We start from the raw sequence: 103511 nt of genomic DNA, 5'->3' as shown, positions 1-103511 counted from the left end.
CCAGGAGTGTGAGAGAAGGAGCCCTGGCCGGGGTTAGAAGAATCGAATTTGAGTTTCAAATCTTTTTCACTAGCTATGTGAATTCTGCCTCAACTACTTGCTGCTTAGGCAAGTCAATCACTCTCTCTGAACCGATTGTTCTTATCACTAACTCGAGATAATGAGGATACCAGGCAGAATCATGTCATTGTAGGGAGCATTTAATGAGAGAATAATGCCTGTAAGTAACTCAGAACCATGCCTGGCATTATGAAGTATGCATTTAATAAATGGTAGCCTGCAAACATTGTGACCTTTGGCAAAGGACTTAAGTACTTTGAGCGTCAATTTTTTCATCAATAAAATGAGAACAAATGATATTTGTTCCTGGAGTTGCATGAAGGTTAAAAGAGAAAATGAGTGTAAAGAGCCTGGCTTTACGGATCCCACACAACTGTAGTGAATAAAGGTGGAGTAAAACGATTCACATGCAAGTCTCAGCTAAACTCATACTGAGCAAAAGTAAACTGTTTTCATTATCTGCCTTAGTAACTGCAAGTTACTGTCTCTCTTTTAATCTCAGGTTGCTAATCTGTAAACTACAAATGGCATAGTGACACCCATCTCTTGGAATTGTGTGGATTAGATGAGCTGATGTAAGTAAAAGTAATTTGGAATTTATACAGTGCTAAACAAATATAATGAAGTGTTCTTATCTTAAGACTTAGGTCCTCAGAAAGTTTATCAACACATAGAATGTTTTGTTATTTAGGAAAAGGTGCCACTCTGATGGAGGATGGATTTGTTTGTTTGTTTGTTTATTTATTAAAGTTTTTTCCCCCTGTTTTTATTTTAGAGAGAGAGGGGACGTGAAAGGGAGAGAGAGAGAAACATTGAACGTTGGTTGGCCCTCTCCTGCTTGCTCCCCACTGGGGATCTGGCCCACAACCTGGGCATGTATCCTTACAGGGAATCGAACTGGATAGTTCCTCTTGGTGCATGGGTCAATGCTCAATCGCTGAGCCACACCAGCCTGACTGATGGAAGAATTTTTTTTAAAGGCTCCTCTTTGATTAGACAGCCTTTTTGGAAACAGGAGTTTCTGTGGGTGGAGTAATTGGAATAGGCCCACTCACCTCCCAACCAATGAAAAGTGGACATTTATTCTGGTAAGTCAATTATAAACAGATGCTCCTCTGGCAGACCAATGAGAAAAAGGCGCATTTAAATGGCCCATCACTGTGCCAGGACTCAGCTGGCGGTGTAGATTTGAGGACAGATTTCTTTGCCCATCACCCTTTCCGCGGGTACCCTTGTCATCTATAAAAAGAGTTATTGCCTGGACTGGAGTCCCAGAGATTGTGGACAAGACCTGAGCCTTACCTTCAGAGAGCTTTCAGTTTAGCAGGTTAGACTGTAACAATGGTTCTCAGCTAAGGCCAGAACAGACTGACAGTTACAGGTTCAAGTGAAGTTCTGTGGTGGGCCTGGAGGAGGGAGATTCTAAAGGGGAGTTGGGTAAGGTTGCTAGATCCATTGGCAAAAATAAATTTGTGCTTTACACACGTTATGTCATTGAATCTTTGCAGCTACTATTATAAGTATTATTAAGACAATCCTTGTCTTAAAGGTGAGGGAACTGAGGCACAGAGAGAGATATTACTTGTTCAAAGTCACAAATCTAGTAATGGAGTCAGGGTTCAGAACTGGAGTATAAGTCCAGATCTCACACCTTTAAACATTATACTGTCTTTCCTCAAGTCAAATTTATAAAATGTGATTCTTGAATCATCTGCTTTGACTCATCTGGAGGCACACATTAAAAATCAGATTCTAGTCCAGCTGGCGTGGTTCAGTGGTTGAGTGTTGACCCATGCACCAAGAGGCCGCAGGCTCAATTCCTGGTCAGGGCATATGCCCAGGTTGTGGGCCCCATCCCCAGTGTGGGGCACGCAGGAGGTGGCCAAATGATGTTCTCTCTCATTGATGTTTCTATTTCTCTCTCCCTTCCTCTTTCTCTAAAATAAATACAGGAAAAAAAAAAAAATCAGATTCTAGAGCCCTACTCCAGACCTACTTAATCACTAAATACTAGATACCAATGTTCAAGAGAAAGATAGTACTAGGTTTTCCAAGGATCCAGCTCTGTTCTTCCTTCTCTATCTTGGCTGGGCAGGCAGTCCTGACCCAGCTAGGCTGGCAGTTCTCTTCAGATCTCTTCTTCTAAGACAGCTGCTTCCCTTCCTTCTCTCTTCCTGCATTTGGCTTAGTTCACATCCACAGTATCTCCCAGCCTTCCCAGAGTGGAGTGGACTTCTGTGGAACTCAAGCCAGGGCTTGGGCATGTTGCTTGCCCAGGCTGGCAGCTGCCTGGGCCATTCCTTCTTCTCTGACAGAAGGCAACAGCTGGCCAATGAGTCGTCTTCCTGACCAGGACCTCTTGAATCAGGCAGGATGTGCAGACCTGGACAAGGCCCCTCCGGGCCTCAGTTTCTCTCTTAATAAATGAGAAACAATCAACTTTGTCTCTGCTCCTTCCTCCTCCCCAGGAAGTGTGCAGAACACAAAGCAGATTTTATCAGAAGGAATTCTGGGCTTCAAAGAAAGGCACTAACAGAATGATCACCCTCCAAAAACTACAATAATAGGAATAAGAAGGGGAATAATGAAGACATGAAATTAGCTTGGGAGAGCTGAAAGGAGGCTTTCCACAGAGTTTTGAGGTCTCTAGCTGTAACAATTTGCCTTCATTAGTGACCCATAACCTCTGTGCATTTTTAGCTGTGATTCAGTTCTTGAAGTCCTGATTTTCTAGCGATCACTTCTGCCTCTGAAACAGAAATTTCCTCTCTCCAGAACATGTGGATGTGGTCTCATCAATCTGGGTCACATTCACAAGTATACCTCCCTACCTCCCTACCTCCCTACCAGTATATACACACACATGCACATGCTCATATGGGACTGGAAAAAGCAAGCAATCTGGAGCAAGACAGAATTGGGTTTGAATCTTGGCTTTTTCATACTCTGTTGAAACTTGCAAGTCAACTAACCTCTCTGAGTTTCTGCCATCTTAAAATGGGGCAACAATAATTCCTGCCTTTTCTAGTACCCTGGTTTGCTATGGGGAGCAAACTAGACAATTAATAAATGTTAAATTTTATCAAGTGCTGGGTATTGAGTGCACAGAAACAAGTGCAGCCCTGGCCGGTTTGGCTCAGCGGTTGGAGCGTCGGCCTGCGGTTTAGAGAGACCCGGGTTCAGTTCCCCCTAAGGGCACGTGCCTCGGTTGCAGTTTGTCCCCGGCCCTGGTTGGTCGTGCGGGTGGCAGCCACTCGATGTGTCCCTTCACATCGATGTTTCTCTCTCTCTCTCTCTCCCTCCCACTCTATCTGAACAAAAAATGGAAAAATGTCCTCGGGTGAGGATAAAAAAAAAAAAAAAGAAACAAGTGCACACACACGTGCATTTTTCACACAGGTTCACACTTGAGTGTGCTCACATCCAAACATACACAAGCCTGCCCTAAGATAGTCACAGGAGCACCTACTCACCAGGCAGTGCTCTCTTTGGCTTTGATCCATCCCATCTCCCCCAACCCTCATCACAGTTTGCAGGGTGTCAGCCTCTTCTGGTTTGTTTTTTACTCACACCAGGACCCAGGAGACTTGCAAGGAGCATAATAAAAGCCTGGCCAATTTGGCATTGTGCCCTTCTTCCCTTCCACATAAAGGCTATCTTACTGCCAGGCATCTGGCCTGAAAGGCTGGGCCAGAACCTGCTCAGGATCTGCAGCTTTGCTCAAAAGACCTGCTAACAGGAAACTGTCTGCTTCCTTTCCACCCCAAACAGGAAGTGCCTGCCACTGTCCAGAGGAGGGGTAGCCCGGTCATTTACAAGGAGCCTTCCCTTGCCGAAGTGGAGCCTCAGAGTAATGTTTGTGGTAGATTTGCTCTCTAGGAAGGCTGGAGGAGCAGTGAGGGACACCTCCGAGGGCGGTGGGAGGACCTTGATGGCTACTACAGCCTGTGGCACCTGGCACAGAACAGGCTGTCAGTTTTTCAGCAAACACTCACCAAACACTTGGGAGACTAGGAAAGTCCTAGATAATGTCTCTGAGCTTGAGCAGTCTGCAGACAAGTGAGAGAGACAAGTCATCAAGTCATGCCACTTCTCCCGTTTTTATTTATTCATTCATTTAATACAAGGAATACAAGGTTCTGTCTCTCTCTCTCTCTCTTCCCCTCTTCTACCTCCTCATCCTCCTCGTCCTTCTTTAGTGCCTACTGTTTCAGGCACTGTGTGAGGCACTGAAGGGTTCAGGGATGAACTATGCAACTCAACTAGAGAACAAATCGGCCTCTAATCAGGTAGGCAATACTGGAATTATGTGGTACAACTGCGAATTCCACAGGCTTTCACAAGAGAGGCAAAAATCATCGTGGTCTGTTTTTACTCTGGTAGGAGCAATGACCTCTCCTTGCTACCTCTTTTGTCCACTATAGTCTATTCTCAAGACAGCAGCCAGAGTAAACCTGGTAAAATAGGTCAGTTTCTGCAAGGCCTCTGATAAATGGCTCCCCTCTCACTTTAAGTCAATTCACAGTCCTTAGAGAGTCCCACAAGGCCCTACACCAGTGGTGGAAATGTTGGTAAGCCAAACAGGGAATGAAGGCAGCTCAGAAATTATCAATAGTGTTAAAAAGCAAAATTTAACTGAGTAAATTTGAAGATCTAATTGGCTTTATTAAGCAATTCATAATTCGCTAGAAGGGTGCTTGAATGAGTTGTACAAAATAGGTTTTTATAGGAAGAAAAAAGGTAGGACTAAATTAAGAGTGGATTATTTCAGCCCTGGCCAGTTTGGTTCAGCGATTAGAATGTTGGCCTTTGGTCCATAGAAACCCAGGTTTGGTTCCCCCTAAGAGTGCATACCTCGGTTGCAGTTTGTCTCTGGCCCTGACCCAACCAGGGCCAACAGGGCCATGCGGGAGGCAGCCACTCAATGTGTCTCTTTCACGTCAATGTTTCTCTGTCCCTCTCTCTCTCCCTCCCACTCTATCTGAACAAAAAATGAAAAAATGTCCTCGGGTGAGGATAAAAAATTTTTAAAAAAGAGTGGATTATTTCAGGCAAAGACACTATCCCCTAGAGCAGCAATTTTCAACCTTTTTCATCTCATGGCACACATAAACTAATTACTAAAATTCTGCAGCACATGCCCTGGCTGGTGTGGCTCAGTTGGTTGGGCACTGTCGAGTGTACCAAAAGGTTGCTGGTTCAATTCCCAGTCATGGCACATGCCCCGGTTACAGGCTCGATCCCCAGTAGGGGGCGTGCAGGAGGTAGCTGACTGATGTTTCTCTCCTTCCTGCTCTCTCTAAAAATCAATAGAAATATTTTTTAAAATTCTGCAGCACATCAATAAATAAATTTTTGTTGATCTGACAAAATAGGTATAATTTTGATTCATTTACACTGGACAGCTATTGTGTTGCCTGTTGTCATTCTTTTATTTGACAATCTAAGGCAAAAGAGGTCAGTGCCTCTGACTAAATAGTAAGGTATTTCATGTTTTAAAAATTCTTCCGGCACACCAGTTAAAAATCACTGCCCTAGAGAAAGGCAGGGGGCCTATCGGGCAAATTACCTTTCTAGTGTGGATCAGGAAATTCCAGACTGATTGGCTTAAAATTCCACTCCTGGGAGAGGCTGAAATTGCAATTAGGTTTGTTATTAAGTTTTGGTTTGGTGCTGTGGTTTAGCAAAAGTGACTCTATTTTGGCCTATTGTTTCTTCTTTTCTTTTTAAAACAATAGCTATACGCCCTACCAGCCATAGGCTGGAGGAATAAAGGGAGGAGTGGGGTTTCTGGAGCCTAGGAGCCAGAGTCAAGGATGGAAACTGGAGCTCTGCAGAAGACAGCTGCTGCCTGAGACCCTACCTCACCTTCCCCCTCTCCCCCCATGGCAGAGAGGGGTAGGGAGTAATAACCCTAGATCTTCTCTTTCTTCTACTATCTACTTTCCCAACAGGACACCCATGGGCTGATTCTAGTTGGAAGGTACTGCCTGAAGGGATCTCTGAAACTGAAATGCAGCCTGAAAGGGGTCAGCTCCCTATGTGAGGACTTAAGGAGTAGACCAAACAGGCCCAGTACCAAGACCTTCAGAGATACATTCTGCTAAAGCTGATGTGTAATAGGTATCTGTTGTCTTCTCTAAATATGCAGAATAAGGTCAGGATAGTAGAGGGAGCAGGATCCTACAGTGTGAAGAATGACTGGGTGACTTCTGTTGCAAATAATCACCTCCAGGCAAAACTCTGGAAGGCAGGAGGGCACAGGATTCAATCTGTGAGTCCCATTGTAGTAGAGCAGGATCCTTGGAAAAAAGCCCCAAAGCAGTGCAGACCTGGGAGGAGTTCCCTGTTTCAAGGTTGGGAGACCAGGGATACTGTAAAAAGAACACTGGACTTGGTCCAAAGACCTGGATTTGAGCTCTACTTCTGTCCTTAATAGGCTGTGTGAACTTGGTATTCTACCTTCAGTGTTCTCATCTACAAAATGTGGATAACATTAATACCTATATGTCACAGGCCATCCAGAAGTTCCCCATTGTTTTATTTATTTATTTATTTATTTATTTATTTATTTATTTATTTATTTAATCATCCTCACCCGAGGACATTTTTCCATTTTTTGTTCATGTAGAGTGGGAGGGAGAGAGAGGAAGAGAGAGAGAGAGAGAGAGAGAGAGAGAGAGAGAGAGAAACATCGACGTGAAAGGGACACCGGCACAACCAACCAGGGCCAGGGATAAACTGCAACCGAGGTACGAGGTACGGGCCCTTAGCAGGAACCGAACCCTAGTCTCTCCAGACCGCAGGCTGATGCTCTAACTGCTGAGCCAAACCGGCCAGGGCAGTTCCCCATTGTTTTAAATTTAATATCCAAACTCCTCTGCAAGCCGCATAAGGCTCTTTAAGCTGCAGCTTCTGCCTACTTCTTTCACTTCATTTATCATCACTCCCCACCCCTGCAACTCTACAGACTAGCCAGACTAATCCAATTGCAATTCCCAGAACTTGCTCTCTTAGTCTTTGCAAATACAGCCCTTTCCATTTGGAGCATGCTGTTCCTGATATACACCCCCTGGTGAACTCCTGCTCTCCAAAGCTCAGTTTAGGAGGTTACCTCCTGCAGGAAGCCTTCCTTAAAACCCCCTTGCCCCTTCCCCTCCCCTCCACCCTTAAAGTAGCTAGCTGCTCTTCCTCTGTGTTTTCATAGCACCCTTTTTATCCTCCAATTCGAGCATGTAGTAGTTGATTGGTATTACAGGTTTATATTGTCCCTGTTATGAGATTGTAGTTCTTGAAGAGCAGGGACCATGGTGTTTTCTATTTTTCTATCTTCAGGGCTTTCTAGGACCTGACACTTAGTAGACATCAGGAGATGGCAGCTGAGTGAAGAATGTATACACGCATGAATGAATAAATATATTGATGTATGGTGGTACAAACTTAAGGAGTTGATGATGAGCAATACTTTCTGTATTCCCATCCTTAAAAAAGAAAAACAAACAAACAAAAAAAAAACTCACCCTGGCCAGTTTGGCCCAGTGGTTAGAGTGTCAGCCCGAGAACCAATGAGACTGGGATTCAATTCTGGCCAAGGGCACGCACCTCGGTTGTGGTTCCTCCTTGGCCCTGGTTGGGGTCGTGTGGGAGGCAGCCAGTCGATGTGTCTCACATTGATGTTTCTCTGGGTCTCTCTCTCTCCCTCCCTCCTACTCTGTCTGAAGATAAATGGAAAAATATCCTCCGGTGAGGATTAAAAAAAAACCACCCCCAAACCAAACTCAATTCTAAAAAACTTAAGAAGAATAACCTGGAAGTCTCTCCTCCCTCCAAACCCAGTTCCCTCATGCTACTTATTGCACATGCCCCTGTCCTCTTCTGGGTTGCCTTCCTCAACAGGTAAGCTGAACAGTTAAGTTGTTTTTAGTCATTCAAGGCTTTTTATTCCTTAAGCCGTGCTTGTTTGAACCTGTCTAGAGAGCTCTGTGACCTTCTACAGCCGGAGTTGAAGGCGCAGTGACTGCTGGTGTAATGAAGAGAGATGACCTCATACCCTTTTTCTGACCTGAAGATATTAACCCTGAAGGTACTGTTCCCAGCGAAACCTGTTCCTCCTCCTCCCGTTCCCCAGCACAGTGAATGACACCACCATTGTACACTTGTCTACGTGGGAAACAGAATTCACCCCAGGCTTCTCTCTCTCCTAGACTCTCCCATCCACCTCGGTCACCAGGTCTTTCCCAGTCTACTGCCTAAATATCTCTTCACTTACCTCCATCTGCACAGCTGCAACCCAAGCCCAGGCCACTATAATCCCCCCCCAGAATGATTGCACTGGCTACCTAACCGGCCTTCCTGTTTTTAGGCACCTTTCATCTTTATGCATTTTTTTCATAGTGCAGCCCCCAAATGAACATTTGGATCTTCTTTCAAAATTCCCCACTGAAGGGTTCCCACCGCCTTCAAGGTGAAGCACAGACCCTCTGGTACTTGACAAGGTCACAGTTACTTTCCTGGCCTCCCCGCCTCCCCTTCTCCCCTCACGGGGCAACTCCGAACATACTGAATCACTCGTTTTGCAACTAGACCGAAGCACTGCCCCGCGCTGGGCCCCTCTGCGCGCCACCCCCGCTTGCCCCCTCGCCCCTCGCCCCCCTGGGAAATGTCCGTGTGCGCCCGGGGCGTTGCGCGCTGTCCGCACTCCAGCGTTCCAGCGGCCTTAAGGTCTCTGGTTCCCAGGATTCAGATTCCACGTTGGCCATGTACCGGCTGTGGGACCTGGAGTCGGTGAACCCCGCCTTATCCTCTGCGCCAGGAGGACGGCAGTCCCTCAGCTTCTCGTGAGAATGAAGTGAGAGAATGCCAGGTGCCTGACAATTAAGAGTTGGGGATGATGATAACATTGACAACGAAAACTCGGCACCCCATCCCGCCCCCTCCGAGTCCCGTCCGCGTGTGATTTCGTTTTAATGCACACGTTTGTTCCAGCGTTACCCTGTAGTCTATTTTTTTTTTTTTTTTTTTTACTTGACAAGCTAGTCCTGACGATCCGGGAGGTACCTGAGCTCGTCACGACTTTCCGTCGCCGAGCTCGTCGACCCCGAACGCCCCCCGGCGGTTCAAGCTGTCTGCACTCCAAGCAAAGCGAACGAGGCCATACCATTCGAAATTGTAGGGGAAGAAAGGCATTTTCTAACCAAACAGTCTGTGTTTACAAGGTCTCTCCTTTTTCGCTTCCTAACCTCAAATTCTTTCAGACCCAGTAAAATAGAACATAGGACTGAGATCAGGACAGAGCGAACAGGTTCAGCTTCCTCCCCCCACCCTGATCGCGGCAATGGTACTTTCTCTACTCAATTCCCTCTCAATAATGGTACGGTTCACGGAGGGGAGAACAAACAGGGATTCCGAAGTCCTCAGAATTCGGAGGCTGGTACTAGTACAGAGTCACCCCTCCTGCCGTAAGGCTATGGTACCGTCCACTGTACTCTGATTGGCTGCCGAGACCCCGCAGTCGGGCTCGCCCGCTGCTCCGCCCTCAGTACACCTTCGGCCGCCTTGCCGCCTGGCTTTGGTATTCCTTGTTCTCGGCGGGCTGTGGGGGCTCCGCGCCGCGGCCGTTAGTCATGTCGGGTAGGTGATTCCTTCAGCGAGCAGCGGCAGCGGCGAGAAGGGGCCTTACGGGGTTGGGCCATCTTCCCGCCCACCGGAGGGCTCCGAGCAAAAGCCTCCGGCCCTGAGGGAGGCTGGGGGTGGGGGCGCGGACGCGGCCGCCGCCATGTTGGACTGGAGGGACGCACGCTCCCAACGCTCTCCGTCTGCAAATCACGGCAGGAGCGCTTCGGGCCCCTGTCTTTTGGCTCCGTCCTTGGAACCTGAGGCGACGTGCCGTTCCCGGGGAGGGTGTGTGAGTCGGGGGGCGGAGGCCGTCTACGCCATCACAGGGGCGGGGGGAGCCTGTGATTAAAGCATCAGCCTGGGAATCGGTGCTTCTGGTTCTCCGCTCCGCCTCAGATGTTTCAGCGAGGCCTCGGGCCAGTCGTCTCTCCGCCTCGCACCTCAGTTTACCCAACCGTGAAGTGGAGCTGGGCCTTCTGACTCCCTCATTCATCAGGTGGGGGCCTTGACGTCCTGGGAGCCCTTTCAAAGGACGTTGCATTCCACGACATCCTGCTTACCGTCGTTCCTCTGTCGTAACGAGCCGAATTCCAATTGAGGGTGTTTGTATAAAATTCAGCTTCCTTTTCACCCGTGTCATTACTTTCCCGTTGCTCTTTTTTCCGTTCAAATCTCCAACAAGAGCTTGAAAGTGAGCCTTTACTATTACCGACAGGCAAACATAGCCCAAAGAAAGGTAGTCATTCACGAAGCACTTAAATTGATAGAAGGCCCCCCCTTCGCACCGGCGTTGTGTGGAAGAGAAAAAGAGGACTTGGTCTCTTCAGGACAGCCAGTTTAGATCCTGCTAACCCAGAACATAAAGTCTGGAATATGGGCGTTCTCTTGATGTAGCAGTCCTAGCCGACCGCACAAGGTCCTCTGTCATTGGGTGCATCACAGGCTGCAAAGACCCAGCTGTCCACTTGCTAGAAACCATCATGAGAGTTGGATACCACTTTTCAGGTGCAAAAGCAGAACATTTCCTTAAAGCCATGTAGCTGGGATGAAAATGACTGGTGATAAGTCTTTTACATTATTTTTTTTTTTGGTACATGCCCCCAGCGGAACCTATCTCGGGACTCTGGTCCGCAGGCCCATGCTCCAGCCGCTGAGCCAAACCAGCCAGGGCCTTTTACATTTTTTTAAGGGAGAACCTGTTGGTATTTAAAACAGCTCCACCCCACCCCCTTTAATCCAGTCTTGTAGAATGATGGAAATGTGACAAAAAGGAAGTAGTAGGCCAAGAAAGAAATTAATGAGAATGGTTGGACAGGAGAATGATAAACATTCCTTAGACTAACATTGATGTTAGGAAGCCAGACTATCATTTGGGGGAGGGAGCCTCTTTGAGCTCTTATTTCAGTTTCTATGTAATCCTTGCTCAAACAAGAAATAATTTCTTACTATAAAGTAGACATTGGTACATTTTTTTGTTTTTGTTTTTTTAATTCTCACCCAAGGATATTTTTCTATTTATCTTCAGATAGAGTGGGAGGGAGGGAGGGAGGGAGAGGGAGAGTGAGAGAAACATCGATGGGAGAGAGACACACATCTACTGGCTGCCTTCCCCGTGACCCTGACCAGGGACGAACTGTAACCGAGGTACATGATCCCTTGACTGGAGTCAAACCCATGACTCATTGGTCTGTGGACTGACTCTAACCACTGAGCAAAACTGGCCAGAGCAACATTGGTACATCTTTTACCAGGTTCATAATTTGAGATGAAGTCTGGTAAAGCTCCACAGAAGTACATAGAACTATACCCTCAGGAGGGTGTGCAACCCATCCATGGTTAAAAAAAGATACTTTCCAATCATCGTGGAGAAATTTATCAGCGTTCAGTGGATACAGTGCTTATTAAAAACTTGGCCTGTCTTGATTGTCAGTATAATTACTGGTATAAAATGATGGCTTAATTTTATAGGAGTAAGTAGCTTTTTTGGAAAATTAAAATTTAGGGGTTTACCATTTGTAAAATCCAAGGTTTTCAGTGTGTGAAGTGTGTGAACTGGTTTACATTAGTACTATTTCAAATTACCAAGACACCAGGTATTTGTCACTTTGTAATTTAAATTTCTTAATATCAAGATTGGCTTTCACATATGAAAAGAATGATTTAAAAATTGCTCAAGTCTAAATTAATTGAAGCTAGAATCTTTAAGTTATACTTAGTGTCACATATAAAAGTACATTTGTAACTTGTATAAAATAATACCTTTCACTGTATAAAAATAGGGGTAATGCTTCTGACTTGTTCTTCGACAGAATGTTAATAAATTTAACAGTTAACTCCCACTAAACAACTAATGGCATTAGGTTTATTTAAGTCCTTTAAACATTCAAAACTACATGTATAAGTTTAATCTATCAGGTTGACTCAACCACATCAGATGCCTGACAGGGCAGACTTATAAAATCTAATAAAATATAAGCACTTACATAATCAAATCAAAATGATAAATATTGTCAGACTCTCAGACGTTCAAATACTGTATATAAATGTGAATTATTTTACACCTTTCAAGTTAAAATTATAAATCTAATATTAATTATACATATAAAATTACAAAGTCAAGATACTTCTTATTTTGGCAATATGACAGAGCAAGATAACTTGGAAAATCCTCTATCTAAAAACACCTAAAAATGTAAGAACTGACCAAAAGTAAGTGGGGCGGATGGGTAGGGGACACACCCCAGCTACCAGAAATGAAGTTAAAGCTATTATGGTAGGTGTAGAGCTAACTTGGTTGCCCTGGAGAGGAGGGTGGTATTGGTCTCGTCATTTAGAAACTGGATTTTATTCAACTAACAAAAAACAAGGACAGGAGATGAGTCCTTGAGACCATTACAGCCAGGCAATTGCACCTAAGACTTTTTTTTCTTCATTGATTTTTAGAGAGAACAGAAGGGAGAGGGAGAGAGACAGAAACATAGATGAGAGAGGACATCGATTGGCTGCCTCCTGCATGCCTCCCACTGGGAATCGGGCCCACAACCTGGGCGCGTGCCCCGACCAAGAATTGAACTGGTGGCCTCTTGGTGCATGGGTCGATGCTCAACCAGTGAGCCACACCGGCCAGGTGGCACCTAAGACTCTTACATAAGATTTGGATGTTTGAAGGACTATACCTTTGGTGAAAGAATGAACTAGAAAATACTTTTGTGCCTAGCAGCATAAGAGATAACCAGGAGGCCTGGACCCTGAATGAAAAAGTTCTGAGAATTCGTAAAGGAACCTGTGCTTCATGCAGTTTGGGTGTATATTTAACTAGGTATGGGGACCGAGAACCTTAAACCAAGAAATCTAGAAAAAATCTTGTTCTGGGTTGGTAATAACCTTGGAGTTGCTGGTAGAAACAAATGGAAAACCTTTTCCTGGAGGAAATTTTACACCCTAGGTCACAAGGAATCTTAAGGAAAAACAAAACAAAACATGTCTTAGAAAAGATGACTTCACAGTAAAAAAATTGCAGAACTCTAGCAAACAATACACCGAAATAAGAATTAGTGACAGATGGGATTAGAACCCCTGATAATAATCTGAAAGTTAATAGTATGTTTAAAATTATTAAAAACCTAAAGGGATCAACCCTAAGACCAGGATGTTATGAAAAGCCACATATAGATTTGAAAAGAACCAAGTACAACTTATAGAAATGGAAAAAAAAAGGATAAATTGAATTGTAGGCAGACCTAGCAGAATAAATAATTAGTAAAGTGGAAGATAGATGGGATATAATTTACCCAGAATTCAATTCAGAAGGATATAGAGATGAAAAATGAAAGATTAAGAAATATGACAAGTGGATTGAGAAGTCCTGTCACATCCAATATGAGTTTGAAGAGAAAATGGAAGAATTAATAAATGGTTGATAATTTTTACAAGATTGATATTTTTAAAATCAAGAAGTATCATTATATAGACTTAGGAAATTCATTTAACAGTAATACACAGTTCTTCTCAAGCACATAGGGGACATTTATGCAAGTTAAATATTTACCAAGGGGAAACAGCAAAAAAACAGCAAGTCCAAACAAATACTAGGAATAATACAGGAAATACCTTTTCTGGCTGCAGTGGAATACAATTAGAAGAAAAAGAATGAACCCTATACACTTGGAAATAAAAGTACTTCTAAGTAATTCATGGGTCCAGACACAAGGCTCAAGTGTCAAGAACTCATAATGAGCAGTTGTCTGAAATGCCCTAAATAATATTTATAAATTTTTTTCTCTGATGAATATAAAACATCTACTTTTTTCACTCAAGTATTTATACTAGGGGTCAGACTTATTGGTCAATGTGCTTATTTCTATCCCTTCTGTACTTTTAAAGTCAGCTAGCTAAAGAAATCAGATAATTTCAGAGGGCTGAAGTGAATGGATTATAGTTAAGGACTTAATACTAGATTTGAGCCAGGGACACATGACCTATGTGTTGTGCACTTCAATAATTTTGCCTGAGCCGAAGGTTTATGTACTGAGATCTTGGAGAATCCACATTCATGCCTTTCGATATAGTTTAACCTAGTTTCATGTATCTCTGGAGTATCTTATGTTTTACTCACATTACACCTGGCTCCTGCCGCCCCCCCCCCCCCAATAGTTATTTTCAGTTTCTGATTTGGTTAGGTAACTTTTTCTCTCATTTGATAGATGCATCTAATCTCTATGGTCTAGTTAGGTTCTAGATCCTTTTCATGTTTTTCTTATTGGTTAGCTATAAATCTATAGTCATTTTACTATTATGGGCATAGCAGTGATAGTTTTTTCTTTTTTATTTCAGCCTTATGTTTTTCACATTCATAGAAGTAGTTCATGTCAGGACTGCATTCAATATTCTTAAAAGTAAGGATTTAAAATAAATTTTGTTTAGTCTGATTGGAGATCTCTATTGCAGAAAAGTGCCAAATTTGATGTCATCCACTTGAACAGTAATGTTTTCATATTGTAGCTTTATATGAGTTGAATGAAAAAGTCACTGCCTTACCCTGGCTGGTTTGGCTCAGTGGTTGGAGCGTAGGCTTGCGGACCAGAGAGTTCCAGGTTCAGTTCCCGCTAGGGGCACGTACCAAAAAAAAAAACAAAAGTCACTACCTTGTCAGTTTGGCTTAGCTGTTAGAGCATCTGCCCTCGGACTGAAGGGTCTTGGGTTTGATTCCTGGACAAGGGCATGTACCTGGATTGTAGGTTTGATCCCCGGTCCCTGTCGAGGTGATGTGGGAGGCAAACAGTCCATGTGTCTCACATTGATGTTTGCCTCTGTCTCTCTCTCTCTTTCCCTCCCTTCCAGTCTATCTAAAATTATTAATGGAAAAATATCCTTAGGTGAAGATAAAAAAAAGTCACTGATTTGATTTGATTTTTGGTTGGTTTTCAGAACTGTCCAACATGGTTCTGTTTCAGATTGGATGAGGCTGGGCCTAGTGGTCAGCAGTTTGACTCTGAATCATTTTTTGCATTTGAAAGTGTTTCATATAATATTACTCTTTAAAAAAATTATTACTATTTTTTAAATTATATTTTTATTTTTAGAGAGAAAGTAAGGGAGAGAGAAACATCAGTGTGAGAAACATCAATTGGGTGCTGCACGCCCCCTACTGGGGATGGAGCCCACAATCCTGGGCATGTGCCCTGACTGGAAATCCAACGGGGAATCTCTCAGTGCATGGGATGATGCTCAATCTACTGAACCACACTGGCCGGGCAAAAAAAAAATTTTTTTAGTTACAGTTTACATTCAACATTCTTTTGTATTGGTTTCCAGTGTACAGCATAGCAGTTAGACATTGTGATACATTAGTCTTATTCATCACTAATAAACTTAGGTCATTCATTTGACTCTGAGTAGAAGCCTAAAGGATAGAGCCTATTCTGAAGTTTTTGATAAAACATACATTTTGAAGTGTGAAGAATACACTTTTTCCCCCTGTTTTTGGCATATGTTACTCAATTTATGCCTGCCTTGGTAGATTTTACTGCCAAAAAGGATGCTCAGAGGGATTGCTGAGTTGGTATATCAATTGGCTAAGACCGTGAAAGCTTGGTAAAGTTGTAAACAACTAACAGCTGCTTTTACCAAGTCTTCACAGATGTTTTTGTTGCTGCGGACAGCCAAAGCTATCCAGTACAAGGGAATGGTATAGATGTTGGGCTGGGGAGGATATGGAAATAAATGTCATCCTGGGATTTGTCTTGTCAGTGTCTTCCCTGTTTTTGTTCTTGGTTAGTTTTAACATGTCTTTTTGCATATAAAGGTAATATAACTTGAGCTTTTGAGTTTTGTTAAAAGGATGGATTTTTCACTGATTATTTTGTATTTGTTCACTTGATTCTTGTGACCACTAGGACATGTTTTGTATAGTTGTTGTTTTCAAAGATATAGTTACTGTAAACAGTAAATACTATTTGTACAGATTTCTCCTTGCACATTATTTTTAAATTCTAGTTTTTCTTTTCTGTAGTTACTTTATGACATTTTCTTAACACATTTCATCTGTAAGACCTAAAGCCAGTCTTTCAGGGAAGCATAATTTTAAATCAGATTTAAAATTCTTTTTATGTGTTTTAGATTCTGGAAGTTACGGTCAGTCTGGGGGTGAGCAGCAAAGGTAAAGTATACACACATTTTAATAATACCATAAAAGAATAGAACTGAGGATAAAGGTTGAATTTAGGTTTTCCCACTTGAGATTTGATATCTAGATGTCTTAAGAAAGTTAAACATTAGCTTAGCAAGGGGAAAGAGTCAGCCTATGTAAATAAATGTTGTAAAACATTTCTTCCTTTTTTAAAAGGCTGTTTGAATCAGTAAATATAGATGCTTCCTAGAGATTAAAACCAATCTCATAAGTATCATAAAGATTGTTTTCTTTGGAAAATTTTTAAAAGAAACAAGGATTTAAGCGTGCTCGCTTCGGCAGCACATATACTAAAATTGGAATGATACAGAGATTAGCATGGCCCCTGCGCAAGGATGACACGCAAATTCGTGAAGCGTTCCATATTTTTATGATCATAACAGTTTGAGGAATGGGGTAGTCCCAGAGACGCGGAAGCGGGGTACAGACTGACAATCCCCTAAGGAGGGGGGAGGTGGGGGAGGGATGAACCACAGAACTTATACGCATGTATGCATTAACAGTGGACATGGACAACAATCTGGGGAAGGGGCAGGGAGGGGAGGGGGAGGGGGGAATCAGTGGGGGAAAAAAGGAGAATCATCTGTAACAAAAATTAATCAATAAAAAAATGAATAAAAAAAGAAAAGGATTTAAGCAATTGAACTATAATAGGTTCTTAGAAAAAGCATTTCATTTTTTTTTTATTGTGTTGTAATATGCTAATATGTTTTTTGGGACAGATTTTCTAGAAGCACTATAATATAAATGTTTAGCATTTATAAAAGACTTCTTATGCTCACAATAAAAAGAAAAGTCTATTTTTATGTGAATGTTTACCAGAAATACAGCCTTCAACTTATACTGTAAATGCTTTGTAGTTCAGTGTGAGATATTCAGAATAGCATCTCAGATAACAGTTCATGAAAATGGACTTAATTTTTTCATTCTCATAGGATAGTGCTAATCTCATAGTAGACAACTAGCAAATGTTTATTCAATTAAATAGATTTTGTATATTTAAATTCTGTTAGCACTTGATAGCTCTAAAATGATAAGATTTTTTGGCAAATGTTTCTTTCTTTGGCATATATTAAGAAAGTTTGTTTCTGATTTGTTAGCGCTTATGTGACTTAAAACTAAAGGCACGTCAAATCTGAAGTTACGTTTATTCAGTCAAACTATATGCCAGGCTATGTTTTGACTCTGGGGATACAAAATAACTTTTTTATGATAATACTCTGAAGATATACATATCTCTAATTACAAAAGCACAAAAATTAAACCTTTAGTGCCACCCTGTGCCTTTTCTAGGAAGTTAAAGGCAGGTTTAAGGCAAATGATAGGAAGAAATTAATCTGTCAGACCATAGCTAACTTGATTAAAGCCCTAACTGACAGTCATTATTTTTCTGTGTCAGATATTTGTTACAGGTCTTGCTGCCTTATTATCCCTTTCTCCCGACCTCCCAAGCATACTTCTTTTGGGATTTTCTAACTCTGGTTGAAGTTTGTCTTATTTTGGGGAGACTGTCAAAGCAAAACTTTTGGTGTTTGGCATTTAAAAGGTCTGGGAATGACTTTATTTATGTCGTTAGGAGTGTTTGGTCCTCACCTTTCAATTTAGACTCAAGAGACAGGCAGATTGACAGTTTCTCAGTAAAGTAGCTTGTATTTGAGTTGAAAGTTGAAGATAAAGATAGGGTTCTTTAAACTTAAATGCTAGCAAATTTCTTTTCTTTTTTTTTACAGTTATTCTTATGGAAATCAAGGCAATCAAGGTTATGGACAAGCACAACAAGTAGGTTAAAATATAAATTGTGTTCTTCATACATAGTTATTTTTATCTTAAGTAGATGATGAAACTTATATTTACCTAAATTTCAGAGCTATTCTGGCTATGGGCAACCTACTGATTCCTCATATGGACAGAACTATGGCGGCTACTCCAATTATGGACAAAGCCAATCAGGTTGGGCTGATTTGTTAAATTTGCTACTTTACAAATTAAAAATATCAGAACCTTTACTAAGTGCTATATCTATTTAATCTTCAGGTTATTCACAATCCTATGGTGGTTATGAGAATCAAAAACAGAGCTCATACGGTCAGCAGTCTTACAATAACCAGGGACAGCAAAACACGGAATCATCAGGAGGGTAAGGAAACAGTAAAAATACTCAGATTGTTTTGGGCAGTGGAAATGACACTTTGTATATTAAACAGGTTTCACCAACAGATTTCTAACTAAACATTTTTTTTCAGAAATGTTTTGATGGAGTATGAATTTCACAGTTTTGTGTTATGAAGAATGTGGAAATTGTTAGCATTGTCATTTGATACTTATGATGTATTATTTGTAAAATTATTTCTTGGCTGTAAATGAATACACATGAAAGAAAAATTGGGTCTCTCCTTTATTTTTATTTATTTATTTATTTTTATCCTCACCGAAGGATATTTTTCGTCTTTTTTTTTGTTGTTGTAGTTGTTCAGGTAGAGTGGGAGGAAGAGAGAGAGAGAAACGACGACGTGAGAGGACACATCGACTGGTTGCCTCCCATGCGACCCTGACCAGGGCTGGGGACAAACTGCAACTTGATGGGATTCGAACCCTCAACTATTTGGTCCATGGGCCAATGCTCTAACCACTGAGTCAAACCGGTCAGGGTGAACCCAGATCATTTTAAAGTGAAGTGCTAGGGTTCTGACCTTTGATATGATATGCTTTGGGTAGGAAGTTGGGAAACACACTGATTGTTCTAATCATCTCATGCAGAAGAAGATGTGACTATTAAGTTATGAGACCTTTTTAAAAAGTGAACATTAGAACTCAAATCCAAGTAAGTGTTCCTTTCAACATTCCCATCTTGAAAGCAGGTAATTAATTAATAGTCATATTGCTCAGAACATACTGAGAATTTTCTTTTTGAATTTCCAGAGATGATAAAGCAGTGCTATTATCTGGTAGTCAGACTTCTTTTTAGATTAAAAGATAGCATCACAAAGGAAATTCCCTTTTTTCCCTCAGCAGACTAAAAGTCTAATGAATACTGTTTTCTAAAATTTATTGTAATTTTAAGATATTTAAAAGAATGTACTGAAAGATGAAGAAGGTGATGGTGAATAAGTTGGTTTTCGTGCAGGTTTTTTTTGGTTTATAAAACATTTAACCCCTCTCTGTATACAGCTAATTCCATTTAAAGAAAAAAATTGGCCTGGCCGGTTTGGCTCAGCAGTTAGAGCGTTGGCCTGCGGTCTGGAGAGACCCGGGTTTGGTTTCAGCTAAGGGCATGTACCTCGGTTGCAGTTTGTCCCTGGCCCTGGTTGGGTCATGTGGGTGGTGGCCACTCGATGTGTCCCTTTCACATCGATGTTTCTCTCTCTCTCTCTCAATCTCTCCCCCTCCCACTCTATCTGAACAAAAAATGGAAAAATGTCCTCGGGTGAGGATAAAAAAACAAATAAATAAATAAAAAACCTGTTTTAAAAAAAATAAAATAAAGAAAAAAATTGAAATGTAAGCTGTGTAAGATTTTTTTTTAAGCTGTACAGTGTCTTTTTTTGTATAGTTAACACACTATGGAATGTTTCTTTAGATAGCCCTGTCCTGGTGGTATTTCAGTAGCCACTAACCTTGCCTGGTACAATATGGGAGTTGTATATTGGCATGGAAAAATAAAGCAGGTTCTTGTTGGTGCACAGCACAAGTTAGTTATACACGGGGATTAGTTACATTCAGTTGTCTGTGATGCAGCTATACAAAATAATTGTGTTTAACTGAATACCACTCTAATTGCAAAAAAAAAGTTGCAGCTGTTTTGTTGATATTCTGAATGTTTCTAAGTAAATACAATTTAAAAAAAAATTAATAAGAAGAATGTATGTAGGTTCCAAATATAACTATAAAAATAGTCCCTAAAATATTATGAGATAATTTTAAAATTAAGTGATATAGAGCTTTTCAATGTAACTCTTTAAAGGACTTAACTACTGCTCAGCTGATAATGGCTCAGTGGTTGAATGTCAACCCATGCACCAAGAAGTCGCTGGTTTGATTCCTGGTCAGGGTGCATGCCCAGGTTGTGGGCCAAATCCCCAGTCGGGGGCATGCGGGAGGCTGCCAGTTGATGTTCTTTCTCATTGATGTTTCTTTTTTTCTTTTTTTTTTTTATCCTCACCAGAGGATATTTTTCCATATTTTGTACAGATAGAGTGGGAGGGAGAGAGAGGAAGGAGAGAGAGAGAGAAACATCGACGTGAAGGGACACATCGAGTGGCTGCCACCCGCACGATCAACCAGGGCCGGGGACAAACTGCAACCGAAGTACGTGCCCTTTGCGGGAATCGAACCCGGGTCTCCGGACCGCAGGCCGACGCTCTAACCGCTGAGCCAAACTGGCCAGGGCTCATTGATGTTTCTATGTCTCTCTTTCTCTCCCCTCTTTCTCTCAAATCAATTAAAAGAAAAAAAAAACAATAAAAGGACTTAGTACTTGTGGCATGTTTATTTAAGAATCGACATATTGCTGTACTTTGTGGCACCTTTAATTTTTTAATTTAAGGAGATGTAAAAATCATAGTGATTTTTTTGCTCCACTGTTTTCAGAGGTGTATGTGGTTTTTCTCATAATGTGGCACCTTTGTAGATAAAAGAACTAAATGATTTCCAACCAGAATTGTAGAAATAGTTGAGGTCTAGTTGGCCTTTTATATCAGTGTCAGTCAGCTTGCTACAGTGACTATACGTGATCCTATAAAATCTCTCACGTTCTTGATTTCTATTTAGCCAAGGTGGAAGAGCGCCTTCATATGATCAGTCAAACTATGGTCAACAAGATTCATATGACCAGCAGTCAGGCTATGATCATCATCAAAGTTCATATGATGGACAGTCAAATTATGATCAGCAGCATGATTCCTATAATCAAAACCAGCAGTCCTACCATTCACAAAGGGAAAATTACAGCCACACACAAGGTAAGCTATACTGATACCTTATTTTTTTTGTCACAGAATTACTTATATATTGGGAGCGAGGGAGTAGGGGGAGTGGGGAGAAAGAAATATCAATGTGAAAGAGATATATCCATTGGTTGCCTCCCACACGCACCCCAACTGGGGCCAGAGATTGAACCTGCAACCCAGGTATGTGTCCTTGACTGGGAATTGAACCCTCGACCCTTCACTGCTCAGGCTGACACTCTGACCATTTAGCCGCACCACACCGGCCAGTGGTTATATTCGAAGTGAAGAAAGTAATAACTTTTCAGATTTGAGTTATGTTTTTCATCTAATTTATTAGGGTTCTGTACTTTAACTCAAGCTATTATATATCACCATTACCACTTTGTTGTCTGACTTTAGCAAAGTAGAATTTGATACAGATATAATTCCCAAACACATTTAATTTCAGATGGTTTTATGATGGCTTGCATTTGAGTTCTGTGCACATGGGTCATTTTCCAAAGGACATAATGTGTGACCTAAAGAGTGATATAAAATTGTTATGGGAAGTCTGTGTCAGAAATCACAATGGTTATTTATTTATGTATATGTTATTTTCTTTTTCATAGATGACCGTCGTGATGTGAGTAGGTATGGAGAAGATAATAGAGGATATGGCGGGTCACAGGGAGGAGGTAGAGGGCGTGGGGGATATGACAAGGATGGAAGAGGTCCTATGACAGGATCAAGGTAAGTTTTTAGATATAGATGTCTACATTTCTTTTCTCCTTTCTTTTTTGTTGTTGTTGGTTGCTACTTATCTGGTTTAATGCCAGCATCTGATGTAGTTAAGAGGCTTTAAGATTATGTTGTAGAGGAGGCAGAAATTCAAAATTTATTTTCAGTCTTAAGATGTCATATAAATGACCTCAGAATAGGTCATTATGTTAGCAGTTAATTTATCTGGTGTGTATTAAACACCAGTAGAGGAAAGTCCTCCACTATGTTGGTGGTTAAACCACTTAACTGTTTTTCCTACCAGAGCTTTAGAATCTAAACTTTAAAAGATGACTCTGGGAAATCCAAGTGTTTTGTTTGTAAAAAAATTAAAGGTAAGTTAATTATAGATTGGAGGGCAGAAAGGTTTTTCCTTAATCTTGAATCCCCATGGGAAGGGAAAATACTAGGAAGCAATAGCAGAGTAAAAGGTGGGGTTGGCAAAGAGAGAAAGATTTAATGTAACCAAACTGTTTTGTCCTTCTTAAGTAAATAAATATTGAAATAATAAGTGCAAAATCACATACCTGTCCAGATTAAACTGTGGGAAAGGAATGACTTTTTAATTCAACTTTTCTATCTCCAGTGCTAGTATTATCAGGCTTGGTATTTACTAAGGCATATGTTATGAAAGCTGGTTTTAAAATTGCTTTTAAATTTATCTATAAATTTAGCACTTTGAACCTAAAAACAAGAATGAAAAAGTAATTGTCATTTATTATCCTCACATGAGGTTTGCAAATAACAAATTTGTATGTAAAATACACAGGTTTAAAAGATAATTTTTGTTCCTTGGGAATTTAAATTGTCAATGGCCTGTTAACTGACACTTAATAATAATATATCAGTACCGGTTCACTCTTGCTGTTTTGGAACTGAGCTGAGTGCCCCCTGTGGTGACCTGAGAAACACAGCCAGTTATGTACAGCATTATTTCTTCAAGTGAGCCCGGAATTTGACTTGTACTTTTCTATGTTTAGTGTACATTGCTTTGATATTATGGCAAAACTAGAATCTAAACATAATTGATAAACTTTTATAAGATTTGAACATTAAAAGCCATTTTATTGGTAGCCAAAGTCAATTTACTAAGGTAAAAAAAGTATATTGTATGTCTCTTCATTGTCAGAGAGTAGCCTGCCATCATGTGTATATAAATGAACAATGTAAAGTAACATGGTGCTTATTTAATAGCCTCCCTCCTACCTCAAAAAGAATCCCAGACAAGATAACCAATAATTAATATATTCTGGATAATTGGCTGCCTTGGAATGCTCTACATTTTTTAGTACGTCATAGGTTTAATTTTCTTCGTAAGGAAGTTTTAATTATATTCTATAGATTATTTATTAAAATATGATAGCGTCTGAATGGTAGAAGGAAAGTCTTTAAGTATATATTTTCATCTTTGAGAGATGACTCATCTTAGAATCAGATAGTTGAAAGGGCCTTGAATGATCCTCCTGATAAAGGAGTGAAGATCTATAGCATAACCAGCCTGGAAGTCCCATTTATAACCTCTTTGGTAACGTAGTTCACTATAAGTTTTGGTGTATATACTGAATCATGTACTAAGTTCTTGATTTTCATATTTTTAAATGTATCCTTATAATCTCTTTTTAAAGAATCTTATACAGGAGCCCACTATATATTAATTAGGTCAAAAAGCTAATCTGGTTCGTGTCAGGGTAGGGATAGGGGAAGGGTCTTCCCCATTTTCTTTCTACCCAAGGCAACACCCCTCCCAGCCAATAATAGATTATGATAATTATTCTCTATATTGGGTTGGCAAACTTTTTATATGAAAGGCCACATAGTAAATAATTATACCGTTTCTGTTGCAACTACTCAACTCTGCCCTTGTAAGCATCAAAGCAGCCATAGCAAGTATATAAATGAATAAACATAGTTGTGTTCCAATAAAACTTTATTTATGGGTAACTGAAATTTGAAGTTCGTATACTTTTCATGTGTCACAGTGTCTTGCTCAAAGATATGCTTTTTTAAAAGCTTATTTATAGGGGTAAAGTATTTTGAAATGAAATAAAAATGCCCAGGTTTAGGATTGTTTTCACGTGTGGTTTTACATGTAACTACCAAAATACTCAAACATTTTTTGTTAGTCTTCATTAACACTCCCATTTGTGTTTCTCTTCATCTTACTTAAAAATAGCAAGGTTGAAAATATGATCCTTTTGGGGCCATGTGAAGGATATCTGGCATTAGTTGGGTTTATATTTGAAGAAGGGAATGAGGGTGGGACATGGTAAAGGAAGGGGCACTCTTAGACCTAGGTTGTATGATTGCTTGGCTGGAGGAAGAATTCAGATGAAAAGGAAACTGTCAGTTTCCCAAATATGGAAGAGAAATGTGAAGGTTATAGGGATTGTAGAAAACAATGTTTTGCTTTGAAAAAGCAGTTGCAACAAAAAAGATTGAATTTCTAATTGTCATCTAAAACTGATCAATGACCTCTTAATGGACTAGAAATTGAAGGCCGTAAATTTTGTTTTTAACTTCAGTGTTGTGATGAATGCATTGCAAAATTGCTGGAACTTTATAGATAACCATTTTTCATTATTAGTATGTCATCAAGTTAAATAACTGTATCAGGCTTTAATATCTGAAGCCTAAAAACATGATTTTGGAATTTGAATGTCTTACAAAAGTTTGTGATAAGCTCCCTTAAAAATGTGCCTGTGTTCTGGTGATCGTCTACAACAGTGTTGCTCAATAGAAATATAATGTGTGTCATAAATGTAAGCCACATATGTAATTTAAAGTTTTCTAGTAGTCAAATTTAAAAAATAGGTGAAATTAATTTTAATAATATATTTTATTTAATATGTCCAAAATATTTATTAAGTAATCAGTATAAAAAATAGTGTACATTCTTTTTTTCATACTAAGATTTTTAAATCCATTATGCATTTTACATTTGGAGTATATCTCAATTTATCCACATTTCAAATGGTCAAGAGCCACATATGACTAGTGAATAATGTATTGGACAGTACAACTCTAGAATGATAGATTCTTGGTCTACTGAAATGTTGGTAAATGCTGAATTCAGAAAGCCTTTATAACCACACATACAAGACATAGGAGGAGATAAATATAGCTGCTGTTGAGAACGATAGTCACATCCTTTGAATCATTTATATTTGGAATTAATGTTAGTGTTCTTTGTACCTCAAGAGTTGTATTTTGGATTTACTAGTATGAAAATTCAAGCAAGCTACAGTTTTTTTAAAAAAGCAAAACAACTAATCTTTTTCAATTTTTAGCCAAGTCCCTTTTTCTCTCTAGAACTGAATTTTCTGGGACTAAAGATTCCTGCATTGTTCTTTTACTTCTTGGCAGTTTTAGTCCTTGAATAAGTATATTTAGATTTTTAAAAATTAAAGATTGGGAATAGAGATTCTGTCAGAGAACTTTTTCGTCTTGATAAGCACCTGAAATTATATCTGTCTTCTCTAAATATGTAATGTAACAGTTAAAGACCCCTCAGCTCTAGGAGTTGTCTGCTCATTGTGATTTTGAACTTGGGACAACCATTTTTGCAGTTGAGTCAAGAGTATTCAGTTGGCTTTCTTACACAGTAAGCACTCAGTTGTAAATTTGAGTAAGCTTATGTCTCTATTCTAATAAATATCTCTACTACTTCACCTTAAAATGTTCTTACTTTAGGAATTCTTTTTTAAGAAAAATAATTTGTATTGACTTTTTTAGAGACAGAGGAAAGGAGAGAGATATAGAAACATCTATGTGAGAGAGATACATTGACCGGCTGCCTCTGCACGCCTCCTATTGAGGATCGAGCCTGCCACCTGGTCATGTGCCCTGATGGGGAATCGAACTGGGACCTCTCAGTCCATGGGACGATGCTCAATCCACTGAGCCACACTGGCTGGGCTAGGAATTCTTAATGAAAAAAAATTTTTTTTTTATCCTCACCTGAGGATATTCTCTCCATTTTTTGTTCAGATAGAGTGGGAGGGAGAGAGTGGAAGAGAGAGAAACATTGATATGAAAGGGACACATCGAGTGGCTGCCACCTGCGCGACCAACCAGGACCGGGTACAAACTGCAACTGAGGTACGCGCCCTTAGCGGGAACTGAACCTGGGTCTCTCTAGACCACAGACCGACGCTCTAACTGCTGAGCCAAACCGGCCAGGGCTAGGAATTCTTTATGTGTACAAATATGCTTCCTTTTCTGGGAGGAAAAAAAATTTGTTGTGGCGACATCTTGATTCATAGAGGTTCACATGTATTCATATCTTAATTTGCTAGTGAGGCCTTAATTTAGTATATGGAAAAGGGACTTGTAACTTGACTGCAGGTGTGAAAGAAAGATTATTAACCATAGGCCCTTCTTCTGTTAACTGTTTAATAATGAGTACTACTTGAGGTTTATTTAGTGTAATAAATTTCTTAAAAAATTTTTTTTTTCTTTATTGATTTTAGATAGAGGAAGGGAGAGAAACATCAATGAGAGAGAACATCGAATGGCTGCCTCCAGCATGCCCCCAATTGGGGATTTTGCTCACAACCTGGGCATGTGCCGTGACTGGGAATTGAACTGGAGACCTCTTGGTTCATGGGTCAGTGCTCAACCACTGAGCCACACCAGCCTGGCTATAATAAATTTCTTAGCAAGGGATTACTATAACTAATAAATAGGGAATTTGCTATAAGGACAGTGAAAAATGATTGAAACATTTGAACTTGGAAGAAAGCTTCACATAGAATTATAGATCATCTAGTCTAGTGCTTCTCAAACTTAAATATACTTATGAATTTATTGGGGGGTCTTAATTAAAATGCAGAGTCTGCCCTGGCTGGTTTGGCTCAGCGGTTAGAGCGTCTGCCTGTGGTCCCGAGAGACCCGGGTTCGGTTCCCACTAAGAGCACGTACCTCAGTTGCAGTTTGTCCCCGGCCCTGGTTGGGTTGTGCGGGTGGCAACTATTCGATGTGTCCCTTTCACATCGATGTTTCTCTCTCTCTATCTCTCCCTCCCACTCTATCTGAACAAAATATCCAAAAATGTCCTTGGGTGAGGATTAAAAAATAAATTAAAATAAATAAATAAATAAAATGCAGAGTCTGATTTTGTAGGTCTCAGGTGAGGCCCAAGATCAGGCTCTCTTGAGACATTCTCAGGCTCTGCTTTTGCTGCTGTTCCATGGATGGCTCTTTGAGTAGCAAAGATAGAGACCCTTATTTTGTGAAGGAGAAATCTGAAGCCGAGGAAGAATTAATGACTTGTTCGAACTTTCAAGATTGATGAGTGATAGTTAAGACTATATCCTGAATCTCTTAGTTTGAAGACTAGTACTTAAAAAAAAAGTGTTTATTGATTTTTTTTGTCTGTTTAAGAGAGAGAGGAAGGGGGAGAGATATAGAAACACACCCCCTACTGGGGATGGAGCCCACAACCTGGGCATGTGCCCTGACCCGGAAATGAACCAGGATCTCTCAGTCCATGGGATGACGCTCAATCCACTGAGCCACACAGACTGGGCAAGACTAGTACTTTTGCAAATGCACTAGGCATTTCCATATTTTTGGCCATTGTGTTGAAATCTTCAGCTGCTGTATTTTCAAAGGAAATACAGTTTGGAAATACAGCAGCTAAAGATTTCAACACAATGGCCATAAAATGTCACTGTATGAGGGATTAGGAAATTAGAAATCTATTCAAATGTCATTTGTTTTATATCCCTTTTATTTTGCACTGGTATGTCCTTTTCAAAAATTGTTCAGAGTTATATTGCTGGCCATAATAGAAATTGTAAGAATTAGCTGATGTATGAAATTACATGTTTTCTCTCCCTTTTGTCAGATAAACAATTTGGTATTCAGTTAAAATGACAGCAAAATAATTAAGAGGTATTTCTTTCATCACTTATTGTAAAAATTTTCTATTTAAAAAAATGTACTTTTGCCCTGGCCGGTTTGGCTCAGCGGTTAGAGCGTCGGCCTTCGGTCCTGAGAGACCCGGGTTCGGTTCCCGCTAAGGGCACGTACCTCGGTTGCAGTTTGTCCCCGGCCCTGGTCGGTTGTGCGGGTGGCAGCCACTCGATGTGTTCCTTTCACATCGATGTTTCTCTCTCTCTCTCTGTTCTTCTCTCCCCCCCCACTCTACCTGAACAAAAAAAAAAAAAAATGGAGAAATGTCCTCGGGTGAGGATAAAAAAAAAAAAAAAAATGTACTTTTTCCTGGGGACTTGAACTTCCTCACGTAGGAATGTGAACTAAATATTTTCACTGGTTTTTTTGTCATCACTTTTTGGAATTCTAATGATCATCTTTGAAGAAACTTGAGGCATTTTGGTTTCTAATAATAAGATTTTTAGCAGTTTAATCTCAAGAATTCTGAACTCTGTTGGCTTTCTTTGTTAAAGAAGTAAGCAGTGGCCCTGGCTGGTGTGCCTCAGTTGGTTGAGCATTGTCCTATGCACTGAAAGATCACCAGTTTGATCCCTGGTCAGGGTACATGCCCAGGTTGTGGCTCGATCCCCGGTTGGGTGCGTTTAGGAAGTAATCTATCAATGTTTCTCTTTCACTTCAGTGTTTCTCTCTCACATCAATATTTCTCTCTTTCCCCCTCTCTTTAAAAAAAATGAATTAAAAAATACATTTTTTTAATGCTCACCTGAGGACATGCTTAGAGAGAGGAAGGCGGGGAGGGGAAGAGAGAGATAGAGATAGAGATAGAGATAGAGATAGAGATAGAGATAGAGATAGAGAAACATCAATGTGAGGGAGAAACATTGATTAGTTGCTTTCTCTGGTCCGAGGGCTGACGCTCTAACCCTGAGCGAAACTGGCCAGGACAACTGGTTGCTTTCTGTACACTCCCCGAGTGGGGATCAAACCTGCAACCCAGGCATGTGCCCTGACCGGGAATTGAACCAGCAACTTTTCAGTGCACAGGATGATTGTCAACCAACTGAGCCACTCTGACTGGACAATAAAAAAATAGAAATTAAGCAGTGATATACAAGTCATTTAGAAGTGTAGGGAGGGCTTAAGTACTGTTCTGGAGGAGAGGTCTTGTAGACTCAGTAAGAAACTATGTGTATATGAAGGACCTGAGCTTCATATTGTCTACATAGCCTTGAAATAGCTTTATTTTTCTTTTTAGGCTTCCGGAAAATCAAATAGAATAAATAGCAAATTAAGATACATGTATCTATATCTAAGCTGGTTGCAAGAGGAAATTTTTTTAAGTCAACTTAGTAGAATAGACTGATGATAAAGAATACTTTCTCATTTAGTCAGAGTGGTTTTTCTCAGGATGACTTAGAAGAGCCATCTAGAAGGCATGGTTATTCTTTAAGCTGTGAAGAGACATTAGTATATTGGATTAGTGTGTTGGGTTATAGTATAAGATTAGTAGTAGTAGTAGATTAGATATCACCGTATGAAAACTTTGGGTGTTTTTACTTCTGTTTCAGCTCTTGAATCTTAGAGGATTACTTAATTCAGTCAAGAGAAACAAACTTGCCCTGGTCGGTTTGGCTCAGCAGTTAGAGCGTCGGCCTGCGGTCCAGAGAGACCCGGGTTCGGTTCCCGCTAAGGGCATGTACTTCGGCTGCAGTTTGTCCCCGGCCCCGGTTGGTCGTGCGGGTGGCAGCCACTCGATGTGTCCCTTTCGCATCGATGTTTCTCTCTCTCTTCCTCTCTCTCCCTCCCACTCTATCTGTACAAAAAATGGAGAAATGTCCTCGGGTGAGGATAAAAAAAAAAAAAGAAAGAAAGAAAGAAACTTTCAATGTATGGGTGTTTAAAAGGTTTCTTGATGAGAGAGCTTAGATTTCTTACTGTAAAGCTGTGCACATAAGGACTGTTGACTTATCCGGAAATTTACCAACTAAGTCATATTCTTGTAGGAAGCTTCAGTATTGGAATATATTGCATTCTGTCTCTGATATGGTGCACTGATTGGTGTACAGAACATTTGACAACACGAATCTAGGTAGCTCTTATCTGAAGAGATCCTACTATATTATAGTTGGTATGGAGCTGGAGGGCAATTTTAAATTAAACTGTTTTTTAGTTCTCATTTTATCAGCTTTCAGAATGATTTACAAATGTAAGACTGCTTTCATTTAGGTTTACTTTCATGTATATTTATTTATACCTCACTTTTTTTAAAACTCATTTTTTATTTTTTAATTGCAGTTAACATACAATATTATGTTTGTTCAGGTGTACATCTTAGTATTTATACACTGTATAATTTACTAAGTGATCATCCTGATAAATCTCATACCCATCTGACATCATACATAGTTATTAGAATATTATTGACTATATTCCCTATGCTGTACTTTACATCCGTGACTGTTCTGTAACTACCAGTTTTTATTTCTTAATCCCTTCTCCTTTTTTCATTTCATCAAACCCACTATTTTGTATCACAATAGAACATGTACTCAAGGTTTTACATTTTCTATTCTATCAAAATCTTAGCCTTCTTTATATTGTTCTTGTTTTTTCATATTAAAAAAAACATCTCCTTAGGAAGATTGTTTTCTCTGGCATTCTTCATGCTCTGCCTCCAGCTTTAAGTAATGATTTGAATAGTATCCCTTTGGCTTGGGGTTGGGAAGACTTTAAAATAAATATATTAGATACGTTCTGTAGTACACTTCAAAAGACACCCTTGTGGAAATAAACGATTGGGAAAACACTTAGGTAAAAACAACATTTTGAAGTCTATGAAATGGAATTTACTGGAAAGTTAGAGGTGCTACTGTTTTCCTAGGTGCTCTACTTGTGACAATTAAGTGTAGATTGAGCCCAGGGCTCAGCACATTAGAGACTTAAGGAAGAAATCATTTCTTCAATTTTTCCTCTGCAGTGGTGGTGACCGCGGTGGCTTCAAAAATTTTGGTGGTAAGTGCTGAGTATCCCAAAATGTTTCAGTGGAAATGCTATATAAATCTAAAAGCCACCAATATCTCGCAGATGCAGTCTAAGCCCTTTTTTACTTACTCGGTTGAGGCTGGTGTGTGTTGTGTTCTTAAAAAATATATATATTTTATATATATATATATATATACACATGTATATATACCAAAGAAAACATTAAAAAGCCAAAGTTGATCTCAGTCCAATGGATTTCTACACAGTGAATTTGCATGAAAGAGTCTGTGGTGACCAATGAATAAGATCTTCTCTGGATTTTGACAGTACATTTTAAAAATAAAGGTAGCTGACATGGTGTTTTTAAATTATTAGGGTTTTCCAATCAGCCTTCACAACCAGAGCTTAACAAAAGTGATAATAGCATAATGGCAAAGTTGCAGGTGTTGTTTGGGACAAGTTTAAGGAAATAATTGACATTCATCTTGATTTCTTAAACTTTTAGTAAAACTTAATTTATATAATTACTTTGTAAATCTGTGATGGTTGACTTTCAAGGATTTTGGAAGTATTGACTTTTCATGCCTTGGTTATTGTTTTATAATGATTTCTAATGAGTTATCTTAAATAGCTTTTTTTTTTCTTTTTCTTTTCTTTTTCCTTAGGTCACAGGGATTATGGACCCAGACCAGATGCTGGTAAGGTTTATGGTAGTTTATAACTTTGCCGTTAAGAATGTTAGTTTTCCACTTTTTTCAAGGGAAAAGTGTGTGTTTGGAGGAGTTAGTGTTAATTTGATAGTGCTGCAAAACCTGGGAAGCTTTACTTATAAAGACTTACCAGAAAGAAAAATGTAAGGGGATTGATTGGAAAGTTTGCTTGTAAAAATTGTTTTTTTTGTATTTTCCCATGGTCTACCTTTACCTTTGTGAAGAAATATTTGATTTTGTACAGCTAATTAGCATTATGTAATCGCTACAAATCAGATTAGAGGGAATTGGTGCCATTGGGAAATTAGAAGTAGAAAAGCTTTGTTTAAGAAACTAGTACATTGGATTGGTAGTCTCCTTAGTGGGCCTAAGGAACCTGAATTTATACATGAGAGAATTGTCTTACTCTGGGCAGAAGTCACTAATTTTGTGTGGCTTTTTATTTTTAAATTCAAGGCAATATGGAGTCTTTTGAAAGTTAAATTTTATTTATTGATTGATTTTTAGAAAGAGAGAGAAACATTGATTCGTTCTACTTATTTATGCATTCATTGGTTGTTTTTTGTATATGTCCTGATCGGGGATTGAACCTGCAACCTTGGCATATCGGGACAATGCTCTAACCAATTGAGCTACTTGGCCAGGGCTGAAAAGTTATAATTTAGAGATTTAAAATCTTTGAGGCAAAAACTTTTAACTTTTAATATATATTGAAATCAGAACTTTTGTTTTTATTAAGATGCCAAAGTATTCTATATGGATGGCAATTTCTGAATTATCCCTTGATGGACTGAATTTTTTACATCTTTCTTACTTTGTTGTACTAATCCAAAAGTGTGCGTGTAAGGTAAGGTGTGTGTCAAGGTGCCCCTACCCTCTGGTATATACAAAGCTTGTTGCGGTGAACAGGGAAACCACCATTTCTGCTTGGCTTGCTTGGAAGTCCAAAGTGTTAGATTTGGGGACTTTTCTACTAGAGATCCTTAAAAGTATTGATTAGACATAAAGAATTAAAGCTCTTCAAAGAAAGGTGTTCTAATTTATAAACTTTCTTCATCTCTTCATGAGCTTTAGTCCTGTATCTGAATCTAAAAGAGTGAGAGTTGTAAGATGTCCCTTAATTGGTCTTGTGTATTTTACAAAGTGTGGACTTGATCCACTTCATCTTAAGTTTTTGTAAGAATTGACCAAATGACTATTGTGACCACTTTGCATGTATATATAAGATTTTTCTTATATTAGTCCTTTTTCCTTTTGATCGTAGAAACAGTTGAATATTGGACAATAAATTATTCTTGATTACTAAGCAGGATGTAGTAAAACCAAGGAATATGTAAAATTAACCATACTTTTTTTTCTTCTTAGATTCAGAATCTGATAATTCAGATAACAACACAATCTTTGTGCAAGGACTTGGGGAGGGTGTGTCTACAGATCAAGTGGGGGAGTTCTTTAAACAGATAGGAATTATCAAGGTGAGTGAAAAAGTATGGCTTATGTTAAAAATGATAATGTCATAATCATTAACACATTCTGGTTAAGATATATAGATTACATAATAAGGCTATACTCTAGTAAGGCTTGTCCTTTTTAAAAAATTATTTAATTTATTGATTTAGGGAGAGAAATACTGCTTTATTCCATTTATTTACGATTCATTGGTTAATTTTTTTTTTTTTTTTATCCTCACTCGACATTTTTCCATTTTTTGTTCAGACAGAGCGGGAGGGGAGAGAGGAAGAGAGAGAGAGAGAAACATCGATGTGAAGGGACACATCGAGTGGCTGCCACCCGCATGACCAACCAGGGCTGGGGACAAACTGTAACCGAGGTACGTGCCCTTAGTGGGAACCGAACCCGGGTCTCTCTGTACCGCAGGCCGATGCTCCAACCGCTGAGCCAAACTGGCCAGGGCTCATTGGTTAATTCTTGTATGTGCCCTGACTAGGGATTGAACCTGCAACCTTAGTGTATTAGGTTTACAACTCTAACCAACTGAGCTTCCTGGCCAGGGCTAGACTTGTCTCTTAAAATTCACTGATGCACATGCTCACCCTTGTCTGCAGGCATTTGCTAAATACATGAAGATTTTATTTCTTGCTTGTATTTACCTTTCTACAACTTTTCATAGATTTAACTTTCAATCTTAGAGCTCTAAAAATAGTCTCTGACTAGCTCCTAAAATTAAAAGAACCAAATGAGATTGTAAGAACATTTTATAGATTCTGAAATACAAATGCATGCAAACTCAGGTTGTTACTAACAAATTTTTATTTTGGTATTTCATATCTGGGGGTATTTCATATATTAGCCCAATATACAGTGCTCTGTTTTATAACTTTATTGTTTACTGAAATGCCTTGTGTGCTATTTGTTCATGCAAATATTTTCCATCTCTTCAACTAGAAAGTATCATTTAGAGCAGTGTTAGTATATTCTAGCATTTGCCTGAAATCAGTTGGCAGTTGTCTTGTTTTGGTAGAATTACTCATTTTTTCCCCCACTGGGAAGTTAAAACTTCTTAAGAAATTAATTATACATGAAATATGTAAAAAATTGACAGGTTTGATTAAGTAAAAATTCTCCTTTGTCTTCCATTCCCATTCCAGCCAAATCTAATTGGTAATCAATCTTATTGGTAATGTATTGATTTGCTTAGTGAAACTTCCTGGCCTTTAAACTTTTTTTACAAGTTATATATTTACATGAAACATTACTTACATTTTTTTTTTTTGTGGGTTTAAAAAAATTCTACATAGATAAAACAGTATACTATGTATTATTTTTAGCTTGAGTTTTGCTTCATGTATCTTAGAGTATTTTCTTTTATACAACTACAGTTAACTTCATTTTTATAAAAGGTACATAGTATTTTATGAGCTTTAGTCCTGTATTTGAATCTAAAGACTGAGATGTGTGAATTCCATTAAAATAATAAATTATATGGTTCCAGATCATTTTTCCTTAACATACTAACACCAGTTTGTTTGTTCCTCAGACAAACAAGAAGACCGGAAAACCAATGATAAATCTGTACACAGACAAGGACACAGGGAAGCCAAAAGGGGAGGCAACAGTGTCGTTTGATGACCCTCCTTCAGCTAAGGCAGCCATTGACTGGTTTGATGGTATACCTCATTCATATAATTTTAACTGCAGTTTGGATAAATGTTTCCTAGTCTTGAAGTCAAAATATGTTCTGTTAGACAGTGGTTATTTTTATGTTTACTTTTTTTTTTTTCCTTATCTGAGGACATTTTTGCATCTATCTTCAGATAGAACAGGAGGGAGAGAGGAGGGAAGAGAGAGAGAAGCATCCATGTGAGAGAGACACATCAACTGGTTGCTACTGGGGCTGGGGAGAAATTGCAATTGAGGTACGTGTCCTTAGCGGAACCGAACCCAGGTCTCTGGTCTGTGGGCCGATGCTCCAGCCGCTGAACTGAGCCAAACCGGCCAGGGCTATGTTTACTTTTATAGCTAATTTTATTAAGAATACAGGCCAAAATTTTTACATATCTTTAGAAATGAGATGAACTCTCTCGTTTTTTTCTAGAATATTTCCTTATATATCATGCCTTGTGCTTTGAGGCCACTCTGATATAGATGTAGAGGATTGGCCTGATTGACTATATTCTTTTAAAATTTAGATTAATTTTCTTTCAAATACAAAGTTAATACATACTTAGAAGAAATAATAACACTTTTTCCCCCTGAAAAATAAGTATCAAAAGTAGGGACTTCCAGTCAAGATGGTGGTGTAGGTAAACGTGCTACTCATCTCCCACAACCAATCATAATTACAACTAAACTACGAACAACCATCATTCAAAACCACCTGAAATCAAGTTGAATGGAAGTCCTACAATGAAGAAATGAAAGAAGAAGCCACATCGAGACTAATAGGAGGGGCAGAGATGCAGACAGGCTGGTCCCACACCCCTGTGTGGTGGATAAAAATTAGGAGGGAGACGGACTTCCGGGCAAGATGGCGATGTAGGTAAACATGCTATCGCATCCTCCTACAACCACATCAAAGTTACAACTAAACTACAGAACAACTATCATTCAAAACCACCTGAAATCAAGCTGAATGGAAGTCCTACAACTACAAAATTAAAGTAGCAGCCACATCGAGACTGGTAGGAGAGGTGGAGGTGGACGCGGATGGTCTGGTCCCATACCCACGTGTGGTGGATAAAAATCAGGAGGACACCTTGGTTGGGAAGGTCCTCCCTGAGGACTGAGGGGTCCTCATCCCACACCAGGCACCCTGCTCGGGGTCCCAGTGCCAGGAAGAGAAGTCCCCATAACTTCTGGTTGGAAAAACCAGTGAGAACTGAGGCTCAGGGAGGCTGAGGCAGCTGGAGCCCCAGGCAGCTGCTCTTAAAGGGCCCGCACACGGACTTATTGGACTCACTCTCTCTAAGCTTGGAGGGGAGGCAGCCCTGTATGTGCCAGAGACATACAGGGAAGAACTGAGCTGTTTGGCATTGGAGTGAGGCCTGGAGAGGGGGCTTTCTCTGGGACAAACCTTTGTTTGGTGAGCCCTTCCCTGGGGTGGCACACAGCCACCATATCTGGGACTCCAGCAACCTGGCTCACACTGGTTGCCCCGCCCTAATGAATCCCTGAGGCCCTGCCCCATCCAACTTGAAGGCCCACCCAAGCTGTTGGCACTTGCTTAACCATAGGATTGGCCTGTCTTGGATCCTGCTTCAGGTTTTCCTAAATTCTTTCAAACAAGCAGCATCTGGTCTCAGATAGCCCCATACCTCTCGTTAAGTAATACATAGAAACAAACACAACGAGGCAGCCAAAATGAGGAGACAAAGAAACAGGTCCCAAATAAAAGAACAGAACAAAACCCCCGGAAAAGAACTAAGTGAAATGGAGATAAGCAACCTAACAGATGCTGAATTCAAAATACTGCTTATAAGGATGCTCAATGAACTTAGAACCTCAGTGAACTTAGTGAGGGCCTCAAGAGCATAAAAAAAGGACGAGTCAGAAGTGAAGGATGCATAGTCAGAAAGGAGAAGGAGGCACTAACTGAAATAAAGAATAATTTACACAGATTCAATAGTAGAGTAGGCAAAGCCAAGAAGCAAACCATCGATTTGGAACATAAGGAAGCAAAAAACACCCAATCAGAACAGCAAAAAGAAAAAATCCAAAAAAATGAGGATAGTGTAAGGAGCCTCTGGGACAACTTCAAGCGTGCCAACATTCGCATCTTGGGGGTGCCAGAAGGAGAAGAGAGAGAACAAGAAATCAAAAATCTATTTGAAAAAATAATGGCAGAAAACTTCCCTAACTTGGTGAAGGAAACAGACATATAAGTCCAGGAAGCACAGAGAGTCCTAGACAAGATGAACCTCAAGAGGCCCACACCAAGACACATCATCAAAATGCAAAAGGTTCAAGACAGAGAGAATCTTAAAAGCAGCAAGAGAAAAGCAGTTAGTTACCTACAAGGGAGTTCCCATAAGAATGTCAGCTGATTTCTCAAAAGAAACTTTGCAGGCCAGAAGGAAGTGGCAAGAAATATTCAGAGTAATGAAAAGCAAGAATCTACAACCAAGACTCCTCTATCCTGCAAAGCTGTCATTTAGAATCGATGGCCATATAGAGTTTCCCAGACAAGAAAAAGTTAAAGGAGTTCATCATCACGAAATTGTTATTATATGAAATGATGAAGGCTCTTTTTGAAGAAAAAGATAAAATATATGAACAAACAAAATGGCAATGAATACATACCTATCGACAATTGAATCTACAAACAACATGAACAGGCAGAACAGAAACATTCTCATAGATACAGGGAACATTTTGTTGGTTGCCAGTTGGGGGGGGAGGGTGTTGGAGGAATGGGTGAAAAAGGTGAAGGAATTAAGAAGTACAAATTCATTGTTAGACTGACAAACCTCAAAGGGAAAGGGGTTGGGGGTGGGAAGAAATAAACCAAAGAACTTGTATGCATAACCAGTGGACACAGACAATAGTGTGGGAAAAGGCAGGAGGGGATGGGAGTGGGGAAGAGGAGGTCAATGGGGGGAAAATGAGGAACATCTGTAATACATTCAACAATAAAGATAAAAAATGAACAAATGAAAAAAACTAAAAAACAAAAAATTAGGAGGGATACCTTGGAAGTGAGGGGTCCTTGTCCTACACCAGCCCCCTCCAGCTCAGGGTTACAGTGCCAGGAAGAGAAGCCCCCATAACTTCTGGCTATAAAAACCACCAGGAATTGAGGCTGAGGGAGGCTGAAGCTGCTGGAGTCCTAGGCAGTTCCTCTTAAAGGGCCTGCTCACAGACTTAACTCTGACTCACTCCAGTATTGGAGAGGCAGCTTGAGAGGCACCAGAGACAAGGGGAAGAACTAAATAGTTTGGCATCGAGGCGAGGGCTGGAGAGGCAGCTTTCTCCTGGATAAACATGCTGGCGGAGGTTTGGTGAGCCCTTCCTCCACGAGGCCAGCAGACAGCCCCCATATCTTGGACTCCAGCAACCTGGCTCATACTGTTTGCTCCGCCCTGGTGATTCTCTGAGGCTCTGTTCCACCCAACTTTCGGGCCTATGCAAGCTGTTTTCAGTGGCTTTACCATAGGAATGGCCTGTCTTGGTTCCTGCTTCAGATTTTCGTAAATTCTCTAAAAAAGCAGCATCTGGCCTCAGTGAGCCCCATACCTCTCACTAATTGGCCCCAGGCCTGGCACTAGGAGCAGTGAGCCTTGGTTCATAACCTGGCTATACCTGGGCTTCTCCAAGCCCAGCACAAGAAGAAGCCATCCACATATTGCTTTGTAGCTTATACCTGGTTGCCCCAGGTAGAGCACAGGCAGTGGCTGACCTTGCCCCAGAGCCAGCACACCCAGTAGACAGCTTCAGACCATGGTGAAGCACCATCACCGAACCACCTTCACAAGCGACACAAGGAGTGGACTCAGTGGGTACCAGAGCTCTGCTGAAGTAAGTCTTGCTCTGTGTGGGAGGCTGCTACACAGCTGATCATCCAAGCTAGGCAGAGGTTGGTGGTTAGTGGTCACAGCTAGACCTTGTAGCAGATCAGCCTGAGTAAATCCCTCCCATTGACATCCCAACAGCAATCAAGGCTCAATTACAAAAAAAGGGTGTACAGTCCACATGAGGGGTGCACCTCGAGGGCACAGCTCGGGTGATCAGGGAGACTGGGCCACTGAACCCTACAGGACACCCACTACAGGCATAGGAGACATAGCAACTCTACCTAATACATAGAAACAAACATAGGGAGGCAGCCAAAATGAGGAGACAAAGAAACAGGTCCCAAGTGAAAGAACAGAACAAAACTACAGGAAAAGAACTAAACAAAATAGCCTGGCCGGTTTGGCTCAGCGTTAGAGCGTCAGCCTGCGGTCCACAGAGACTGGGGTTCGGTTCCCGCTAAGGGCATGTACCTTGGCTGCAGTTTGTCCCCAGCCCTGGTTGGGTCGTGTGGGTGGCGGCCACTCGATGTGTCCCTTTCACATTGATGTTTCTCTCTCTTCCTCTCTCTCCTTCCCGCTCTATCTGAGTGAAAAATGGAAAAATGTCCTCGGGTGAGGATTAAAAAAAAAGGGACTAAACAAAATAGAGATAAGCAGTCTAACAGATGCAGAGATCAAAACATTGGTTATAAGGATGCTCCATGAAACTTAGTGAGGACCTCAAGAGCATAAAAAAGGACCAGTCAGAAGTGAAGGATGCATAGTCGGAAAGGAAGGAGGCACTAACTGAAATAAAGAATAAAGGGAATCAATAGTAGAGTAGAGGAAACCAAGAAGCAAACCATTGATTTGGAACATAAGGAAGCAAAAAACGCCCCATCAGAACAGCAGAAAGAAAGAAGAATCCAAAAAAGTGAGGATAATGTACAGAGCCTCTGGGACAACTTCAAGTGTACCAACATTCAAATCATGGGGGTGCCAGAGGGAGAAGAGGGCAAGAAATTGAAAACCTATTTGAAAAAATAATGACAGAAAACTCCCCTAACTTGGTGAAGAAAAAGAACATACAAGTCCAGGAAGCACAGAGTCCCAAACAAGATGAACCCCAAGAGGCCCACACAACAAGACACATCATAATCAAAATGTGAAAGGTTAAAGAATCTTAAAAGCGGGAAGAGAAAAGTAGTTACCTACAAGGGAGCTCCCATAAGACTGTCAGCTGATTTCTCAAAAGAAACTTTGCAGGCCAAAAGGGAGTGGCAAGAAATATTCAAACTGATGAAAAACAAGAACCTACAGCTAACAATTACTCTATCCTGCAAAGCTATTGTTTAGAATTGATGGACATATAGTTTCCCAGACAAGAAAAAGGTAAAGGAGTTCATCACCACCAAATCAGTATTATATGAAATGTTCAATCTACAAGCAATGAACAAGAAGAACAGAAGTGGACTCAAAGATACAGAGAACTTTTTGTTGGTTGCCAGATGGGTGGGGGCTTGGGGAAATGGGTGCAAAAGGTGAAGGAATTAAGAAGTACAAATTGGTTATTAGACTGACAAACCTTAAAGGGAAGTGGGGAGAGGGTGGGAGGAGATAAAGCAAAGAACTTAATGCATGTATGTATAACCAGTGGACACAGACAATAGTTTGGGGAAGGCAGGAGGGAGTGGGGAGGAGAGAGGGTCAATAGGGGAAAAAGGAGGGACACCTGTAATACATTAAAAAATAAAGATAAAAAACAAGGAGTAAAGCAGCTATAGTCCTCTACTTAGAGATAACTACTGATAATATTTTTTATTAACTTCCCAGCTTTTAAAAATGTAGCTTAAAAATAATTTGTCACTCTGGCCAGTTTGGCTCAGCGGTTAGAGTGTTGGCCTGTGGACCAGAGAGTCCCTGGTTCAGTTCCCACTAAGGGCATGTACCTCGGTTGCAGTTTGGCCCTGCCCCGGTTGGGGTTGTGTGCATGGTAACCAGTCAATGTGTCTCTCTCACATCGATGTTTGTTTCTCTCTCTCCCTCCCGCTCTATCTGAAGATAAATGCAAAATTGTCCTTGGGTGAGAATAAAAAATTTTTAAAAAATAAATAATATAACGATACATGCCCAGCCGGTGTGGCTCAGTGGATTGAGCATTGTCCTATGGACTGAGAGATCTCGGTTCAGTTCCCGGTCAGGCTCGATCCCCAGCAGGGGTCATGCAGGAGGCAGTCAATTGATACGTCTCTCTCACATTGATATTTCTATCTCTCCAAAAAAATCAAAATATATTAAATAAATAAAATAACAATTTATGGTTGCTTCCTATGTCAAAATGCATGTCATACTATCTGACATCGTGGAAAATTTTCAGCCACAGTGATTAGGGCTTTGTTCAGGAAGCTAAGGCTCTTTAATTTAAAACCATTTTATGGCCCTGGCTGGTTTGGCTCAGCGGTTAGAGCATCCACCTGCGGTCCGGAGAGACCCTGGTTCGGTTCCCGCTAGGGGCGTGTGCCTTGGTTGCAGTTTGTCCCCGGCCCTGGTTGGTCGTGCGGGTGGCAGCCACTCGATGTGTCCCTTTCGCATCGATGTTTCCCTCTCTCTCTCTTCCTCTCTCTCCCTCCCACTCTGTCTGTACAAAAAGTGGAAAAATGTCCTCAGGTGAGGATAAAAAAAAATAAAAAATAAATAAAACCATTTTATGAATCCTTGGTTATCTTTTCCTTATATGTCAGTTCTCTTATTTAATATAAAGTAAAAAGGTTAATTTCTGTCTCGAAGGCCCTAGGGCAGCAGAATTTGTGTATGTGTGTATATATTTAATCACATACACATACACTATTTTTTTTTTTTTTATCCTCACCCAAGGACATTTTTCCATTTTTTGTTCAGATAGAGCAGGAGGGAGAGAGAGGAAGAGAGAGAGAGAAACATCGATGTGAAGGGACACATCGAGTGGCTGCCACCCGCACGACCAACCAGGGCCGGGGACAAACTGCAACCGAAGTACATGCCCTTAGCGGGAACCGAACCCGGTTCTCTCTGTACCGCAGGCCGACACTTCAACCGCTGAGCCAAACCGGCCAGGGCACACATACACTATTTTTAAAGATACTACTTGCATATTGTAAAATTTCACACAGTATTAAGAGTATATAGTAAAAAATGAGTTTCCTTTTCACCTTTTGACACCCCATCTCCATCAGTGGTCTTGTTTCCCCTATTGAGCGTTAAGTACAATAGGCAGTACATATATAAGCATATGGGTGCATATATAGGTAATGTGCACAACTCATTCCCTTTAAAAAAAAATGATATCAAACTATACAAATTGTTCATCTAAAAATACTAGATGTGGCTCAGTAGATTGAATGTCGTCCCATGGACTGAGAGGTCCCAGTTTGATTCCCGGTCTGGGCACATGCCTGGGTTGTGGGCTTGATCCCCAGTAGGGGGCGTGCAGGAGGCAGCCGATGGATGTTTCTCTCACATCGATGTTTTTATCTCTCCCTTCCTCTGGCTTTATTTTTGCTTAGTAATAAGTGACTCTCCCAGTGACAGATCTGCTCTATTCAATAGATTTTGTCACATTTTAGTACGGTTACCTTGACCACTAGGTACACTAGTGTGTTTGAATTTTTGTGAGGACATGCCACTTATTCATCTGAAATTAAAAATACCCAAGACAGTTTAACAGTTTTGTTGAGAAGCGCAGATGTGGGGTAGCATTTCTCCAAAGTATTTTTTTTTTTTAGGGAAAGAATTTCATGGCAACATCATTAAAGTGTCCTTTGCCACCAGAAGACCTGAATTTATGAGAGGGGGTGGAAGTGGAGGTGGGCGGCGAGGTAAGATACTTGTTGTTTACTGGCCTGGATATTGTACAAAGGGTTTGAATTTGAGTGTATGTTCTGTTCCCATTGTGTGAACTTGCTACCACCTCTTTCTCTTCCTTGGTGTTTTTCCTCTGTGTTAAGGTGACAGGTACTAAATAGATGAAGTAAATAAGGAGATGAGGCACCTAAGAGAGTAGTGGGAGAAGGTTCTAAATGTCCCCTTGGAAAGCTGGATAGCAGTTTGTTATTTACCTGGAAGTCAGAAGAGAATAATTTAAATGATACCCAATTAGGTACTTAATCCTACCACTTTGTAAGTTTGTTGATAGTTACTGCCAGCATGTTCATTTCTGTTGGGTCTAATTCTTTAAATTTGGAATATTTCTTCTCACTTAAACCTTTATCAGTGAGATTCTTAGTGATAAAGCGAGGAGGGTATTATCGAAAAGCATTTAAGTGCATGATTGACACTGTAAAGTATATCTGGGGTCTTTCCCACATTTCTTGCATTTACTACATAAAGACTCAAAGAATCACAGAGGCCTACCATAAGGGTGGGAGGGCTGTTCAGTTCATGGTAGGCACTTGCTCTTAGTTCTTTCATCTGGTGCTTTTTTTCCTGCCTTGTTAATGTCTACTGCTGATTTTTCTCCCTTCCTCCCATACCCCGCCCCTCCCAGGCCGTGGTGGATATAGAGGCCGTGGAGGCTTTCAGGGGAGAGGTGGAGACCCCAAAAGTGGGGACTGGGTTTGCCCTAATCCGTAAGTATCCCATTTACTTTGGTGGGAGTAGAAGTTCTGAATCCATAGGAGGCTATTGAGGAGCATTTTATTTTCCTTCCTTCTCAGGTCATGTGGAAATATGAACTTTGCTCGAAGGAATTCCTGCAATCAGTGCAATGAACCCAGACCAGAAGACTCTCGTCCCTCAGGAGGAGGTAGGTTAGCTTTTTGGGTCAGTCTTTTAATAGCATGTACATGGTATTTATCTTTTGACTAGCATTAAGGAAGCTTTACATTATTTTGCTGACCTCATTGGTTTCCATTTCTACCTTGCAGATTTCCGGGGAAGAGGCTACGGTGGAGAGAGGGGCTATAGAGGTCGTGGGGGCAGAGGTGGAGACCGAGGTGGCTATGGTGGAGACAGAGGTGGGGGTGGCTATGGTGGAGACAGAAGTGGGGGTGGCTATGGAGGAGACAGAAGTGGAGGTGGCTATGGTGGAGATAGAAGTGGAGGTGGCTATGGTGGGGACAGAGGTGGCGGCTATGGAGGAGACCGAGGTGGCTATGGAGGAGACCGAGGAGGCGGCTATGGAGGAGACCGAGGAGGCTATGGTGGGGACCGAGGAGGCTACGGTGGGGATCGAGGAGGCTACGGTGGGGACCGAGGAGGCTACGGTGGGGATCGAGGAGGCTACGGTGGAGACCGAGGAGGCTACGGTGGGGACCGAGGAGGCTACGGTGGGGACCGAGGAGGCTATGGTGGAGACCGAAGTGGGGGGGGCTACGGAGGAGACCGTGGTTGTGGCAGTGGCTATGGTGGAGACCGAAGTGGAGGCTATGGAGGAGATAGGAGTGGTGGCAGCTATGGAGGAGACCGAGGTGGCTATGGAGGCAAAATGGGAGGAAGGTGAGTACTAGAGTATCTTTGTACCTCACTGCTCTTAGATTTTAATTTGAGCTATTTTTGTCACATTTTTTTATTGTCTAGTTTTTTTAAATTTGAATTTCTCATTGGCAATTCTGTCAGGATGGAAAGGATCCATTTAGTTTCCTCCTCAGCAGTTTCTAAAATTTGTTGTTTTGGAAATTCTTATTCATAAATCTTTATGTTTGTATAAGTGTGGTATATTATTCATCCTCATAGCTAAAGATAATTGAGATTGAGAGGTGATTTGAAACTATATAAATCAGGGATTCTTCATCTCAGTGGTGGGGGAGAACACACCTTTTGTGGGGGTGTGCTTTTTCCAATCACATGTGCTATATACCCTGCAGTTGTTTTCTTGGCGATTCTGGTAATACCTTTTCCAGATGAAAATCACTGATGGTACTAATGGGAGTGTGTTGTGTAGTGCACATGAATGGTGTAGAGGCAGAAAACATTGAGTAGCAATTGATATAAAATAAAACATTTCTATGCCAGAGGGAGTACAGGATAAAATTAGTATAGCATGCAGTTAAGAGCACAGAGTTTGGAGACAAACTGTCTGGGTTCAGATATTGGCTCTGCCACTTAACAAGCTATGTGACCTTGCACATGTTACTTTTAACCCTTTGGAGCATCAGTACTTGCATGTGTACAGTGGGGCTAATAATACCTCCTTCATGGAGTTGTATTAGATTATGTTATAATAGTTGCTGGCCCATAGTAAGTACTGTGTGATTGTTAGCTATTAGTAATTATCATCTATTGAGTACTTCTTACCATGTGGCAAATCCTATCAAAGTGTCTGTATATACAGGGTGGGCAAAGGTAGATTTACAGTTGTGAGTATGCGAATCAGTTTATTTTTAAAAAATAGATATGTTTTTAATTAATTAAATTAATTAATTTTAATCCTCACCAGAGGATATGTTTCCACTGATCTTCAGAGAGAGAGGAACATTGATCAGCCGGTTGCCTCCTGTATGCACCCCAACAATGTGCAAACAGGGATTGAACCCACAGCCTAGGTATGTGCCCTGACTGGGAAGTGAACCTGCAACCCTTTGGTGTATGGGATGACGCTCCAGTCAACTGAGCCCACCCAGCCAGGGTTAAAGTTTATTATTTATTGTATTATTTTCCATTACTGTAAACCTGCTTTCTGCCCCACCCTGTATTTTAGTTCTAGTCCTCCTGTCAATCCCATAAAGTAGATGTACTTTCTATTTTACAGTTAGAAATGTTGAGGAACTTTTCCAAGGTCACACAGTAAGTGGCAGATCTAGAATTCTTACATGAAAGTGTTTGCTTGCTTATTCCATTGCTCTGTTCAGAGTGCTGGAATTGGCACAATCTCTGACCTGAAATACCACAGTGGTTTGGAGTCTTTATTCTAGGTGGAAAATTTTAAGGGAGTTGGTGATAGTAAAACTGCTTTTAGGAACTTCATGGATCTTAAAGCTGGTAAGACATTTACTACACACTACTAGGAGTAGAGAAATAAATCAGGCATAGTGCCATCCTTGCAGAAATTGTCAAGCTCGTGCCAGTCACTAGCACCCTGAAGAAGTGTTTGATGTTCCCCTTTGGTAGAAAATTAGAATTTAGCCTGGCTCTTTATTTTTCATTCCTAGAAACGACTACAGAAATGATCAGCGCAACCGACCATACTGATAACTGTTTTGAATGTTCCTTTTCCTCTGACATGATCCATAGTGAAATTGCCAGAGTTTTGCCTGCTGCTTTCCTCGTGGCCTCTTCTTGGGTAGTTAAATTAAGTGACATTTAGAATTTTATTTGTGTGGGAGGGCTGGGGCAGTTTTTCTTTTAGTAATGTCTGTTGAAATTTTCCCCTTTAGTTTCCAACTTTCTTCTTCCTAACCCTTGAAGCTAAGTGCGTTGTAAAATATTGCCAAAATGGAAAGTGTTTTGTAATACTGCAATAAAGGCTGCTTGTTTTGTGGATTTTTGTATGTTAGCGCATTGTTTTGTCACACCCAGATTCTAACCCAGAAGAATTAGGAAACGAATTCTACTTCATTAAATTAAAATGTTACTTTCAACAATATTTATTGAGCATCTACTCTGTTTAGAATAGTTTCTAAAGAATGACTGCACGTCAGAATCACGTGAGGAAGTTGTCAAAATTAGATTCTTAGGCCTCATCTCAGGTCTGTTGGATCAGATCTTGGTGGGGGTGTGGGAGGTAGGACTGGGAATCTTATGTCAAGCTTGCCAGGTGATTTTGATAGTTCTGGTTTACAATTTAGAACCGTTTATTTGGGACAGTATTCTAGGTATTGGGAATATGGAGGTCTAAGGGAGTAAGAATTCAGTAAGTTAGGGTTAAGATACCAGTGAACATGATGTGTTATTTGGTATTCATTTTTTTTTTTTTAATCCTCACCCGAGGACATTTTTCAATATTTTGTTCAGATAGAGTGGGAGGGAGAGAGAGAAAGAGAGAGAGAGAGAAACATCGACGTGAAAGGGACACATCGAGTGGTGGCCACCCACACAACCCAACCAGGGCCGGGGACAAACTGCAACCGAGATACGTGCCCTTAGCGGGAACCGAACCTGGGTCTCTCAGGACCGCAGGCCAATGCTCTAACCGCTGAGCCAAACCGGCCAGGACTATTTGGTATTCATTAAAAACTATTTCTTCTACCCTTACCAAGAGTCTAGGACAGGCCCTGTACCAGATGCTGGATATGTTGCCCATCAAGCAAACACAATTCTGTATACAGTCTGATAAGTGCTCCAATTAGAATAAATACAAGGTGCTTTTTTGTTGTTGTTGTTAATCCTCATGAGGATATTTTTTCCATTGATTTTTAGAGAAAGTGGAATGGAGGGGGAGAGAAACATCGATGTGAGAGACACATTGATTGGTTGCCTCCTGCATGACCCCGTCCAGGGCCAGGGATTGAACCTGTAGCTGAGGTATGTGCCCTTGACTGGGAATTGAACTTGCGACCCTTCGGTCCAAGGGCCAACACTGAGCCAAACCACCCAGGGCTAAAATCTATTTTTCATACAGTAGCCAAATGATACTGTAAGGATGTAAATCAGACCATATGTCATGCCTCTTTAAAATCCTTTCACTAGCCCTGGCCGATTTGGCTCAGCGGTTAGAGCATTGGCTCACGGACCAGAGAGTCCCGGGTTTGGTTCCCGCTAAGGCCATGTACCTCGGTTGCAGTTGTCCCCAGCCCCGTTTGGGGTTGTGTGGGCGACCACTCGATGTGCCTCTCTCACATCGATGTTTCTCTCTCTCTTTCCTCCTGCTCTACCTAATGATAAATGCAAAAAGAAGAAAAAAAATCCTTTCACTGACTTTTCTGTTGCACGTAGGCAATAGATTCCTTATCCTAGCTTACAAACCCTGTCAGATCTAGCTCGTCTCTCTCTCCAGCTTCATTATATACCATCCATACTTACCTTGCTTTAAGCACATTGGTCATAATTCTTGTTGGTACCAAATATGCTTCTGCTTCAGTATTTTGTATATGCTTTGTCTAGGATTCTTGTTCCTCAGAAAGTCATATAGCTAACTCCTTTGTACTACAATGTTGGGACAAATTCTTCCCTTCCTCCCAGGTCTCTCTGGCTTTTCTGTCTTAAAATACTGCCTCTTGCCCTGGCCGGTTTTGCTCAGTGGTTAGAGCATTGGCCTGCGGTCCAGAGAGACCCGGGTTCGGTTCCTGCTAAGGGCATGTACTTTCGTTGCAGTTCGTCCCTGGCCCTGGTTGGGTCATGCAGATGGCAGCCACTTGTTGTGTACCTTTCACGTTGATGTTTCTCTCTCTCCCTCCCGCTCTATCTGAACAAAAAAATGAAAAAATGTCCTTGGGTGAGAATAAAAAAAATAAAATACTGCCTCTCCCTAGTTACTCTCACATCACCTCTTGTAATGTCTTCACAGTACTTACTAGTATTTGAAATGATCTTTTTGTGGGTGTGAACTTCTTTCTCCTTGATTAGAATATGAGCTTCAGGAGAGTAGGGGATCTTGTCTGTTGTCCACTGTTCTACCGCAGTGCTTAGAACAGTATGAGGCACAGGTTAGGTACTCAGTGAATATTGACTAAATGAATGAATCTACTAGACAAAGATTTGAGAGTCATTAACATATCACTTATGAGAGTGCATATGATTAAAATAAGACTATAATAGTGTTTCTTCATCCTAGCTGTATACTAGAATTTTTTTTTAAGTAATTTTTCTTTATTGATTTTAGAGAGAGAGGAAGGAGAAGGAGAGAGAGAGAGAAACAGCAATGAGAGAGAACATCAATTGGTCGCTTTCTGCAGGCCTCCACTGGGGATCGGGCTCACAATCTGGGCATGTGCCCTGACTGGGAATCAAACCGGCAACCTTTTGGTGCATGGGTCAGTACTCAACCACTGAGCCATACCGGCTGGGCAAGAAAGAAACAATGATTTTTATGTGAAGGTACAGGACAGTAGTGACATTGAAAGGAATATAGGAAGATGAGCAACACCTGAGATTTCAGGAAAAGGCCAGTTCAAGAGAGCCAGATTTCAGTTACAGCACAGAGATGAATGAGAATGTTTGAGAAGACGTGGAAGGTGTCAATGCTATTTGTATTGACAGATCCCATTAGAAAGAGAGAAGGGGGGAATTATATTTAGGATGGTGTCCAGGATTCAGTCCCAACAGATTTTTTTTTATCCTCACCTGAGGACATTTTTCAGTTTTTTTTTTTTTCCAGATAGAGTGGGGGGGGGGGGGAGAAAGAAAGAAAGAAAGAAACATCAACGTGAAAGGGACACATCTAGTAGCTGTCTTCTGCACGACTTTAACCAGGGACCGGGAGGAATCGCAACCCAGGTTCGTGCCCTTGACTAGAATTGAACCCATGACTCATTGGTTCGTGGGTCGAGGCTTTAACTGCTGAGCAAAACTGGCCAGGGTCCAACTGATGGCTGAGAGGAGTGAGCATTTCAGGCCTTCAAGAGAATCTGGCCATAGCTGGTGGTATACCAGATGGTGAGTACTATGTCAATGCTGTCTTAATCTTCTGGTGAGGATTGGTGAAATTAGGATTGGGGTCTTACTGAGCAGAGACTGGTATCTGGCCAAATAATAAGACATTCTCTGGAGAGACCCAGAAATATGGAGGAGGATGGGTTGCAGCTCTGTGGGCAGTATTTTGCAGGGGTTGAGAATTAGTGTAGTTCATAAGGCCTTATTTATACCCACAGACTGTTAAGGTCCAGGGAAATTTGGGTTATGTTGCTTATTAGCCCAACACTGCAGAATAGGCAAGAGAGGAAGATCATTTTTCCTGTCTTTGGTCTTTGTGCCACACCATCAGAGGCAGTGTTGCTTATACTCTAGGGTAGTGAAATGACTTGGTTTTTCTTACAACTCTCTATCAGGCAAAACACAAATCTGGATGTGATAGGACAGGTGGGGAGATAAATCTGAATGACATACACCACACTGGATTCAGAATGACTATGGACCACTGTAGAATCTGGAGTATGGGGAAGTGGAAGGGAACATTTGTTTTTAAATATGTTTTTATTGATTTTTTTTTTTTTATCCTCACCTGAGGACATTTCCCCATTTTTTTGTTCAGATAGAGTGGGAGGGAGAAAGGGGAAGAGAAAGAGAGAGAAACATCGACGTGAAAGGGACACATCGAGTGGCTGCCACCCGCATGATCCAACCAGGGCCGGGGACAAACTACAACTGAGGTACATGGGCGGGAACCCAACCCGGGTCTCTTGGGACCACAGGCCAGATGCTCTAATCACCGAGCCAAACGGGCCAGGGCTGATTTTTTTTTTTTTTTTAAAGAGAGAGAGAGAGAGAGAGAAAGATCCACGTGAGAAACATCGATCAGCTGCCTCCTGCACATCCCCTACTGGGGACTGAGCCCGAAACCCGGGCATGTGCCCTGACTGGGAATTGAACCGGGACCTCTTAGTCCATGGGATGACACTCAAATCTACTGAGCCACACCGACTGGGCGGTAACATCTGTTTAACTTTGATCTTTCTTTGTTTGGTGGAAAAAACTTGATCTCCCATTAGATTACTCAAGTGAGATGAGGGCAGTAAATGAGAGTGGCAGAACATTTTTAACCTCTGGTTGTCACAGGCACCCATGACAGCACTGAAGAGAGGAAAAGGGAAAAGCTCACATTTGGGTGCTTACTGTGTAATGCCAGGCGCTGTTAGGCTTTGTATTATTAATCCTTACAGGAACTCTCTGAAGAAGTATACATTATTCTCTTCATTTTGTAGGTGAGGAATAGTCAGAAAGGTAAGTAACTTGTCCAGAATCAAAGATCAAGTGAATGTTAGACCCTAGATTTCAGACTATCTGATTCCAACGTCTGGGCTTTTTTTTCTTGATGGGTGAGAATATAGCTTGTAGGGATTGGTGTGGCAGGTACTGCTGGCAAAGGGAAACTAGCCTTCAGTAAACAAGGGAGAAACTAAAGCAGTTTGGGAGAATGAATAGGATCTGTCGGAGGGAATGGCCCTGAGCTAGGTAGAAAGTAGTTGTAGGAGAAGAGACAGCAGAGCGGGGTTGGTCTTGACGACAGCTCAGTTATCTCCTGACCACTGAGAGGGAAGTGGGCAAGTTTGTAAGAGGAAATGGACCAAGAGCCAAGCTTTCCAGGATTTTCTCCTATTTTCCCTTCAGCAGCATCCTCTGGGCAGAGGCACAACTCACTAGCTTTATCATTAAGTTCTGGGCATAGACAAGGGCTTGATTTAGGGAGGCAGGCTGGCCATCCAGAACAGCTTTGGTTCTGTCCTCTGTCTCCCTTCATGAAAAGGACATGTGCTGAGTGGAAGGAACACAACCCAGAGTGAGGAGACTTGTGTTTCAGTGCAGCCTCTGATGAAGGGAACAGTCGTGGTGAGTAGAGTCACACTCATTTATTTATTGAAGGTAAGTATAGGTCATTTTCTCGGGAGCCTGAGAAGCATCCTTAGGGAGTTGGGGGTTGGGCCCAAAGAACTGATCTATCTGGAGGTTTTGGCAAGGATCTGGAGCTGTTTCCTGATCCCGAGCCCAGGACCCTGTGGCCTGTGACTTGTATTTGAGTGGTTTAGAGAAATGGAGAGAGGACAGAGGTGAGGTAGCAGGCAGACCGTTTCTGGGCACTCAACTTTTTCTGTTGGTCTAATGTGGCACTGGCCTTTGCAACAAATAAGGGGTTCAGCTGTACAAGTCGAAAGTCTTGGATATTTAACTCTTCTAGGTTCTCATCATGGTTTTCCTTGAACCTTGTAGGCTCTGCCTTCTTGTTGGTCTTAGGTGCCTCACATACAAAGATAACCTTGTTTTTCAGTTTGCTTTGGATCCAGGGATCAATTGAGGCCAAAAGAATGAATGTTTCTTGTAGCTGCATTGAAATAAAGGCTCTGTGGCTGGCTCACTTCAGGTGAAGGCTGAGAGTGGACGGGGGTACCCATGTTGGGGAGCTTTGGTCATAGGCCACTATGGCCCCAAGGAATAAGGTCAAGGGGCAGTGTCTGAGGGCTTATTCCCCTCTCCTCCCTCCTGACAAACAGTAATTAGGCTGGATAGGAAAGGCTTGGAGGAAGGGCTGAGAAGAAGGGGAGAGGAGGGCAGAAATGCCTTACACTCTTCTTCACAGACAGGTTCTTTTCCGTGTCTAGCATGTCCAGGAGCAGGTGGAACACTTGTGGGCTGCGGATCCCCAGGACTCCCTGGCAGAGGCAGAAGGAGAGTGCCTAAGTAGCCAGCCCCAGGAAGATGCACCATCTATGTTCTTGTCCATTCTAGTCCCCTTGTAATGATCCTGTGGCCTGGAGAGTGGTAGATACGGCTTTCCAGGTGAGGTATGCCTTTCCTTGCCACTGCATTGGGTTCCAGTGCACATAGTTCACCAGGAAGAGTTAAGACAATTTCTGCAATATCTGAGCGACACCCCTCACACCCACCCATCTTCTGTCTCTTTTCCCACTGACCTCCAATTCTGGGAATTGAAAATAAGCAAGCAAACAACGTCCCCAAATTTTACAGCTCTTTTTTCCCCTCAGTAACTCTGCTCAGTTGCCTAGTGCCCCAGCCATAAATATATCTAGTCAAATAAGCAGAGCTGGCCTTACCAAAGAGATTACTGCTTCCTGGCGTGCAGTGGCTTTTGAGTTCATCAGTTGCCTGTGTAGAAGGGAGTGGGTGTATTGTGATTCAATTAAGGAGAAAGGGGAGGAAGGGCTGACTGTTTCTTATAATAGCCCAGAGTGAGTTGGGCATAAGGCTGATGAGTGATGCTAATTTCATTGTTTTCCCCTCCTTGGTTCTTGGGTCAGGAGAGGTCCTGGGAGGGGAAAGGCAGATACTAAGGAGGTGCTAAATGACGTCTGTCTGAACTTTATCTTTTACAAGTCCCATTCATGTCCTCATCTTAATTTGAGCTTTATAGCTACCCTGAGTGGTAGGTATAATCAGCCTCTTTTTACAGAAGTCCAGGGATCAAAGAGTGACTTGGCCAGGGGCACAGGCATGCGAGAGCTGAGAACTGGCAGCAGGTTCTCGGCTCTCTGTGACCCTCTGTCCTCTTCCCACAGCCTAGGATTGGCCCTGGCTGCTCCCAGTCCAAGCCACTCACTCCTCCACCAAGTTCATCATTGTAGGCTTCATCTTGAGTGCTTCCACGGTTTCAGCCACAGCCTGCCTCATAGCCTGAAGAGGGGTTAAGGTGGGACAACAGAGAGAGGGATGCAGGGGTGTACCCTTAACCTGTTAACTGAGCGGGACGTATAAATATGTCAAACGTTGCATACAGTAAAAAGGGAATTCCCAGGGAATTCCCCGGTTAACAGGTTAAGTGCTTCACAAACTTTTATTGAATGTTTGGTTTGTACTACATATACAGTGGTTCTTGCCTTAAGGAGCTCATGGTCTGGTTGGGGAAGCAGACAAGTGAGTAGGCAGTTGCATTACTGTGATAAGTGTTAACTAAACTATGTGTAGGTTGCACATAGGAGGGTCTCCTCAGTCTGGGTACCAGGAAAGTTTCCTGGAGGAGGTGATGCCTCAACTGAAACCTGAGGGTGAGTGGGAGTTAACCAGGTAGAGGGCTTGGGGAAGGTGATTTTCCAGGCAGGGAGGGAACATGTACAAAAACCTGGAGGCAAGAGAGAAAGCAGAGTGTTTAAAGAAAGGAAAATAGTTCAGTTTAGCGAGATGACCACACTGGGACTCTTCAAAATGGGGCACTCTGAGTAGTTACACTGGGACCCCAGGTATAAATCAGGATAGGGTTATCCTAAGCATAGTTGGTGTGTGGTTCTAGTGTTTGAGATGAAGCTAGAGATGTAAGCAGACTGGGTGGCGAAGGATAGTGTAAATCATTCTGAGGATGTTGGGGAGCTATTGGAAAGTTTTATTCGTAGGTGAGACACAACCTGATTTACATTTTAGAAAAATGTCCATTTCTTAAAAACATGTTTTTATTGACTTTATAGAGAGAGAGAAGCATTGATGTGAGAGAAACATCGATTGGCTGCCTCCTGCACGCCACCTACTGGGGATTGAGCCTGAAACCCAGGCATGTGCCCTGACCAGGAATCAATTTGGGACCTCTCAGTCCATGGGACAATGCTCAGTCTACTGAACCACACTAGCCGGGCCATAGAAAAATGTCTTCAGATAGAAGTTGTGTGGCTAGTTTTATAGTAAGCTGTTGTAAAAGCAAGAGAGCACAGGAGGGCAGATCTGATTCTGTTTGTGGTGATTTGGGAAAGCTTCCCAAAGGAGGTGGTGTTTGGCCTGGTCTTGAAGGAGTTATTGTATTTACACATTGTGTACCACATAGAAATCTCTAAGACATACACCAGGGACTGCACGTTTTTGGGCAAACTGCACATTAGGTTCTGAGCTGCACTCATTTGAACCAGCAGATATCCATTCCCTAGCTACTTCAAGAATATAGAACGGTGTGCTGTTTTTCGAACTTCAACCCTTAGGGTGAAGAGTCACAAATACAATAATCCATATTACGCTGAGTTTCAAAAACTGAAATAGCTAATGTAAGTGCAAACCCGAGTTAACTTGTGAGCGGTCCTTCACAAGATGTCGCGCGAAACACGAGAAAACTCGTGAGCGGTATGCAATATGTTAATAGGCAGAAGAAGAGAAGTTACTTACTATTCGGGGTTACAAGTTTTTCACCTTGCAGAGGGGGAGGGATGACTCAGGGCATTTTTTTTTTTAATCCTTACCCAAAGACATTTTTCCTTTTTTCTTTCTTTTTTTTTTTCTGTTCAGATAGAGTGGGAGGGAGAAAGAGGAAGAGAGAGAAACATCGACGTGAAAGGGACACATCGGGTGGCTGCCACCCGCACGACCCAACCAAGGCTGGGAACAAACTGCAACCGAGGTACGTGCCCTTAGTGGGAACCGAACCCAGGTCTCTTGGGACCGCAGGCTGATGCTCCGAGCCAAACCGGCCAGGGCTTACTCGGGGCATTTTAAGTGAAAGAACTGTCTAAGCAAAGGCAAGGTGGCATGAAAACATGGTCTGCATTAGGGGGACAGAGTGGGTTAGGGTGAATGTGATTCTTTGGAGGGGCAGGCAGTGAGATGAGAGCCAGGACAGGAGAGGTCTTCAGAGAAGGAAGACAAGACCTGGGTTTTGGACCTTTGGTCTCACTTACGAGGAAGGGTTCATTATACATCTTCCTCCTGAGCAGGTCAAATATGAGTCCCTCCAGTCCTTGTGCCTGGATCTGTTGTAGCCCAATAGTCTTGAGCATCTGGGTGGCTTCAAAGCGGTGCTGAGGGCAGGGGTGGGGGAAGCAAGAAGGATAGACTCCCTTTCTCATCCATCCCCCAACCCTGTCCTAGTGCTGGAGAAGGAAGGGTACCAAGCAGCCCTAGAACTCACCTCAAGGACACAAGAGTGGCACAGCTGGTCTAGGACGGCCCTGATGACCTCAGCTGAGTGTACATGCATCATCTTGACCAGCATCCTAAGTGCCTATGGGGGGCAGGCAGGGTGGGTGGGGTCCAAGAAGCATCTGGATGGCCAGGCCGAATTGAGGGCTGAGTCTGAAACTTGGCCTTTTGTAAGTGTGCACATACATAAATGAATACCCATGCAAATCAAATGTACACTTATGTCCACGTGACTGTATACCCATGCATATACACATCCACACACAGAGGACCCTGCAGTACTCCCTGCTGAAGCTTCTTTGGCCTGGGATGAGGATAACAGGGTCCAGACTTGATGGAAGTCAGCACTGGTCTCTTTTCTCCACACTACCCAGGGAGCCCGGCCTCCTGTCCTCACCTTCATCCTCTGGGTCATGGGCCTGTGGTACAGGCACTGCAGCAAGAACTCTCGGGCTGTGTTGCTGCAGGGCCTCAGGAAACCTAAGCACAGGGCTGCCTCCACGGCTGCTTCACTTGATGACTTCTGTATCAGCATCTGCAGCACAGACACCAGTGTCCCTTCATCCCCAACTTGAGTCCTCTGAGGAAGACAAGAGGTGAAATGGGCGGGGACTGTGCCTTCAGCCAGGCTTTGTTAAGAGGGCATTTGCTGCTTCCAGACCATTCTCTTCCCTAAATGAGTCTCATGTTACCAGATTATTTTATCCACTTCTTATGTTTGTCTCTTTGCTCCTAGGTCACATCCTCTCATTTCCCTATGACTTTATCTTATTAATGGATCAATGTTATTCTTTTTAACACTTCTGCTGTCTAATTCTTGGCATTTAAGAAATACATATGTCATCCGGCCGGTGTGGTTCAGTGGTTGAGTGTCGACACATGCACCAAGAGGTTGCCGGTTTGATTCCTGGCCAGGGCATGTGCCCAGGTTGTGGGCCTGATCCCCAGTGGGGGGCATGCGGGAGGCGGCCAGTTTATGTTCTCTCTCATCAATGTTTCTATTTCTCCCTTTTACTTCCTCTCTCTCTAAAATCAATAAAGGAAAAAAAAAAATGAAATATGCCTGTCATTTATCTGGCTCCTCTGCTCCCATAACCTTGCCTCTACTCTGTCAGTCACTGATTCCCACAGAGAGGCTTTACTATTATGACAACTTCTCCATGATCTCCATTTAATGGACCCCACTCTCTGACCATCACCTACCTTTTCAGCTCACCTCCTGATACCAGTTGTGGGACTCCACAGGACTAACCACCATTGAGTACCTTTTCACTGCTCCTCACCTTCATGCCTCTTTACCCAGTTTAACTTCCATGGTTTTGCTATAATTACTTCCCTGCCTCACTCAACTCCTTTACCCCCTTTCCGTTCATTGTATTCAACTCTCCACTTGCACTGTGTTTGCATCTTCTTGGAGAAAAACAGTCACAGTGACTGATACTGGTTTTTTTTAAAAAAGTATTTTACGTATTTATTTATATTTCATCTTCACTGGAGGATATTTAAAAAAAATTTTTTTTCTTTATTGATTTTAGAGAGAGAGAAACATCAGTGAGAGAGAACATCGACTGGCCGCCTCCTGCATGCCCCTCACTGGGGATTTTGCCCACAACCTGGACATGTGCCCTGACCAGAAATCAAACCGTGATATCTTGGTGCATGGGTCGATGCTCAACTACTGAGCCACAACTGCCAGGCTGGAGGATATTTTTTTTCATTTATTTGTTTAGAGAGAGTGGGAGGGAGAGGGGAAAAGGGAGAGAGACAGAGACAGAGACATAGATGCGAGAGAGACACATCGAGTGGTTGCCTCCTGTGCACATCCCAACCAGGGCCAGGGTTTGAACCTGCAACCCAGGTATGTGCCCTTGACTGGGAATCGAACCCACGACCCTTGGGTGTGTGGACTGATGCTCTAACCACTGAACCATGCTGGCCAGGGCTGATCTTGCTTTAAATGTATGAATACAAACCTCATGTAGATCCTTAATGCTGTCTACTAACCTTGTTGCATCTTTCCAGGCGGCTCTCTTTCCCACCTTCCCAATTCACACCCTTTCCCCTGGTACCTCTAACACTTTCTTCCTTCTCTCCCAGTTTTAGCTGATGACTTCGCTTCCTACTTTACTGAGCAAATAAAAGCAACTAGAACAGAAGTTCCATAGATACTACCACTTCTATCCAACTTTCAGCCTGCACCCATCTTCTTCTTTCCCACTTGTACTGTGGACTGTCATCTCTCTCAAGTCAGTTTCTCCACCTGTATGTCAGAACTCATCCCTTCTCACCTGCTCGAGAACATTGCATGCAACTCTTCCCACTCTCTTTAAAACGATCATTTTTCTAACTACTGGATTATTATCCCTCAGCCTAGAAACATATCATTTTTCTTTTCTTCTAGAATCCATCCCTGGTGCCAACTAGAACCATTTCCAGCAAAACTTTTGGAATGTGGACTGTTCTTGCTGTATAGAATTTCTTTCCTCCCTTTCTCTCTTAAACCCACTCCAGCCAGCGCCCCCCACTGCACCAAGATAGTTCTTGTTAAGATAATCGGTGATTCCCACATTGTTAAATCCATGTATCAATTCTTAGTCCTTATGCTCAATGAATTGTATCCTTTCCTTGATAGCTGTTCTTCACTTGATTTTCAGAATATCACACTCTTGGTTGTCTTTCTACTTATTGGCCACTTGTCACTATTTTACTGGTTCTTCCTCTTCTCTTAACATTGGGGTACCCTAAGGCTTGATTCTTGTTTATTTTTTTTTTGGTTTTGTTTTGTTTTGTTTTGAATTTCCCCTTAGGTTTATTTGGCATTGCTCTGCTTTTTTTCTGGCTTACACTGTTACTGTTGAGAAGTCTGTTGCTCTCTTTATTTTCGATCTTTTTTTCTCTTTTAATATTTTTTTTATTTTAAATTATTAATTTATTATTGTTACAGATGTTTCTTCTTTTCCCCCATTGACACCCTCCTCCCTCTCCCTCTTCACCCTGTCCCCAGCTTTGTTGTCCATGTCCAAGTTCATGCATACATGCATACAAGTTCTGTGGTTTATCTCCCCCGCACCCACTCTTCTGGGGATTGTCAGTCTGTACCCTACTTCCACATCTCTGGGGCTATCCTTTTCTTCAGACTGTTATGTTCATTATATTCCACAAACAAGTGAGATCATATGATACTTGTCTTTCTCTGTTTGGCTTGTTTCGCTTAAGGTAATACTTTCCAGGTCCCTCCATGTCATCTCAAAGGATAAGAGATCTTTCTTTCTTACAGCTGCATAGTACTCCATTGTGTATATGTACCACAGCTTTTTTATCCTTTAGTCTACTGATGGACATTTGGGCTGTTTCCAGATGATTCTTGGTTCTTTTCTTAAGTGATCTTACCAGTTGAATGACGTTAAATACTATCTATATGCTGACAACTCATAACTTTTTTGCTCTAGTTAGACTTCTTCTCTGAACTTCAAATTATATCTCCAGCTGTTTACTTGCTGTCTCCCTTGGATGTCCAGTAAATGTCTCAAACATAACTTGCCCCAAACGGGACTTCAGGTATTACCTCCAAACCTGTTCCACCTTCACCTTTCTCCATCTGAAGTGATGATGACTCCATCTTTTTATTTGCTAGGCCAGAACCTTGGCTTCATTCTTGCTTCACACTGTCTTATAGCTCACACCCAACTTGTCCATTTTACTTTTAAAATACGTCCAGAATTTAATAACTTCTTACCAACCCCACCTCAAACCGTGGTCCAAGTCACCACTATATCTCACCAGGATTGCCTCAGTAGCCCCAAATTTGGTCTTTCGGCTTCTTTTCTTGCCTCCCCACTCCCATCTTTTGCCAACACAGCAGTCAGAGTAAATCTTTTGAAATGTTAGGTCATGTCACTGCCTTCCTCAGATGGGTCCCTATTCCACTCAGAGTAAAAGCCCAAGTACTTGAAATTGCCCAGAAGGCCACATATGATCCAGTCTCCCGTTAACTTCTTTGATCTCACTTCATTTCCTATAGCTTTCTCTAGTCCTACTCTGCTCCAGCCACGCTGGCCTCCTTGCTGTTCCTTGATGATGCCAAACATGCTCCTAACTTAGGGTATTTGCATGGATTGGTCCTCCTGCTGGAATGCCATTTCTCATATCTGTAAAACTAACCTCCTCACCTTCATATCTTTGCTCAAGTGACACCTTCCAAATGAAGTCTTTCCTTTTTCCCATGTTTAAAATTGCAACCCCTCCCCTTCCCCGCTTGGCATTCCTGATCACCCTCATCCATCTACATAATTTTTTCATTGCACTTGCTACCTCTAACACATATTTATGTGTCTGCCCCCACTGGAAACAGGGACCTTTGTCTATTTGCTTCACTGATGTATCCCAAGGGCCTAGGAGAATGCCTGGCACACGACAGCTGTTTAATATATATTTGTTGAGTAAATAGATGAATGATGAATTCTATTTCATTGGGAGCAATGATGGGGTCAAAGTAAGAGGACCCTAAAAGGGAAAAATCTTCAGTAGTGTCAGTGGACTCTCTTGGGTCCCTGTCCCCTCTTGACAGAGGTTTTCCTTTAATAGGTTATTTTAGGGGTGGTGGTGATGGGTACCATGTAAAGAGCACAGGCATTAAATCAGGAACTTTGCAAACATTATCTCATTTAATCTTCTCAGGAGTGCTGTATGGTATCACTGTCTCCATTTTAGAGATGGACAAACTGTGGCCCTGAAAGCTGGCTTTTCAGAGGTTGTGTGACTGGTGAGTGGCCATGCCAGTGCTTCTACTGAGGGGACTCCACAGGACAAGGCCTTCCCCATCAAAATCAGGAGCTGGGTTACCTTCTCCCTGACCTGACCCCCAGCCAACACCTTCAGTTACCTTGTCCTGCCTTTCCCCAGTTACTGATCTTCTCCCAATCACCTTGTCTTTGGGGACAGCAGCCCAGGAGTTCAGAGCTATTCGTAGTCCCCTCAGAGTATCCATCCTTTGCTCCTCGTTTTGCCCCTTCAACTGCTTGGTGAGAGACTGGATCACCTCCTTATTGAGACAACCTAGACAGAGAGGGTCCTCAGGTCAGGGCAGAGTCTCAGGGGCTGCTTCTCTCTGCCAGGATCCATTTGACTCCACTGTGCCCTTAAGACGGAAGTTCCAAGTGCTAGGACCCAAGGTATTGCCCACCCTCCCAGGATACCAGAGCAACTGGCTGAGCAGGACTGCAACTCCAATCTCCCTTTTCACTTCACCTCCCTCTCTGCCCAACAGTACCTAGGAGAGTTCCCAGACGCTGCTAAATGCTAGGTTGGTGTGGGTTACACTTCCCTCCCTTTGTCCGTACACAAAGGGAAAGTGGCCACACTGCCTCCTGTCTCACCTTCCCCAACTCCCCACCCAGGGAGAGAATATACTCACCCAGGATGGCCAGGGTTCTATAGGCCTCATACTTAACTTTCTCTGGACCAGTTTGTGCCTGAATTTAAGAGGCAGGTAGTGGAAACATACTATAAGGTGATGGAATATCAGAGCTTTAAGAATTTCAGCTTAACTTCATTTTATAAGGGAGATGAGGGATGACTATTACTACCTATTCCTAGCACTGTAAGATTTAAGTGGGGTTATGGAGGAGGACTCATGCTCTCCATTGTAAATTGGCATATAAACACGAGGCATTGATTCAGTTAAGGCAGAGAAAGAAGAAAGTCCCAGTTCTCTCCTAGCTTTTCGGTTGAGTGTCTTTTCTTAGACAAAGGACCTTCAGATTTCGCCTTCCTGATCCTTTTAGAATCTAAAATTTAGATCAAGCTCCCCTTTAAAGAAGCCAAGGGCAGGAGGTGGCGTATGCTGCACACTGACTACCCTCTCCTCACTGGATCTGACCCATTGCCCTTGCACCCTTGCGAGCCTTGTCTGTGCCCACGTGCCCATGCTCTGTGCACCTGTGCCCTGCTCCCTCCTCTCTGGACCTTTGTGCAGCCCCGACTCACCACCTGCAGCAGTGCCTCTATGACAGACTTGTCACTGACGCCCAGGCACCCTAGAGCCTGCAGGAACGGGTAAAAAGGGAAGAGACTTTGGATACCATGCCAGGAGTTATCATTCTCTGTACACAGCTGGATTTTGTTCTTGGACCCCCCCCCCCCCACACACACACACCTCAAGTATTTTTCTCCTCTGCAGCTCAGCCAGCTCCTACCTGCCACCAAGCTCCTCCATCCTTGCCACTTCTCACCTGTGCCGCATAGAATTGCTCATCCTCTCTGGGAGATTGCAGGCTTTTTGTGAGTTCCTGCCCACCCAAAGGAGCCAGCGGAAAGGAGGAAAGGGACAAATGTAGTTGTAGAACTTTACACTGGAAGGAGCTCATCCAATCCAATCCAATCCAATCCAATCCCTTTCCCTCTCCGCCCTCCATTTTGCAGGCAGGGATTGAGGGCTGAGGGATGGTATGAGCCCAAGGTAAGGGTATCCACGGGAAGGGAGTCTCCCCCTCCTCCCTCCCACCATGGTCCCTGACCTTTAATCTTTGCCACTTCAGGGGGTCCCTAGTAGGGTGTAAAGGCTTGGATCTCTTCTGAGATTTTATAGTCAACTTGATCATGGGGAGTTGGAATTTTTGGATGGCAGTACCATCTTTGAGGTGCCTGTATGAGAAATTGCACAGGCAACCTTGGTCCCCTTGTTCCTTCCCTGGCCCCTGACTTCATAATTTCTCCTCTGTCCCCTGGTTGTCAGCTCAGCTCAGAGATGGGACCACAGGGAGACAGACGAGCCTTCTACCCCAGGATGCTCTCTGGGATCTGTAGGCTGACTTGCTCCGCACCCTGCCCCACCACACCCTTCCCTTCTTTTCTCTAGAAGGTGCGGATGGTGTGATGAACAGGGAGTGGTAAAGCACACCTGGAGTGATGTCTCGTTTTCTGCAACATCTTCTGGGCCTCGCGTTCATGTTGCTGATCATACAGGGTGTGCCAGTGCGTATAGAGCTCAGGCTTATTGGTGTAGCAGTAAGGGACCGACTTTGGCTTGCTCGGGTGCTGCCTCCAGCACTCTGGACTTGGGGGAAACTCTTCCTTTGGCATCTGCGGGGGAGGGGGCGTGAGTGGCAGAGCCGGCACAGATTTAGTAAACAGCAAGAAAATAACACGATGTTCAGTTAAACTTGGATTTCACATAATGAGTTTAATATTTGGGATACACACACACACAAACACACACACACATAAATAAATTGTTTTTCTGAAATTCAAATTTAAACTTAATTGGGCACCCTGTATTTTATGAGGATTCCTGTGTTAATTAATGGAAATGCCTCTTCTTTACGCACTGCCTGCATAGCCCAGGCCTTACAGATATCACCTTGAAGTAACTCTACAAAGGATGCTGGACATGGGTTTTTGGCCTGTGACAGAGGAGGTTTCTGTGGCTAAGGGAGAGAAAGCGACTTGTTTAAGAATTAGTGACAGCCCCAAGGGTGAGTGTTGGGGTTCTGTGAACTGGCCTTAATGGGAAGGGACAGTCTGCTGACCCTCCTATTCAACAAAGCTCTCAGGGTGGCAGAAGTTAGGGGTATTACCTGGTAGCAGGACAAAGGCAGGTAAACGGGTGCCCAGGCTTTTTTGAGTTCTGTGGTACCAATGAGACAGCGGTTACAAAGGTGGGTTAAAGAACCATCCATCCCGGCACTCCTTATTCAGCATTTAGCGAACATGAGTGCCAGGCACCAGGGAGGTGCAGAAGGCGTTTCTCCCGCCCTTAAGGGGCTCCTAGTTCTCTGACACCTTGCTGCTCAGAATGTGGTCTGTGGAACAGCAGGATTGCCATAGCCTGGGAGTTTCTCAGAAATGCAGGTTCTCAGGCTCCACCCCAGGCCTCCCAAATCAAGATCTTCGCTTTAACACGATTTCTATGTACTGTGAGGTTTGGGAAACTCTGGTCTAGCAGAGTGGTTGTCAACCTTGGCTGCGTATTGGAATTATTCGAGGGAACTTGTGACATCCTGGGCCTTACATAAGGCAAACTGAATTAGAACAGATTCTCTGAGGAAAGGCCTAGGTAGTTGAGAAAGCTCCCCAGAGGATTCTATGTGCAGCTAATGGTGAAAACCACTGGTCAGTGGTTCTCAAACTGGAGTGTGCCTTAGAATCACCTGGAGAGCTTGTTAGAACAGATTTCTGGGACATCCCCAGAGTACTGATTTAGTAGCTCTGGTGTTGGGTCTGAAAATTTGTATTTCTAACAAGATGCTGATGCTACTGGTCCTGGGACCACACTTTGAGAGCCACTGCACTAGCTGGTGGGACAGAATTGTTTATTAGTGATTAACCAAGGGAAACAACTGTGAAGACAGATGAAGGCACATGTGGTACCCATGAGGGGCCCTTAACCTGACTGGGAGGGTCAGGGAAGGTTTCCAAGAGATTACACAAGCTGAGTCTTCAGTCCAAGTAGGGGTTAGCCAGATAGATAAGGGGAAGGAGCATTAGGCATGGGAACAACTTATACAAAGGCTAGGAGGTGTGCGAGTTAGGTAGAGAGCCAGGGTACAGGAGTGGGAGCAAGATGCTGGGGAAACACAAGATGTCCCACCTGAGAGGACCATGGAACTTACCTTGAGGGCTGTGGGGAGCCATCAAAGTGTCCATGGGCTTGCCCCGACCCCTGTCATGAATTTGTTGAACTCATCCAGACCCCTTCCTGGGAGGGAAGCCTGGGAGCTCTCCTTTTCAGGCCCTTGCCCTGATTCTGTTCCTCTCCATTCCAACCTCACCTTTGTTCCGGTCTGGATACTCCAGCCATGGGTACTTGAACATTGACCTGCAGATCTCAAAGATATCAATTGATTTTTCGTAGGCCATCCTTTTATTCTTCTGGTGGGGCCAGAGAGATCTTGGACAGGGTGGTGGTGGTGGTGGTGGTGGTGGTAGGATACAGGGCCTTTGGGGGAGTGGGAACACAGCTCAGGGAGACCTGTGTTCTGCTGCACAAGAGGAACTAGTGATGCGTCTGGGCTTCTGGAGATAGAAGCTTCCAAATGCTGAGCAACCAGGTCTCCTAGTAAACAGAATACTCTAGTTCCATTCTTTCTATTTTAAAATTTTGATTTATTGAGTCTGGCTGGTGTGGCTTAGTGGTTGAGTGTCGACCTATGCACCAGCAGGTCACCGGTTCTATTCCCAATCAGGACACATGCCTAGGTTGTGGGCCCGACCCCCAGTGGGGGGCATGCAGGAGACGGCCAGTCGATGTTCTCTTTCATCGATGTTTCTCTCTCTCCTTCTCACTTCCTCTCTCTAAAATCAGTAAAAGAAAAAAAATTATTTATTTTTTAGAGAGAGAAAGAGAGAAAAGGGGAGAGAGAATAACGATTTGCTGTTCCACTTATTCATGCATTCATCGCTTGACTGTTTATATGCCCTGACAGGGATCAAACCTGCAACTCTGGCATATAGGGAAGACTCCAACCAAGTGAGCTACCTGACCAGGACTCCAGTTCCATTCTTGAGCCCCAGCCCTGGCATCTACTGGCTTGTGGATTGAGCTAGTTATTTCCCCTCTGGGGATTTGTGTTTCCTCATCTGACAAATGGCAAAGTCATACCTGTCTAGCTAACTAGAGGGGCTGTGGTGAGGCGCAGATTCAAAGAGAAGTCAAAGCATTTGGTGAAGTGTGCAGCTCACGTAAGCCTGCATTAGGAGCAGGGGTTGTCCTTAGGATTGGTCCTCAGGGAAATGGCAGAGATGGGAAAGCCCCTCTTATATGCACACCTCCCTCCTTGGCAGCAAGAGACTGAACTAACTGTGTGGGAAGGCCATTCATACCCCCTACTTTGCATATGCTGTTCCCTCTACCTGTCAGGCCTTTCATTTTCTTTCCACCTGTTGAACAATTTTTCAGATCTTTCGAACTCTATTTAAATGCTATCTCTTAAGTCTCTTTTCTCCCTCAGGCACCCTGCCTCACCCCCTTCAGGTATAATCCCCCTACTCCACAATATGACCACAACCTGTAAGTGTTCATCATATGTTTTATCTGTTCATAGGTCCCTCCATCTTTCTGATTGGACTGTGAGCTGCCAAAAAGTAAAGATTGTGTCTAGTAGGTCATTCACCTCTCTATTCTGCTCCCACCCATACCCCCTAGTGACTAGCACAGTGCCTGGCACACAGCAGGCAGCTCACGGTAGCAAGAGAACACAGACCACCAAGCCATCAGACTTGACCTCACTAGTCAGCTGACATCGTGTGCCATGGTGTGTTGCACTGAGAAGGACGGCATCACTACTCTGGTATTCCCGCCAGAAATGTTTACCCTGAGTTTATTTATTTTTATATTTTTATTGATTTTTAGAAAGAGAGGAAGGGAGAGAGAGATAGAAACATCAATATGAGAGAGACACATTGCTTGGCTGCCTCCTGCATGCCCCCTACTGGGTATCAAGGTTGCAACCCTTGCATGTGCCCTGACTGGGAATCAAACCCGGACCTCTCAGTCCATGGGGTGGTGCTCAAGCCACTGAGCCACACTGGCTGGGCTACCTTGAGTTTAATTAGTAGGAAACAATCAGGCAAATTCAAATGAAATTGCCACAAAAATCTGATCTGAACTCCTAAAAATACCAATTTTCTTAAAGACAAAGTCTGTTAAAGGACACTGAAAAGACATGACAGCTAAATTCAATATGTGTATATAATTGTATCCTGGATTTTAAAAATAGCTATAAAAGACATTGAGACAGTTGTGGGGATTTGGTTATGACCTGTGTTTTAGCAAATAATATTGTGTCAATGTTAAGTTTTCTTTTTCTTTTTTAATTTTTCCCCTCTTATTGAAATTTTAGAGAGAGAAGAAGTGAGAGGGAGAGAGAGATAGAAACATTGATGAGACAGAACATCAACTGGCCACCTCCTGCATGTCCCCCAATGGGGATTGGGCCCACAACCTGGGCATGTGCCCTGACTGGGAATCGAACCAGTGACCTCTTGGTGCCTGGGTCGACACTCAAGCACCGAGCCACACTGGCTGAACAGTGTTAAGTTTTCTGAGTGTGAAATGTGCACTGAAACTTTTAGGGGTGAAGTGATATCACATCTGCAACCTACTCTCAAATTTGGAAAATGTATTATACAGCCATCACACACACACACACACACATAGAGATAAAGCAGATACAGTGAATGTTAATATTTGAATCTAGGTGAAGGGTATATGGATGTATTCTTACACATTTCTGTAGGTTTAAAATTTTTCGAATTAAAGATGAAAATTAGTGTGGGCTTTGGCATTTGACCTGATGGGTCTTAAACCCCCCCTTCTTTCTTTCTTTTCTTTTCTTTTTTTTTGACTTTGAGGCTTTGGGCAAGTTATTTTCTCTTGCCAAGGGTTTTCCCAACTGTAAATATGGTTAATAATACTACCTCCCCCAAAGGGTTGTGACGATGAAGGTCTGAGTGTAAGGCAATGCCTGGCACATGGGGAGTGCTGTTATGCGAGCTATAATTACTACGATAAATATTGTCAATATATGTTCACATGAAGGGACACACAGATGGGAAAGTTGGAGTATTCCCACCTCTTATCTTTTTTTTTTTTTTTTATCCTCACCCGAGAACATTTTTCCATTTTTTGTACAGATAGAGCGGGAGGGAGAGAGAGGAGAGAGAGAGAGAAACATCGATGTGAAGGGACACATCGAGTGGCTGCCACCCGCACAACCAACCGAGGTACATGCCCTTAGCGGGAACTGAACCAGGGTCTCTCTGGACCGCAGGCCGACGCTCCAACCGCTGAGCCAAACCGGCCAGGGCCCCACCTCTTATCTTTATTTGAGAGAACTGAGGTGTTCTGGGATTGCCATTAAAACCTATTCCAGGAGCAAGAGTATAGAGTATCCCCCACTGGGGATGAGATTTAGGGTACACTAGGGAGGAAGGGGAACAGACTGGGTGAAAGGGCCGACCAGGGTCTGAGGAAACAGAGGTGCTGTGGCAGAGAGTGAGATAAATTCTTGGGGTGGGGTGTAGTGACTGTTGTTTCCCCCCAGAGTGGATAAGCCACTAGTTACTTGACCTGCTCTGTCCTGCCCCTTCTCAGAGAGGGTGTACTCACTGTACAGGGCCATGGCCCCAAATCTAGGGCGGACACGAGATGTATGCACCCCTGCATGCTTAACGCTCTTGAGAAAGGAGGGCTCCCGAGGAGGAGATCAAACCAGGAGCCAGCTTTGTAACTGCCTTGAGGATTTTAATGGAAAGCGGATTTCTCACTTTTGCCCGTCAGCCTGTCCCAGTGAGGGGCCGAGATTGGAGCTTTGGCCATGGGACATTTCCACAGATGCCCAGTTTTTCTCCCTTCTTCGCCTCCAGAGGCACGTTGACTTCCTCCCTGATTGCAGAGCCATGCCTGGGTTGAGGGGCCTGCAGCTCAAAGCCTGGAGGTTTTCTGTGCACATTGCAGAGCCTCAGGAGCTCTTGGAGGCTTTAGGCTGAATCTGGGCCCTCCAAGGAGGGGCGGGGGTAGGGGATCGGGGAGAAGCCTCCTAAGCTGGTTAGGACAAGAGCAAGAAGTGATAAGAAAGTCTGCACAAGTTCTGGTTCAAGGCGCCTTCCGTCCTAGCTCATCTCCAAAGAGTTGATGTGCTCCCGCACCCATTTCATTCCAGGGTTGGCACACACCTGGCGGTTCTTTCGAGTGATGAAGCTGTGGGAGAGAAGAAGAGAGGGAGACCTGGTCAGCGCCCGGACCGCCAGTTTTGGGAACAAGATGGATTGAGGCATAAGGGGAGATGATGATGGTACTGGGTGGGAGCTCTATAAGATTGTATTAGTGGCTTTTAAGGAAAGGACATTTCCTCTTCTGCTGATTCAAGGAGCTCCAAGCCAGAGCAGACTTGTGTGCCTTATAAGACTCCCCCTCCTCCCCTCCCCCCCCCCCACACCTGTGCTGCCTCAAGAGCTAAGGGGTCACAGGGGCCCGAGGAGCCCAGGATTGAGCTGGTCAACAACTAGCATTTTCTCAGCACTTCCTCTGTTTAGGACCCTGTGCTGAGTGCTCAAGATGCAGAGAAAAAGAGGTGTCCTTCAGGAACTGGGTCATGGCTGAATACATGGGAGACTGGAAGTGGAAAAACAAACTTGTGAGGGGCCTGGGAATCAGAATTTTTCAAAGCTCCTCAGATGATTAAAATGTTTACTCAAGGTTATGAAGGCCTGGTGCAGAGGAAGAAGCTATAAATGTTGGACTGGATTATTATATGAGATCTACCTACTCATTCCCTATGTCCACCAAACAACATGGATGGACCTAGAGGATATGCTAAGTGCAATAAACCAGACAGAAGGAAAAATACTTTGATTTCACTTATATGTGGAGTCTAAAAAACAACTATCAAAACAAACAAACTCCTAGGTACAGAGCACAAATTGATGGTTGCCAGATGGGATAGGGGTGGGGGGCTAGGGGAAAAAAGGTGAAGGAATTAAGAAGTACAAAGGGGCACTTATGAAATAGTCACAAGGATGTAAAGTACAGCATAGGGAATACAGTCAATAATACTGTAATAACTATGTACAGTACCAGATGGGTACTAGACTTTTGGGGGGGATCACTTCGTAAGTTATATAAATATCTAACAACTATGCTGTACACCTGAAACTAATATAATATTGAATGTCAACTATAATTAAAAAATAAAATGGACACCCCCCCCCATCCAAAAGAAAACACAAACCTGTGATTTGGCTTTAGATCACAGTGCCGGGCACAGGGCAGACACCTATGCACGTGTGGGTGAATGAACCAAGAGCATGAACTGGAGTCTTGATTTCACCACTTACTGGTTGGATTACCTTCGGCAAATCACTTTGGGCCTCTGAGTCTATTTGCTTATCTCTAAAATGTGGATAGAAATAATTCCTATTTTGCACAATTATTGCGAAGGTCAAATGAGATAGTATGTGTGCAGTAGTTTGGAAAATACCATACATGTGTTATTGGAATGCTGTGGGACTTCTGCTTCAGGACGGATTAGAGCAACATGAGAGCAGAGGTCCTGGTACAGGGCACCGTGACTCAGAGGGCTGGAGGGCCCTGAGACATTGGCAGTGTCAAAGCACTTCTACCAGCTAACCAGCCAGAAAGTGGAGGGAGGTCTAGGAGAGGCAGAGGCCTGGTCTCTACAGATGTTGATGGCACACATTGGAGGAGTTAAAAGGCTAGGGGTTATGGACTCAGTCTAGTTGCCTGCCTGACCTGTTACTGGGATACTGGTTCTATTTGAGGGAGGCCTTGGGCCTAGATAACAGTGCTCCCAATTACCATGTTACTTTGGGGCTAGCCTTGCCTAGTTGGACCTTTCTTGTTTGAGCTCCTCCTTTGGGATGTTTTCAGACAAAGTAAAGGCTGATGTTGTCTGGTGAGAAGGATAATTTTTCGGTTCCTTTCCATGCTCTATCATGGATAGTGTTTGCTCTCAGGGAAGTGGCTTTCCCTTTCCTGAGCCTCACTGGGAACCACTGGACCATCTCTCCCACCCTGCTGAGAAGAGAAAGGGAACAGAAGAGGTATTCTGGACTACAGTGCCTCCTAGTGTTTGTTTTCTTATTTGGGGTGGTGTGGGAGCTTCAGACCCAAATACCACCTTTAAGCTAGTTGTCATACAGGAAATCTTGCTGACTCACTATCTGCACTCCTCTGCCTCTTGGCCTGTGGCCAGGAAGTCGAAAGGTCAGGAAACCAACATCTGGAGTCAGAGTTGTTTAGGCCTCCATTTCCTCCTCCCGGTAGATGGGACACTGGAGAATAGCCCCTCCTCGCCAAGCCTTCTCTCCTTGTCCCCATATTGGGGACCCTCCACTAGCCTGACTTCCCTGCTGCCTCTTCCTGTTCCATCTCCTGGGAGCCTCCACCTTCACCTGTCCCTTGAGAATTGCTCAACGTTGCTGCCCTTTTCTGTGTGCTTTCCCGAGTCTCTGGTCCTGGGCTTTGCACACAGTGGGTGCTCAATGGATGTTTAGTGAATGAATTGCATACACTCATTAACTTTCACTTGTCACTTCTATATGTGTAGTAATACATTTAGAGGAGAAGAAGGAAATATTTTAACTTTATCTTTCATTTTTATTACTCAAACTTTGACCCAGTGGAGGTATTAATTCTATTTTACTCCACGTTACAGAGGAAGAAATTGAGGCTCAGAGAGGTTAAGTAATGGCCCCAAACTCATGCAGCTACCAGTTGGCAAAGCTGGGAGTCTAAGGCAGCAGACTAGCTCTGGAGCCAGCTAAGACTGCTCATTGTCACGCTGATACTGGAGACCCCTTTATCCTATAAAAGTGTCACATCTCTACCCCCAACACCCTTTCCTCAGCTACCAACCTCAGTCTCACACTCTGCTGGACATTTCCACAGGGTTGTCATGCTGGTACCTTGGCTCTTTCCTCTTTAAACAGTACTTCTTCCGGGGGGGCTCCACACTTCTCCAGCGTCACCCTCAACCCTCTTCCTTGCTCCTGACTTCATACCACACCACTTACCAGGGCTTGCTGACTCCTCCTCTGAAGGTTTCTCACCCTCCTCTCCCCTCCTCTCCCCGGTCAGCCTTCAATACCACTCACGTGGATAATGAGAACAGTCTCTTAACTGGACCCCAATTTTCTGGGCTTTCCCTGTTCCAGCTCATTCGACACTTGACAGCACTAACACCTTTGCTTCATTGTGCTGATGCTCAGCCCAAAGCACTTTCCTACACGGAGACTCCACATAAACCAAAGGAGAGCCTTGGTGGCATTCCCTTGCCCGATACACCGTTCCTCAGGCTTTTCTTTTCTCAACGCAAACGACACCTTTTGCAGCAAACTTCCCTGAAATCCCTTCTCTTAACCCCCGAAGTCTCTGTCATGGGGCGCTCTTGTCACCGCGGCTTCTGTCTCATCCTCCTAACAGACTGTGACACCCACAAGGGCATGGATGGTGGTTTGCTAAACTCTGCCTGCCCATAATAGGTGCTCAAAGAAGGACTTTTTTTTTCTTTTAAAAAATATTTGGTTTCAGAAATGAAGTTAGTAGTGCTAAATATTACCACCATACTTTGAAGGATTCTTTAGAACCAAAGGCCAACTTTGAATATAAGTTTGCCAGTGTCACAAGAATTTTTGGATTAAACAACTTCACCGTTGTACAGGAAACTTCACGACTGCCCCATTTTCATTCTTTTAAGTCTCTATGGTCTTAAATTTCTTAAACAATGATCACTAATGATCTTGCTCATAGAAAGAGGAAGGTTCAGAGACAGTCTCTATCCCTTACTTACTGTGCAACCTTGGGCAAGTCACCAAACCTCTCTGAGTCCCAGTTTGATTATTTGACACATGGAGGGAATTATGCATACCCGTTGGGGCTATTATGATAAAATTTAGAGATAAATGCATATAAGACATTTGACACACTGTAGGCACTTTCTAGGTAGTAAGGATTATTATATTTTTCAAATATATTAGCTTGCATATTTAAAGAATCTCATTTTATTACTTTTTCACCAATCAATAAAGTTTTTTGTTTGTTTCTTTGTTTGTTTTACACAAGTGACTGTAACTAGGACCCTGACTCCTGACCTCTCCTCCCTAGTACCTCTGAGGTTGTAGGTGAATTTGATAGGTTGTGGGATATAGCAGACTGTGGAGTTCAAAACTGGAAAGGAATGACCGAGTCGATCTTCACACAGGGTCATTGCAGATGATGTTCAAGTCAAAAGTCACATCTGTAAAGACTGGAGACCTAACCTAGTCCATTAGAGTGGGGAGGATCCTCCAAGAACACCTTGTCTAGTCCTTTTCGTGATAGCTGGGGAATGTGCGCTAGAGAGGGAGGAGCCGTGGCTCTTTGAGCAGCTAGAGGATGGGCGGAGTGGGTAGGGAGCCCTCAGAGAGCTCCTGGGGAACAGGTTCTGCATCCAAAGATGTCCCTTCCTCACCCCCCTGGAGGGTTCCATGGGACTGAGACTCACACGACTGCTGGCAGGGAACACTTGCTGCTGGTGTAGAAATATTCCCGAAGGTGGGCACGGGGCAGTGGGCGGGAGATGTAGGCAAAGCAGCAGGGTGTGGTGTCCGAGGCATCTGGAAGAAGGAAGGAAGAGACCCTTGTATTCATTGCCAGTGCACGCTGGGTATTGTGCTGGGTAATTTATATGATTTCTCTTACATAGACTATATCCTCCTTTGGCTGAAACAGGCTCAGGGTGGTAAAGTCCCTTTGCCGTGGACACAGAAGGACAGAGTGGGGGTTCCAACAGAGGACTGAGAGGATCTCTCCAATCCCTCACCTAACCCTTGTGCCTAGCTTGGATCCTCTCTACGCCATCACCCCATGCCATTGGCTCTCAGGACATACTGGGCCTCCTCCTGTCTTGTGTTGGGCCCTTTGCCCCTATTTCTGTCCTAGGATCCTCAGTGGATTCAGAACTTGGTTTCTTTGAGACCTAGGGTGGGCTGAGTGGAAGCTTTCAAAACTCAGACTGAAGATGCATACTGGGTCCTAGGAGCCTTGGCTGATGCATAGGAAGAAGGGCTCTAACAGACAAGGAGGATTTTTTGTTGGTCAGTTAATTTAGGATGACCCTGAGAAATGTTAGTTGCCATTTCCCAGCTGAGTAGGAGTCTTTAGGAGCCAAATAGAACTGGGTTTGAACACCAGATTCCCCACTTCCTAGCTGTGTGATCTTGGCAAGTTACTTAACCTCTCTGGGCCTCTGTTTCCCCATCTGTAAGTCAAGGACAGCTACTCAAAGCGTAATTGTGAGTATTAAATAAAATGATATATATAAAGCAATCAGCATAATACTTGACCCATAGTAGGTATTTCATTATTCTTTTCCAAGCCCCATTTTTTTTTTTTTTTTCCATTTAAGAAATGGGGAAAATATGACTGTCCCAGGAGGGTTTTAGTTACGTGCTTATAAGTTTCTTAGAAGCCCTGCTGGTGCTACACATGAGTCAGTCGTGTTTTGAGGTCAGCTAGGCTGCGCCTGCCTACTAATACCCCCGACATCAGTCCACATACAGCGAGCAGCTGCAAGCTTGGAGCGTAGACCCCGAAGACACAGAAAAGTTCATGAGAGTGTCCCTGCCATCTATCAGGGACCACTGGGCATTTGGGAAAAGCAAAAGTAAGAATGTAAATCATAGGGTCCAGACAGTATAAATGCTATAGTTAAAAAGAGGCAAGGTCTGGGCTAGCCTGAGGGTCTGACTCAGGTGGTCAGCACTGGGACTTACATGGGGAGGCAGACACAGGAGCAGAGAAGGCGACAGCGATGAGGAGGAGAGCCAGGGCAGCCGCGGAGACCTTCATGGTATCTGTGCGCAGAGTCTATGGGAGATCCTGTGCTGTTTTAGGATCCTCTGCAGGGATTCTCTGCAGCTCACGCTGGCCCTTTATAGGGAGTGAGGCCACTAGAGGGTGCGCCCCCAAGGGGAGTTTCCAAAACAGTAGCCACGCATTGGCTGACATCATAAGTGAAATTGCATTAAAAGGAAAACTGAAATAGTCTCCGGAAATTTGAGACACTCTCCCTCCTTCTCCTTTCCCTCTTCTCTCTCCCTCTCCTTCTCCCTTTCCCTTTCCATTTCCCTTTCCCTTCCCCTTGCCCACTCTCTCCCTCTCCTCACCACCCTCAGATCCAAAGTGAGCTCATGGGCTCCCCCTTCGCCCTCTAGAGGAGCTAGCACAAGCACCGTGGCCTGCAGAAAACCTCCTCCTCTGCAGGCAACCTCAGCTTCACCTTCAGGGTGGGGTTCCTCCCCAGAGGCCAGGAAGCTGTTCCCCTAAGGGCAGGAGGAGGGGCAGCTAGGACAGGATCAGAAACAACTGGGTGTTTGTTTGGTTGCTTTCAAAGTTCTTTCTGATGCATTACAGGTGTGTATCTTCTCTCTCATCCATGGAAGGATGTTATTTATGTTATTATGAGGTGTTTTATTGAGAAGGGGAGGGTCCTCTGACATGTAGCCCCAAGGGAGGTGATTGGGGCAGTGGATCTGAACTGGGCATTGGCAGCCTTTTCACCAGACATGCATTGGAGTGGGTAAAGGCGGCAAGGTCGCCCCCATTTACTTGTTGAGTGACCCTTGGGAATATTGCTTAATGTCTTTGAGTTTGCAGGCTTATTGTGGAGGGAGAGAGAGGGAGAGAGCAATTATTAGCTGTTTACTGAAGGCTTACTCTGTGCCAGCCACTATTCTAATGACTTCATTTACTATTATTATGCTTATTTTCCCATTTTACAGATGAGGGTCAGTAAATGCTGGGATCCCATCTCATTTCTAAGACACAAAAGGCTACAGACTATGAAAGCTGCATAGGGATTTAGGGATCATTTTTTCCCCCATAGTCTTCCGTTGCAGAGGAGGACATGGAGGCCTAGGGAGTGGAAGTGACTTGCTAAGAACACACAGCAAATGAATGATGGTATCAGAACCAGGTGCTTTCTAGCTCCCGCTCAGTGCTGTTTCCACCCCGCACTGCTCACCATGAAAAGGTTCACGGTTGGGGACATCCTTGAACTGAACCCATGAGGTGGTCTTGATTAAAGCCAGGGTCCTTACCCATTCCAAAGAACTGGATGCAATCAATCTTCATCAATTCCTATTTGGATAATTCTGAATTAGTGGCAGTTTGGCCTGGCTGGGCTGAAGTTGACTTCCGAACTAAGTGTTACGTGTCTATTGACAGTGACAAAAGCAAACAAATTAAAAAAAAAAAAAAGTAACCTGCCCTGGCCGGTTTGGCTCAGCGGTTAGAACATTGGCTCGCGGACCAGAGTCCTGATTTCAGTTCCCACTAAGGGCATGTACCTCCGTTGCAGTTTGTCCTCGGCCCCTGTTGGGATCATGTGGGTGGCAACCAGTTGATGTGTCTCTCTCACATCAATGTTTCTCTCTCTCTCTTCCCCCCTCTCTTCCTCCCACTCTATCTGAAAATAAATGCAGAAATGTCCTCAGGTGAGGCTAAAAAAAAAAGTAACTTCAAAAAGTGTAATGTTATACCAAGAACACTTTCTTGCTAACTACTGTCACCTGGGTAGTGGTGGTTGATGGTGACCGAATGACCCTGAAAGGGAAGACCTTGTGTTCTTCCTCACAATGACTATGAGGCAGGGTGGCCATTGATCTCATTTTGCAGAAGTGGAAACAGCCTCAGATGTGGTCATTCAGTCCTCAAGGTCACCCAGCTGATAGGTGTTTCATGAACTCTTTCCACTGACTCATATCAACAAGAACCCTCTCTTTCCTTCCTCATTAACCAACTAAGGGTAGAAACACAATTTTGGAAGACATGGCCATTTCATTTAAAGAAATACATTGCAAACACTTCAGAAACATTCACCCGTCCACAGAACAAGGTTCTGCCTGTTTTCATTGTTCCCTTCACATAGTCCCTTAGTGACCAACCACGGGGAGGCTGTGGCCTGCTGGGTAAGGGCAGGGGCTTTGTGGTGTTTCTCCCATTTACTAGCCAGGTGGCCTTGGGCATGTGACTTAACCTCTCTGGACTCAGTTTCCTCATCTGTAAATCAGGGTTAGTGATAATGACCCTGCCACAGTGGTTGAGACGGCTAAGTCCCAGTACGTATGCTCACGCTTGTCAGATCGTAGTGCAATGCCTGATGCATGTTAAGTACTTAATAATATTAGCTCTTATTATCATGTTATTAGTAAGAGTAAGAAAATGGCAGTCCCTTTAAGGGTATTCTATACCTTAGGCTTTTCGGCAATGTAGACAAGACCCAAATTCATAGGGATTAGTGATCTCTATTTATTTTTAAGTGACCTTTATTTATTTTTAAGCAAATGGGTCAGTTGAGGCTTAGAGAGTTTAAGTGCCTTGCTGAAGGTCTCATAGCCTAAAGTAGTAGATAGAACACATCATTGAACCCAAGTCTGGGCCCATGGACTTTCTACCACACTGCATTGTTTCTAGAGAAATCCTGAAGATTTTGCTGAGGTTCAGTTTTTCCATGGGAGCTTCCATTCCTGTTTCCTTTCCTTAATCTTAGTTTCTATCTTTAAGGAGAAAAGGAAAGTTTTTCCTGGATACAAATATGTGTGTGTTTGTGTGTGTGTGTGGGGGGGGGGGGGGGTAGTGGGAATGGGGGTGAGGTAGGGTGGTGCTGTTTCTAGGCAGGAATAGGCAGTGGGTACATACATCAGGAGTATTCTTCTTCCCTTTTGGTGGTCCCAGTGGATTGTGGGGGTGGGGGACAGAGGAGGGAGAAGAACCCAATCATAATTCCATTTCTGCTGCTCACTTTCTCCCGTGCAAAGTTCTCTGGTTCTAATGTACTGATTCCATGAGGAAGTCAAAGAGCCTGTGTAAACTCACCAGTGTGGTACCTGGTACAGGGTCGATGCTCAATGAAGGCCAACTATTGTTATAATTCACCCAACATTTTACGTTCCTGAGAACTAGGATCACCTGCCTGTCTGACCCACCACACCGGCAGTTGAGAGGCTTGAGGGAAGTAACAGCTGTGGATGTGCTTCGGAGACTGTAAGAGGAAGTATAACTGTCATGAAGCTGTCTCTGTCCTTCCTGTCTAGCCAGCGTGCTGCGTCTACACTGCACATTCATTTCTTCTTCACGCCACTAGGTTTCTTCATCTGTAAAGCGAGAGATTGTTTCCAACCTAGTTGGGTAACGGAGCTCTTTAAGAATCTGATGGAAGTTGTGAACACTTGGCACAAATATGTGGAGACCTACACAGACAAATGTGTAATCTTGCTTGTCAGAGGTTCTTAGACCCTACACGTTCACTGATGGGCTCCGCGAGTTCGGAGGGCTGGTTCTCCTCCACCTTCTTACCCCCGGCACCCTTTCCAAGCACCTTCCTTGCTGAAGCCGGACGCACACTCCCCCCGCCTAGCACCGCCCTCCCTGCTCTCCTGGCCCAGTCTCCCTTTTCCTCGTCCATCCACTCTTCCTACAGCAGCTGGCCGCCTGCCCAGCCTCACACCGTGACATTAGGAAACCAGAGCCGCAGCGAAAGTGAAACCTCATTCCAGCAGGATTCCAAACCTTTACTCAGACCTGGAGTTCCCCCTACAACTGTGTGGGGGAGCAGCTTTGGCTTTCTGGCTGCTTTTAAAAACAATGCCCGAAGAAGGGAAAGTCCCTCGTTCCTCTAAGAATCCCAGTCTGGGCGCCAAGAGGACAACCGGAGGCCGGGTCGTTTCCTCCCTGTGAGCCTCAGTTTTCCCATCTGCAAAGTGGAGAGTTGCTCCCTGTGTCCTTTCTTCTCCACCCTTGCTCACAAGTGGAAATATTTCTCACTCGAGCCAGTGATATGCTTTCCCACCCTTGTTTCTCGGGGGCCTTGCTGGGGTAGGTGCTCCGGCAGTGCTGTTGGAGGACCCGCAGGAGCAGCCGGCGGAGGTGCCAGCTGAGGCCTCCCAGCAGGCTCTGGGGGCCTGCCCGGGTGCAGGTAGGATTTGAACCCCTACCCAGGACTCTGCCAGATCGTGCCCTTGCCTTTGGGTCCAGGTCTGGCTTGTTCCTTCTGTGTTATTCTATTCTGTACCTCCCCTCCCCGCCCTTCCCCCATCACCTCATGTGCATTTCACTGGGTCAGAAGCACTCACTACAACTGTTCTCATCCTCCCAACCACATCGAGGCCAGAGGGTTGCAGCTGAGCCTCCCAGTCTTCTCACCTTCACCACACGGGTGGCTGTGTACATCTGCTTGTTTTCTGGAGCTGCAGACCACATGTGGCTGTTTGTTGACGTGCTCACCGGGTTACTGGAGGGGCCCACATGAGGGGCCTGTGGGGGCTGGGCAGTCCTGGGAGTGAGGCCCCGGAGGAAGCATCGGTTCTCCCAAAACTGCCGGGTTTCAGGTCCCACTCCTTCCTCCTGACCGTTTGGAGTCTGACCTTTGTTTTGTTTTCCTCTGGGTTTGTGTCAGAAGTTCCCCCTTTCTCTGTGTGTGCTCCCAGAATACAACAACCCCCTCCCTTCTTCTGTCCCCTGCCCCTGGGACAAAGCCAGGGAAGAGGGACAAACTTGCCCTGGCCGGTTTTGCAAAGAGTCCTGGGTTTGGTTCCCGCTAAGGGCATGTACCTTGGTTGCAGTTTGTCCCCAGCCCCGATTGGGGTCATGTGGGTGGCAACCAGTCCATGTGTCTCCCTCACTGATGTTTCTCTCTCTCTCTACCTCCCTCTTTCCCTGTCACTCTATCTGAAGATGAATGCAAAAATGTCCTCGGGTGAGGATAAAAGAAAAAAATGAGGGACAGAGTTGGGGTTGAAATCAGACAGATCACCAACTCTCTATGTGTTTTGGACAAGTTATTAACTATTCTGCCCTTGGTTTCCCCTCTGGAAATGGGGCATCGGTAAACTCCCCAGCACCCTCCCTGGCACAAATGATGCTGGGGACACAATCCCTTCTTTCCTTCCTTTCTCACGTCCAGGCTCCAGCGTTCCTCTCTCCATGTCTTCCCTCCCGGGGGGTGTTGCCTCCGCAGTGTGGGGAAACACAGGGGCAGGCGAGGGGGAAGCTGACGGTGACTTTCCATGAGCTATCAGGCACCGTGTTAGACACTCTCAGCATCCCTTCTCTCTGGAGGAAGGAAACACACAGATAGGAAACGGTGGTGACTCAGGCCTGTCCTGAGCGCTTCCGCTCTCTGTGCAGCACACTTCAGAGACGCGGCCTCTGTGCCCCGTCCTTCGCGGGGTTCTCTGTGTCCGAGCCTGGCCGTGGATTGAGACGTGATCCCTCTTTCTCCCTCTGGCTGTCCCTGCAGGCCAGCACACGGACCCTTTAAAAAAATTTTTTTTTCTTTATTGATTTTAGAGAGAAAAGAAGGGAGAGGGAGAGGGAGATAGAAACATCGATGAGAGAGAACATCGACTGGCCGCCTCCTGCATGTGGGGATCAGGCTCACAACCTGGGCATGTGCCCTGACCAGGAATTGGAACAGTGACCTCTTGGTGCATGGGTCAGTGCTCAAGCACTGAGTCACACCGGCCAGGCACACCGACCCTTTTTCAAAGAGTTTCACAGACAGCCCTGGCCGGGTAGCTCAGTTGGTTAGAGTGTCGTCCTGATTCACCAAGGTTGTGGGTTTGATGTCAGTCAGGGTACATATAAGAATCAACTAATGAATGCATAAATAAATGAAACAACAAATCAATGTCTCTCTCTCTTTCAAATCAATAAATAAAATTTAAAAAAAGGTTTCACAGACAGGCTTACAAAGGAAGTGACAAGTTTCGGAATCTTACAGGATTGTTGTGGTTGTGCTCGGGATTCTCACCCTTTTCGGAACTAGTCCTGGGAAGCCCCTTGGCTTCCTGCCCATTGCATCCATTTTCGGGCAAGGGGGGTCCCCAGTCTCCTGCTTCTCCTACGCTCTGTCCCCACCTACCTATTCCCAATGGTTTCCCTCAGCACTTAGGCCTGCAGAGCGTCAGGAAGTCAATGTGGGGAATTTCCTCAAAATGGGATTTGGAAATTTTGTATCTTAGTCATTTCTTTATTGCTTTCTTTTTTTCTTGTTAATCCTCACTCAAGGATATTTTTCCACTGATTTTTTTTTTTTTAGAGAGAGAATGGAAAGGAGGGATGGCGGGAGGGGGACAGAGAGAGAGAGAGAGAGAGAGAGAGAGAGAGACAAACATCAATGTGAAAGAGACACATTGATTGGTTTCCTCCTGAAAGACCCTGACTGGGGCCAGGGATTGAATCTGCAACCCAGGTACACACCCTTGACTGGAATCAAACCTGATAGCATTCAGTTTGGGGGCTGATGCTCTAACCGCTGAACCAAACTGGCCAGGGCTTAGTCATTTCGTACCGAAGCAGCCTTGGGAAGTGAAAAGAACAAGAGATTAGGAATCAGGAGACCTGCGTTCTCGTCCCAGTTCAGCTCCAAATCTAGCTGTGAGGTTTTGGCAAATTTTTTGCCCTTTGTGGGCCTCAGTTTTCCATCTAGGAAATGGAGTTTTGACAATATTATTTTGAGGCCTTTCTCAGTTAAAAGATACCAAAGTAAAGGCCTCCTAGTATACTGAAGGAGATTTGGGGCATAGGTGTCCTGTTGCCCCCAAATCAGTTTGCGTCCCTCCTACAGGTAAGCCTGAGGGGCTGTCATATCATCCCTTCTTTCCCTTCAGTCCTTCCAAGGCCTGCGACTCACCTGACCACTTGGCCCGTGAAGTCCTTCCGTGGGCAGTACTTGCCCCCTGCTCGACCTTTCCACTCCATTCTCTTCTTCACTCCTTCCATTCCTCCACCCAGCCATTCATTGATCTACTCATTCATCTTTACCTCTGTGTCACTTAAAAGTCTTTGTTTAACCCTTGCAGGTTTGGGTCAGTGGTAAGATCGTTGGCCTGCAGACCAAAGAGTCGTGGGTTCAGTTCTGGTCAAGGGCACATACCTCAGTTGCAGTTCAGTCCCCGGCCTGGTCAGGGTCGTGTAGGAGGCAACCAGTCGATGTCTGTCTCTCTCTCTCCCCCCCCCCCCCCCCGGCTCCCTCCCACTCTATCTGAAGATAAATGGAATAAAGTATCCTTGGGTGAGGATTAAAAGAAAAAGTCTTTGTTTGTGGGCACGGAAAACAACGTTGGCTCTCTCAAAGCAGGAAGGTAATGCACTGGAGGTAATGTGAGTGGCTCACAGAACGGATAGGGTAGTGGAGAACCTGACTTGGAAAAAGGGTGGGTAAGAAAACAGGGAAGCTCTGGATGTTCGGGCAGCAGGTGCGACTTGACCGCATACCCTGGGGGACAAGTGATTCCACAAAAGGATGTTAAGGTGATAATTGATGGGGGAATGGATGCTGTGTAGAAAAAAACACACAAAGAAACAAATTAAACCAATACTCTACCTGCTCATCAGCCCATTCGTCCATCCACCCATCAGCTCATCTATCCATCCAGCCAGCCATCCTCTCAGCCAACTGAGCAACGTGCCTTTCTTGAGCACCTGTCATGTTCCAGAGGCCACGGTAGGCACTCAGATATGGTGCAAAACCACCCATCAGAAACATTTCAAAAGTTTCCTCACAAAGGACATGTCTATGGAGCTGAAATAAAGATGAGGATCCAGGGAGAAGAATTCCTGTATATCCATGAATTGGGGTCCCAAACAACATCGCTAGGGATATGCTGACTCATCGAGATGTGGGCACGTAGAGGTGGTTTTTGTGTATATCTCACATCAGCAGGAGATTGCTAATCGGGGGGCAGAACAGAATGTGGCCAGGCTTAGTTACCAGACACCCTGAGTCTGCCTTTGGTTTCTGTTCTCTAGAATGGGGCAAGTCATACTTCCTCTTTCTTATCTGTAAAACGGGAAGAATGAATAGGAGAATCCCTGTCTCACTGAACTCAGAGCACTGCTGTGGAGGTGCAAAGGGTTAGTGGGTGTGAAGGCACTTTCCAAGCACAAAGAAAGAACCGTTTTCACCGCGCTGACTTCTGCCCCCAGTGTGGCTGATGATAAGATCTGTGGCTCAAGCGCTACGCCCACTGCTTTCACACCCTCACCGCCCACCACCCTGCCCACCACGGGCGGTGACCATGGAGGGCATCTGCCGAGTTTCTCCGTTCCTTCGGCTGGAGGATGAATGTCCAGGGCGGCCACTGCTGCCCACCTCAGAGAAGTGGTTGGCAAGGCTCTGTGGGCCCCGAGTAGGCTGGAAGTAGTAGCTGGGTGAGTATGTCTGTGTGGGAGCAGGTCCTGATTTCTTGTGTGTGGGAATGAAATGATGAAGGGAAGCCCTAAATCACGTGGCTGTCCCAACTAGGTTCAGTTCACAGGAGGAAGGAGCCGGGGTCTCCAAGTTGTGGCCAAGTCAACACAGGAGACCATAGCCGAGACCAGAGGGCGAAGCATGTATTGTCTGGAAGGATTAGCCGTGGGCTTACAGTGTTCCAGGCCATGACCCTGGGTGAGGCACATCAACTCAGTGAGCCTGGTTCTCACCTGTGAAATGGGTGTCTTGCCTGTAGAAAGCAGCCTGTTGGTGGGGCTAGCTCATCTTTGTCCCTCGTCCTAGGATGAACGACTGGGCCAGGCGCAGGCCTGCCTGTCTGTTAGCTAGTCTTCTCCAGCTAATGGTCTCATCCTTACAGAAGGCACTCCTTTGCTGCCTTTCGTTGTCGGTGGGCTACATATTACTGCAGCTTCTATGGAGGGCAGTCTGGCAAAACCCGTTACATTTTAAAAGCACATATTGTATTTAATAAGCAATAGAAATCCTACTTCTAGGGATTTATCTTACACACCTACTCACACATGTATAATAAGATATATATAAGATATTCATAATTTGTAATAATGAAAACTGGAGATAGTCTAATTGTCCATCAATAAGAGGCTGATTAAATAATTCTGGCCCTTCCATATAATGGAATGTCAGGCAGCTACTAAAAAGAAAAAGATGGAGGCAGCTCCCTACATGCAGATATGCAATGATCTTTAGGACACAAGATGCTGCCCTGGGCCAGTTTGGCTCCGTGGTTAGAACGTCGGCCTGCGGTCCAGAGAGACCTGGGTTCGGTTCCTGCTAAGGGCATGTACCTCGAATGCACTTTGTCCCCAGCCCTGGTTGGGTCATGCGAGTGGCAGCCACTCGATGTGTCCCTTTCACGTCGATGTTTCTCTCTCTCTCTCCCCCTCTCTCTCCCTCCCACTCTATCTGAACAAAGAAATGGAAAAATGACCTCGGGTGAGGATGAAAAAAAAAAAAAAAGACACAAGAACTTAAAAGGGGCAGGGACAGCCCTGGCCAGTGTGGCTTAGTTGGTTGGGCATCATCTCCTGCATTGAAATAATGCAGGTTCGATTCCTGGTCAGGGCACATGCTGGGGTGGCTGCTTGATCCCTGGTAGGGGGCGTGCGGGAGGCAGCAGATTGATGCTTCGCTCTCACATCGATGTCTTTCTCTCTCCCTCTCCCTTCCTCTCTCTCTAAAAAAGTAAAAAATAAATTTGAGGGGGCAAGGGACAGAATGGCTTATGCAATATGCTATGTGTGTGTGAGGGGCAGGGGAAGCAGACTCATCTATGCTTGTCAGCCCATAGATTCTCTTTGGAGGCTCATAAGAAACTGGTAACAATTCCCTTCCCTTCCCATCAGGAAGGGTAATGGAAGGGAGGCCTGGGGACAGGGGTAGGAGGGAGCCCTCTTTTTCACCGGATATCACTTTGGATCTTTAGAATTTCATATCATGTGCATATCCGATCATGTGTCTGATTTGTTTATAAAAAATCATCTGGCAGGATGTGCCCAGAGGTCTGGGAAAAAACCCCGTGGAATTTCGGTTCCAGTCATAGAGCCTTTTTTGTCCCTCTGTCCTGTGAGAAGTTCAGGTTCTCTCAGTGGGGTTCTCCGAGGTGGGGGTCACTGACCCAGTGGCTCATCCTTGCTCCAGCCCCTTCACCCAACCCCTCATCCCATCAAAGAAGTAGGCTTTTAGAATCACACTTTGACACCAAACGCACAGCCTTACGAGCTTCCCCTCAAAGAAGAAGAGTGACATGTGGTCCCTCTGGGGAAGGAGGAGAAGGTCATCATCTCCTCTGACAGCCGGTGTTGGATAATGGAAACAGCCCAGGCTTTGGACTTGCACAAGCTTTGGTTCGAATTTCTGCTTCTGCTGTTTAAGCTGTGAAAGCTTAAGAAACTGCTGTGATCTTGCTGGTCCGTTTGCTTGTCTCTAAAATGCTGACAACTAGTGAGCTTCAGTGGCTGGGAAGGGGAGGGTATGTCACCGTGGACAATGCCTGGCACATAGCAGGTGCTCAGTAAATATTTGCAGCTGGGCACATGTGCACATTGTCAGTGAAGTCAGTCCAGTCTGCCGGGGGGCCCTTGATCATGAAGGAGGGAAGAAACAGTAGTGGCTGGAACTGGGCCCAGTTCAGCAAACACTGATGGTCCCCCCACCTCCCCCGGCCCGGCTTGGCCCCTTGCCCAATAGAGGTGGAAAAGGCACAGTGTCTGCCCTCCAGGGCAGTGTGTTGCTTAGGGGATCGGGAGAGCCTCAAATTGGGAGCTGCCTCTCTGTAGCTGTGAGATGTGGAGACAGTGTGGCCTTCCCAAGGTGACTATTTGCAGGACAGGACTTGGCAATGGTGTGCAGTGCGGCCCTCAGGGAAGGGGCTGATTGGGAAGGAGCAGGTATCCTGGAGGCTGCTCTATGAGGTGGGGCACTGGACCAGTAGGGACCCTGGGAGCAGCCTCCCCCAGCATCAGGAGGTTCTTACATCCTGGATCCACAGACGACCCTGCAGCACACTGGCCTTCCCTTGCCGGTGGGAATTGTTCCGGAGAGAGGCTTGCCTTCCAGCAGCAGAAACAGCTCCTTCTCTCAGGACGGGCAGTGGTGGAAAGCACAGGTGCTTAGAGTAAGGCAGAGCTGGGTTTGAGATCTTGTCTGGCTGTTGATTTGCTCAGTGGCTATGTTATTTAACTTTGCTGAGCCTCGGTTTCCTTGTTTGTCGAATGGGGTTAATAATACCTACTGTTCACTGGGAGGATTCTAAGAAGTGGATGAGGCATTACAAAAGTGTTGTGGTGGTAGAGCCGGCTGGTCTAAAATGAGGGTAAAGCCCGGCTGGTGTGGCTCAGTGGTTGAGCATCGGCCAACGCACCAAGAGATCACTGGTTTGATTCCGGGCCAGGGCACATGCCCAGGTTGTGGGCCAAATCCCCAGTGGGGGGCATGCAGGAGGCGGCCAATCAATGTTCTCTCTCATCGATGTTTCTATCTCTCCCTCTCCCTTCCTCTCTCTCTAAAATCAATAAAGAAGAAAAATAAAATGAGCGTAAAAATCTTCTTAGGGAAGGAATTATTACCTTTGGCTGAGTGGTAAATGCTTAATAGGCATGTTTGATAATAGAAGGGGAGACCACCTGCCTCATCCCACTCCTACCTATATTGCCGGGAGAGGGCTGAACTGTTCTGCATAAGAAAGAAATGGGATTGGGAGTTGCCGTGGTCCCTGTGAGTCGGTGGGTTGTGAGGGAGAAGAGGGGAGAAGAGTAATTTTTTCTGGCAGGGAATGACCAGTGGATCTCTATTTATTTTCTCATTTTATTTATTTCTTTTTTTATACTATAATTCTTTTAAAAAATCATTATTAATCAATTTATTTTTTGTTGCAGCCGGTGGATCTTTAAAGGCAGCATCTTTATGGCTAATAGCCAAATTCAAGTTCTCACCTGAATTATTCTGCGCTACATCCAGAACCTACCTATGCCCAATTCCCGGCAAACGTCTGTGGACACCCAGTAGCTTGTGTGGGCGCTGTTTTGAAGGAAGAAGGAACGAGGGCCTGACCCGTGCGGGCGAGGCCGCATGTGAAGGAATAGAGAATTCAGCCGGAGCTGGGACCTGGAGGGAGAGGTGCCAGGTTACAGCAGGAACCTTTGGCTCTCCTTGGGGTGTGGATGGGGTTCAACGCTCGACTGCTTGCAGTATCTGAGGTCAGGGACGCAACGATTTTTTGGATGTTCTGGTGAGGCTCTGGACGACCCCATATCAGAGAATGCCAAGTGGGCAGCTGAAGAAGGACGGAGGGCATGCTGGGAAGCAGGCCAACGAGAACGGTGGGGCAGAGGCGGCGAGGGAGGGACGCTGGGCCCTGACCACACCCAGGGGACACCCCCTGAGTCCCCCAGCTGTGGCACTGGGCAGCCAGGGGGGTTCACAGGCAAGGTGACATGGGCCGCATCTCAGTGCAACAGGATGAGAACCAGACCAGAGCCACAAGCCTGCTTAAGTGGCCGCTGCACACTGAAGCCACCGTGGGAGGGAAGAAACAGCCAGGGAGAAAGTCGAACCTTCACTTGGCCGCGAACATTGACCCGCGGGGCCGCTGCTTTATTCCGGAGGAGATAATTTCCCAGTGTTTTCTCCACCGTTAGTGGGAGGTAGTCCAGTGTGAGGTCAGTTACTGAAAATACACAGAACAACTTTTTTTGGTATATCTAGGTGGTATCATGTACATTTTTGACACTGACATATGATTAATGATGAAGAATCCGCCCCCACCCCCCCAACACAGAATCCTCCAGCCACAAAAGCTCCCTCTGGTATTGCAGACACACAGGGTACTTTCTAGCCTCAGCACTGCGGGCACTCAGACCATCAGCATTTCTCTCTTCATGGTTTTGTTAGTGCTTCTGAAAACAGGAGGGAATCCTGCCGGTCGGGACCCTCCTGGTTATATCCTACAGCCTCCCTCTGATGACTTCAGCTCTCTTAGTGAGGCTCAGCTCCCCACCAGGGACCAGGCTGGAGATGCTCAGCAAGTAGGATGTGGAGCTGTTTTGTTAAAAAGGAAGGAAGGAAGGAAGGAAGGAAGGAAGGAAGGAAGGAAGGAAGGAAGGAAATGGAAAACAGAAACTGAGTCTGCCTGACAGTGAGGTGGGGCTGTACCCAGGCTAATGGGGTGTCAGGTCGGATGAATTTTCTCTTCATTGATCTGTCAAAGTTGTCCGTACCCCCTCCTGTTAAATGGGGGATGATGTTAGACAACACTTCCATCATGGCTTCTTGGGAAGATTAAGTGAGATGACATAAAGAATTTAACAGTGTCTGGCACATGGAAGCACTCAGCAGGAAATAGCTGTTATTATTATTATTATTATTTTCTTTATTGAGTCTAGAGAGAGAGGAAAGGAGAGGGAGGGAGAGATAGAAACATCAGTGAGAGAGAACATCGACTGGCTGCCTCTTGCATGCCCCCACTGGGGATGAGGCCACAACCTGGGCATGTGCCCTGCCTGGGAACCAAACCGGCGACCTCCTGGTACATGGGTTGATGCTCAACCACTGAACCATACCAGCTGTGCACTATTATTATTTTGATCATTGTCCCCCACCCTCTTTACTTTTGGTTTCTCTCTCTCTCTTTTTTCCTCTCTTACCTTCACTTTCTCCATCAGTGAAAAGGTGAAGGATAGTCCCATTAAGAATCTCTGCCCTGGCCCTGGCCAGTTTGGCTCAGCGGTTAGAGCGTCGGCCTACGGTCCAGAGAGACCCAGGTTCGGTTCCCGCTAAGGGCATACCTCGGTTGCAGTTTGTCCCTGGCCCTGGTTGGTCATGCGGGTGGCAGCCACTCGATGTGTCCCTCCACATCGATGTTTCTCTCTCTCTCTCTCTCCCTCCCAGTCTATCTGAACAAAAAATGGAAAAATGTCCTTGGGTGAGGAAAAAAAAAAAAGAATCTCTGCTGTGCCGAAACGGGAGCCTCCCAGTTGGGAATGAGGAGCCGGTCACAGGATTGGCATGACCCCACATTTTGGGCATGTGCACTTTCTACCTCCCTCACTTCCTGCTCTACCACTAACTCGCTGTCTGACCCTGAGCAAATAGACGGCTTAACTTTTTTTCCTTACTAGCCATATGGGGATGATACTATATTTATTTATTTATTTTTTTAATCCTCACCCGAGGACATTTTTCCATTTTTTGTTCAGGTAGAGTGGGGGGGAGAGAGAGGAACAGAGAGAGAGAGAGAAACATCGATGTGAAAGGGACACATCGAGTGGCTGCCACCCTGCACAACCGACCAGGGCCGGGGACAAACTGCAACCGAGGTACGCGTCCTTAGTGGGAACCGAACCCGGGTCTCTCAGGACCGCAGGCCGACGCTCTAACCGCTGAACCAAACCGGCCAGGGCGGGGATGATACTATATACTACATACTGTGGCTGGGATAGTTAATTGGCATATTCGGTGTCACAAGCCTAGCAGAATGCTTGGCACATGGCAAATGCTCAATAACCTAGAAGTCATTCTTGTCTTTCTTTTCTCTCACACTGTCTTAGATTGGGACCCCCAGAGACAGGCCAGGAGATAAAGATCGGAGCGGAGCGCAAGTAGTTGACAGACCGGGAGGTGGTCCCTGGAGGCTCCAGCAGGGACACAGAGAAATGAAACACAGAAGGGAAGGGAGCCACTGCAGGGTTCTTCAGGGAGCAGATTACCGCTGTAATAGGGCACCCTGCTGGGGACACTGGGAGACTGCAGGGCAGTCCCCGATAGTCCACCCCCACCCCCTGACCCCTTGGGAGTGGGGGAGAAGCTGAGTGATCTGCCCACCAATGACTGCTTTGCTTGTAGGAATCCTGGGCTTGGCTGCAGAGAAAAGGCCACCCCCTCCCCCCTCCCCACCCACCCCTACTGACAGTAAGGCCAGAAAGGAAGCCTGTGGGCCCCCTGCAGCTGCAGGCTGCTCCTTGAGCCCAGAAGGGTGACAGCTAGAAGTCTCATTGTTATTCACCCTCAGGATTGGGTCAAGGGAGTCTGTGGTCAGACCCCAGTCACAGGGAGGCCACAGTAGAAAAAGTGATTTGTTCCATATCTGCTCTTGAGTTAGCTCCAAGTGCAGCTGCAGCTTGGTCCTTCTGGTGAGGCAGAGGTGCCACCACTCACTTGGCTACTGTCAGAATGGTGATACTTTGCCTCCTTCTCTCTCATGAGGATCTTGCTACTTCCTCCTGGCCATCGTGGAAGGGCTTGTTAATTTTTGGTTGGAAGTGGCTAAAATATAATTTAAATGAGCTTAATTAAAAAGGAAATTTAATGACTCATGTAACTGGAAAGTTAAGAAGTTTCAGCTTCAGGTCTGGCTTGATCCAGAGGCATAAACAATGTCATCAGGGGTTTCTTACACTCCACTGTACATCTCTGCTCCTTGTGTACGTTGCCCGATTTTCTCCTAAAAATGCCAAGGCCTCCGCTGTTCAGAGGTGGGAGAAAGGGACAAAGCCATAGATTATTGAAGTCTTTCATCATTCTAGCTCAGCCAACCCCAGCAAAGAGCACACTTCTTTCTCAAAGTGCTCATTACCAACCGTAGGTAGGTACTGGTCTGGCCCTTGGTGGGGACTTGGTGGGTTGTGTAGCTACCTCTTGGTCTAATCTCTACAGTTCGGTGTGGGAAGGGCCCTGGAGACAGACGATGCTTTCAGGACCGCATTATGGTCAGACACAAAACTGTCCACGTTCACTGTGAGGGTGAATGTGAGGTAGGGCACACTTCTCTCTACTACCTTGACTCTATTTTCCATAACACTGCTAGCAAGGGTACAGGGACATATCAGCTTCTCTGAAAAGTTTGGGGAGATGTTGGGTGGTTTATATATCACAGCGATGCAAACAACCTAGAATGAAATGTGAGCTGTCTGGTTTCAGATGTCCTCTGGTCTCCCTGTCACTTGGAATTTCTTTCAGCTGGTCATTTTTCTTCCATGTTGCCTGATCTTTCTCTTGTTCTACAGCCCTCTCTCCTCTTTTCTCTGCGTTCCTCTCTTTCTTCCTCTCTCTTGACTCCCTGTCCACTTTGTATGCAAAAGAGTTGCTTTCGCTTTTGTTTCTTTTCTCCCTTCCAACCCAAGTCATAAAATCCCCATCTTCCATTCACTCTTTAGTTGACTTTCCAAGTATTTTTCCTAAACAGAAGCAATTTATTTTTAACGAACAATTCTGGTGCCAGCTGTTAGGATAATTGGTGTTTTCATCTTACCAGATCGCTTTCAGAATAGGTCAGCCAGAGGCCAGAAACTGTATCAATGGGAATTCTGTGGGCAGACTTCTTGTGATTTCGTGAAATTCACTGGGGAGCAGGAGCTGGCTGCATTTGAATTCATTATCATGTGTCTAAACTACAGCAGCTCCAGATAACAGAATTGACTGAATTTCAACTGGCTGTATCTAAATTGAAGATCTATTTGTCAGATAACAATGTGCTATTGATGAAACTGGAGTTTTAATGATATCCATCTTGATGATGAAGATTATTACATTTCTCAACACTTGAATGATCTACAAGTGTAATTTGGAGATAACATCATGAAAGATTTTGTTGTGTGTTTTCATTATAGACCTACATAGCCCCTCTGGTGATTCAAAGTTACAGCCAAATACAACATATGGTGTGAGGGCAATGAGAGTCACTGTGCCCTGCTCCCACTTAGCTAGACATGCTGATGTCCACTTGCAGGCTCAGGTGTTCCTGTGTGAGCCCATCAAGGCTGACTTGAAGGATACCTAGAGACTGGGAGGTCTTTTTAAAGTTGGACCCTAGCCCAGCCGGTGTGGCTCAGTGGTTGAGCATCGACCCATGCACGAAGAGGTCGCTGGTTCGATTCCCGGCCAGGGCACATGCCCAGGTTGTGGGCCTGATCCCCAGGGGAGGGCATGCAGGAGGTGGCCATTCGATGTTCTCTCTCATCGATGTCTTTATCTCTCTCTCCCTTTCCCTTCCTCTGTCTCTAATATAGCAATAAAGAAAAAAAAAAAAAGTTGGACCCTAGATTCAGTGCCCTATCACTGGCCCCTGGGCCCCAGTCCATACAGCTCATTCCCAGTACCATATTTGGCACATGAAATGTGCTCAATAAATAGCAATGATTACCACACTCTGTGTTCTCTCTCTCTTTTTATTTTTTGCCATGGGTTCCACTTAAGAGGACATGGCTCCTACTTTGCCCTTAGTTTTAAGTTCCTGTAAACTTTTTTCCAGGAGGACCAAGATCCTGTCTTGTCCTGAATTCCCAGCCCGAGTCTTTCCCTGGTGTCCCCCCATCCATCAACCAAAGGTATATACCATTTTGCAGGACTTCGTTTCTGGTCTCATTTCAGTTGCAAGATCCTAGTTTCTGAATGGTTTCCAAAATTTCCTTAAAGACTAAGAACTGGTCTTGCATTTGACACTACTTTCCAGGAGCTTGGACCCCACACTCTGAGTGTTCCCCCTGGCAGATGTGATTGGTATTGCTGGTCTGGCTGGCATTGGGTATCTCCTGCCCAAAAATTCTGTGGCGGCTATGGTTGGCTGGGCCCCTGAGTTGGCTATTTGCCTGAGCAAAGATTCAGCCTTGTCAGTCTCTAGACAGCATCCTTTGGCAGCTCAACAGCACTTTACCTTTGGCTCCTGAGGCCTGGTCTCAGTGCCTGTCGCAGGGCAGGGGATAATAGGTAGGATGTGATGAGGAGGACTAGTCCTATGACCCTCCTCGTACCTTCCTGCCTGAGAATTGGCTGAAAACCATCAGCTCTTTACTCAGCTGTAATTCATTATCCCCCTCCCCGCTCCTTCTTTATGGTGAAGTCACTGAAGACTCTTGATGATATCAATAACAACAATTCAAATAGTGGCTAGTAAAAACAATAATCAAAATGTATTGAGCTTCTGCCCAGCTAGTGTGGCTCAGTGGATTGAGCATCAGCCCATGGACTGAGAGGTCCTGGTTCGATTCCTGATCAGGGCACATGAATGGTTACAGACTCAATTCCCAGTAGGGGGCGTGCAGGAGACGCTGATCGATGTTTCTATCGCTCTCTCCCTTCCTCTCTCTCTCTAAAAAATCAATAAGAACATTTTTTTTTTATCCTTACCCGAGGACATTTTTCGAGATTTTGTTCAGATAGAGTGGGAGGGAGAGAGAGAGAGAGAGAGAAACATCGATGTGAAAGGGACACATCAAGTGGTTGCCACCCATACGACCCAACCAGGGCCAGGGACAAACTGCAACTGAGGTACGTACCCTTAGCGGGAACCGAACCTGGGTCTCTCTCGACTGCAGGCTGACGCTCCAACCGCTGAGCCAAACCGGTCAGGGCAATAAGAACATATTTTAAAAAATGTATTGAGCCCTGGCCGGTTTGGCTCAGCAGTTAGAGTATTGGCTCTCAAACCAATGAGTCCGTGGGTTAGATTCCAATCAAGGACACGTGCCTCGGTTGCGGTTTGTCACCGGCCCTGGTCTGGTCCTGCAGAAAGCAACCAGTAGATGTAGTCTATCACGTTGATATTTCTCTCTCTCTCTTTCCCTCCCACTTTATCTGATGATAAATAGAAAAGTATTCTCGGGTGAGGAATAAAAAAAAAAAAAATGTATTGAGCCCTAATTTACTATATGGCAGGCACTATGCTAAGTGCTTTAAATGAATTATCTCAATAACAGCTGTATGGTGGGGGTACAATGACTAGTTCCATTTTATAGGCAAGGACTCTGACGCACAGTGAGGTTGATAAAATTGCCTGTGATCATGTAGCGCTGGAGTTGTGATAATATACCGTGTGCCAGGTATACTTGATCTTATTTAAGCATCACATCAACTCTCCTGAGATAGATATGATTATCCTTCCTTTTCTATAGATGTGGTGGCTTAAAAATATGTCTGTAAGTTCTTTGTTGTTTCTTCCATCAAGAGGTGGAGAGTATCTCCTCTCTCCTTGGACCTGGGCAGACCCTTATGACTGTCTCAACAGATGGATGCAAAGTGAATAGAGGCTAGATTAGAAAAGGTTATGCAGTTTCTTGCTGTTCTTTTTAAGATATTTTCTCTGGAAGCCTTTGAAATGTAGCTACCCTGAGGCTGCTATGCTGGAGGAGCCATGGGGGGGGGGGGGCGGGGGGAGAGAATGAATCTGATTACAACCCAAAAAACCCAAACCAGAACCTCTCTGTGGACCCTTTCCTGATTTTCCGTGTTTCTCATATACAAATTTCATCTCTCTGAGTCCCATTCCTGTACCTCCAATTCCAGCACAGAAGACTGATTGATCAGGCACACCTTACTTCACTTGTGGTGACAAGTTTTCTTTCAGCACTTTGAAGATGTTTCATTGTGGTCTCCACGGTTTCTGATATGAAGTAGTGAGTCATTCAGATTCTTTCTCCTGTATGAAATGTGTCATTTTTCTCTCCTGTTTTCAAGATTTTGTCTTTTGTTTTCTGAAGTTTGACTTCGATATGTCTAAGCAAGAATTTCTTTGAATCTATTCTGTGTGGGATTTGCTGACCTTGAATCTGTAAATGTATGCCTTTCAACAAATTTGAGAAGTTTTCTGTCATTATTCCTTTAAATATTTTTTTACCCCATTCTTTTTCCTTTTCTTCTGGATTCCAAGTGACTATATGTTAGAGCTTTTAAAATTGTTCCACAGACCTGAGGCTCTAGTCATCCTTTTTGCATCTTTTTTCTTCCTTTTATTCAGATTTTATTTTATCAAAAATATCATCAACATTACTGCTCTTTCCTCTGTCATCCTCATTCTGCTATTAAATTCATCCAGTGACTTTTTAAATTTTATTATATTTTAATGTTATTAAAAATATATATATATATTATTGATTTTTTAGAGAGAGAGAGAGAGAGCTAGAAACATTGATGTGAGAGAGAAACATTGATTAACTGCCCCCTGCACACCCCCACTGGGGATTGAGCCAGCAACCGGGCATGTGCTTTGACTGGCAATTCAACCGGGACCTCTCAGTCCATGAGATGAGGCTCAATCCACTTAGTCACACCAGCCGAGCATATATTTTAATGCTATTTTTAAAGAGCAATTTTAGCTCTAGAATTTCCATTTGCTTTAAAACTATTTTTTATTTTTCTGCTAAGGTTTCCTATTTTTGCATTCATTACGAACATATTTTCCTTTACCTCACCAAATATAGTTATAATAGCTGCTTCAAAATCCTTGTCTGATAATTCCATTATCTGGTTTATCTTAGAGTTGCCATCTATTGATTGTTTCTTCTCTTGAGACTGGGTCACACTTTCCAGAGCTTTTCCTATGTGGAATGATTTTGGATGATATCTTGGACATTGTGCAGGTTATCTTATGGGGACTCTGGATATGATTATACTGCTCTGAGGAGTGTGGCTGTTTTTGTTTTAGCAGGTAATAAACTCAGATTCAAACGGCAAACTTTCATGTCAGCAGTAGATGGTGACTCAGATCTTGGTTCAGTTCTTTAAGTTCTAGCTGCTTTCAGTTTTCCCCAAGTATGTGTGTTTCAAGGGTCAGGGCTAGAAACGTGGGCTAAGTTTATATAAAGAATTTGGGATTCCCTTTTTCTGATTTTTTTCTGGAGTTCTCACTCATTCTCTAGTAACCACTATTTCCTCAGGCTCCTTCCCCTTGTTCAGCTGGCCAGAAGACCACACATTTTTTATCAGCGTTTTCGCCAACCCTGCGGCATCCTCCACAGCAACTAGAGTTGACCTCAGGCCAAGGCCACAAAAATTGGCAACTTACCCCATCCCTGTTGCTCCAATTTTCTTTCTTTCTTTTTTTTTTTTAAGTTGATATTTTTACAGAGAAGAAGGGAGAGAGAGAAAGAAGCATTGATGTGAGAGAGAGAAACATCGATTGGCTGCTTCCTGAACAACCCCTACTGGGGATCGAGCCCCAAGTCCATGTATGTGCTCTGACTGGGAATCGAACCCGGACATCTCAGGCCATGGGATGACTCTCAATCTACTGAGCCACACTGGCTGGGGATATAGCTTTTATTCTTGATCTTCTCATTTATAACACTATTCCTTTTCCACCAGCTTCTTTTCCTCTTTTATAATCTGCAATATGAGAACTGAAAATGTCATCTTGCCTTTACCAGTGAGAACCTGGGGGCTCAAGCATTCTTCCTCTGGGAGGGGACCCCATTAGAGCTGAATCTCTACCGTGAGCCAGGTGCAGTACTGGGCACTTTACATATGCTAACTGGTGTGATTCTCCTAATAACCTGCAATTGTGGGTTTGTTTTTGTTTTTGTTCTCCATTTTATAGCAACAACAAAACAAACAAAACAAAAAACAAAAAATCCCAAAGCTGAGAGAGGTTGAATATTTTGTACATCAACACACAAACAGACTCTAAATTCTCATATCTTTAAAAATCCTCCCTTGAATCCATACCTGCTTCTGGCTCTTGCCCTAGATTTTGCTTTTCTTCACAAAAAAGTTTTTTGGAAGAGTTGTCTTTATATAGTCCTATTCCCCACTTCCACAAGGTCCATTCTGTCTCCTACCCCCTTGGGTTAGGTTGGGTTTCTATCACCACTTCCCACTGAGACTGCTCCTCAAAGCCACTGATGACCTTTATGGGCCAAATTCAATGGCCATTTCTCTATTCTTCCTTTATCTCTTGGCAGTACTCACCACTTTTGACTACTTTCTTTTTCTTGAATTATTTTCTTCTCTTTGCTCACAGGTTACCACGCTCTCCCGGTTTTCTTGCTATCTCACTAGCCATCCCTCCATTCCATTTGTGTGTCACTTCATCTCTGTTCTATTTCTAAATATTTGGATGCCCCTGGACCCATTTCTCATTACGCATTACCCACTACACACTCTCCCCAGCTGACCCTGTCTGGTCCCACGACGTTTTGTCTCCAGCTTTATTTTCCCCTGCATTCCAGACTCACAGAGCCAACTATTTACCCAACATGGTCACAGAGACACATAACCAGATCTTAAAGTTAACATGGGTCAAACAGAACTGAGCCCACCCCCTAACCTGCGAATCCTCCCATACTGTCCGAGTTCGGTAAGTCGCACCGTCTAAGCAAGCCCAGGTTTTTCTCCGAACAGACCCGCCTCGTTATATCGCTTCACTCTACTGTGCTGTGCAGATCTTGTGGTTTTTTACAAACTGAAGTGTGGCAACACTGCAGTGAGCAGGCCTATCGGCACCATTTTTCCAACAGCACTTACTCACTTTGTGTCTTTGCGTCACATTTGGTAATTCTTGTTTTGTTTTGTCAATTCTCACCCAAGGAAAAATTTCCATTGGTTTTTAGATAGAGTGAAAGGGAGGGAGGGAGGGGAGGAGAGAGAGAGACAGAGAAACATCGATGTGAGAGAGACACATTGATTGGTTGCCTCCTGCAGAACCCCAACGAGGGCCAGGGACCAAACCTGCAACCGAGGTATATGCCCTTGACTGGGAATCAAACGTGTGACCCTTTGGTCCACAGGCCAACACTCTAACTTCTGAACCAAACCAGCCAGGGTACATTTGGTAATTCTTGCAATATTTCACCTTTTCATTTTTTTAATTTATATTATTTATTTTTAATCCTCCCTCAAGGATAGTTTTTCATTTATTTTCAGATAGAGTGGGAGGGAGGGAGAAAGAGAGAGAGAGAGAAACATCAATAAACGTCAATGTGAGAGAGATACATCGATTGGCTGCCTCCCGCATGACTCCAGCCAAGGCCAGGGATAGAACTGCAACCGAAGTACGTGCCCTTGACCAGAATCGAATGTATGACTCTGGTCCATGGGCCAATGCTCTAAGCACTGAGCCAAACCAGCCAGGGCTCTCCTTTTCATTATTATTATATTTGTTATGGTGATCTGTGACCAGTGATCCTTGATGTTACTATCATAATTATTTTGATAAACATTGTGTGTGTTTTTACTGCTCCACTAACGAGTCATTTCCCCTCTCCCCACTTCTCCTTGTGCCTCCCTGTTCTCTAAGACACAACAATATTGAAATTAGGCCAACTGATAGTGTTCAAGTGAAAGAGAGAGAGTTACATGTCTCTCACTTTAAATAAAAAGCTAGAAATGATTAAGCTTCGCGAGGAAGATATGCTGAAAGCCAAGACAGCAAAAAACTAGCTCACACACCAAACAAACAAGTTGTGAGTGCAAAGGAAAAGTTCTTGAAGGGACTTAAAAGCGCTACACTAGTGAACCCATGAATGATAAGAAAGTGAAACAGCCTTATTTCTGATGTGAAGAATGTTTTAGTGGCTTGGATAGAAGATGGAACCAGCCACAACATTCCCTTAACCCAAAGCCTAGTCCAGAGCAAGATCCAAAATCCCTTCAACTCCGTGAAGGTAAGAGAGGTGAGGAGGCTGCAGAAGAAAAGTGTGAAGCTAGCAGAGTCGGTTCATGAGGTTTAGGAAAGAAGCCGTCTCTGGGACATAAAAGTGTAAAATGAAGCAAGTGCTGATTGGAAGCTGCAGCAAACTGTGCAGAAGATCTGGCTAAGCTCACCAACGAAGGTGGCTACGCTAAATAACCTATCTTTCAATGTAGATGAAACAGCTTTATGTTGTCTGAAGATGTCATCTGGGACTTTCATAGCTAGAGAGGAGAAGTCAATGCCTGGCTTCAAACATTTAAAAAAAAATTTTTCCCCCTTTTATTGATTTTAGAGAGAGAGGAAGGGAGAGGAAGAGAGAGATAGAAATATCAATGAGAGAGAACATCAATTGGCCGCCTCCTGCATGTCCCCTATTGGGGATTTAGCCCACAACCTGGGCATGTGCCCTGACCGGGAATCGAATCGGCGACCTCTTGGTACATGGGTCAATGCTCAACCACTGAGCCACACTGGCTAGGTGGCTTCAAAGCTTTTAAGGACAGGCTGACTCTCCTGTTAGGGGCTAATGTATCTGGTGAATAAGTTGAAAATCCTAGGGCCCTTAAGAATTATGCTCAGTCTATTCTGCCTGTGCTCTATAAATGGAACAACAAGGCCTGGATTTCGGCACATCTGTTTACAGCATGGTTCACTGAATATTTTAAGCTCCTTTCAGAATATTACTGCTCATTGACAATGCACCTGGTCACCCAGGAGCTCGGATGGAGATGTACAACGAGATTAATGTTGTTTTCATACCTGCTAACACAACATCCTCTACGGTCTATAGATCAGGGAGCAATTTTGATTTTCAAGTCTTATTATTTAAGAAATACATTCAGCCCAGCCAGTGGCTCAGTGATTGAGCGTCGAACCATGAACCAAGAGGTCACCGGTTTGATTCCCGGTCAGGGCACATGCCCGGGTTGTGGGCCCGATCCACAGTGGGTGGCATGCAGGAGGTGGCCAATCGATGTTCTCTCTTATCGATGTTTCTATCTCTCTCTCCCTTTCTTTCAAAAATGAATATAGAAAAAAAAAACAAACAAAAAAACACATTCAAAAGGGTATGGCTGCCAAAGATAGAGATTCCTCTGACAGATTGGGGCAAAGTCAATTGAAAACCTAATGGTAATGATTAGCCATTCTAGATGCTATTGAAAACATTAGTGGTTCATGGGAAGAGGTCAAATATTAACATTAACAGGAGTTTGGAAGAAATTGATTCACTCATGGAGGACCTTGAGGGGTTCAAGACTTCAGTGGAGGAAGTAACACAGAGGTGGTGGAAATAGCAAGAGAACCTGAATCGGAAGTGGAGCCTGAAGATGGGACTAAAGTGCAGCAATCTCAGGAAACTTGAATGGCTGAGGAGTTGCTTCTTACGGATGAGCCAAGTGGCTTCTTGACATGGAATTGGCTCCTGGTGAAGATGCTGTGAAGATTGTCGAAATGGCAACAAAGAATTTAGACCGGTACATAAACTTAGCTGATAAAGCACTGGCAGGGTTTGAGAGGGGTGACTCCAGATTTGGGAGGAGTCCTGTGGCTAAAATGCTACCAAACAGTGTTGCAGGCTACAATCATTGTGAAAGGAAGAGCCAGTTGATACAGGAAATGTCTTTGTTGTCTTATCTGAGAACTGGCCACAAGCACCCCAACCTTCAGCAACCACCACCCTGATTAGTCAGCAGCCATCAACGTGGAGACGAGACCCTCCACCAGCAAAAACATTGCAACTTGCTGAAAGCTCTGATTATGGTTAGAATTTTTTAGCAATAAATTATTTTAAAAATCAGATATATACATTTATTTTTAGACACAATGCTATTGCACACTTAGTGGACTACAGTATAGTGTAAACATAACTTTTACATGCATGGGGAAACTAAAAAATTCATGGGACCTACTTTATTGTGATATTTGCTTTATTGCAGTGATCTGGAACCTAACCCACAATATCTCCAAGGTATGCCTGTATGTCTTTTCAATTTTCTCCCCCAAACAGTTTCCTAATATGTTCACTGTCTGCTACCTCCACCACTTCCTCCCTGGCCCACGCCACTGTCATCTAGCTTGGACTGCTGTGGGGGTCTCCCCCACTCCTCAGAAATCCATGTCTGCGCAGCAGCCATTTTTCTCTTTAAACATGGAAATCAGATGATCTCACTTGGCTGCTTTAAAAAAGTCCTCAATGGCTTTCCACCTCTCTTGAAATAAATCGCACACTCCTCACCCTGGCTGACAACGTCCTTACTATTGACCAGCTTTTGCCTTTCTCACTACTCATTCTGCACACTCCAGCCACACTGGTCCACGCACCAGGCTAGTTCCGCCAGGGCTTCTGCACGGCTGTGCCTGCTGCCTGGGAAAGTCGCCTCCCCTGACCCTCACATGGCTGATTCGCTCCAGTCATCAGCTCTCAGGTTGCATGTCACCTCCTCCGCAAGGCCTTTAATCATCACTCTATCTAAAGTAGCCACCCCATCATGCCCCGGATCTTGAGAACTGCTTGGGAGTTATTTCAGTTTTCCACTCAACAGTCTAGGGGACTTCAGAGCTTCCCCAAGACTTCTGTGAATCCCCAAGGACTTCACCTCTTTCTCGACCTCAAATTCGTCATTCTGGGGGTGCTGGCCTTGTCTCACAGCTATGTTAACCTCGATGGACAGTTATCTCCCTTGTCACTGTCCCCCAAGCCACTCACATTAAGTATTTCAGGAGCTAAATAATTGAGGGAACTTTTGAGGGCTCCAGGGAGGAGGGAGGTCCTCCTGTTCGCTTGATGGTCCCCAGCTCCTTCTCCAAGTCCGTTCTCTCCCCTCCTCTGGCTTTTAAAGGCAAAACAGTCTCTCCTCTTTGTTCACTTACCCTGAAGTCTTGGCCCCTGTCTGTAACCAGGTCCTGGGGCGTTTTCTTGCCTTACCTGGGGTGACTGACACATTTTCTTAACAAAAGTTGTTTCCTCCCCGGGAGGGATTCTTGTTCTAACTGCTAAGAGAATAACAATGTTTTAGTGTCTCTGTAAAGAGGCAGAGTTGGGATTTGAACCTAGATTTTTCTGTCTGAGTATGGAGCCAGTGCTTTTAAATCATTACGTCAACTGTGTCCCCCAAATGCTAATGCAGGCTGCTGATGACTCTCAGTGGTTGCTCATACACACGTGCACGCACACATGTACTTTCTAGCAAGGGAAATATATGTTCATCTGGCCCATCTCAGAAGGTTGTTCTGAAGGTCAAACACCATTTCTTACAAGCCTGCCAGAGCTAGCCTCAGGACATCTGGTCACCTGGTCCAAATTCTCATGGTGTATTAGATGACAGCATAAAGGGGGGACAGCCCCCTGGACACCAGGTAAAATGCTCATTGTACCACCCAGAGTTGCTTCCTCACCTTTCCCTCCTGTCCCACCCACTGGTTGCTCCGTGTTGCTGTGCGTAGCCTTCACCCAGCCTGAGCTGCCCCTTTCTCTCACAAAGGACTGAAAAAGCACACTATTCTAGCCTGTATTTTTTATCCCCTCCTAACTGATTATGCATGTTCCACCAGCTGACAGTCATGTAAGCTGTTTGGGTGTAGGGTTATGTGGGTGAGGTCTTCTTTGCTTTAGAATAATCAGGACTGGGAGACCCCTATGTGTCAACAAAATGAGGAGTGTGTGTGTGTGTGTGTGTGTGTGTGTGTGTTTAAAGACAGGCATCTGTCTACTTAGAAAGGACAGGAATAGCTCTCTTTAAGAACAGTTGAATGCACCCAAGAAAAGTACTTCTGGTTCTGAACCATTAGGATTTTCTGGCAAACTTTATAATGTTGTGGGAGGAGGATTTGATTTTGTATGTAGACTTTCAATTTGTTTTTCAGACTGCCATATTAATGCTGAACACCAAGAAAATGATGCCATTTTGTTTTATGTCCTGTAGGTCTCTGAACTCTCATTCCCTGATTTTGACCCTGGTGCTACCTTGGTTGTACGTGTTGAACTTGTTCTGGCTCCTAGGTCAACCCTAGCCTGGTCACACCTCCATGTTCACTTTGGTCTCTGCAAGCAAAGGCCCGGACCTGACTCCATTATTATTTGTTAGTGGTCTGTCATCCCTGGGCTGTGAGCTGCTGGAGGGAGGAGTTTGATCCTTTTCAGCTGAAACCCATCAGTTTTGATAGAAAGGAGGATGGAGAAAAATTCCTGGATCAAGGAAGTGAAGCTCACAGCCCAGGAAGGAGGAAAGCACTCAGCACTGGCCCCCTGTGGAGGGACAAGGGCAGACAGAGCCTTGGTTGATGGGTCATTGTACAAGTCAAAGTGCTTTTGGCACAAGTAACGGAAACCAAGATCCGTTAACTCTGGCTAACATAAACAAGAAGGGGGATACCCAGATTCCCATGGACGGATGAATGGATAAACAAAGTGGAATGTTATTAAGCTTTAAAAAGGAAGGAAATTCTGACTCACGATATAACATGGATGAACCTTAAAGACATAGGCTAAATGAAATAAGCCAGTCACAAAAGAACAGATACTGTATGTTTCCACTTACCTAGAGTAGTGAAGTTCGTAGAGACAGAAAGTAGAGTAATGTTCACTCGGGGCCGGGGGAGGGAGGAATGGGTTAGTGTCTAATGGGTACAGTTTCTTTCTTTCGGTTTTGGATGATACAAAAGTTTAGAGAGGATAGTGGTGATGGTTGCACAACAGTGTGAATGTGCCTAATACCACTGAGCTGGTACACTTAAAATTTTACACTTAAAAGTGGTATGTATGTTTTACCAGACAAACCAGAATTGACCTAAACCAACAAAAAGTTATTCCAGAGGTGTTAAATGCCACCATGACCCTTGGGAAGAACGCTGGGGCAGCTCATTGAATTGAAAGAGTAACTGGCCCTGGCCGGTTTGGCTCAGCGGTTAGAGCGTCGACCTGCGGTCCTGAGAGACCCGGGTTCGGTTCCCGCTAAGGGCGCGTACCTCGGTTGCAGTTTGTCCCCGGCCCTGGTCAGTCGTGCGAGTGGCAGCCACTCGATGTGTTCCTTTCACATCGATGTTTCTCTCTCTCTCTCTGTTCCTCTCTCTCCCTTCCACTCTACCTGAACAAAAAAATGGGAAAATGTCCTCTGGTGAGGATAAAAAAAATAAAATAAAAAAAGAAAGAGTAACTGAACCCAGAGAGTGTGGCTCAGTGGTTGAGCTTTGCCCCATGGACTGAGAGGTCCCGGTTCTATTGCCAGTCAGGGCACATACCGGATTGCGGGCTCAATCCCCAGTGGGGGGCATGCAGGAGGCAGCCAGTCGATGTTTCTCTCACACATCAGTATTTCTATTTCTCCTTTCCTCTCTCAAAAAAAAAATCAACAAAAATATGTTTTTTTTTAAAAAAAAAAAGACTAGCCACGTCTCTACGCCTTGAGTGGGAGACAGGAAACACAGTAGCTCCAAGGACTTCAGTGCAAGAGTTCATAGACTGCTTCCCATGGGATGCTGCTCCAACAACCATCTATATGTTTCTCTGGTCCAAATTTCATCTCTCTCAGAGAGATTATGAATGGCTAGTTGTGGTCAGATGGCCATCAGGGTAGATTAGTTTCCGTTAGTGGGGTGGTGGCAGGCTCATGTATGATTACTGGTGACCATTAGGGGGAATTATGGGTTGGTTTACCAGAATCCAAGTCATTGGCCGGTTTTCAGAATGATCACATTACCAAATTTATTCGTCTCTCTTAATTATATATCTTTAATTGCCTGACTTTTGTTTTGTCTCCACAACAATATTTTGGGGAATGTTAACTCTTGTCTAGTCAGCTTCCTGCTGTTGAGCTGGAGACAGAAATGTAGAAGAAGGGAAGATTGAGTACGTATGTCTGGCCTTGGGGTCATGTAAACTCCCAGGCCCCAACCTTGACAAAATGCTCAGGGGAATGTTGAGAAGCTCAACATCTCACTCCTTTGATGGCAAAGCCATCTGTAAGCAGGGACGGATAACAGCTGGTGGCAAAGAGCCGGTGGTCTCAAGAACACCATTTGGGCCCTGGCCAGTTTGGCTCAGCGGTTAGAGCGTCGGCCTGCGGTCCGGAGAGACCCGGGTTCGGTTCCCGCTAAGGGCACGTACCTCGGTTGCAGTTTGTCCCCGGCCCTGGTTGGTTGTGTGGGTGGCAGCCACTCGATGTGTCCCTTTCGCATCGATGTTTCTCACTCTCTCTCCCACTCTCTCTCCCTTCCTCTCTCTCCCTCCCACTCTATCTGTATAAAAAAAAAAAAAAGAACACCATTTGGTTGATCTGTGTTTTGGGCAGGCCATTTTCTCTTTCTTGAAGTCTGAACTCATTGCATGGGCCTGCCTGACCTTCCTAAAGGGCATCGTTGTCCCCTTCCACACAGTGACATTCAGGTCCTTTGTTCTCAAAGCACAGTTTACACAGACCAGGGGCACACCCCAAATATTTATACAGGTAGAGTTGGGCTTGACTGCACGCCAAGGGTGGCCCCGGGGAGAAAAGAAGGGCTGGGGCAGCGGAAGGCAGGCGTGTGGAAGGACTGAGTTTTTTCCTCATAAATGATGGCAGAGGCAGGGGTAGGGAGCGGGCCCAGCAAACCTTGTTCTCCATAGCTCCAAGCATCCTATAGCTCTAAAACCTTTCAACCCCTTTCCTCTTTTCCACAGACTTTGTTTAGATCTAGGCCGGGGAATAAAGATGGGGGTCAGAAAACCCCAAATGGCACACCTGGGCATCCCACTGGGATTCCTCTTGGCTGCCATGACAGTCCCAGCAGTCTGTGTCACACTGCCAGGAAGAGGTGTCTAGGTTCAGAC

General features: G+C 44.1%; 3 protein-coding genes and 1 non-coding gene across 5 annotated transcripts; 2 read left to right on the top strand and 2 right to left on the bottom strand.

Annotated features, from left to right (window-relative positions):
* Nucleotides 1-9595: 9595 nt before the first annotated feature.
* TAF15 (TATA-box binding protein associated factor 15) lies at nucleotides 9596-46060 on the top strand. Of its 2 annotated transcripts, XM_036268978.1 has the most exons (18): nucleotides 9611-9690; nucleotides 10072-10171; nucleotides 14509-14570; nucleotides 16294-16333; nucleotides 18094-18142; nucleotides 18229-18313; nucleotides 18398-18500; nucleotides 21131-21321; nucleotides 21918-22038; nucleotides 30941-30975; nucleotides 31611-31643; nucleotides 33021-33130; nucleotides 34654-34783; nucleotides 42367-42459; nucleotides 43128-43209; nucleotides 43297-43385; nucleotides 43507-44077; nucleotides 45730-46060. In XM_036268978.1, the coding sequence occupies exons 1-18, from the start codon at nucleotides 9684-9686 to the stop codon at nucleotides 45767-45769; spliced, it is 1941 nt and encodes a 646-aa protein (XP_036124871.1). In that variant the 5' UTR covers nucleotides 9611-9683; the 3' UTR covers nucleotides 45770-46060. The 2 variants fall into 2 exon arrangements, with proteins under 2 accessions (XP_036124872.1, XP_036124871.1); XM_036268979.1 differs by lacking the exons at nucleotides 10072-10171; nucleotides 14509-14570 and having other exon boundaries at nucleotides 9596-9690.
* LOC118635205 lies at nucleotides 16630-16733 on the top strand. Its single transcript, XR_004960528.1, has one exon. It is a non-coding gene; the product is annotated as a U6 spliceosomal RNA (small nuclear RNA).
* Nucleotides 46061-51194: 5134 nt separating the features above from the next.
* HEATR9 (HEAT repeat containing 9) lies at nucleotides 51195-63871 on the bottom strand. Its single transcript, XM_036268478.1, has 15 exons — nucleotides 63784-63871; nucleotides 62590-62639; nucleotides 61914-62095; nucleotides 61531-61657; nucleotides 61246-61302; nucleotides 61001-61057; nucleotides 60429-60486; nucleotides 59940-60070; nucleotides 55413-55595; nucleotides 55005-55097; nucleotides 54775-54894; nucleotides 52725-52798; nucleotides 52222-52273; nucleotides 51733-51819; nucleotides 51195-51491 (listed from the first exon to the last, which is right to left on the bottom strand). Exons 1-15 carry the CDS (start codon nucleotides 63869-63871, stop codon nucleotides 51195-51197), a joined length of 1656 nt encoding a protein of 551 aa, XP_036124371.1.
* Nucleotides 63872-67245: 3374 nt separating this feature from the next.
* Nucleotides 67246-73480, bottom strand: CCL5 (C-C motif chemokine ligand 5). Its single transcript, XM_036268879.1, has 3 exons — nucleotides 73286-73480; nucleotides 72016-72127; nucleotides 67246-67712 (listed from the first exon to the last, which is right to left on the bottom strand). The coding sequence occupies exons 1-3, from the start codon at nucleotides 73359-73361 to the stop codon at nucleotides 67625-67627; spliced, it is 276 nt and encodes a 91-aa protein (XP_036124772.1). The 5' UTR covers nucleotides 73362-73480; the 3' UTR covers nucleotides 67246-67624.
* Between the last annotated feature and the right edge of the window lie 30031 nt (nucleotides 73481-103511).

This window comes from Molossus molossus, unplaced genomic scaffold (assembly GCF_014108415.1).
Source record: "Molossus molossus isolate mMolMol1 unplaced genomic scaffold, mMolMol1.p scaffold_m16_p_19, whole genome shotgun sequence".
NCBI lineage: Eukaryota > Metazoa > Chordata > Mammalia > Chiroptera > Molossidae > Molossus > Molossus molossus.
Note: the sequence above shows the minus strand (reverse complement) of the source record. Positions and strands in the feature narration are given on the sequence as shown.

What these genes read in the sequence shown, in the direction of transcription:
- CCL5 (XM_036268879.1), bottom strand. Translation starts at nt 73,361, where the DNA reads ATGAAGGTCTCCGCGGCTGCCCTGGCTCTCCTCCTCATCGCTGTCGCC. An exon ending in TCCTGTGTCTGCCTCCCCAT is followed by an intron (nt 72,128 to 73,285) that starts GTAAGTCCCAGT and finishes TCCTTCTTCCAG; the next exon opens with ATGCCTCGGACACCACACCC. An exon ending in TGTTCCCTGCCAGCAGTCGT is followed by an intron (nt 67,713 to 72,015) that starts GTGAGTCTCAGT and finishes TCTCTCCCACAG; the next exon opens with CTTCATCACTCGAAAGAACC.
- HEATR9 (XM_036268478.1), bottom strand. Translation starts at nt 63,871, where the DNA reads ATGGCCTACGAAAAATCAATTGATATCTTTGAGATCTGCAGGTCAATG. An exon ending in ATGATGAACTTGGTGGAGGA is followed by an intron (nt 52,274 to 52,724) that starts GTGAGTGGCTTG and finishes CCTTCTACACAG; the next exon opens with GCAACTGATGAACTCAAAAG. An exon ending in ACCTGTCTGTGAAGAAGAGT is followed by an intron (nt 51,492 to 51,732) that starts GTAAGGCATTTC and finishes ATTTCAATGCAG; the next exon opens with CTACAAGAAACATTCATTCT.
- TAF15 (XM_036268978.1), top strand. An exon ending in TCTGGGGGTGAGCAGCAAAG is followed by an intron (nt 16,334 to 18,093) that starts GTAAAGTATACA and finishes TTTTTTTTACAG; the next exon opens with TTATTCTTATGGAAATCAAG. An exon ending in GTTATGGACAAGCACAACAA is followed by an intron (nt 18,143 to 18,228) that starts GTAGGTTAAAAT and finishes CCTAAATTTCAG; the next exon opens with AGCTATTCTGGCTATGGGCA.